The following is a 117,228-nucleotide window of genomic DNA, read 5'->3' as shown; positions in this document are numbered from 1 at the left end:
CCGCCCCAGCAAGGGCAAGAACTCCAACAACAGCCACCGGGCAAGCCGGCAACCCTGGCAGAAAAGACTCCCACAAGAAACACTGGGGCTAAAATCACAATAAGATACTAAAATTATAAGATTTATTAAAAAATAAATAAATAAATAAATAAATAAAATAAAATAAAAAACTGAGAATAAGATGCATAAAATGAAATGAAGTATAGTATAGAATATAGCCTATATTAAAACTAATAGAATAATTTAGCAGTTAAAATCAACTGAAAGCTAAATTATAAAGGTGGGTCTTGAGCCTCTTCTTAAAAACCTCTACAGTCTCTGCGGCCCTGAGGCCCTCTGGCAGGCCGTTCCACAGGCGAGGACCGTAATGGCAGAACGAAGCCTCACCATAAGTTTTGGTCCTCACTTTAGGAACAACTAAGAGGCCAGCACCGGAAGACCTCAAGGTCCGCGAGGGCTCATATTTTAAAAGAATATCATTCAAATAAGAAGGCCCAAGACCATAAAAACACTTATAAACCATTAAAAGAATTTTAAAATCAATCCTAAAACGCACAGGGAGCCAATGCAGCGATTTTAAAATCGGTGTAATGTGTTCCCGCCCTCTGGTTCTCGTCAGAACTCGTGCTGCTGAGTTCTGCAATAGTTGTAGATTTGAAATAGACTTTTTGGGTAAACCAGAGAGCAGGGCATTACAGTAATCTAAACGACTGAAAATAAAAGCATGCATTAGCACTTCTGTGCTGGCAAGAGAGAGGAACGGGCGGACTCTGGCAATGTTTTTAAGATGATAAAATCCTGTCTTAACGACATTTTTAATGTGTGGGATAAAATTTACCTCAGAGTCAAAAAGTACGCCCAGGTTTTTCACACACTGAGAAGGTTTAAAATTATGAAGATGTGGTAAAATCATCTCTCTCTTGTCTTCAGGACCGATGATTAATACTTCAGTTTTGTCCTGGTTGAGCTGTAAAAAGTTTTCTGCCATCCACAACTTTATATCTAAAATGCAGTTTAAAAGAGTGTTGACAGGTTCAAGGTCATCAGGAGACACGGCGACGTAAAGCTGTGTATCATCAGCATAGCTGTGAAAGTCAACGCCGTGTCTCCTGATGACATCCCCAAGAGGCAACATATATAAATTAAAAAGTATTGGCCCTAAAATCGACCCCTGGGGAACCCCACAACTTATTTCATGGATTCCTGAAGAGCACGTATCCATACTTACATAAAAGTGTCGATCTGTCAGGTAAGAGTAAAACCACTTAAGAACATTTCCAGAAAGGCCCACTAGACTACTAAGTCTGTCTAATAAAATCTGGTGATCTACTGTATCAAAAGCGGCACTAAGATCCAGCAGCACCAGAACAGAAAGTTTCTGTGAGTCGTAGTTTAATCTAAGATCATTAACGATCTTTAAAAGAGCCGTCTCTGTACTATGGCTTTTCCTAAAACCAGACTGATATTTTTCTAAAATTTTTTGGGCATTTAAAAACTCATGCAGTTGAGTAGCGACACTTTTTTCTATTATTTTACTTAAAAATGGTAAGTTGGATACGGGTCTATAGTTATCCAGATTTTTTGGATCTAATTGACTCTTCTTCAGAAGGGGCCTCACCACCGCCGTCTTACAGGCAGAGGGGAAGACCCCCGTCTGAAGAGAGCAGTTTACTATATTTAAAAGCTCTGACTCAAAGAATCCATAAAATGTTTTAAAAAGTGAAGTGGGAATGGGATCTAAAAGGCAGGTTGTAGTGTTTACTTGGGATACAACTCGACCAAGCATCTCTGCATCAACCAGGACAAAACTCCCCAGTGTTTCTTCTGGTAAAAACAATGCTGGAGGTCTGTTAAGATCAGTGTACTGCATGGATGAAATGTTTGATCTTATAGCATTGATTTTACCCATGAAGTGGTCTGCGAAGTCCTCACATGCAGCATTAGATGATGGCATGGAGGACTTGTTGAAATCTTTGTTTATTAAAATATCAATTGTTTTAAAAAGAAATTTGGGGTTGTTTTTATTTTCTGAAATGATTTTTGAAAAATAAGAGGTTCTGGCCCGTTTAACTGAGTTATTGTAGATTTTGATTTGTTGTTTTAAAATGTCTTTATGAATGATTAAATTCGTCTTCCGGTATTTCCTCTCTGCTCTCCTGCAGTTCTGCTTCTGACACTTAATGTCGTCAGTCTTCCATGGCATTTTAGGAGTGGCTCTTATTGTTTTCGCTTTGAGTGGAGCCACTGCATCTATGGAAGACTGAAGTCTGTTATTAAAATGATCAACAATAAAATCACAGGGTGCAGGTAAAATCTGAGCAGGAGTTTGCTTAAAAACATCAATAAAACTTGCAGCCACTTCAGGAGTTAAATACCGTTTCCTCACAGTTCTCACTGACGCTTCCTGCTGGATTTGACTGGTGACATTAAAAAACACACAATAATGGTCTGATATGGCCAAATCAACAACAGAGGACACCCCAGTGGACAGACCATAGGTAATGACAAGGTCCAGGGTGTGTCCTCTGTTGTGAGTCGGCTGTGTGACATGCTGCTGAAAATCCATGCTGTTTAGAAGATTTAAAAACTCACAGGCATAGATATCATCATAATTGTCAACATGCAAATTAAAATCACCAGTAATTAAAATCCTATTGTACCTAATATGAAGAGATGATAAAAATTCAGAAAATTCCTCGATAAAACAGGAAGGAGGGGTTGGTGGTCTGTATACTGTGACAGTTAAAACAGGTGGGTCTCCAAAAAGAAAAGCATGATGCTCAAATGAACAATATTTACTAATTAAAACATTTTCAGATGATATTCTTTTGTGAGCAATCGATGCTGTACCTCCACCTTTCTTTCCTCCCCTGATTGAAAATAAAAAGTTAAAATTAGGTGGAGAAGCCTCAGTGAGAATAGCTGGTGCATCAGAGCCAAGCCAGGTTTCAGTTAAAAACAAACAGGTTAAATCATGGTCTAAAATCAGATCATTAATGATAAAAGACTTATTTAAAAGGGATCTGACATTTAAAAGAGCCATCTTCATGGTTGTGGGTACAATCTTATGTGTGCATGTCATGGGTTTTGTGACTGATGTGTGAATTGGTCGGAGACAACAAACATGCGAGGCACGTGGATATGAATGCAAATGATTTGAATGTCTATTGGTGATGCGGACTGGTATGTGATGCTGTATGGCAGAGAATGATGTATCAGGGGTGTGGATGTCCTGGTTCAACCGTCAGCTGGATATGGTTTTGAAAGAACGGAGGGTGAAATCAATGTTCATGGTGAGAAGACGGGAACCACTATTGTTGGGGTGTAAACCGTCTGATTTGAAGAGGTATGGTCTATTGTAAAAAGTTGTGAAGTTATCAACGTATGGAATGCTTATGGAATGACAGTATGTTTTTAACCAAATGTGAAGCTGACGGACGCGTGAGAACATGATGTCTCCATAACGGGGTGCAGGCAGTGGTCCAGAAATGATACAGTTTATGTTTAACTGTTGGATGGTGTGAATCAGATGGATGAAGTCCATTTTCAGAGTCTCTGATTGCTGCAGTTTCATGTTGTTGGTGCCTGCATGTATGATGAAAGTCTCCGCAGAGGGTTGTTTGACAGAAAGTTGGTGAGCAGAGTTTTTAATGTCATTGACGACAGCTCCAGAGAGTGAGTGTGTGTGGCACCTTCTGACCCGGACATGCCGGACAACGGAGTCTCCCACGATGAGCACGGGCTGCTGCACAGGTCCGGGTCTCCCAGCGGGGTGATGAGCAGCGGCCTCCGCTGAAGGGGGCTCAGGTGGAGAGTTGGGAGCTCCAGAGCGGTGTTTCCGGGCAGACAGTAATCCAGCGTGAAGACCTGTTTTTCTTGTGGAGAGTGGATCCCCTGAAGCCGGTGAAACGCAGGATGCGGCGCGCGAGCCCCGGGGAAGCTCGCCTGAGCGTCGGGCCACCGCCTCTTTCAGCAGACGGCGGCGTTTCCCTCTCGTGCCGGGCGCCAGCGGAACAGCAGAGGATCCGGGCGGCTGGGCCAGTGCCGCGGCTCCAGGAAGAAGCGCAAGTTGGTCAGACTCCAGCAAAGCGGGCACCGAAGCAGCAGACGCCGTTGGACCCGTAGAGGTGGAAGCGGGAGTCGTCGCCTGGCTGGGACCAGCAGCAGAGCCGGATGCCACGGTAGGAGTTCCGCCCGATGTCGGTCCCGGTGAGCCCGCTCGGGTCGCTGACGCCGCGGTGAGGTCTTCAGCCAGCGGGGCAAAGCGGTTGGTCAGCGCTAGGTTTTCCGAGCTGACATTGTTGGGTTTGGACCCACAGATCCTCCGGCCGCGACGTGTCACCTCAGCCCACGACTGTTTGGGCGTAGAGCAGAGGGCTGGAGCCCTGGGCCCGGCATCGGCCTGGTCTTCATGGAGGTCCTGTGGACTCCTGGCCTCCACTGCAGAGCTGGTGTTGGTGGTGCTCGGAGCCCCGTCCATCCGCTCCCACCCGTTGTTTTTACGGCCACAAATTTGAATGATGTTACTCTCCGTGGCGGTGGAATGGGCTTCGGCGGGAATTTCTCCAAACCATGGAAGGGTTTGAGACAGGGAGCGGTTGGTGTTAATTGAAAGCTGTAGTTGTTGGATGTACTTCGACTGGGAAGCAGATACTGATAGAATTTTTTCTATCAGAGCAGATTTTTCTCTGAGCTCCAGTCTAAGTTTCTGAACAGTTTCCTTAAGTTGGGAATGTCCTGGGTCACAGTGGTCGGGAGTGCATGAAACTCCGTCTGGACGAGCGGCAGCCATCTTCCTCCTTCCTCCTGTCAAGTGCACAAAAGGATCAGTAATCACGTTCATTCACATCCTGGTACGCTCTCCGTCCATCTAGCTGCAAAAGCCGCTTCCTGCCGCTACTTCCATGTCTCTGTGAGCATTCAATAGGGGTAAAAATAAAAGCAAGAACGATCGGACTTAGCTTTAAGCTCCTAGCATTACAACCAGTTGTTTTTTTTTGTTTTTTTTTAACCCTTGTGTTGTCTTAGATGACCCCCCCCCCCTTACATTGACGTGTTCTCCCTACCATGACAAAGGTGGATAAAGGTAGAAAGATTTCATGTAATCCATGGACACCAGTGAAGATCACAAATCATTGAAGAAAAAAGGTTCAGAGCACTGTCTAGTGGGTCTAGATGACCCAACTCCCAATGTTAAAGTGCCTAAGATAGCACAAGGGTTACTTGAACACAATACAAAAGAACACCAGATCATTTACATAAAATTGGCAAAATATGGCGAATACAAGAAAGAATACCGCAATTTGAAAGGAAGCAAAAAAGGAAGAAAAAAATTCTTATCAATATGCATACATAAACCTTTCCATATTCATAATCATAGAGAAATTAGGGAAAAGTTTAAAAATAAGGAAACAACAATTTCAGAGTAGGATAGTGTTACAAAATGCAGGGGGATAAAACAGCTAAATAAATTGTCTCAGATACTGGGAATATCACTCAGGATACCACCTGTTATGGCTTAAGGTGAATTGATTAATTTTATGGATTTTAAGTATAAATTGACTTCATTGTTAAAGAAGGTAAAGCTAGGGTGACATTTCTGTAACCTATTTTTGTGTATAAAAAACTTGGCTAAACATAACACAGTATTGATACATACAATATTTATATTGTTGTGTAGTGACAGGCCAAAGATTATTACGTATTTCGAAAAGAAATCCATAATGAATGGGAATTTATTTTTTAACCATTTGTACACATCCAACCAGAACACTTGTACAACATCACACAGGAAAAATATGTGGTCGATGTCTTCAACAGCAGTTTGGCAGAAGGTACAGCAGTTGTCATCAATGTTAAAACGTAATCTAAGTAATTCTTTGGAGGGATAAATACCATTCATAATTTTGACGTGTGTTTCTTTAACTTTTGCGGGAATAGGAAGTTTCATGAAATCGGTCCTTAATTTAGTAACAACATTTTGTTGAAATTTCTGCAGTTTATTGTTTTTGTTCTTTCGTCCAGGAAAAAGCCTTTTAACCCTTGTGCAATCTTAGGCACTTAACCATTGGGAGTTGGGTCATCTAGACCCACTAGACCAGGGGTCGGCAACCCATGGCTCCGGAGCCACATGTGGCTCTTTCATCCTTCTGTTGTGGCTCCCTGTGACTTTGGAAAATAATGAGTATTTCATAATAATTAAATTTTATTTTATTTTGTTCATCTGCTGGCTCCATACGAAGCGCGTACCACGTCAAAACCAGCTTCTTATAAATGAGCTCGCATTTATCGGGCGAGAACTGCAGAGCTGATAGCAGGAGGAGACACGCGGTCCGGAGTGATCTTCTGCCGGGAACTTGATGTGCCGCGGGGCAGAGACCAACTCGCTGATGACAGAGAGTTAGCGCCAGTGTTGCCAGATAAAGTCACAGTTTTCCAGCCCAAAAGTCATCTCAAAACCGCCAGACCCAGCCAAAAACCGTCCAACAAAACTTTTGTTGATGTTTTTTTTCGTACTGGACTGATAAAATAAAAGATTTTCCTAAATAAAAAATAGTTCTGACCAATAATAAAATGTGTACAATATTTAATATTTCTTCAGCGGGCCGCCTTCTTTCATTCATTTGCTTAACCCGCTCTATCGCTATAACCTGCGTCCGGCTCTTTCATCGTTGTGCTTCGCTGGAGCGCCCCGACTATCGTGTCCGTATGACCGTATTTTGCGCTCTCTGTGTAGGACACGCTGAGGAGCGCGGGGGAAACAAATCTCAGCTGCAGAGGATGTGAACAGGTGAACAGGTAGAGAGGAAAAGCAGGTGGAGAGGCGGAGGAGGGGCTTTGGCTTCAAACTCTGTCAGAGAGATGCAAACACGGGCGTCAGATTCAGACGCAGCTTTCCCTGCAGGAGTTGAAGCAGAGACTTTCTCTGGGATGATTTTATGAACTCACACATGGAAACATGATTACCAAGTAGAACTCTTCAAAATAATAAACCTGATCTCTCCACATTCTCAGTTTCTACCATGCATTGATAAACACATCGCTCCATGCAGCGATCAGACCAGAACCAGTAACTCCTCCCAACGCGTCTGCGGTATCATCCTTTAAAAAACACAATGTGCAATTGCAGTGATGTATGTTTCAGAGGATGTCCGATTGGCCAATCTACATGTCAATCAAGTCCCGTACTTCTCAGTGAGGATTTTGATTGGCTGGTGGATTTTTAAGAAGTACTTTTTATATCTTTTCTGGCCCGCGATCTACACTCATGTCCTTGAAGATCGACGTAATGAGCACCCTTGATATAATGTATACATGCATAATATATATATAATAATGTCAAAACGGGTTGTGGCTCCAGGTGCTTTTTTTTCATTAGGGGCGGTCCCAAATGGCGCTTTGAGTAAAAAAGGTTGCCGACCCCTGCACTAGACAGTGCTCTGAACCTTTTTTCTTCAATGATTTGTGATCTTCACTGGTGTCCATGGATTACATGAAATCTTTCCACCTTTATCCACCTTTGTCATGGTAGGGAGAACACGTCAATGCAAGGGGGGGGGGGTCACCTAAGATATCATAAGGGTTAATGAACCAATTTCTGATAAAAGAGTTATTACATTTTTTGTCCATAAGAGGGCATCCTTCAATTGATAATTTGGCTAACTGTGGTTTTATCATTACATGTGTCATAGAGTGTTCCTTGTTAGAAATACAAATTCTCGAGGAAAAGAATTACGGAATTTTAAGAATTCTGAAATAGGAGGATTGAAGTTATGTCTTAAACAAAATTGCTCATAATCTAATAAATTGCCCTCCGTGTCCATCAGACATCGACCAGACACCTCTGCCGAACCATTCAGCACAAAACAAGGATCTGTTTCTGTGGAGAATGTGTCTGTTGTTCCAAATATTATATAATAAATAAATAAATAAAATCACTAACAAGCACCAACTGTAATCCACCTAATTTGTTAAATAAATGATTTGGGACACAAAACCAGAAGGATTGGTTGTGTTTGATCCATGATTTCAACCAGTTTATTTTCAGGGTTCCGTTAAGACAATAACTATAACTTTGAGACCACCATCCTTAAATTCTTTGACCATATCGATTTTTTGTCATGTAATTAGGCTTGTTTCTCCAAATAAAGTTAAAAGTCATTTGGTTGATGGATTTTATAATTTTTTTGGGGATGGCATTAGAGTAAGATGGATAAATACATCTAGACAAACCCTCCATCTTTGTCAGATAGATCCGACCCAGCAGCGACATATCTCTTTGGAGCCACATATTCAACCTTGTCTTACATTCATCAAGTTTCCTAGCATTACAAACATGGATGTGAGCAATATCCCGTCATGCATCACCCATACCCAAGATGCATTTCGGCTTATCACTGTGTCCCTGTAACTGAGGTGTAACAACAAGACCAATGATTGGCTGGTCGAAATGCATCTTGGGTAGCGTGATGAATCTTGGGATATTGCTCACATCCAGCCTAATCTTATGATATTTTTCTGATTTTCATCAAGACAATCATAGATCGATCACCGCGGGCCCCAAGGGAGTTGCCACGCCCCGTCCCAGAGCCAGGGAAGGAGTGATCCCAACCTTAGGTGCAGATGGGAGCCCATCCAGCGCAGCCCCCCCCCCCCTGCACAGGCAAAAAGATCACCCCCCAAGCCCGGCCGGACCCCCACCTAATCTCCCCGAGCACGCTCTTCCCACACCAGAGCCCAGATGACCACGTAGCGCCCCTGCCCCCGCCCCTAAACCACAGCAGACAGACAAGGAGGAGCAATGCCGAGGCACCCCACCCCCTAAAGAAAAAAGAACGAGACCAGACCAGAGAGACCGAAATCTTTCCAAGTAACCAAAATTTTGGGCTGACATTTTTTCCAAGCTGATATGATCAAACAGCAGATTTCTGTAATGAATTACATTGTCCCGCAGCAGCAGACACTGACTGCAAGGAGCATATTATTTTCGCAGTTGGAAAGATTTCTGCGTTTTTGAGTGAAAATGTGACCCCCGCCAAAGGCGCAAAAAGTCACCAAAATTTGCAGACCCCTACGACCCGGCGAAAATGAATGTTCGGCATACTAAACGACACCCCACCCATGACGATGACATCACAGCGAAAAATAAAGTAAAGTTAAAGCCACAAATTAAACGTTATAGTAACAAAAATTATAATAATAATACATTTTATTTATAAGGCGCCTTTCTGGGCACTCAAGGTCGCTGCACAACATGTATACAGTATAAAAAATACAATAAACAGTTAAAACAACAACAGCAATTTAAATACATACACAATTAAATAAAATGTTATAAAAACATGAAAAGGTCACTGTTAAAGTGAATAGGCCATCTGGAAAAGATGAGTTTTTAGCTTTGATTTGAAATGTGGGAGTGTGTCAGTGTTGCGGAGGTCAGGGGGGAGTGAGTTCCAAAGCAGAGCAGAGCCACTGAATGCCCAGCTCCCCATGGTGACAAGACGGGCGGAAGGAACAGAAAACTGGATAGAGGAAGAGGAGCGAAGGGAGCGAGCAGGTATGGAGACATGAAGGAGGTCAGAGAGATATGGAGGTGCAAGGTTGTGAAAGGCTTGGAATGTGCAGAGCAAGATTTTGTATTGAATGCGGAATGGGATGGGGGCCAGTGAAGTTGTTGAAGGATAGGTGTGATGTGTTTGATGGAGGGAGTGCGTGTGATGATACCAGCAGCTGAATTTTGAACCAGTTGAAGTTTATGGAGGGTTTTTTGTGGGAGACCAAATAGAAGAGAGTTACAATAGTCCAGGCGGGAAGTAACAAGACTGTGTACGAGTGGACTGGGGACTGAGGGAGGGCCGGAGACGTTGTATGTCGCGTGGATGGAAGTAAGCTGATAGGGTGACGCTGTTTATGTGAGAAGTGAAAGAGAGACTACTGTCAAGGATGACACCCAAACTCTTTACCTGAGGGGAGGGAGAGATGCTGGAGCCGTCAGAGGAAAGAGAGAAATGGTTGGTCTTGCTCAGGGTGGATTTGGTGCCTATCAGAAGAAGTTCAGTTTTATTGCTATTGAGTTTTAAAAATTTTGAGGTGAACCAGGATTTGACTTCATTGATGCAGTCAACCAGTGCTAATGGAGGCAATGTGGAGTTGGGTTGGCTGGAAAGATAGAGCTGGGTGTCATCCGCATAGCAATGAAAAGGGATGTGGATTTTTTGGAAAATATGACCAAGCGGGAGAAGGTAGATAATAAAGAGGAGTGGACCGAGCACAGAACCCTGAGGGACACCAGTTGTTATGGGGACAGAATGAGAAGTGAAAGATTTCAGTTGGATAAACTGAGTACGGTCAGACAGGTAGGAATGAAACCAGGAGAGGACAGTGCCAGAGATGCCAATGGAAGAGAGTCTGTTCAGGAGGATGGAATGAGAAATGGTGTCAAAAGCTGAACTGAGATCAAGTAAAAGAAGGATGGATAATAAACCACAGTCAGCAGAGAGGAGAAGGTCATCAGTGATTTTTAGAAGAGCAGTTTCAGTACTATGAAGGGGACGGAAGGTAGATTGGAAAAGTTCATCCAGATTATTGGAGGACAGATGAGCATGAAGCTGAGCAGAAACTGTTTTCTCAAGAATTTTTGAAATTTAGGGAAGGTTGGAAATGGGACGGTAATTATTGAGGTCTGTGGGATCTGAACCCGATTTTTTAAGTATGCGAGTGACAGCAGCAGTTTTCAGTGCAGGAGGAACAATTCCAGAGGAGAGGGAAGCATGGATTATGTTGGTGATGAGAGGACAAAGAGAGGGAGCAGTAGCTTTACCAAGGATGGTGGGCAGTGGGTCAAGCTGGCATGTGGAAGGTTTGGATTTTTTAATTAATGTAGAGATTTGACTAACTGTGGGTAGGGTAAATGAAGAAAACGAAGTGTCAGATTTAAAAGACGGAATGAAAGATAGAAATGGAGCAGAGTAGGGGGAAAGCTGTTGATGAATAAGGTGGATTTTTGTGGTGAAAAATGTAGCCAAGGTGTTGCAGAAATCAGTTGAATAGAGATGTGATGGAGTCAGGAGGTTTGGTGATGTTAGAGATGAAGGAGAAAAGAATCTTTGAATTTTCTTTATTTGAATTGATTAAATTGGAGTAGTAGGCAGATTTGGTTTTGGAGATACAGTCTTTATAGTGGAGAATGTGCTGTGTGTACTGTACATGTCTTTGTGGATAGTTAGTCCGGTTTTGGTGTAGAGTCTTTTAAGTTGGCGACCTTTTGCTTTTAGCAGTCTGAGAGTGGGAGTGTACCAGGGTGGGTTTTTGTGAATGAGACAGATCTGGATTTGAGTGGAGCAAGTGTGTTGAGGATGTGGTGTTGTGTGGTGGTGTTTGGAAGTTCACTGATCAGGACAGATAAAATCTCAAGGTTGATATCCTTAGCATTACAGAAGGTAATGTTTCATGAAGGCTTGTGTTTGGAAAGAAACAAATTGACATTAAATGTCACAAGCATATGGTCGGAAAACGGGATGAAGTTTGATTTACAATCCATGGGTTTTATATCTGAGCAGAAGATTAAGTCCAGAATGTGTCCTTTTGAGTGAGTGGGAAAATCAACAAATTGTTGAAAACCAAAACTCTCCAAACAGGATAGGAAATCATTAGTAAGTGAATTGTTAACATTATCCAGATGGATATTTAGGTGAAAGCTCAGTGATATATGTTAGAAGAGTTGAGAAGTCTGACATAAAATCCTTGTTTGGTTTTGGTGGTCTGTGGATAGTGGCAATGATGGTTGGGGTAGATCCAGAGAACTGATATCCAGTGGCCTCAAATGACTGGAAGATAGGAACTGTTAAAGGAGCTGCTCTCAAAAAAACGTCTACAGTTGGCCCACTTTGTGCAAAACGATGTAATAAACAAAAAGATCGATATGGGTGTGCTAAACAAAAAGTGGTCGCAAAAAAATGTGCTGACTCAGCTAAAATGAAAAAATTCAGAATTTCTTTTTTAAGTACACGACTTACAAAACCAACATGTCCTTGTTGGGGATATCCACAAGGAGTTTTGAAATCTTTATGGGATGGTGACATGAGCAGCGATTTGGTGACCATTTTGTGCCAAAATTTGTGATAACAGGATTTTTGCCTTTTTACACAATATAGGAAAATGAACTTTTTTTCTAGTGATTTTCACAATGTTTGACGCACATGCCGCTAGCTTAGGTTTACAACCACCTGTGAAGTTTCGTCGACCTTTGACCTCGGGAAGGGCCGCCATCTTAAATTTAAAAAAATAAAGCACCTTTAGTACCGGATCTAATGATAAATCTCTCCTTACTCATCATTGTTACATGGATCTAAACAATGCGATCTCCCATGATTTTCCGCGTTTTTTTTTTCTTCTGAAAATCACCCCCAAAAATCTAATGAGAATAGTTCATAGGTAGCTTAACAAAACTTGTTTTAAATTATTATTTTAAAGTACACTTAAGAAAGTAATAATGATTTATCATAAAGTGTTACTTTAAACGATACTTACCGTTCGTTCCTGTCCCACAATTTAACATGTAGTCTGTGTCTACCTAGAGACGAATTAAGTGCGAAGCACCTGATTGGATATAATTTAGACCAATCAGTGTGGACCTTCTTTTCTGTGATTGGCGTCCAGAGTAGTCAGAAAAATCAAAGATTGTAAAAAAGAGAGATGCGACACAATGCATGCGAAAATATTTTTGGCGGTTTGATGGCAGTCATATTATATGGAAGCGATTCTGTAGCATAAATAAAAAGCAAAGTCAAAACCAGAAATGCTTTTTCATTTTCAAAATGAAGCTGCATTTTTTGACTCAAAAATATAATGAAAAAGCAATCCACCAAAATGCTTTTTCATTTCCTTCCTCAACACAGCTTATTCTGTCACTTAATTAAAATTAAAATGAAAATGGTATTTGACATTTCATTTTCAAGACGTTCTCTGGTAAATGTGTAGCATAATTCATTCAGAAATGTCTAATTTGAGATTTAAAATGGATTAATAGAAATGCTTTTTCACTTCCAAAATGAAGCTGCATTTTTTGACTCAAAATTAACAAGAAAAAGCAATACTTCAAAATGCTTTTTCATTTCCTTCCTGAACACAGCTTATTCTGTCACTTAATTAAAATTAAAATGGTATTTGACATTTCATTTTCAAGACGTTCTCTGGTAAATGTGTAGCATAATTCATTTAGAAATGTCTAATTTGACATTTAAAATGGATTAACAGAATTGCTTTTTAATTTTCAAAATGTAGCTGCATGAAATGACTCAAAATTCAAATGAAAAAGCAATATTTCAAAATGCTTTTTCCTTTTATACTTAAAGCCGCTTATTCTGTGTCATAATTAAAACGAAAATGCAAAGATCAGTCCAAACACAATTGTAGTCCTGAGCTGAGTATAGACACCATGAAAGAACAAAAGATACACTTATCAAGTGTTCATAAGTACATTTTCATCTAGTCAAAGTTAGTTGCCATGCAAAAAGTTTGGAGGTCACAAACAGGCACAAAATACTTTCCTGGTCGCTTAATTTATAGACCTATACATTTCTCATGACAGGTCACCTCAGTTAGACGCCATGTTTATCTAAAACGGAGATGCAACATGCCGCTCCGAAGACACGTATTGCTCTTTTACCCCTCCATTGTGGCGTTCTAGTCAAAGAAAAATAAAAGGTTTTGATTTTTAAACGTAACTTGAAAAAGTAGTCAAAGTATTTAGTAAAGTAAAAAAGTAAACTAGCTCAAACTTTATTTAACTTATTTATAAACTGTTGAACGACAGTAAGTATCACAAGTTGAACTAAACATTTTGACACATTTTGACAGTTATTTGTGCGCCGTGTACTACAGAAAAACAATTGAGGTCACTGAGCACAACCATAGTTAAGGCAGACTGGATTATAAAGAAGATTCTCTATTTTTGAACAAATGTAAGAATTTTCAAGTGCTTCTTATGGTTCAAAAAATATGGCAAGGTAAATAGCTGTGATTCAATTTTGGTTCATTAGATTTGCACATTTCTGGCTGAGATTCTTCACAAATGTTAAAATAAACTTTAATATAGTTTAATAAAATAAACATATTTTAACCACTGCTGACATTACACTACCTGCTACTACATTTGCTGCATTGAGATGGTCTAATGTGAAATAAGGTGTCTTTTATTCTGAAAGGAAGTCACAAGAAACCCTCTTAAAAGCTATCAACTATTTTATGTTTTGAAAAAAAGCAATTTTCTCTTTATGTTTATGTTTTTTTATTTCAATAACATTAGTTCATTTATATTTATTATAATAGTAACAATAACACACAAATCAGTGTTCTATGTTTCTAGCGGGTGAAGTGGGACTTCACCCAAGCCCCAAGTGGCTCTTTAGGATCGCAGACCTCTGAGCTAAAACCTCAAACTGCAGATATATTAACTGTTGTTTAGCAATTGTGCAACGCTGCATCATAATGATTTCTTTTTAAATCAATTAGGAAAAGACACAAAGAGGCACTAAATTCCAATGTAATTCTTGAGGTGAATGTAACAATAATATATCTGTCGCCTGTGAATTAAGCATATATTTTTAAACATGAAACGTTTTTATATGACATTAAATGTCAAAGACCGTTCAGTTTCAAACAAACCTGCTTTCATGTGAGGGTGAATGGCTCCATCCAGTGGACTTCCAGCTGGCAGACTACTTTTTGTAACAACTGTTGACAAAAATTTAAGCTACTGATCGTCTTTTTAAATTACATGCTTCAAAAAGGTAAATAGGCAAGCTTGAGATTTTTCTTAGGAATTACATGTATGCCTTTGCATTTCACATTTGTGTTTTGTGTTGTTTTTTCACACACCTTAGGCAACTAGTGGCTTGTCCTTTATTCACAACATTTTCCAAACCGAGTTTGTATTTTTCTGGAGAAAACTCTGAGCTACACTATAACTGGGTTTCAAAAGAACATCCAAAAACATAAATGGCACCAGCTAAAAGAGGTTTTTGAACATATGTGTGTTATCGATAATAATTTTGTGAAATAAAATAAATAAATAAAAAAAATATAAAAGTAGGCACCTGCATTCAGCTGAAGAAGATAAGAGCCCAAAAATCATTTTTATTTCCTGGCACTTCTCAAACAAATGAGCTTTTCTTCACTTACATTTTGTTCTTGTGATTAAATTACCTCTCTGTTGCAAGCTTGGGTCATTAATAGTAGGGTCGTGCTTGTGGAGACTCAGTTTGCTATAAAGGAAACCAGATAAACGTCACAGCAAAGGTCAGCAATCTCCACTTGGGTGCCCTAAGCTACAAACCATAAATGCAGAACAAACATTTGTCTGCAGCCCATAGTCTCTGACCTTACACTAATCTGGATCAGGGTGTCATGCAGGCTGCAACAAGCCAGTTTTTTGGTATATCCTCAGATTTTTACAGAAAACACTGGTAAATTAAAATGATGTAGTCTGGAAGTAATCTGTGCACCTTGATGTTAGGCTCACACAGCTGAGAGAGGCTACTGGGGATTCCTGCCAGTACATGGGGTCAAAACGTCTCTGAAAGTTTTATTTCCTTTTCTATAAATGAATCAAACTGCAACTTTGCTTCTCAGAGCCCCTGCTGGGACTTTAAAAAGGAAGAGCACAGTGCTGGTCTGTGTTTTTTTTCAGTAGCGCAATGAGCCGTCTCAACAAATGAGATATCCCAGATTCAGAAAACACTTATGCTTGAATAATGGAATTGCAGCTGGTAAGCATGGAAACACATCTGACCAAAAACCTCTTTCTGAAGAGTCATTGCAGTGCAGCATCTCCAAAAAAGCGCAAAATGACCACAACATTCCTAAACAAGGGATACAGTATATCTTATGTCTGTATTTAAGAAATGGCAGTCTGAGATAATTGAAGAAGCTAAGAGAAAGACACCTTGCACACAGACAGGTGCCAGGAGCTTCGCTTAGAGCACATGTGTCAAACTCAAGGCCCGGGGGCCAAATGTGGCCCGCCATGTCACTTTATGTGGCCCCAGAGAGCATAAAAGTTTTTAATTTGTTAGAATAAAAATGAAAAATTGGTGTGTATTTATTAATATCTAGGGGGAATCGGACTTGAAATATCGGATTGGGCAACTATGCATTAGGTCTTAAACACTGACCATATAACCTAACCTGACAGAATCAAATTTAAAAGGATTTACGTCAGAGTAACAAGCAAACATATGTTTTCTATGCAACTGTAATTGTCACTTTAAAAAGTTATAATAAATAAATAATGAGTTATTTAACATTAAGGAGTAGTTACATTTATTTTTCATTACATTTAGTTACATGTAGAAGTCATATCTGGCCCTTTGAGGACAGCCACTATGCTGATGTGGCCCTCAGTGAAACTGACACCCCTGCCTTAGAGGCTTTGCACTCAAAAAACCTTACTGATCTCTTGTGACATCCATTCACTGCTCGAATCTTTTGCATAAATGGACCAAATTTCCCTGACAGCAGGAAGTCTGGTAGAGGGAGCCACTGGTCATTGGGCTTATCCCTTGTGCTGTCTGAGATTACCCCCCCCCCCCCCTTACATTGACGTGTTCTCCCTACCATGACAAAGGTGGATAAAGGTGAAAAGATTTCATGTAATCCATGGACACCAGTGAAGATCACAAATCATTGAAGAAAAAAGGTTCAGAGCACTGTCTAGTGGGTCAAGATGACCCCACTCCCAATGTTAAAGTGCCTAGGATAGCACAAGGGTTACTCTGATGTGAGATTCACCATCACCAGCATGTCAAACTGGTCAATAAAGCGCTGAGTCTGGGGCTTTGAGTAGGGGCAGTGTTATGAAAAGGCTGTGAGAAATAGAAGGAGACAAACAAACCACAGCTGCTGCTCTTTAGACAGAGATGTGAGCCGCTAAAGTTTTTTTTAATTTGATTTGAAATGGTTTATTTCGAGCAATCAAAGCAAGTGTAATGCACAAAACAATACAACCAGTAGACATTCATACAAAGTCGTGTCAAACTTAGGATATTTGGACATTAAATTAAAGATTGCTTCAACAGTTCTTCTCTTTGTCTAAAGATGCATCACTGTAACTCAAAGGTTCTGGAAAAGAGTCCTGACATTTATATAAAAATGTATATTAAAACATTTATATCAAATGTCTAAAAAATGAAGACCAAACCTTATACAAAAGACAAATTCTGAGGAGCTTCGATGTCCTCCATTTACCTGAAGATTCCATATCAGTGTCAAATGACTCAGTTTTCTTCAGAGTACACAGTTTGATTCCTTAAAAAGAGAACTTTTTACTCAAAGATTTGAAGAACATTTATATTTTTATTTTTGTTAAAGTAGTGTGACACTATCAAGCTTTTATCTTAACCTGATAAAATTGAGAACTAACAAGGTAATCCATCAATTCTGAAGTTTCATCACAGGTGTGTCAATCAAAATGTGAGTCCAGCAGATCTGAGGAGAAAGACAATCAGCTGTTATGAACAGCAGCTGTGTTTCCTGCAGGATGAACCTTTATAAGCTCCTTTTGGTTGTTGTCTTCTCATTCGGTGTCTGAAAACATGGGAGCTGAGACGTTTGTGGCCCTTTGTGTTCTGGCTGTATGTAGGGTTTATTGGAAGGATTTGAACTGCAGGTTAAAATTTATGTTTTCATAAAGCATCTAAGCAAGCATTTAACCTTCTTTTAAACTGTGATTCTCCTCAGGTTTAAGCTTACCAGTTGCTAGAGAAAGCCAGAATGCAATCAATAAAAGGATGGGAAGAAAAGCTGGTGAGAATTAATGCTAACGAAAGTGTATACAGAAAAAACTCCTGAGTGGATGTTTACTACTATCTCCATTTCCTCCCCCAAAAGATTTGGCTTTAGAGAGCAGCTTTGATCTTCTACAGTCACTAGATTCCAGGTTGGAAAATCTGGTTAAAGGTGAGAATTTGTAAAAGAATTGCAGTATGGTGATCACATGGCTTGGTTAGTCTGAAAAGGATATGAGCAGCAAAAGAAATGCAAACATTAAAGTACGTAAATATTTTGTCCTGTTAGTACAACTGGAAAACAATGAGGTAGGAGCTCAAACTGCACTCGGTCTAGTCACCGACGCCGCCAGCAACCAGACTGTGTCCGACGCCGCCAGCAACCAGACTGTGTCCGACGCCGCCAGCAACCAGACTGTGTCCGACGCCGCCAGCAACCAGACTGTGTCCGACGCCGCCAGCAACCAGACTGTGTCCGACGCCGCCAGCAACCAGACTGTGTCCGACGCCGCCAGCAACCAGACTGTGTCCGACGCCGCCAGCAACCAGACTGTGTCCGACGCCGCCAGCAACCAGACTGTGTCCGACGCCGCCAGCAACCAGACTGTGTCCGACGCCGCCAGCAACCAGACTGTGTCCGACGCCGCCAGCAACCAGACTGTGTCCGACGCCGCCAGCAACCAGACTGTGTCCGACGCCGCCAGCAACCAGACTGTGTCCGACGCCGCCAGCAACCAGACTGTGTCCGACGCCGCCAGCAACCAGACTGTGTCCGACGCCGCCAGCAACCAGACTGTGTCCGACGCCGCCAGCAACCAGACTGTGTCCGACGCCGCCAGCAACCAGACTGTGTCCGACGCCGCCAGCAACCAGACTGTGTCCGACGCCGCCAGCAACCAGACTGTGTCCGACGCCGCCAGCAACCAGACTGTGTCCGACGCCGCCAGCAACCAGACTGTGTCCGACGCCGCCAGCAACCAGACTGTGTCCGACGCCGCCAGCAACCAGACTGTGTCCGACGCCGCCAGCAACCAGACTGTGTCCATTGAATAAAAAATCTTGATTCTTCATTTTGTCTTGTAATGGTTCATGTCGTGCATTAGTTTAATTTCATGGCCACATTGCTGCATCTCAGGAAAAGTAAGCGGTAAAGTCCAGTCCTGCTTTTGTTTTCCGGAGACTTGGGTTGCAGATAAAAAGATGAGTGTCAGATTTTATTTTATTGACGTATAGATGTTTAGCTGCTCAAGAGATTCCATTTAGATTGATACTAGAAACATAAGATTCTTGATCCCAAATTCAATTACAGCAGTTCGGTGCAAAAATGGGTATTTAAAATGTGCAACATCCTCCTTTCACCCACTTCCTCAAAGTCCAGTGGACAGGACAGAACTGGCCCTCCTGACCAGCTTGAGTCTTTCTGTGCTGCCTGCTCCCCAACAGACCAAGGCGTAGTGGATGGCAGTGGCTACCACAGAGTCAAAGTCCTTAAGAGAGGCCTGCACACTCCAAAGGACCTCAGTCTCTTCAGAAGGTGGAGGCGACTTTGGCCCTTCTTATACAGGGCATCGGTGTTGTCAGTCCAGTTTCTTGTTGAGGTGAACACCCCGGTACTTAAAACTGTCCACTACCTCAATGTCCGAGCCCTGGATGCTCACCGGTGTGAATTGTGGTGGTCTTCTCTGGAAGTCAATCACCATCTGTCTTACTGGTGTTCAAGTGATTACGCTCACACCAGTCCAAAAAGTCCTTGATGACTGACCTGTACTCCAGCTCGTCCCCCCCAGCACACAGCCAACAATGGCTGAGTTGTCAGAGAACTTCTGGAGGTGACAACTGCCAGTGTTGTAGATAAAGGGTGAAGAGGAATGGTGAGAGCACCGTCCCCTGAGGAGCCCCGGTGCTGGAAACCACCACCTACGAAACACAGTTGTGTAGCCTCACATACTGTGGTCTGTTGGTGAGGTAGTCGGTCGTCCATGCAGCCAGTCGTCCGTCCACTCCAGCCCCTTCCAGCTTCTCTCTCAACAGAGCTGGCCGGATGGTGTTGAAGGCGCTGGAGAAGTCACAGAACATGACCCTCACAGCGGTTCTGGCATCCTCCAGGTGAGTCAGCGCCCGGTGCAGCAGGTAGATGACAGCGTCATCCACCCCGATGTTCGGCCTGTAGGCAAACTGTAGCGGATCCGTCGCGGTGCTGACCACTGAGCGAAGGTGGCTGAGGATGAGCCTCTCCATGGTCTTCATTAAGTGGGAGGTCAGGGCTACTGGTCTGTAGTGATTTGGCTCCTTAACGTGCCCCATTTTAGGAACCGGAACCACACAGTCCGTGGTCTGGAAACAGTCTCTCAATCTCTCACTGGCCTCATCAGTCCACGCTCACTGACTTCTTCTGGGGTGGTTCTCTTCTTGCCCTGGGTTTGTATTCAGAGAGCAGGTGCACCAGGTTGTGATCAGAGCGACCGAGTGCGGGGAGAGGGTTGGATTCCTATGAGTCCTTAATCTTTGAATACAGTAAGTCCAGCGTCTTGTTGTCCCTAGTGAGGCACTTAACATACTGAGTGAAAGTGGGGAGAATGGAGGAGAGCGAGGCATGGTTGAAGTCCCCGCTGATTAGAAGCAGCGCCTGCGGGTGCCGGGTCTGCATACGCGTCAGCGCTCCGTGGAGTCGCTCGCAGGCTGCCTCCGCGTCAGCCGATAGAGGGATGTACACGTTAAAAACTATAACATGCGAAAACTCCCTCGGGATGCAAAACGGCCGAATGCCCACAGCGAGAACCTCAATGTCACGGGAGCAAAGCTGTTCCTTCACAGAGACGCGCGCCGGGTTGCACCATCTCTCGTTAATAAACACCGCCAGTCCTCCTACTTTCTTCTTACCACTGTCTGTCTCTAAATAATTCTTGTTTTTAGCTTTGAAGTCTGAAAACTGGATTGGAATGTCCGAAAACTAACTATATAGAGCACTCTGTCGTGTGTTTGCCATTTTGTAGTGCCAACCATCTACATTTCCCACAATCCAGTGCCCTGGAAATTTCCCAGAAGTCTCTGCAAAAAACTAGATGCTCACTAGATTGGCGATTCAAATGTATTTTATATGGCATAAACCAACGTTTCCATTGTAAAAACACTCCCATTGATTAGATTTTCACTTCTTAAAAATCGAAATAAATTGTAAAATTGCAGTTTAAGTGCCATTGCATCTCGTTGTCTTGGAGGATGCAGAGTTAAAATCGAACGTACCCCGTGGTTAACCGGGAAGCAGACGTTTGGAAACAGGAAAGGACCATTTATGAAGAAAGTAAAGTAGAATTTATGACAAGTCTTTACAGAACAAACCGGTACACAATGAGAAGCTGGACTGGGTGTGGTCGCCGTCTGCCTATGAAAGGTAGGTCCTGGGTTTGTTTGGTTAGGTGGACGGGAGCACCAAACTCTGAAGAAGATGTAACCAGATTTGATCAGTTTCTCCAAGAAAACAGCAGAGAAATTGCTGATGTAATGAACAGGTGGGCTCTAACCTGGATTTAAATAATCTGAGTGTTTCAGATGATCTAAGGCTTTCTGGAAGTCTTTTCTATAATAGAAGCTGGATGCAGCTTCTCCATGTCTGTCTAGTGTTGACTCTAGAACTGACCAAAGACTGGATCCAAATGACCGGAGAGGTCTGGCTGGTACATCCTGGGTCAGGAGGTCAGTCATGTATTTTGGTGCTAAACCATTCAAAGCTTTATAAACCAGCAACAGCCAATGCAAAGACCTCAGATCTGGACTTATGTGTTCTACTTTTGGAAGAGTTTTTAATTTTCCCTGAGATAAGTTTTGTTCTTCTTTTTGCCATGAACAATTGTACAGCTTCCAAAATGTCACAATAATAAACATAGTTACTTGCCATTCTGTTCAGTAAAAAAGTAAGAATCTTCCCATTCTTCCAGAAACGTCCGGTGTTTCTCTTTATACTCTGAATTAAGCCATTTTGAACATGAGGGTAAAAGTCTCCACGCGCATCAAATGTTTAGTAATTTTTTCTGGCATTGGGCACAAATTATTGGCGGTCACTTATGAGTCAGGAGCAGAATCAAAACACTTACACTGCCCAGAGGTCTTTTTATTATTTATTTTTAATACTCTCTGAGGGACTTGAGAGTTGTAGTAAAGTCAATTACCTTTTAAATGAGACTTACTTACACGGTTGTCAAGAAGGGGAAAGTTTGAAAAATTATTGTTCTGTTTGTCGTTTCCATAATAGTAGCTTTTTTTGAAAAGCCTTCAGGTTTTCTTCTGCTTCCATGATGTTGACTCCACCCCCCTGCATCTGCTGATTAAGGTGATTGAGAGCTGCGAATATATCAGCCATGTATGCTAAAATGAGAATGAACTCAGATTTTTTGAAGCAATCTGCATGACAATGTTGGTGCTCTTCCAAAAACAAGGCTAATTCCACACGCAAGGCAAAAACACGATTCAGCACCTGTCCCCGGGATAACCACCGCACATTAGAATGGTACATTAGTACCTCAAATTCAGCGCCCATTTCTTTGCACCGCTCACTGAAGATGCAGTGCCTCAGAGCACTATTTCGCACATAGTTCACACATTCCACTACAGTTTTTAATACTTCTGCCATTTTTGGAGGCAAGGTTTTTGTTGCCAACGCATGCCTGTGCAGAATACAATGTGTGACAATGATGTGTGGTGCACCGGCTTTTACTAGCGCGCCAAAACCAGACTTTCCTCCCAGCATTACTGGAGCTCCATCCGTACAAACTGCAGTGACCATATCCCACGAAAGATCATTGTCTCTGAATAAGTCATCCACAAGCTTCTTCACATCAGCTGCCTTAGTTGTGGTTGTAAGAGGCTAACAAAATAAAAACTCTTCTTTTATCATGTCGTCTTTCACATACCGCACAAAAACAGCAAGCTGGCTTAGGTTAGCAACGTCTGTGGTCTCGTCAAGTTGAAGGCTGAATTTTGCCGGGCTTGAAATCAGATCTGCGACTACTTGAGCCAAGATGTCTTTACTCATCTCATCTATTCTGTTGCTGATGGTGTCATTTGAAAGAGGAATTTGGGATAATTTACCTTCGGCCGCTGTTCCGAGTATCAGATTCGCCATTTTTAACGCAGCTAGTTTTACTAGTGTTTCACCAATGGTGTGTGGCTTGCCCTGCTTTGCGATGAGGTACGCAAGTTCATATGATGCTGTGAGGATCGGTTTGTTAATGGGAACAAATCCAAGAGCAGGCAGAGTGGCCTTATCATCAAATCTGACTCTCTTCACCTTGAATTCTGCAAGCGTTGTGTTCTGTTATTCTCCATCTCCATGCAGCTTCTATAAGTGTTCCTTAAGTTTTGCCAGTGCGAGGCTGGAGTTGCTCAACTTGGCATTGGAAATCATGCAGATAGCCGGAATCCCCCCAACGCCACACGGGAACCGGCAGGGAACAACCGCCGCCCGGGCGACCAAGCCCGCCACCCAGGCGAGGGCCAGCAGGGCCGCCGCAAGGCCCCCAGAGCCAGAGGCCAGGGAGGCACGGAGGGAAAGAGAGCCCAACCAGGAGAGCAGCCCCCCCGCCGCGCCGGGAGAACCCAACGCAGGGCCCCACCGGAGAAGGACGCCCACAGCCCCAAACGAGCACCCCACCACCACCCAGGAGTTCCGGGTATCCCCCCGCCCCAACCCCAGGTACGAGCCAGGACCCCCCAAGGGAGACCCGCTCCGCACTCCAGGCAGCCATCCGCCCGGCCCACGGTTGGTCCAGGGAGGAGCGAGGCAGGGGGCCCGCCTCCGCCCAGGAGGGGGGAACCCCGGGGAAAAAAAGAGGGCCCACAAGGGGTGTTGTAAATATGGCCCGACCAGGCTCGGCCACAGTTGGAAATTTGGCGGGGCCCAGCACTCAGGAGCAAGGACCAGAACCCACCCCCCAGGGACCAGACACCCCCGGCTCAGATGTAATGTGAACCCCCCCACCGCGCGGAGAGAGCACCGCCGGGCCCAGGAAGCCGGCACCCCGGGGACACGGCCGCCGTTGCAAAGGGGCCCGTACCCCCCACCAGGGAAGAGGCAGGGGACAGATGGACCCAGGTCCCACCTACCTTGCAAAATGTGTGTGCGTGTATGTGTGTTTGAGAGGGTGTGTGTGTGCATGTGTGTGTGTTTATGTTGGGATGTATTTATTGAGGGGGGAGGGGTGTGTGTACTAAGGGGGGTGCAGTTAAAATTGGCGGGAAGGGCACTAAGGGGACATCTCCTGATTACTCACAGTGACGTCCCCTCACCCTCCCCACCAAGGGGCCCTAAATGTCTAAGGTGCGGTTAAAATTGGCGGGTAGGGTGCTAGGAGGACATCCGCTGCTTGCTGGCAGTGATGTCCAAGCACCCCAACTACCAAGGGCCCTACATGTCTAAGGTGCAAATAAAACCGAAAGAGGGGGGGCCCACTCCATACGGCAACCATAAGAGGGGGGCCACTGCCTAGTAACCCCCCCCCCCCAAGGCTCATCGCAGGCTAAGCCCCCCACCCCCTCACCCTATTATGAGGTTATATGAGGAAGGGGGTAAGTTGGGGACAGCTGATAGACTGTCCCCCGGTGGTCAAACAGCTGTCCCCCGCCCCCCCCCAGCAAGGGGGCCAGGCCCACCCAGCCCAGGGGCCCCACCCCCGGAGGCGCCGACACCCCAGGCCCAGCACCACCCCCCCACACAGAGAGAGAGGAGCCAGAAAGCGCTGGCCCCCCCCGGAGCAAGCCCAGGCCCCCACCCCCAAACGCCGGCCCTAGAAGAGCTCTGGTCAGGTGTGCAGAACCATATTGCATGCATGTAATTGTCGGGTAGATTACTGTCACAGTGCTGACAAATGTCTGAGTTACTGAGACCCATCTTGAACATCCTCTGTCCAGTGTAGTAAATTCTGTGAAGAGTTTTGAAATGGATTAGCTGCAGATTTGGACTTTTTGTCATTTTAAAGGTGTTTAGACAAAGTTCTGACCAAAAACTTTCATCTGTTCTGATGCTCAAATCCGCATCCCATTTTGATGTCGGAAGTGAAATATTGTTATCTAAATTGCATAAAAGTTTGTATATTTTGGAGAGAGTTTTATTCATTGAGAAATTAATCAGAGTGGCAACTACATCTGGTAGCTTTAAATCGTTGTCTCTGTATTTAAACTTTTTAGTAATAATTGATTTAAGTTGCTGATATTCCAAGAAGTTATATATTCCATGTTTGTCTTGAAGTTCCTGGGGAGTTATGAATCTTCTATCAATAATTATGTGCTCTAGTTGTTTTATGCCCCCTGCTTGCCAAGCTGGGAAGTGAATCATTTTTTTGTTAATAAGGATGTCCGGGTTGTTCCAGATGGGTGTCATTTTGCACGGTTGAATTGATGATTTTGATATTTTGAGAAATTCCCACCAGGCTGTTAAAGTGGCATTTATATTAATACTTTTGAAACAATCCTGTTTTTTAACTATTTGGCTAATAAATGGAAGATCTGACAGGTTGATCTTTCCACATAACGCCTGTTCCAAGTCTAACCATGAGTTAGTTTCTGGATTATTTTTTAACCATTTTAAGATGTATTGTAATCTATTTGCAAGAAAGTAATTGTGGAAGTTAGGTAATTCTAATCCTCCACAGCTTTTTGCGGATTTTAAAGTTTTTAGACTAATTCTTGCAGGTTTATTGTTCCATAGAAAGCTTGATATGGATGAGTCTAATGTTTTGAACCATTTTAATGGCGGTTGTGTGGGAATCATTGAGAAGAGATAATTAACTTTGGGTAAGATTTTCATTTTTACCGTGGCTACCTTGCCCATAAGGGACAAAGGCAGGTTGGTCCAGCGTGTTAGATCGTCCTGTATGTTGGAATTACACTAAATTAAACTTGCAAACATTTGTAAACATAAGAGTTTGGAGTTAACCTCCTTTCTCTCCTGAAACTTCACTAGACCATCAATATCAGGATTCAAATCCTGTGCAGCAACACATTTACTGTCATTCAAGTGTGCAAAACACAATGAAATGTCCATTATTATTATCATTCATTATTATAAGAATCTTTTCCTGGTTGCTGCCTGAATTTTGTGGCAACACCTGCCTTCTTCCTGACCTTTGATGGGGTGCCATCAATGACCAAAATTACTTCATGTGACCAGTTCACTCCAACATTATCCAGCACAGTAACTAGAGAGCTGACTATGTCATCAGTTGTTGTTGTGTCCATCAACTCCAGAAACTCCAGAGTGACGTCTCTTCAACACCTTTAATAAATATGCACAGCTGTACATATCTGTGATGTTGGTGTTTTCATCAATAGCGACTGAAAATACAATAAATGACTGGATTCCTTCATATGGCTGCCCATGTTTCCTCAGAGATGTTGGATCTGATCGTAATTCTTGACAGATTCATGTTTAAGGTCGACTGCTTTTTGGGAACAAGACTTCTGCAGCCTTCAGCATTTTTCAATAAGTTCACCATCAGAAAATGGATTGGATGTTTGCTCCAATTTCTCGGCAATAAGGTAGCTAGGTGTCACTGCCATCACTGATGTCACGGCTGCAGTAAATCCAGATGGTTATTTATCGGTCCAGCTAATAGTTGGTAAATCTTTTTTTTTCTTAACTGCAAATGGTGAAACTTTTCTTCATGGTGAGTCTCATAGTGGTGCTGAATGTTATATTTTTGGAGAACCTGTTGATGACATACCAAGCATGCAGGTTTGCATTCAGCTCCGTGAACAAATAAAACGCTTTCCATTTTCCTGGAAAGCTCAGGACTTCACTTCAATCTTTTTTTCTTTTTGACAACATTTTGGTCATTAGGGTGTCACTACTGATCATCCTTCAGTAGCCGCGGTTACATGGGCAGAATATCTTGATCGGATCAACGGTCGGGTTAAAATTCACCTGTGCACATGGGATCGGAAAAACTTTTTCCGATTAGAACAAACGTTCACATGGGTCACACTTTCGGTTGGAATGAATCATTTGGGCATGCGCAGTAGTGTTAAAAACTCCCGGATGAGGAAATAGGTCCCATTCTAAACAAAGAGCTGCCACAGACATTTATTTTATGCAGCAGCTCGGTAATATACGAGACGATCTTCCAAACGTGCTTTTATTAATGTCATGAATAGTATGATGCGCCTGTACGCTCATCGTTTTATTTAATCCATGTGGTCAGTGCTGGAAGAAGGGTTAGGACAGGCTATAAACACAGGCTAACAACATTAGCCTGATGGACACAAAATCCAGCGCTTTTCACGGGGCGTCCGCAGAGCAGCTGGTTGGTCCCGTATGAGCTCCAAAGCTTTCTCACAGTGAAACACCGTCTATGCGTGACGTAAACCAGAGCAGTAGTGACACACGATCGGAATGACCGTTTACATGCTCCACGATCGGATAAACGATCTGTATAACCCACCTATCTCGATTGGAAAGAAATTTTGATCCGAACGAGTCTGACCGGGGCAGAGTATTCCAAATGGCGCGTTTACATGACGTATTTTCTTTCCGATTAGGCGTTCTTTCCGATTACTTTTGCCCATGTAAACGCAGCTAGTGATGAGGCTCACAGGGAACCAAACTACCGCCTACCCAGACACAGAGCTGTTAGGTTTCGTTTTTGGCACATGCAGAGTTATGTTGTTTCACCTGTTAAGCTTTTCCTTTGGTCCCCCTAGTGGCGGAATTGCGCATTTCGGTTATTTCTTTAAAAAATCATAACTTGCCACAGGAATGGACTAGAAACTTGCTTTCTTTTTTAACCATCCTTATGATTTTTACTCTTCATGTGTGTGCCGGACTTAACCACCTGGCGGGCCGTATGTTTGACACCCCTGCACCAGAGGTTAGTGAATCTGTTCTGTGGGAAGCTGGCAAGGCGTTTCTTAGGGGTTCCATCATTTCTTTTACAGCAGCAAAGAAGAAGAATAGTCTCACCAAAGAATTAGATCTGGAACATCAAATTTGCACTTTGGAGAGAGACTTTAAACAATCCTCCTCGCCATCTGTGCTTAAGAAATAAGATGCAGCCAGGTCTGCTTTGAACCAACTAATTACCCAAAAAGCAGAAACAACAATGTATTATGCAAAACACAGACTTTTTGAATCTGGAAACAAACCTGGATCCCTCCTAGCCCGACTTGCTCAGGGGAGAAGTGGGTCCTATGCAATACCTTCTCTTAGAGGTGAAAGAGGTCATTTACATTTCGAATCCAAAATGATATGTAAAATTATGAAAGAGTTTTATGAACATCTTTATTCCCCAGAGTGTGACAACACTGCACATCTTGTAGAACATTTTCTCAATGAAATTGATTTACCGACATTGTCCCATGGGTACCGAACTGAAACTCTGTGCCACGTTGGTGCCAGTATCATATAAAAAGGCATGAAGTTCCCAGAGTGTGACAACACTGGCCACTCTGCTGTTGCAGGACCACTGACAGACCGATCTCCACCAGGGACATGGCCAGCTTCAGGACATGCTGGTGCCAACTGGGTCACCTAACCGGGCTGCAGTTCTAGAGGAGATGTCCGACCCAGAGATGATGGGGTCTTCAGCCTCCTCTAGAAGAGCAGTGACAGCAGCAGCCTCGTCCGGAGCGTCAGGGTCCACGCAGACATCCTTAAGCTCATCTGCTGGTAAGGACGCTCATGAGGACCTGACCATGCTTGTTACCGATGTTTGTAACCCAGGCGGCAGAGTCAAAGGCAGCTTCTGCAAGCTTCTTTGTCATCTGAAAAGAGAAGTTCTTTTTAAGAACAGACTCAAACTTTTGTTTGAGAATCCACAGGAAAAAAACCTTCCCAAACCTTCTTGGTAGAGTCCATTTTTAGGATATATCCAAAGGTGGACGTGATGCTGGCCTTGTACTCATCCAGCTGAACATCCAGTCATTGGAAGGGTGATAGCAAAGATTGCTATGGAGATAAAATCAACCAAAAAGCCGCCATTTTGACAAAAGTGGATTTATTCTAAACTTATAACATGTACCTCTTCCCAATGTAGCAATGTGTTTTTCTGAGTGAGCGAAGTTGATGATGTTGATCGCTAAGCTAGCACTTTTAGCCACTTTAGTATAACTAGCATAGTTAGCCTAATTAGCATTTTAAGCAATAGAATTCTTTTTTCTGTCATTAAGTGTTTTTCCCCTAAATAAAGGCACAGACATGGGTGAAATTGGTTTTTAAAAGAGAAAAAGAGGAACGCTTCACGAATTTGCGTGTCATTCTTGCGCCCGCCTGAACCCACTTTTCTCTGTTCTGAATGTTCCAATTGTTCACACTTCGTTCCAACTACGCAACCAATCAGATGGCAGCATTTGTTCCGATTACAAGTATCAAACTGTGGTCGTCCAATCAGAGAGCCGGATTTGTTCCGATTCCTAGATCCCGCCCCCCATCTTTTACTTTTACGACTGCTGTCTTCCCGATCAAACGTAAGTAATGTTTTTTCTTTTTTTTTTAAGTGAAATCGATGGTTTTAATTACTGCTATGATATCGATATGTTTGTGGGAACGTCGTTTCTCCCTTTTCTGTGGCGTCTCATTAGCGCATCACGTTCTGGATAATTAACATTAACATCTGCTGATTGTAAACGGATTATAACGCAAAGCACCTTCCTTACTAAGTAATCCATGAGCCCTTTCTCATTTAACAACTAGTTAAAAGTTTCTAAGGAAAAAACAGAACCTGCAATGATAGTTTCCTCTGTTTTGCTACTGGAGTGACTTTGTTTTGTGCAGACAATGGCTGTAAGTTAACATTTCCTCTGACATATTCGATCTTTCTAACTTCTCATCAACATTTCTGGAGTTGTTTACTTGTCTTTGCTTTGTTTAGAGTGAACATCCAGCGTTCAGGCGAGCGCCCAATGGGACGCTGCTTTTAAAAGCCTCAAATGAGGCGCAACTTGGCCTCCAAAAGGAGACCCACAGGGCCAAAACCCTGGAGGAGGTGGAGAAGGAGGCACGGGCCCACGTCACCAGTGAGGGTGGGGATATCAATAACCCCACCCTGGTGCTGAGCCGGTGGAAGGTCCAGTTTGGTAAATACCAGGACAAGACTTTCCACTGGCTGCTGGAAAACGACGTGGGCTACGCCATCAACCTGGTGTCCTCCCACCAGAAGGAGCAAGAGAGGACAGCGTCTCAGTCCCCACTTATGGTCAACAAGGTGAGGTGTCTGAGGTTCATTTGTCTTAGTTCCAGGTGTGATACTGTAACAGAACCTTTGGACCTACAGGACGGCCTCATCCGTTACTCCTCAGCCTATCCTGACTTTGTGGAGGCAGTCAGGTTCCACCAGGCATTTGAGGAGGCTCGGGTGAGGTCTCTTCAGCCTGGGCAGGAGGGACAGGCCCTTGTTGGCTTTGGGGACTTTAAGTTTGAGACGCTGCAGAGCCTGTACGAGTCTCAGGACCCCAAGAAGATCCGGTACTTAATCACAGAGGATCACATGTTGTAATACAGTTAGTCATCATATGAACAGATGGGAAATTTTAGCTTTAACTGACAATAACACTAGATTATGAGAACATGGAGAACAGCATTTTTTGATGTTGCACCTGTGTCCCCACAATGTAGTTTCTACTTGTTTGGTTTCTTACCAGATTTGTCAACTACTTGCGGAGAAAGGCTCCTGCTCCAGGAACGCAGATGGAGTACGCCGTGCGCTTCATCAAGGCCAGGGACAGACAGAGGGCTGCTCTGCATCTGTTTCATCAGGCCTGGCAGCCAAATCTGCACAGAGGTAGAATGTTTCAGTCTCAAAGCTGTTCACTGCAGTGCGTCTGCTTGTGTTCTAATAAATTTACATTTACCATCTCATTTTTTAGATTTACATCCTTTGTCTCTGGTTGGCGTTCTCTGTCTGTGGTGGAAATGCAGGGGAAAGTGAAGAAGCTTGTGGGCAGACCTGCATTTCCAGGTACATTAGAAATAAACAGTCAGAGTAGAGTGGAGATCTCGTCATGTGATCAGTGAATTTATGTGGTGTCATGGTGTTTTTAGCCTCCTCTGCACCACCTGCTTCATCCCAAACCTTTGTGGAGCCTAAGGATGAAGAGCTGGTCAGCGCTGTAGTTCAGTGGTCCCCGACCTTTTTGTCACCGCGGACCGGTACAACGCAAGACACGTTTACCACGGACCGGGGGTGGTATTTCCTTTTTAGTAATAATAATAACAATAATAATTCCTCTTCTGTCCCTTCATTGGACCGTTTCCCTTTGTCAAAGCAACTTTCTAAAGAAGTTTGTTTTTCGCTCATTTTGGTTGTTTGGGTTTAATTTTAGTGGTGTGTATCACGTCATGTTTGGTGTCGCGACTTTGACGTGCGTTAAGTGTGACGGATGTAACAGAGAGAATCCGGTCACTTTTCAAAATAAAACGTTTTTTTTTTCGAAAAAAAAACAATAAAATGGAAATTGTTTTTTCTTTCTGTGCGTCCCGGTGCCAAAATTTCCCGCGGCCCGGTGCCAAGTGTCCCGCGGCCCGGTACTGGTCCGCGGCCCGGTGGTTGGGGACCACTGCTGTAGTTGACATAGAGTTTGAGTAACAGAACAGACACATTCATAGGTCAGGTTGGACACGTTGATGTGTCAGCTGATGTTAACTGCTGTTTTTCTTCTATTTGAAAATAATTCTCTGATGGGAGATGAACTGGAAACAGAACAGTCAGTTTGTGTTTGGTTGAAACTTTGTCTGGGTCTAAGTGCTGTTTCTCACTTACAACCCACTTCAGCTTCATCATAACTACTAGATGATCAGCAGCTCAACACCACTCTCTCACCTATTGAATCACTTCTTTCTGCTTTCAGCATCCGTCTTTCATTAAGTGCAGGATATTAACTTTTCATGAATCAACCTCTTCTCACTTCTGTATTAAAACTTCACCCATTCACTTTTAGTTAGCTGAGCACGCCTGATTCACTTATTTGGTTTGTTTCTTTGTTTAATTTCCAAATATCTTCCTTCCGTTTTAGCCTCAGAAGTACAGGTTCCTCTCGTTCCTGACGCTCCACCTCCTTCCCCTGACTGTGGCATCTCTGCTGGGCCGAGCAGGACAGGGTTCTCCCCGTACCTGGGACTGAGGAGCAGCCAGCTCCAGCTGTCCTCCCTCCATCTTCATCTGCTGGCGATGCAGAGGTGATGCGACAGTAGCTGCAGCTTTTTGTGTCTCTGTCTCACTAACAGCAGTCATACATTAAAGCTGCTGCATCTTGTCTCTTCAGCTGCTGCCTGACTCCTGGCTGGCAGCTCTCACTGTGGAGCAGCAGCAGTGGATCAGGCGGGTGCTGTTCACCAGAGACAGCTCGGGGAGGTCTAAGCTCACCACTGAGCTGAATCTGTAGTGGAACCCTCCCCAACCCCGCCCAATCTACCACCAACCTCCCGCATCCCCTGACCTGTTCTTCGCATGTCGGCTGTTCCTGTGGATGCCTCACAGGATCTGGGGTCTTCAGCTGACATTTCCCCAGCCTTTGTGTGGCGGGCCACTGACGAAGGCTGGGCTGTACAGGACCATCCGGAGGGTCCTGGACATCGACGGCTGGTACCTCATGGTACCTGGAGTGCCGTCGGTGTAAGAAGAAGGTCGGGGGGTGGTCACAGGGGATCGTACGGCAGCTGGCTCCCACCTGCAGCTGCCAGTTTCCCGCTGTACTCACGTACAAGTAAGAGGCAACATTGAACCATGTGTTTATTTGTGTGTGAAACTTTGTCTACATGTTGGCATCTTGTGATTGTGTTGATGCAGGCTGTCCTGTGACCAAAGGGTGGTTGCACAGCTAAGGTCTCGCACGTTGGGCAACAGTGCCAACCGGCTGTACAACACCCTGCGGGAGCAGCACTCGGACTCCTGGATGCGGAGAGCGATCCACTACCTTGGCGTCTGCGAGCGGCTCCTTGCCTTGAGCAGCGTGGGGGGGCAGTTTCCACCACCTTCACCTATGCCTCCTCTTCCGTCACCCGTCTGGCTGCTGACGGTGTACGGCTATGATGTCCTGACGCGGCTGGACGAGTACAAGGCCAGGATCACGTCCACCTTTGAATCCATCTTGAAAATGGATTCCACCAAGAAGGTTTGGGAATGTTTTCTCCTGTGGATTCTCAAACAGAAGTCTGAGTCTATTCTGAAAAAAAACCCATCTATGTTCAGGTGACGAAGAAGCTGAAGAAGCAGGAGCTGCCTCCGACTCGGCCGCCTGGGTTACCAACATTCGTAACGAGCACGGTCAGGTCCTCATGAGCGTCCTCACCTGCTCTGAGGGCTCTGAGGGTCTGTTCAGGATGGCGGCCACGTGGTCGTCGTCGGACACGTGGAGCTATGGAGACGGCAGTCCTCATCCAAAACCTTCTGGACACCTTCAGTGGCCCGGCAGGACGCGACACCCTGGACATCCCGTTGCTGGATGCTCTCCGCATTGAGGAGATCTGGAGCACCCAGAGGCGGCACCTTAGCTGCATCCAAGACTGGCCGGGGGTGCAGGCTGACCAAGGGCGGGGTCAGCCTTCCAGTTGGCTCCACCTCTCTGGAGTCCTTCCACCTCCACCTCCAGCGGTTCATCCCAGGTAACTGCAGATGCCGTTTAGTTTAACGGGGTAATTGGTGGAAGCTTAGACTTTATTAGAAATTTGTAAAGTTAACTGCTGATGTTTACACGGTTCCCTCAGGGACGTCTGCCAGCTCCAAATACTTCAAGGCGTTCCTGATCGATGGACTGGTGAATTCTTTTACACAACAGTTTCACATCTCTATGTGTCAGCAATAAATATACAATTTATCATTAATTACTACATTTGTGAGTTGACACTGGTGGAAACTGGGCAAAGTTAGTGGGTCAGAAACTACTCTCATGTCTGCCATTTTAAGTTTCAAACATTAGCAACTTTTATTGACCGTCAATAAAAAACATTTCCCCCAAATAATACATTTTTATTCAGTGTTCTCGATGTGATGAGTTATACATTTATGTTGTTATCTAAACAGTTGTCATCTCGTGATAACAACCTTATAACTGCTTATGACGAGAAATCGAGCTAAAAACTAAAACTATGTAAAAAAAAAAATTTAGCAAACATGGTTTGATTAGAGCGTTTTTCATTCCAACTAAACAGTTTTTCACAATTTCTTTCAACTTGATTGCCACATCTGAGTAACTCAAAAAACATAATTCTTCTCCCCACCTTTATTTGGACTCAGGTAGTTTGGAGGAAGTTGGACAAGAAGCACAGAATTCAGAAACCGAGACTCTGAACCTTCGACGCCAGAGTTAAGACAGGCAGAGGGTGAGGTGTATGAGACGTTCAGGGGCCGTCTGAAAAATTAAAATTCTCCTTGACGACTTCAGGAATTTAGAATAAAAACATAAATCCATCCATCCATCCATCCATAAATACATACATGCAATCACTGCATGCATCGATTTTACAGCTTTGTGAAAGGTACAAGATGAATAAGGTCCCCAAAACCCTCCCCCCCTAAACAGAGAAATAAAGAACACCCAAACGCCCCCAAGACAAACAATAGCAGTTTCCCAATAACTTACCATAAATAACCTCAAAAACATCACAAGTACTCATTATTGTTCAAACAAACTCCACAGAAATCCATAATTTTATTTTATCACTTTTTTTCTTGGAGTCAACCAGGGGGGTATTCCAGAAAGCAGGTTATGCTAGCTCCCACGATAAGTTTGAGGCAAAGGAAGTTGATAACCTCAGCTTTCGGTTCCAGAAATGGAGGTATGTTTCAAGGTAGGTCAAGTTGCCATAGCAACTCATGCTCCGAACATAACCTGGTCTGGAGCAGGTTTAGTTGAAGGTTAGTTTGTTTACAGAGAGGTGAAGCAGCATGACGTGTCCATTTGAAGATGATTTAGTGGATGAAGAAGCTCAGATAATACTTTTTCCACCATGAGAGGGTGATAAGACCACATATGGATGTTGGAAAGATAAACTTTTTAACTTTGATCTAACTTAATTATTTGCTTCAGTTAAGATAAATCTTGATTAATTTCAAGCATTGCAGTCAAAGCAATAAAGAATTCACAGAGATTTATCAAACTCATTACAGAAATGATTAAATAAATAAAATGTATTTTTTACTTCATCAAAGTCGTTATGCTTTTTATGTTAATTTGAGCTTTTATTGTGAATTTTCTTGCAGTTACAAACCCTGAAGAAGTCCTGAACCGTTACCAAACTCTGCTGAAGGAATTCTGATGGACAAAAAGCACGACCCTCAGGCCAATAGTGTGTTTTTTGGAATGCTCCTTTGTACTGTTTTGTACTTAAAACAAATTTTATTGTGATGACACTTTTTATGCTGCAGACATGTATCATATTAAAGATTTTTGTTTTCACTGCTGTCTTGTTTCTCTTTAAACTTGCCACATGTTACAAGAAGTAATCAGGCCAGAACATGCTTTTACAATGCAGTTACTTGACCTTTACCAACAAGTTAGCATTGTCTCATTTGGTGAGGTCAGAAGACCAAGTGTGTATGTACACTGGACAGGAAGGTAATACGTGTACATACCCAGCATTTACTACTGAAAGTACCATGTAATAGAATGGAAATAGGGCTGACTTTCTTTTACAGTACAGTTTCATTGTACTTAAGGGGTAAGTACCAATTAATATTCAAGTGAACATACCCGGTATTTAGTAATGAAAGTACCATGTAGTTGAGTGGAAATAGGCCTGACTTTCTTTTACAGCCCAGTTTCATTGTACTGAAGGGGTAAGTACCAAGTAATATTCAAGTGTACATACCCGGTATTTAGTAATGAAAGTACCATGTAGTTGAGTGGAAATTGGGCAGACTTTCTTTTACAGTCCAGTTTCAGTGTACTTAAGGGGTAGTTTCTGTGGTAAATTCATGGTAAATACTATGAAACATGCGAGTGCAGACCTAAAGGTCAAGGTACTTTATTTGTACTTACCTTGTTCTTACATGTGGTAAGAACCATAAAAGACACCTTTGCACAACATGTAAATACCCAGTAAGAATATTATAAATATCCAGTATGTACCACATAGGTATGAACCAAATAGTACCATATAAATACACAGTAAGTACCATGTAAGTACAGAGTAGACACAAAAAGTACCATGTAAGTACCCAATCCCATAGAAGTCCCACAGAAAGTACCATGTAAACACACTGTAAGTACCCAGTAAATTCCATAAAAAGTACCATGTAAGTACCCAGTAGTTACACAATAAGTACCATGTAAATACCACTTAAGTACACTGTAAGTACTGTACTGTAAAAGAAAGCGTTACCTGAAAAATTTCTGGATTGCTGAAGTTTCAGATTTAAAATATTCAGTCAGTATAAAATTGAATAGATCAACTTTTTTTAAATTGGAATTAATTTTAATTAAATTAATAAATTAATTTAATTAATAAAGTGATTAGGCTACCATGTTTTTTCCAACTTTTTTTTCATTTTTTTTCATTTTTCCAACTGAGTAAAAAAACAATAAACAAAGCTGTTATTTTGCTTTTACGTTACTGGTGCAGCCCACTTGAGATCAGACGGGTCAGACGGGGTGGGGCACCCAAACCAAAATGAGTTTGACACCCCCGCTTTAGCACAACTGCTGTGGTCCTAAAGAATAAATTTATAAAATTCTCAAGTTAACTGGACTTTTTCTCCGCGCTTGACCGCTTCTGTCTGCATCAGACCGTCCAAACACACAGAGAAAAAGACTGCAAACAACCACAGTCAGCAATAAATAACCAGTTTTTCATAAATTACTGGAACGGAATGGAAATTGGGTGAAATTAGTGGGTTAGAAACTACTTTAAAATCCGCCATTTTTAGTTTAGAACATTAGCAACATAAAATTGAATAAGTTCCTGTTTTCTCCCAATATAACAAATTAAATTGCGTTTTCGACACATATGAGGAAGAGCATATCGATCAAATCGATATTTGAATAAGTAAATTAACAAATAAAAGCTTTTTTAAAGACAACACAAAAACAATGAAAAAATAATTCTCACCTTTACTGAATGTCTTTGAATCTATCAATCAATTCGCAAACGTGTTCATAAAATTAATGCATTTAACCCTTGTGCTATCTTAGATGAACCCCCCCTTCCATTGACGTGTTCTCCCTACCATGACAAAGGTGGATAAAGGTGGAAAGATTTCATGTAATCCATGGACACCAGTGAGGATCACAAATCATTGAAGAAAAAAGTTCAGAGCACTGTCTAGTGGGTCTAGATGACCCAACTCCCAATGTTAAAGTGCCTAGGATAGCACAAGGGTTTAAGGTACCGTAATTTCTGGACTATTAGCCGCTAATCTTGTCCTACGCTCGTAGCCCTGCGGCTTATTCAGTAACGCGGCTAATTTATAGATTTATGTGGCGGCCGCCATGAACGTACTTGCGGTCTCTGAGGATGGGTTGAATGCTTGAATCAACTCCAGGCAACAAGTCATTTGTTTTTCAACATACTTCATAGCTGCCAAATAGCATGGACTTGACTTCAGGTCTTAGACACTTCAGTCATGGTTCAACAAAAAGAAACACGCATGCCCAGCCCCATCCCAGAATCCTTGAGTAAGCCCTGGCTGCAGCCTGCAGAGTGCCATTAGACCCAACGTGCACGTGATCGCCACTACAATATGATGCAGCTTTCAAGTTAAAAGCAATCGTTAAATGCAGCGTGAAAAAATCCACCATCACCAACGGGTTTGGAAAAGCCGGTCAGCTGCGTGACGGAGAGAACAGCGCATGGAATGAATTTACCTCAGAGTCATAGTGACACTAGCCCATCTATTAGCAGCTCCGTTTGTCAGTACTGCTCTGGTTTACGTCATGCATAGACGGTGTTTCACTCCAGAGAAAGCTTTGGAGCGCATACGGGACTGACCAGCTGCTCCGCGGACGCCCCGTGCAAAGCGCCGCCCCCCTGGCTCTCCCCTCTCTCTCACCCCTCATGAGGGGGATGCGGGGGAGGAGCACTTTGTGCCCACTGACGTCTGGACCCGGAGCCCGAGCTATGCGTTCGGGCTCGGATGCCAGTGGACCGAGTGAATCTCTCTGAGCAGAGCAGCCAAACACATATTTATTAATGTGTTTGAGGGGAGGGGAGGATGTTTTGTTGCGTGTGCGTTTTGTTGTTTAATTATGTGTGAGAATTAAGACTGCGAGTTGACCCGCCCCTGTGGGTTAGCGGCTGCCGGCTTCAGGAGAACCGCGTCCGAGCAGAGCTCGGGCCGCCAGCTCACACAGCGGCTTTGGGGCGGTGTGCGAACTTTTCAAAGCAGAAATGTGGCTCAGTCCGTAGAAACCGTTCAAACAATCACGTGGATTTCTGTTTCCAGTCGTGTCCCGACAAAATAAAGGCTGATGTTATTCCCACATATTTACGTGCAGCCAAGATGCAGATTGCAGCGTTTCCCACATAAATTAATGTTCATCAAAGGCTAATGTTGTTAGCTTGTGTTGTTAGCCTCTCCTAACATCCATAATGTTAGGATAATAATGTCAGTCACTTCCTCTGGGGAAGTGACTGACTGGATGTGTTGTCACCTCCCCACATTCCCCAAGAAACTGCTTCCATCGACAGTGCTTCCTTGCCAAAACCTGCTGCCCCCCCAGTCTATCCCATTAAGACCATTATTACAGACAGGTCTTCCATGAGGGGACGTGCTGGGAGAAAAGCAAACATTAACTGCCTTCGTCCAGTAAAGGAAGCACCAAAACTTGAGGAAGCAGCTTCCACAACCACTCTACCCCCCTCTTTTAACATGGCACTTTTGAATATTCGGTCGTTGTCCAACAAAACATTTATCATAAATGATTTTATCCATGATTGTAATATTGATGGACTCTTTTTAACTGAAACATGGCTGAGCACGGATGCATCTACTGTTCTCACAGAGGCCTCTCCAACTAATTTTAGCTTTGTTTTTTCAACCAGGGAGGGCAAAAAGGGTGGGGGTACTGCATCTATTATGTCCAACTCCTTTGTAGTAAAGCAGATTACATTGGATGAGTACCCCAGCTTTGAACATCACGTCTTTGTTTTTAACAGCCCTCCAATTTTATGCATCACAGTATACTATGAAGGTATTAATGTTCCAAAATGGACGAGCTTGTATATTTGATTTGAGAACTTGTAATACAGAATGTGAATACTTGTGCAAAAAAAATCTGCATCTGTGTGTAATAATCTTCTGGTGTCAACTGACAAATTGCCATTTGCATGTGTTCATTTAGAGTTACAACTTCAAATCTGTGATTACAACTGCTCAAATGTGCTTCTGCGTGTGCTGGAATCTGCTGGCCCAAATCACAAGTGCGCTACAACTGCGCTCTGAATTCTGACACATTCCTGGCGAGAAACTTGTGTCTAAACTGATCTGTGTCAGGGAGGGTTAGAGGAGGCGGAGTCAACCAATCAGAGTGCAGGATTCGGAGAACTTGGTAATGTTAGAAAGAGCTTTACAGAGTCGGACTTCCTGCTTCAATAACTCTTCTGATAAACGTTCAAATGTGACAGCAAGTCTCTCAAACATTTTGTATTAACACCCTTCAACTACAGACCCGTGTCCAACTTGCCATTTTTAAGTAAGGTTCTAGAAAAACTTGTTTTTATTCAGCTGAATGAGTTTCTCTCTCAAAACAACATTTTTGAGATAAACCAGTCTGGTTTTAGAACGAACCACAGCACAGAGACAGCCTTGTTAAAAATCGTTAATGATGTCAGATGTGCCTTGGATTCAGGTCAGATCTCAGTACTAGTTCTACTAGATCTAAGTGCAGCTTTTGATACTGTTGATCACCTGATCCTTATAAACAGACTTAAAAGTCTTGGCCTTTCAGGGACTGTTCTCAAGTGGTTCGAATCTTATCTCATGGAGAGATACTTTATGGTAAGCATGGACACACTTTTCTGGGGTCCATGAAATTAATTGTGGTGTGCCTCAAGCTTCCATCCTTGGCACCTTGCTTTTTAACATTTACATGCTTCCTCTGGGGAATGTCATCAGTAGCCACAACATCAGTTTTCATAGCTATGCTGATTATACCCAGCTGTACATAGCTATGTCTCCTGATGACACAAGACCAATAGAAGCACTTTTTAACTGTATTTTAGATGTGAAATTATGGATGGCAAATATTTTTTGCAGCTCAACCAGGAGAAAACTGAAATTTTAGTAATTGGTCCTGAAGCCAAGAGAGAGAAACAGTTTTCTGAAGCTGCAGCAACTTTCATTAAGTCATTCAGAAACAGTCAGAAACCTGGGCGTTATCTACGACTCTAAGCTTTTAAACTTTTATCCCCCATATAAAACAGGTGGTTAAAACTGGTTTTTATCATAGAAATCTGGCTAGAGTCCGCCTACTGCTCTCTCTTGCGAATATGGAGATGCTAATGCATGCTTTTATCGTGAGTAAAGTTGATTATTGTAACGTCGTGCTTGCTGGTCTTCCAAAAACAAACATTAGGAACCTTCAGCTTCTCCAGAACTCTGCTGCACGAGTTCTTACAAAGACCAGGAGGCGAGCTCACATCACCCCAATTTTAAAATCCCTGCATTGGCTCCCCATATGCTTCAGGATTGATTTTAAGATACTTTTAACCGTTTTTAAATGTCTTAACGGTCTTGCGCCTTGTTATTTATCAGATCTTTTAGTAAAGTATGAACCCTCGCGGACCCTGAGATCCTCTGGCACTGGTCTGTTAACCATTCTGACTGTAAAAACCAAAACCTATGGAGAAGCTGCATTTCAGCACTATGGCCCCCGCTTATGGAACAGTCTGCCAGAGGACCTGAGAGCCGCAGAGAGCATTAATGCTTTTAAGAAAAGGCTCAAGACCCATCTTTTTAACCTGGCTTTTAGCTAATTTTTTACTACTTTTATTTATTTATTCAGTTATTTATTTATATGTACTTTTTATTTTTATTTTATTTATTTATCTATCCATTTTATTTTGTTTTATGAACTTGAACCTGATTTTTAACGTGTTATTTTAATTAACCTTATTTTAATGTTTTATTTTTTTTTATAAATATGTTTACTTGTTTATTCTCATTTTTATTCAATTTTATTTTCAGTGCTTCATCAGTTGGAACCTCTCCCTCTGGGTCGGCTGCTGTTCAGCCACTGCGGCTCAAGATGGGGACCTGCATCACTGCTTAGCTGTGGTGGAGCGGTCCCCGCCTGTGATGCTGCATTTGGCTGTCTATGCGGCTGTTCTCGGAGGGGGAGGTTCCAATTATTAGCGTTTCCAGCATCCTGTTTTTGTGCTCAGCCTATTTCTCATTGTCCTTGCCATCGCTTAAGGGGTGGGAGGTGTGAAAGGAGTGGGGGGCTAGGTACGGGGAGGGGGGTCCTATTTATTTATTTATTTTTATTTTATTTATTTCTAATTCGTCAATGCTTGTTTTTATATTTTGTTGTGTTTTAATGTAAAGCACTTTGTGTTATATTTTTATATGAAAAGTGCTTTATAAATAAAGTTTGATTTGATTTGATAACACTGGCTTCTTCCAGCTCCGTTCTTCCACAAACAAAAGCACTGACCACACAGATTAAAAATAAAATGAGCGAACAGGCACTTCATAATATTCATGACATTAATAAAAGCACGTTTGAAAGATTGTCTCGTATATTACCGAGCTGCTGTATTAATGATAAATGAAGATAAATGAAATTTCCCCATTGTGGGATTAATAAAGTCATCTATCTATCTATCTATCTATCTATCTATCTATCTATCTATCTATCTATCTATCTAATGTATGTGGCAGCAGTTTGTTTACAGCGGGACTCATTTCCGCCTACGGTATTTTCAACACTACTGCGCATGCTCAAATGATTTATTCCGACCGAAAGTGTGACCATGTGAACGTTTGTTTCTAAAATGGTAAAGATCTTTCTCAATTGCTTTGGCTCATTTCTTGATCAGACCGGACGTTCTCAACACTCTTGGTGCTTTTGTCAAAATAATGTGGCACAACACCATGGTTCACCTGCAAAAGCTCATATCTCTCCCAAAACAATTCACTCATGTGTCAAAACTAAATTTCCTTCTCATTCAAACAGTCAGTGCCTCCAAAATACGTTGTCCCTTTGGCATTGTGTAAGCACTGTAAGTCAAATGATTAGATGTTTTGTCACTATAGCAGAGGACCATTGAAATATCCCTCATGTCCACCTTTCAGTCGTAGCTCAGTCCTTTATTGACAATGGTCACTGTACTGTTTCTGTATAGCTAACAGAATACAATCTTGTATAAAACTGAGAAAAATAAAAAGGATTTTAGGGTGAGAGTAGCCTCTTAGGTATAACAGCACACATTGCACTCATACTGCCAAGGAATTGTAACCATTATCATTCACACACATAAAGTAACTGTCATACATCAGAATAAAAAGAAAATGTTTACAGCATAATATACTATATAATATAAACACAAACAAAAAACAATGAAAATGATATGCAGCCTACAGTGCTGTAAATAATGCTTGACTTTCACATCTAACAGTTCTTCACTGGTCGCTGTCCTCACCCTCCCTCTCCTGGTCATCGTCCACACGCTGCTGTCTGTCTGGCCACAGATTCTCGTCCACATCACAGCGTATATTCTCCCTTATGATGCAATGAGGGAAGAAACGGCGTGCATGTCGCAACCATCCCCTACACTGATCTCCTGTAATATCCTCACATGCAGCATCCATTGCATGGAGCAGGGACCTCTGATCTGATCTTGAGCCCGATGCTCATACACTCTCCACCTCCAAGCGGAGAAAAACTCCTCAATAGGATTGAGGAAAGGAGAGTAAGGTGGTAGGAACACTATGACCATCTTTGGATGAGTAGTGAACCAGGCCCTGATGAGCGGGCCATGGTGGAAATTCACATTGTCCAATGCAATAACATTTAGTGGTAGGTGAGGCCCTACGAGACCTCTCTCATTGTCAGGGATCAAATCAAAATAATAAATGTATCAAATGTTCCAAGGGATTCATATGTCCTATTCATTGTATTAAGATCTTCACGGCCTCAATAACTCTTCTGATAACCGTTCAAATGTGTCAGCAAGTATCTCAATCCTTTTGTATTAACACAGAGTGAACCACAAATCCATTTCTAAAGAAAAAAGATTTTTTTTTGCCTTTTAATCAGAATTGTTCTTTTCAAGCTGTGAATGCAGACATGCAGCGAGCCGCTGCCAAGGGACCCAACTGCAGCTGCTCTATTCCCGTGTTCTTCTGCGTAGCTGATAGCTTGCAGTTTAAACTGAGTTTCATATCCGTGTCTCTTTGCATTTCCAGAGTATTCAAAGTTGTTCTGCATTATGCTCATATCTGCACCTTTGTACATTGGGGGGGGGGGGGGGGTGTCTTCTTTCACGTCCTCACCTCTCTCCGTACCGTGCTGTTCTCTCTTAGGTCTTCTTTACTGAAGTCACACAACAACACATTAGGGCCGCTCCGTACATTTTGGAGAAAATGTAAGACTTTCACCTTATCAGAGCCTCACCTGTCATGATCGTGATAAAATTGAAAAAGGTAAATTAAGTAAATATCATTTTCCAATGATCTGTGTTAAATATACATTTTCAGTCAAATCAGCACATTTTCCACAGTTTCTGAGGTTAAAATCGCCGAATTTGAGTGTTCCGATCTCAGACGGAGCAGAATCTCCGGGTGAGGCTGGGGAGCGCTGTGCCTTATGTCTGACGGCAGGGCTCAATGTTAACACCATAGAACAGAGACGTGCGGTGAAAACGCTGCTGCACGCCCACAGAAACGGCTTCAGGTGAGGCATGCCTCACCAGCAGGGGGCAGATGTGAGCTGACGGCTGCTTTGTAGCTACACTGCTGCCGTAGAAAAAGACTAAAAACATCTGTCTCATAAAATAAAGAATAAAGAAAAATGAAGACTTTTCCAGCAGATCATAGAGTTTTTGTGGAGAAGGAGCGACACATGGACTCAAAAAGTAAGGCCAAAGACGTTTTTCAATGTTTGTTTGTTTTAAATAACATGGGAGTAAGTTGATAAAATTGTAAGTAAAATCCTTTATTTTATTTTTACGACCATTTTCACAGACAACATTTGATAAATGATTAAAGCTCCAGAATTAGAAGTTGGAAAAATACCAGAAATAGTTACTGAGGGTCAAATGTATGCTGAACACATCTGAATACTTTAATATGTTTACAGTACACATGAATAATTTATACACAAGAAGAGTGGTATATCCATGTCTATACAAGAAAAATTCTATGTAGGACAAATATTTTCTTGTGTGTATTTCATAAGCTGTTATAGCTGCTGTTGGATGAACGGTGAAATATTCAGTGCAATTGTAAATCTCCTCACCAGCCATTGACCGCACGTCACTGCACCTTATGGTTGGGAAAGTACTGTATAAATAAAACTATAATAAAAGGCAGAGAGCCGCATGCAGCTCAATATCTGCATTGAGGCAGATATTGATGGAGAGGCTTCTTTCTAAACTAGAATCTGTTGTTAATCAACATCCTCTAAATTTAGATTATATGGAGTTGGTATAAACATTTGTTTGTTTTGAGTGATTGTTTGTTATTAAAACGCTTTTTGGTAAGTTTTTTGGAAATAAAAATGGCTTTGTGATTTGAAACCAGTTAAAAATGTATGTTTTTCTTTCTGGCATACTTTGAAGAAGAAAAAAGATATATTCTTGTTTGTGAACAGGTTTTTATCCTAGTTGGATCTTTGATCATGTGAGTCAGACTAAAATGATCTGTTAGCAAACTCCCTTCTTAACTTTTTTTCCAAAATATTAAAAATCTTGATAAATAAACATTTTTGAGACTATAGAAAATGTTCAATTCTTAATCAAAACTTAGGGGGAATATTGTAAAAGTTCTGACATGCTACCAGATTCCTACTTTGGTGATGAGGAGAGACGATTCTTGGTCTGTCACATCTTGCTTTGACAAAGAGCAGAGATCCATGTCTCCAGTACAAATGAATCCATAGCACCACTCTTTCAGGAACGCTGGAGCTGGCCCACCTTGGGCTAGGCTGACCGCAATTATTTCACCAACAGTCCTGTGGTAAAAAAATTAAATATATATTATGCACAAATGATAATGTATGTTTCACATTCCATTATATGAAGGAACTCTGTGTCTAACCTGAAATATTCATTGTCAAGGTCTGTCAGTGAGTACTTGGGGTTTTTACCCTGGCCTTCAACTCCTTCAAAGAACCTGTTCTCAATACCTGTGTCATGACTTGAAGGATTGACAGACCCAGACGCTGAAACCCAGAATGAGGACAAGGAGGTGAACGGTAAGTAAAGAGTTTTATTTTTTTCCTTCCAGGAAAGTTGGTGTGGCTTGGAGGGCAGCTGGAGAGGACAGCGGCCTGTGGCGTGGCTGGAGGTAAGAGCGCAGCTTGGCAGAGCTTGAGGTTTCCACCGTACTGTAGGAGGACTCGGACTGACATCCACACTGGGAACACTTGGAGGCTGGAATCCTGAGACAGGGAGAGGCAAGTTAAACACGAGGCCAGACTTAAACAAGGAAACATGAGCTAGACTTGAGACCAGGTTTAGTCACCATAAAGGGCAACAAACTGGCATTGGCTAATGGGTCTGGAACTCCTTAAAAGCAGAAGCAGTGACGAGGTGAATTGGTCCCAGCTGGTGGAGTCAGGAGCAGAGCAGGAGGGGGAGGAGACTGACAGGCACCATAACAACCTGAAATCATATCTGGTGTACAACAGGGAGACTCAAGTTGCAGTTTATGCACACAGCTTTTTGTTTGTGCTACAATGGGTGTTGTAGATAAACCACCTGTCAAAAATTCTCTTTTCACTGCTCCTGTATCCACTCCTGCCTCCCCAATGTACACAACCTTCAGTGTACCAGCAGGAGATGAAGATTTTTTTCTTTGCCATTGCAGAATGCCTCTGTCTGGAAGCCCCTCTCTGTCCACACACAGTTGGAATTCCATATTCATGTTGACCTGTTGCTCAAGGTGATGCAACACATCTTCTGTTCTTTGAGACAAAACCACATCCAAATATAATCATAAATATCTGTAACAATAAAACCATTTTATTGTTTTGAAAATGGAAGAAAGACAACAGTAGTTTGGTAGGATATACTATAGTAAAACTAACTTGAATTTCTACTGTAACCCTTGTGCTATTTTAGGCACTTTAACAATTGGGAGTTGGTTCAAAAAAATCATTGCTTACAGTAGCTGCTTTTACATGGATAAAAGTAATTGAAAGAACGCCTGATCAGAATAAAAATGTCATGTGAACACGCCGTTCGGAATACTCTGCCCCGATCAGAGTCATTCAGATGTATGCCCATGTAGCAGTTGAATTTTAATCTGATCTTTGATCCGATCAAATAAATTTTGCACATGTAACCGTGGCTACTGAAATGTAAACTTCTGTGCTTCAGAGCACATCCACACATCACATCACATCACAGTGTGACACAGATCACCCTAACGGTAGAGTGATAGAAAGCTCTAAGTCCCTACCCCTTCCCCTTAAAAAAACAAGGTCAGACAACCACAAAATCTCAAAATTACAATTGGAGGGGTAGGGAGAAGCCGTAGGGAAAGAGTTTGAATTTGGCCATAATCTTCCTAATTAAAAACTAACCTTTGTGGTGTATGTACTGTAGTCTCTAAAGAAGAGTCTTGGTCCCCTGCTGCAGGTGTTTCTCCCTCAAAGCTATGTATAGTCAACATAAGGATGGCATATCTGATCAAAAACAGTTTAACCCACCTACATGCATGAAGGGGAAAGACAAATCTCATCTCTCTCCACACAGACCAGCATGCACTGCAATGTCTTGCTCAGAAAAGTTCTTGGAGCAAATTGGACACACCACCTATTAAAAGACAGGTAATGTAAAAAAGCATGAGTGTAGTTCCAAAAACACTAACCATGGATCCTACTAATATTCTATTTACCTTACATTCGTTCTCTACAATGCACAAGTCAGAATCCTGTAATTAAAAATGAATAAATAAATATTTACTAAACAAAACCTTCACTTTGTACTTCATAGAATCTTTCTTACCTCATCCTCATCCGTCTCATCTGAAACAGATTTGCCAATGCATGTTTGAATGTGCACTGCAAGCATCTGGAGAGGCATCACTTCATTACACTGGTAACAAGTTGTCTTTGGCATCTTTGAAAAATGTTGTGAGTCAAGAGGCAAAGGAGAAGTGTCTAAAGTTTCTTGAAGAGGAATGATGTATAAAGTGGTTTTTCCACCACCTGATTGAGCTTTGAGGGCTTTGGCAGTATATCCTTCTGCTTCGGGTGGAATTAAAATGAGCTTTCGTAGACCATTGCCCCCTTTATTGGGAGAGTAAACAGAAACATGATTACAGAATCTTACAAATAAATGACCTGTACGTGACATATCATAAAAGAATTACTCATTTTTTTGTAGAGGTAAAATAACTTCACAAAATCATAGATGAAACAAACTAATGAAAAACAACAGTTATTTCACAAACCTGCTGATTTATGCAAAAGCCATCCTCCACAAAGATCTGCCATTTTTGGGAATGCTTCAACCAGTAACTTTGAAATCTTTATTTATAACAAAGTAATAATAGAAATTGAATTGAGAATATTAAAAAAAAAAACAATTAAAAAGACAACTTAGCGATAATCAAAAATAAAGTGACAACTGTACCTCCGAGTGATTAGAGTCCTCTGGGAGACACACAGTTTGTCTTTGAAGGAGTTCAAGTTCCTCTGTTGGTAACAGTGTGTAGGAGATGTTTTTGGCGAGTAAATAAAAACGAAATGATAAAGTCTTGCCGGTTTTATTTATGTAAACTTTAGGTGTCAAACATCTCTTTTTTCCATGAGCAAGTGCTGGTTTAAAGTAGCCTGGAAAAGATCTGTAAAAATAAAGATGAAAGAAAATAAACAACAATTGTGAGATAAAATATCAAACATATTAGGTAGATCATTAAAAAGGTTAACTTTATTTCTCTCAATAGATAGACATATGTTTTTTAAAGGAACCATTGTTTTTTAGCATTGACAAACCTTGTCATCTTTTGCTGGATAGAGACAGTTTGGGGCTCTGGCTGTCTCCTTTCTGGCCTTGGTGATCCATTTGTAGCCATTGTGTTAAGCAACACGGTAATGAGATGTCTTACTGCTGATTCCACTCCAGCGACACCCTTGTTGTTTAAGTCATAAAGTGAAGACTTATTAATCAAAACCACAATAACTGAGGGGTTGTACAAATTTGAAGTTAGCCTTAGCATAATTTCAAAATGAGGCCCCTTGCTCCGATTTAAGCTGGAAATAACGTGGCTTTCCTAATAAAAAAATAATATTTATAGTTCATTCAAAAGCATTACTAAAAACTATTTTTTTCCACACAAAAAATAAATAAAATAAAATAATCGCTGACCTGACAAGTAGATGGTTGTGTCACTGTGTTTTCACTGTTGGAATGATGATCATGATGATGACACCAACTACAACGGTTAAGTGACCTACCTGAAAGTCTTCTGGAAACTGTGAATGAATTATTGAGGGCAATTCCTACCACAACCATCACAGAAACCAATGAACTGGTTTACACTTCAGCAGCAGTGATCCTTGAGATGCTTGGCTACAAGAGCAACCATGGAAGAAAACAGTACCCACCATGGAAGCAACGGTTAGAGGCCAAAATCAAGGCAACTCGGAAGGATGTGAGTAAGCTGACAGAGGCTCAAAGAGGTACAATGAGAAAGCAAGTACCTAAGAGATACAGCCAGATGCCCATACCTGAAGCAGTACCACAAACTAACAAATCAAAAAATAACCGGCACATTCAAACAAACCTTCTGTTTTCTGACCTCTAGTATGGCGTTTCATCGCTGCCATTAATTCAACGAGTGCAAAGACAACTGAGCGAGTGTATTCAGGATTTGAGTGAGCAAATCTCACAACCGCTTAAGTGTAATTCTAATGCAATTCTAACTGAGGGCAAGGCCGGGGCGGGTGGTGCCTAGGGGGCCATACAACACCACTCGCAGCTTTAATATTTTTCTTATTTTTCCAGTTAAGTAGAAACATTTTTTCGCAATACAAAGTGTAAGGAAAATGATGGATACTAATCTTCCCTCTGTATTGATGGATGATGAATTGGATGAGTTACAAGTTTGAACTTTTTGTCAGTTTAAAGGTGTTTAGACACATTTCTGCCTGGAAGCTTTGATCTGTGCTGATGCTCAAACCTGCATACCATTTTTCATCGCAATTGAAAAATTATTATCTAGGTTGGACAAGAGATTGTATGTTTTGGAGAGAGTTTTAATCATTTAAAAATTAATCAAAGAGGTAACTAGTTCTGGTAGCTTTAAATCGTTGTCTTTGTATTTAAACTTTTCAGTAATTATATTTTTCAGTTGCTGATATTCCAAGAAGTTATTTATTCCATGTTTTTCTTGAAGTTCCTGGGGTGTTACGAATCGTCTATCAATAATTAAGTTCTCTAGTAGTATTACGCCCCCTGCTTGCCGAGCTGGGAAATGTAACATTTTTTTGTTTATAAGAATGTCTGGGTATGTGCAGCTGCTAAAATTGGGAGACCTTTATGTTCTCCAAACAGTGTCACCAAGGGGCGGGGGTCAGTCACAAGTATTGGTGACTTTGATTTGGTATGATAATATGATTTAAACTAACAAATTCAAAGGATTTGAATAAGAATTAAATCCATAGGTCGTGTAATGTTTGTTTACCTGTCCCATCATTCCCCCCGTTGACACATGGGTTGCCCCAAGGGTCAATATAGCTGCCCATTTATAAAGATTCTTTGGTAAAATAGGTTTGTTGTCTGGTCATACATATATATTGTTACGTTTTTTCCAAAGGTCTCTTTCAGCTTGTAAACTCTGTTGTTGCATTTCCTTTAGTATGTCATTGTTCACTTTTTTTTTATTTTCCTTGATTGCTAGTGTGAACGTTTGGATAGGTTTTGTTGCGGCTTCTTTTGCCATTTTATTAGCGAAAGCATTTCCTTTAGAGACATTTTCTTTTCCTACTGTGTGAGCTGTACATTTACAAATGGCTAATGTTTTTGGTCATTGTACCGCCACTAATAACGCAGATAATAGGTCCGCATGCGTGACTGGTTTTCCAGTCGATGTTATCATGCCTCGATTTTTCCAATATTGTGCGAAGGTATGTACAGTTGCAAATGCATATTGACTATCCGTATAAATGGTCACATCTTTCCCTTTCATTAGTTTACATGCCTCCGTCAGAGCTATTAACTCTGCTGCTTGAGCTGAATAATGCGAAGGCAATGGCTCTGCTTTTAAAGCTATGGTTTGAGTCACAACAGCATAACCTGTCTGGGTTTTTCCTTGTTCACTTTTCTTTGAAGAACCATCTACATAAATTATTTGACCTTTTGGCAGTGGTTGATCTTTTAGGTCATGTCTTTGTTGTTTTTTCTGGTAATTCTTGGCAATCATGCACACTTCTTCCATCATAAGGAAGTGGCAACAATGTAGCAGGGTTCAAGGTGGTGCATCTTTCTATAGTGAGGTGTGGTCACGACAGTAATATGGCCATGCAGGATTAGTGTCAAGCAGGCGACAAACAAGTTAAGTTTGTCTGTAAAAGTAATGCTGAAACTGCATGCGGAGTCAAGGGTCAGTGGGTGGAATAGTACTATTGTTGCACTTACTTCTACTGCCATTGATGCCGCAATCACTGCTCTAATGCAATGCGGCAGTGCACATGCCACACTATCTAAATTTGAAGAGAAATAAGCTACAGGTTTCATTTTGTCTCCATGTTGTTGGACTAAAACTGAGGTCATAAAATGACCTTTGCAGTCAACCATTTGTCCAAAAGGTTTACTATAATCGGGTAACGCTAAGGCTGTAATCTAGCCACAGGGGTTGCAAGCCAGTTGCCTCTGTGCCGGTCCCAAGCCCGGATAAATAGAGAGGGTTGCGTCAGGAAGGGCATCCGGCGTAAAAATTGCCAAAATAACCATGCGAATCATCCACAACACTTTTGACATACCGGATCGGTCGAGGCCCGGGTTAACAACGACCGCCACCGATGCTGTTAACCTACAGGGTGTCGGTGGAAATTTGACTACTGTTGGTCGAAGAAAGAGGGGAGGCAGAAGGGTCCGTGGCCAGAGAGAGAAGGGAAAATGCAGGAACATAGGTTTGAGAATAGGGACTCTTAACGTTGGCACAATGACAGGGAAAGGCAGAGAGCTGGCAGACATGATGGAGAGAAGGAAGGTAGATGTACTGTGTGTGCAGGAGACAAGGTGGAAGGGCAGCAAGGCACGTAGTATTGGAGGAGGATACAAACTGTTCTATCATGGTGTTGATAGGAAGAGAAACGGGGTAGGTGTGATTCTGAAGGGGGAGTTTGTAAACAGTGTTCTAGAGGTGAAAAGAGTCTCAGACAGGATGCTGTTAATGTCATTGTTCACTTTTTTTTTATTTTCCTTGATTGCTAGTGTGAACGTTTGGATAGGTTTTGTTGCGGCTTCTTTTGCCATTTTATTAGCGAAAGCATTTCCTTTAGAGACATTTTCTTTTCCTACTGTGTGAGCTGTACATTTACAAATGGCTAATGTTTTTGGTCATTGTACCGCCACTAATAACGCAGATAATAGGTCCGCATGCGTGACTGGTTTTCCAGTCGATGTTATCATGCCTCGATTTTTCCAATATTGTGCGAAGGTATGTACAGTTGCAAATGCATATTGACTATCCGTATAAATGGTCACATCTTTCCCTTTCATTAGTTTACATGCCTCCGTCAGAGCTATTAACTCTGCTGCTTGAGCTGAATAATGCGAAGGCAATGGCTCTGCTTTTAAAGCTATGGTTTGAGTCACAACAGCATAACCTGTCTGGGTTTTTCCTTGTTCACTTTTCTTTGAAGAACCATCTACATAAATTATTTGACCTTTTGGCAGTGGTTGATCTTTTAGGTCATGTCTTTGTTGTTTTTTCTGGTAATTCTTGGCAATCATGCACACTTCTTCCATCATAAGGAAGTGGCAACAATGTAGCAGGGTTCAAGGTGGTGCATCTTTCTATAGTGAGGTGTGGTCACGACAGTAATATGGCCATGCAGGATTAGTGTCAAGCAGGCGACAAACAAGTTAAGTTTGTCTGTAAAAGTAATGCTGAAACTGCATGCGGAGTCAAGGGTCAGTGGGTGGAATAGTACTATTGTTGCACTTACTTCTACTGCCATTGATGCCGCAATCACTGCTCTAATGCAATGCGGCAGTGCACATGCCACACTATCTAAATTTGAAGAGAAATAAGCTACAGGTTTCATTTTGTCTCCATGTTGTTGGACTAAAACTGAGGTCATAAAATGACCTTTGCAGTCAACCATTTGTCCAAAAGGTTTACTATAATCGGGTAACGCTAAGGCTGTAATCTAGCCACAGGGGTTGCAAGCCAGTTGCCTCTGTGCCGGTCCCAAGCCCGGATAAATAGAGAGGGTTGCGTCAGGAAGGGCATCCGGCGTAAAAATTGCCAAAATAACCATGCGAATCATCCACAACACTTTTGACATACCGGATCGGTCGAGGCCCGGGTTAACAACGACCGCCACCGATGCTGTTAACCTACAGGGTGTCGGTGGAAATTTGACTACTGTTGGTCGAAGAAAGAGGGGAGGCAGAAGGGTCCGTGGCCAGAGAGAGAAGGGAAAATGCAGGAACATAGGTTTGAGAATAGGGACTCTTAACGTTGGCACAATGACAGGGAAAGGCAGAGAGCTGGCAGACATGATGGAGAGAAGGAAGGTAGATGTACTGTGTGTGCAGGAGACAAGGTGGAAGGGCAGCAAGGCACGTAGTATTGGAGGAGGATACAAACTGTTCTATCATGGTGTTGATAGGAAGAGAAACGGGGTAGGTGTGATTCTGAAGGGGGAGTTTGTAAACAGTGTTCTAGAGGTGAAAAGAGTCTCAGACAGGATGATGAGCCTAAAGTTAGAAATTGAAGGGGTGATGGTGAATGTAGTCAGTGGGTATGCGCCACAGGTTGGCTGTGAGTTAGAAGTGAAGGAGAGATTCTGGAGTGAGTTGGATGAGGTCATAGAGGGTATCCCCAGAGGAGAGAGAGTTGTTATTGGAGCAGACTTTAATGGCCATATTGGTGAGGCCAATAGAGGTGATGAGGAGGTGATGGGCAGGTTTGGTGTGAAGGAAAGGAATCTGGAGGGACAGATGGTGGTGGACTTTGCGAAGAGGATGGAAATGGCTGTAGTCAACACTTACTTCCAGAAGAGAGAGGAACATAGAGTGACATACAGAAGTGGAGGTAGGAGTACTCAGGTGGACTACATCCTATGTAGACGAGGTCATTTGAGAGAGGTTAATGACTGCAAAGTGGTGGTAGGAGAGAGTGTAGCCAGACAGCACCGCATGGTGGTGTGTAAGATGACTCTGGAGGTCAGGAAGAAGAAGAGAGGGAAAACAGAAAAGAAGACCAAGTGGCGGAAGCTACAGAATGAAGAAACTTGTGAGGAATTTAGGCAGAAGTTAAGACAGGTCCTGGGTGGTCAGGATGAGCTTCCAGATGACTGGGAAACTACAGCAGAGATTATCAGGGAAACAGGCAGGAAAGTGCTAGGTGTGTCATCTGGAAAGAGGAAAGACGGTAAAGAGACTTGGTGGTGGAATGAGGAAGTACAGGAATGCGTCCAGAGGAAGAGGTTGGCTAAAAGGAAGTGGGATGTAGAAAGGACTGAGGAAGGTAGACAGGAGTACAAGGAAGCGCAGCGTAGAGTGAAGAGAGAGGTGGCAAAGGCCAAACAGAAAGCTTACGATGAGCTATATGACAGGTTAGACACAAAGGAAGGAGAAAAGGACTTGTTCAGGCTAGCCAGACAGAGAGACAAAGATGGGAAGGACGTGCAACAGATAAGGGTGATTAAGGACAGAGACGGAAAGGTGCTAACAACCCAGGAGAGTGTACAGAAAAGATGGAAGGAGTATTTTGAGGAGCTGATGAACGTGGAAAATGACAGGGAAAGAAGGGAGGAAGATGTGGTTGTTGTGGAGCAGGAAGTAGCAGAGATTGGAAAGGATGAGGTTAGGAAGGCTCTGAAAAGGATGAAGAGCGGAAAGGCCGTTGGTCCTGATGACGTACCTGTGGAGGTATGGAAGTGCTTAGGAGAGACAGCAGTGGAATTTCTAACGAGTTTTTTCAATAGGATTCTAGAGAGTGAGAAGATGCCTGAGGAATGGAGGAGAAGCGTTCTGGTTCCGATCTTTAAGAACAAGGGTGACACGCAGAACTGCAGCAACTATAGAGGAATAAAGTTGATGAGCCACACAATGAAGCTGTGGGAAAGAGTAGTGGAAGCCAGGCTTAGGAAAGAGGTGGAGATTTGTGAGCAGCAGTATGGTTTCATGCCCCGTAAGAGCACCACTGATGCCATTCTTGCTTTGAGAATGTTGATGGAAAAGTACAGAGAAGGTCAGAAGGAGCTGCATTGTGTGTTCGTAGATTTAGAGAAGGCGTATGACAGGGTGCCGAGGGAGGAGCTGTGGTACTGTATGAGGTCGTCTGGAGTGGCAGAGAAGTATGTCAGAGTAGTTCAGGACATGTATGAGAGAAGTATGACGGTGGTGAGATGTGCTGTAGGTCAGACAGAGGAGTTCAAGGTGGAGGTGGGACTACACCAAGGATCAGCTTTGAGTCCTTTTTTGTTTGCTATGCTGATGGACAGGCTGACAGACGAGGTAAGACAGGAATCTCCCTGGACAATGATGTTTGCGGATGACATTGTAATCTGCAGTGAGAGTAGAGAGCAGGTGGAGGAACAGCTAGAGAGGTGGAGGTTTGCTCTGGAAAGAAGAGGCATGAAGGTCAGTCGTAGTAAGACAGAATACATGTGTCTGAATGAGAGGGATCAAGGTAGAAGCGTTAGGTTACAGGGGGCTGAGGTGAAGAAGGTGCAGGAGTTTAAGTACTTGGGGTCAACAGTTCAGTGTGATGGGGAGTGTGGAAAAGAGGTGAAGAGGCGAGTGCAGGCAGGTTGGAGCGGGTGGAGGAAAGTGTCAGGAGTGTTGTGTGACAGAAGAGTGTCAGCAAGACTCAAAGGAAAGGTGTACAAGACAGTGGTGAGACCAGCTCTGCTCTATGGGTTAGAGACGGTAGCAGTGAGACAGAGACAAGAGGCTGAGATGGAGGTAGCGGAGATGAAGATGTTGAGGTTCTCCTTAGGAGTGACCAGGTTAGACAGGATAAGGAACGAGTACATCAGAGGGACGGCTCATGTTGCCTGTGTTAGCGACAAAGTCAGAGAAGCCAGACTGAGATGGTTTGGACATGTTCAGAGGAGGGATAGTGGATATATTGGTAGAAGGATGTTGGAGATGGAGCTGCCTGGCAGGAGGGCAAGAGGACGGCCAAAGAGGAGATACATGGATGTCTTAACAGAGGACATGAAGTTGGCTAATGTTAGGGTAGAAGATGTTCATGATAGAGTGAGGTGGAAAAGGATGATTCGCTGTGGCGACCCCTGATGGGAAAAGCCGAAAGAGAAAGAAGAGGGTAACGCTAAGGCTGTGCTGGACACCAGAACCTGTTTTATGTCACAGAAGGCTGTGTCTGCTTCTTTTGTCCAGTTTACAGGAAAAGTCATTTCTTTTCCATTTATCTATAATTTAACTTCTGGTTTAACATCTGCATAAGCCAATAAATCCTGGAAATTTATCAACACCTCATCATTTCTATCTGACTCATCATTCTGCTTTTCAGGGAGTCCTGTATTAAAAAATGCAAAGCTCCCTGTCCCCTGGCCTTGTCATGGTTGTTCCCATTTTTTTCCCCACAGGTCCAACACCCTGAACCATAAGCTCCTCTCTGATGTCCTCTACCTCTGAAACCTTTTCTGTTACGTCCTCTAAAACCTCCCCTGCTTCAGCTGCCTCCACCACAAAAAAACACTTCTTCTGCTCCTCCCTCAAAGAATACACCCACAGTTTTTTTGTTTCTCTTTTCTTTCACTACCTTTTCAGCGTGTAGAGTGTGATTCACATACTGTTTCAATGTTCCCGTGGATAAATCAATGTAATGTTTTTGTACCCAGCTTCTAATTGCATCTTCTGATCCAGCATATAGAGCATTTTTAAGTTGCTGCTGATAGGGCCCATCTGCTTGTCCATCATCCTCTAAACCAGAGTGAAATTTAAAAGTAGACATCGTGCGTAATCTGTAATCATCAAAGCTTTCCTCATCCTTTTGTTTTATTCTATCAATCTCTGTGTAGTTAGCTCTGCGGCTAAAACGTGCCACTACTCTGCCTTTCAAACCTGGAACTCGTTGCTCCGGTAGGCCTAAACCTTGTGTCACAGGGGCGTTGCCATCCATAGGATTCCAATCTAATGCACATAATGTCAATCCGGCCCCAAAAGCGGCCATCCACACCTGTTGCACTTCCTGACCATTGAGATGGTATGATCGCCTCAAACCTTCCATGTCCTGGACAAACTGATTCACATCTGCTTTGTAAGAAATTACACCTTCTATAGCTTTTTTAACATCTTCCATTGTCCATGTCCTATACACTAAAATAGTCGGGTGTTGATCATCTCCTGCCTGGGGGTTTGCAACCTGGATCATTGGAAATGATTCTGTCATTGCTGAAGTTTCTTCAGGTGCAGAGGGGAGAGGACAAAGTCCCTCTTCCATCGTTTTTGACCACTGTAATTTCTGACCTGTCTGTGATCCAGTCATTCTTTTTGAGAATCAAAACAAATCAAAGTTTATTTGAATAGCACCTTTTAAAACACAAGGCATTCATAGTGCTTTACAAGATGAAATTTAAAAACAAAGGACAAGACAAACAAATATGTAATTAAAAACCGGCGCAATGGGGTGGGTGGTGTGGGGCCTGGGGGGTCGGCACTTCGGGCGATGGGGCCCCTGGGCTGAAGGGACCTGGGCCCCATGCTGGGGGGGGGGGGCCTGGGGGACGGCTGTTTGACCACCCGGGCACAGTCTACCAGCTGTCCCCGACTTACCCTATTCCTCATATAATGTCATATTAGGGTGAGGGGGTTTAGCCTGCGATGCACCTTGGGGGGAGGAGCCTTTTTTGCAGTGGTCCCCCTCCCATGGTTGCCGTATGGAATACCCCCCCCCCCCCCTCGGTTATATTTGCACCTTAGACATGTAGGGCCCTTGGTAGGGGGGGTGCTTGGACATCACTGTGAGTAATCAGGAGATGTCCTGTCAGTGCCCTACCCGCCAATTTTAACTGCACCCCATTAGTACACACACCCTTCACTCCTCAAAATATACACTCCAACACACATACATGCACACACACACCCTCACAAACACACACACACGCATTTTGCAAGGAAGGTGGGACCTTGGACCATCTGTCCCCTACCCCATCCCTGGTAGGGGGTACTGGGCCCTAGGCAACGTGTCCCCTGGGTGCTGGTTTCCTGGGCCCGGCAGTCCTCTTTCCACGCAGGGAGAGGGATCCCTGAGCTTTCTGGCAAGGCCAAGAGCTGGGGATCACATCACACCTGAGCCGGGGGTGTCCGTGTCCCTGTGGTGTGGGTTTTGGTCCTTGCCCCTGGATGCTGGCCCTCGCCAAATTTCCAACTGTGGCCGAGCCTGGTCGGCCCATGTTTACAACACCCCTTTTGGACCCCCATTTCTCCTGGGTGCCCTCCTACTGGGCAGGGACAGCTGGCCCCTGCCTTGCTCCTTCCTGGACCAACCGTGGGCCGGGTGGGTGGCTGCCTGGAGCGCGGAGCGGGTCTCCCTTGGGTGGTCCTGGCCCATACCTGGGGTTGGGAGGAGGGATGCCCAGAACTCCTGGGTGGTGATGAGGTGCTCGTCTGGGGTTATGGGCGCTCCTCTGGGGCTGGGCCCCACGTTGGGCCCTCCCTGTGCGCGCGGGGGGCTGCTCTCCTGGTTTGGCTGGAGCTGCGCTCTCTGTCCCCCCCATGCCTCCCTGCTCTCTGGCTCTGGGGGCCCCCGTGGTTGTCCTGCTGGCCCTGGCTTGGGTGGCGGATGTGATCGCCCGGGGGGCGGTTGTTCTCTGCCTGCTGCCGTGTGGCGTTGGGGGGTTCTGGCTGCCGCTACTGCAGCGCCGGGGGTCTTGGTATGGGGATGGCTGGGTGCTCTCCCTTCTTCTTTTTACATTCCATCATCCATTTTAGAAGAACATAAATACTCACCTGAGCACAGCTGTTAGCTCGCCTTTTCATAAATAGTTTGCGTGATTGAATGAAATATTTCACACTAGTTGGTTTGAAGGCATAAGTATGCATGTGTGAATATTATTTGTATTGAGTACATGTTGACATGGGAATATTTTTTGGAGACAACAGGTCTGTTATAACATCTGAGTGTGTGTTTGGACAGGCCCCACCCTTATAGACGTGTTTTTCATCTGAACTTCACTGTCATGAGTATAACCATCCAGAAACTTGCTTTATGCTGCTTCATGGTTTTACCCCCCCCCCCCCCCCCATAATCACCCTCCTCTCCCCCAACATCACTCTCTCTTCTTCCCTCCTTTCATTTTCCGTCTTGTCCAACAGAAAGATTTTCAAATATGAATGAATGAATGAATAAAATGAATAAAGTGAATAAAGTTTGGCCTCGATTACAAAAGGGGTTTATTCAGACATACCTCTGGTTTGTCAGAAGATTTATAACCTCTGTTGTTAAAATAAAATATGTCTAACACAAGAGGCCTTTAGATCTCATCTGTTTGCCCAGCTGTTGGACAGGACAAGTTAAAAAAAACACAAAAAAACCCGCACAATGCCCCCCCCCCACCCCCCCCCCACCCCACACACACACACATATACTCACTACCTGTGATAAAAGACAAAAGGATGCAATGTAAAAAAAACTGGCTTTGTACTGAGGTTGAGGAAACAAAGTTTTGGGGACATGTCCACATCAGTGACACCCAACCCAAGTTCACAGAGTCCACTACCACAGGACCCCCCAGTGACCCCGCTCACTGAGCAGGGTTCATCAGCTAAAATGTAAAAGGAGTAAAATAAAAGATAATATAAATTAAAAAGGAAAATAAGTACATAAATAAACCTTAGTAGACATGTAAAATGGTAAAAGTGACTAAATACATTAAAATGAATAAATAGATTGATTAAAAAACAAATAAATAAATAAAAATAGCTATATACATACACATATTATTTGACAAAAGACAAAATAAAAATGTCCAATAAATTCCTAAATTTCAATTAAAAGCAAGATTAAAAACGTAGGTTTTGAGCCTTTCTTTAAAAACACGAACAGTGTCTGCGGCCCTGAGGCTCTGTGGGAGGCTGTTCCACAGGTGAGGTCCATAAAAACTGTATGAAGCCTTGCCGTATGTTTTTGTTCTAACTTTTGGAATAACCAAAAGGCCGCTATCAGAGGACCTCAGGGTCCGCGAGGGCTCATACTTTAAAATCATATCAGATAGATGGTTATGTGTAATTACTCTCAACTTTGTTTGTTTATTTGTTTTATCTATTTATTTATTTTTGAAAAAATGACAAGATGATTATTTACAGGGTGGGTTCCAGGAGGGAGACCGCTATTGTTCTTTTACATTATCAAGAATACAACGAATGCATAATTATATATGTCTCAAGCCTTTCCTGTCTATCTATATGATTCTTTAGTAATGTACCCCTAAATATGTATAGTTAACAGAATGTCTGATGGTTAGTTCAAGCTTGGGGATGGAATTCTCTCTCGTTCTTAGATCACACACACACTCACGCTAGCACACACACACACACACACACACACACACACACACACACTTTATGTGATAGTATTGGTAGCTGTCTGTGTTTGTCAGATCTGTTTTTTCAAGGGTTTGTTGTTTTGTTTTGTGTTGTTTTGTTGTTCTGTTGCCTCACTTAAATAAATAAATAAAATAAATAAATAAATAAAAAATCATATCAGATAAATATGAAGGCACAAGACCATAAAAGCATTTATAAACCAGTAAAAGAACTTTAAAATCAATTCTGAATTGCACAGGGAGGCAATGCAGCGATTTTAAAATCAGTGTAATGTGTTCCCGCCCCCTGGTCCTCGTCAGCACACATGCGGCTGAATTTAGCAGAAGTTGAAGGTTCGATATCCTTCTTCTGGGAAGACCAGAGAGCAGGGCATTACAATAATCTAGTCTTCTGGAAATAAAAGCATGCATTAGCACCTCTGTGCTGGCAAGTGACGATCCCACTTTATTAGCTGGGGGATCCTTAACTATCTGAGGGTACAGAGAGCTGTTTACATCTGCTCTGTGTGGAGCAGTCGCTCCTCCTCCCTGCAAGTTCTCGTCTGCTTTGTGTCGTGCACGCGCCACGAAGCCAGTTTTGCACCTTCACTTCTGTGAAACAACATTTTCCCCCCTCCCTCTGCTCTCTGCTGCTCTCTGAAGCGTTTCTGTCCTCTTTTCCTTTTTTCTGCCTCTCTCAACCGAAATTCAGTAGACTCAAATCCTGCTTTCTGCATTTTCTTCGAATCTTTTCCTGCCTTTTCTTTAATCGCATCCTGCAATGCAATTATTCTCTCAGTGTTTAACCTTCCGTTAAATCCATAGTCTTTTACCCATTTATCCAAATGCTTGATTTTTGCAGGATCCTGACTTTCCACATACTGCGAATCATCGCTCTGCAAACTTTCTTTTGGACTTTCCTTACTCTGTGCCTTTCCCATTTTTCAAAAACACTTGTTTGTTTAGAAGTTCAAAGACACAAGCTGCAAATTCAGAGATTTGCTAAACACAACAACAACAACAAAACACAGCAAATACAGCTATTTGCAAAACACAGCAACAAAAAACAAACAGCAAATCTGGCGATTTGCAGACAATATCACATTAATGTTCACACAGTCTTTACTTTACTTATTTATAAATGCTGGCTTTTTAATTATCGTTTAATTTTTTTCAGCTAAAAGTTATAGTACTGGGATGTTTTATTTTATATTAATACATACATATATTTATTATTTTCATTATTGTATTTAACACAGGATTTCAAGGACCCCGCCGTCCTTGCCTGATAGTGTCTAGAATTCTCAGGGCTTTTACTTTTTATAAAAACACGGAATTTAACGGACTCCGCCGTCCATACTTACGGAATTTCACAGGACTCTGCTGTTCTTTCCGTTGTCTTTCTCCTTAGGTATAACGTCAACCTTTTGGACTCCAGCCAACGGGATGAGCACCAGTTCCAACAGGTTGACTCACCTAGGAGTCAGCTGTGGCCACGGTCTCCTGGGGCCCACCATGCTCGCTGGAATCCTCAGGTATGTTGGTATCCGGCTCGAAGGACCAAATTAATTTTGGGTTTAAACAACCACCAACATCTGGGGGGTATTCCAGAAAGCAGGTTATGCTAGCTCCCACGGTAAGTTTGTGGCTAAGGAAGTTGATAACCTCAGTTTTCGGTTCCAGAAATGGAGGTATGTTTCAGGATATGTCAAGTTGCCATAGCAACTCATGCTGTGAACATAACCTGGTCTGGAGCAGGTTTAGTTGAAGGTTAGTTTGTTTACAGAGAGGTGAAGCAGCATGGCGTGTCCATTTGAAGATGATTTAGTGCATGGGTCGGGAACCTATGGCTCGCGAGCCATATTTGGCTCTTTTGATGGTCAAATGTGGCTCGCAGACAAATCCTTAATTTTACTTTTTTTTTTCAGTAGACCAGTCCTTCTCGGGCGCGATGCGATGCCAGAGGCGCGCAGTAGTAGCAGTGCTTGGAGAGAAAACTATCAGTTTATTATTATCTACTATTTCACAGAGTTGGGCCGCGTTAAAAGTTCTGGAGTTCATGGAACGCATCGATCAAGCAGAGATCTGATTGGCCCTCAGTTTTGTCGCTCAGCCTGTTGTTAGCGAGTTTGGACCAATGGGGTTCAGCTATGGGCGGAATAAGGGAAATGGGAGAGCTGGAGCGGGAGGGGAGGAATATAAAGTTGGGAGAAGCGCTCTCGTCTCGGCGGGAGAGATTCAGGAGTTGCTGAATTAATTGTACGGCGTTTGTTGTGGTCTGCAGTAACCAGAATAAAGAACCTTAAAAGAGGTAAAGTCTCTGTGCCTCAGTGTGGGAAAGGGACACTACATTATTGTATGGCTCTTTGGAAATTACATTTAAAAATATGTAGCGTTTATGGCTCTCTTGGCCAAAAAGGTTCCCGACCCCTGATTTAGTGGATGAAGAAGCTCAGATAATACTTTTTCCACCATGAGAGGGTGATAACACCACATATGGATGTTGGAAAAATAAACTTTTTACTTTGATCTAACTTAATTATTTGCTTCAGTTAAGATAAATCCTTTTTTTTATTTAAGTTAGCTTAAAAATAACACGTAGTTTTCAGACAGTTATTTTACTTTCATTCAAATTAATTCAATTAAGTAGGTGTAACTTTGGTGCTGCTGTTAGATCGGCACCGCAAGGGATTGTGGGATACCATTCCCTTTGCCTGTCTGGACGGACTTCTACTACAAGCAGAAACTCTTTTTTTTAATGATGCAGCTGTGTTACTTTTCGATGGACGTATAATCTTCATCTTCTTCCACTTTCGGCTTCTCCCATCAGGGGTCGCCACAGCGAACAAGTCGCATGGTAAATTTGGCAATGTTTTTTTACGCCGGATGCCCTTCCTGACGCAACCTTCTCAAACCGGGCTTGGAACCGGCAGAGGTAGAGAAGGGAACAGGGAGCAGCCCGGAGTCGAACCCGGGTTTCACGGACGGAAGGCGCCGCAAACCAGCACGAGCTAAACTGGCTCCCAAAAAGACGTATAATCTTCATACGCCGTCATCTTCATACGCCGTCATTAATCTCAGACTCCGTCTCACTGAAGTATAGCGCTTTCTTTTTTTCACCACGCGTTTCCATGGTGACTCCAGAAATCGGCGATCTATTGAGAATGTCTTTATGTACCTGCTGTGCACGTGCATTAACCCAGGGTTTCGAAGTCGAGCGTAATTACACCAACTCATATCCGGTCTTTTGGAACCGACATACCCAGAGTAAGCAAGTTCAGGCGGATTTCAGCCAGAGTTCAGGCTTAAAGTCAGGCTAGTTTAAACATGCTTCCTGGAATACCCACCAGAAAAACTACATAAGGAAAGAAAGACAACAGACCAAGGCACCTTTAAATGGGGAGAGCAAACAGAGATCATACCCAGCAACAATCTCTCTCCACTCTGGCGCATGTTCTGCTGCTCTCCTCCTTTATTAAGTTGTTTTGGGTTTTCCCTAAGTTACACATGCACTGTGCTCTAAGTGGGGGGGAATAAGAAAGCACAGCTGCAGCACGATTAGAAAACATTAATTACGACATGTCTATCTTTTCACAGTCTTCCCACTTCATCTTCGGACCTGCAAAGCCTTTTCTCACGGATAAACTAACACAGAGCGTCCTTCAATTAATTCTAGACACAGCTAACACACAACTTCTCAGGAGGATGCTGGAAAGATGCAAAGATAGTCGGTTTCCCCCAAGGGTTTAACCTCCACCTTCCTATGAAACAGAGTTGGACACACACACACACTTCTGCAAACATGATTATAACAGCTATATAGCTAGGTAATATGAGATAACTTATATACATTTTTCCAACAGCATCCTATTAAACGCAGAAGAGTTTTTTCTCACCTGAAAACTTTCAAATCATGTATCATCTTTCTGCGGGAAACTCATTTACACCTAAACGAATATTCAAAATTGAAAACAAGGCTGGATAGGACAAACCTATCATTTTAAATCTGAAAATCGCACTAGAGGTACAGCCATACTAATCAGAAAAGGTGTGCCATTAACACAGACAAAAACTGTATCTGACACCAAAGGTAGATATGTCATAGTTGAGGGGACATATGTTCTGGAACTGTATCTCAATGAGGAGTTTCTGGACAAATATTTTTGAGGTCCTCTCACTGATTTGTGGGACAAAGGTTCGCCCTCCCCACTCACTGCTGTTTTTGGGGTTTTGCCCACTGAGGTCAATGCCTCTAAATTCAAAGGGAAGGCAGTTGCCTTTGCAACAATAATAGCTGTAGGACTATCCACCACCAGTGGAAATCAGATAAACCTCCTTTCATTTAATGGCTGGATTAGAGAAATGCTCTCTGTATGGCAACTGGAAAAACTGAGATACAGCAGGGAGAACAGCTGTGAAAAGTTTCTGGAAATTTGGACACCCTTTACATATTATGTTAAAAATGTGAGTCTAAAATGAAGCCTCTTTGCATGTTTTAGCCTAATAACCTAAATATGAAGATGTAGATGTATGCCTACATAAGTGTGTGTATCTGTATGTGTCTATAAGTGTTTGAATATGTGTTTGAATATGCATGTGTACTTGTGTTTTTACAGATAGGAGAATTAGAGAAAAACATTTGAAAATTTCTGTCATGGATGTACACTTTTCTTTCCCTTTTTCCTTTTTTTCATTCTTATTCATTTATTTTCTTTTAAATTTATTAATTTTGTTATCATTATTTTTATTATTATTATTTTTTTTTTGGGGTGGGGTGGGAGGGTTACTGTGAAGGTTCATGTGTTTAAGTTTGTTTTATAAAATTTCTTAAAATAAATTAAAAAAAAAAAAAAAAGATCATCTCTTATATTACGGAGCTGCCACATATCCATGTATGTGGCAGCTCAGCTTGTTTACAGCGAGACTTATTTCCTCTTCCAGTATTTTAATGAGAAGTGGTCATGTGCAAATGATTTATTCCGACCGAAAGTGTGGCCCACGTAGACATTTGTTATAATCGGAAAATGTTTTTCTGGGCCCATGAACATGGTTGAATTCTAATGCGATCTTAGATCCGATCAAGATATTTTGCAAATGTAACCGCGGCTAGTAGTGATTCACATGTGGTTGAATATGTGGTTGAATATAGTGATTTAATCTGCTGCCAGTTCAAACTAAATTCCTTTAACCAATCTTTACCACACAATGTTGAGCCACACCCTTTCACCACTAGCAGGGAGAACTCTCTGGTCTCATGTCAGTAGCTCACCGGTACTGTAATCTGGCCTAAAACAGGAATATTACCTCCATTGTAAGCTTTTAGTCTAATGGTAACAGGCTGCAGTGGAAAATGTGAACATTTCTCTTTGTACTGAACTTGACGCTCCTGGCGCCTTCTTTATCTAATTCTATCTCTATCTCTGTGTTACAGTAGCAACAATAAATGTCTCCTTACACAAATCGATGCCATCATTTGTTACAGTCAAAATGCTACACAGTCCTAGTTGAGCATCATCTTCCACTTCCACATGTTTAGTGTGGTGTAGTTCTTTTTCTTTGTTGTTCTGTTTATCTCTGCACCCAGTTTGAGTTTTAGAGCAACATGCCTTCTTTATATGTCCTGTTTTTCAGCAGTTATGGCATTTGGCTTCCTTGAAATAGCACTCATTTACCGGGTGTTTTTTTCAGTTGCACTTGAAACAGTTTCTTTTCTTTTGGCTCCATCTTATGGACACTGACTGTTCTCTCATTTCCAACCACTCGCAACTGATGAGCCTCTCTGTTCGCTGTTTCCATATTTATGGTAATCTCAAAAGCTTTGGGAAAAGTGAGATCATTTTCTGAGAGTCATCTTCGCTGACATGCGTCATTTTTTTTTTCCCACTCACGAAACGATCCCGCAGTGAGAAGTCCTGGTTGACACCAAAGTCACAACAGGCCGCAACCCGTTTCACCGGCTGGTCGTGCTTCTGATTACATCGATTAATAATTTTTCTGCAACCAATGTTGGTTTAGGCTCTAAATGCTCCTTTAATATTGTCAAAATCTCATCAAACGTCTTTTCCTTGGGTTAACTGGGCTGCATCAGATTGCACCAGAGGTCCGTAGGTGGATGCACCCAATACAGTTAGCATGGTAATTTGTTTCTCTTCTGCTACATCGTTAGATTCAAAAATTGTTCAATCCATTCCACATATGCCAACCATGGCTCATCGTCTGGCTTTAAATCCTTGATTCGTCCAAATTGGGACATTGTACTCACTAGCACAGAGACCGAGTGTCTCCCTGTCCCTCTGGAAACATAACAACATGGCGATAGTTGTGGTGTCTTGAATGACGAGACGTGAAGGCCTGGTTTACTCTTTATTCTTCCATTTTCACAATACAAAATTCTCGTAGGAATGAGGTGCATGTGTATACTTAAAATCAGAGCAAAGCAACATTCACAATATATATGTTACTGTAATCTGACTTTGGAGTTATGAACAATGACTAGTCAATATGCCACAGGAAGAATTAAGTAGCGGTCCTGTACACCTAAACCTGTCTCTGAATTCTTTTTTTTTTTTTTACATGAAACTCTGCATTACTGACACTGAACCCCTTGAAAGCCGGCTACACTAATAATAATTTGGTTTTGAGCTGCCAAAAGTTTCAGAATCTCTTTGTTTTTGAAACCTGTCCAGAAAAAGCGCTCCACGTCTAAAAAAAAAAGGTTTGTTTGTGAACTGGCCCTAAAACTCTGCCGTACCGCCTAGAACTGCAGCAGCTCAACAGCAGCTGACCCAGAGGGGGAGGAGCCAAATGAGGAAGCACTGGAAATAAAATTCAATAATAAAAAATAAAAAAACTCATTAAAAGTAAACACATTGATAAACGCAATAAGCAAATAAACAATAATACATTAAAATAAGGAATATTACAATAGCATCTTGAAATCAACCCTAAAGCATATGGGAAGCCAATGCAGGGATTTTCAAAATTGGAGTGATATGATCCCGCCTCCCGGTCTTGGTGAAAACTCGCACAGCAGAATTCTGGAGAAGCTGAAGGTTCTTAATGTTAGTTTTTGGAAGACCAGGGCGTTACAATAAACAATTCTACCAATGATAAAAGCATGCATCAGCATCTCCACATTAGCAAGAAAGAGAAGTGGGAGGACCCTATCTAGATTTCTAAGATGACAAAAACCAGTTTTAGTCACCTGCTGAATATGAGGGTTAAAAGTTAGCTTAGAGTTGAAAATAACGCCCAGGTTTCTAACTGTATTTGAATATTACTCCCTTCAGCCTCTTCAGTTTACACTGTTAAGGAGTGTTTAAGTCTTCTGTCCTGTTGGCTGTTTCTCTACTAAAGCTTAGATGAAGCTTGAAACCGGGTAGTCAGTTTTTGTGAGATTATCTTTTACAGAGGGTGTTACGTGAGCTGACACAATAAAACATCCTGATGCCTCAGAGTGCTTATCTCAGGTGAACTCCACCCTCTTTAGTCCTTTGCTCCTTTTGCATTGCCAGGTTAATGGGTAAACCAAGTGCCGCCTTTTAATTGCTGGGCCGTTCCTGTTTATGGGGAAAAGACCAGTGGATTCTTTACAGATCAGTGTGGATCAGTCTTCACCACAGGAACGTCCCGGCTGACACCAGGAAGGGCCACAAAATGGCCAAACGCTCTTCTTTGTCCAAAGGTTTGGCTGTTGCCTTTGTGGTCTTGACGGTCTCTGCCATCGGCGGCATGGTCGCTATGGTGACCCTGTTCAAGATTCAAATGAACGGCATCAACGCTACGGCTTTACCGGACACAACAACCCCCTCCCCGACCCCGCCACCCATCATGAGGCTGCCGAAGACCCTGGTACCCGAACTCTACGAGATCAGCCTTCACACTGACTTCTACAGCAGGATCATTGAGGAGGTCAACGTCACCAGTCCCAACCAGAGCACACTCTTTACCGGGAATGTCACCATCCACTTCCACACTGTCCAGAGTACTGACCTCATTTACCTGCACTGCAAGGACCTGGATGTGTCCCACCACCCCTCCCGCCTCCTTAACAAAGAATACAACATCGGCATAAAGATTAAATCCATGACACAGTACCAAAACCAAAGTGAGTTTTTGGTGATACAGCTGGAGGAAAAACTGCAAGCAAAGATGAACTACAGCCTTTTTCTGTCCTTCAAGGGACAGATGTCCACATATTTGGAATCTCTCTTTGTCAGCACGTATACTGAAGCCTACCCCTCTAGAGACTTTGAGGAATACTCCGACACGCTGAGGTGAGTGAAGAAAGCTCCGCCAGGGAAATCCCTAAAACCTTCACTCAGAAACTGTGTGCTCTTATCTTATTGCCCGTTGATATAAAGTCTTACACTCGCTAAAGCAATGGCATCAAAATGAATCCAAAAACACAAAAGAATTTAAAGATTGCTGTCATTTCATAAAACGGAGTCATATTTTTCTTTGTTTGGGAGAACGTTTCTTTCCTGAAGGCAAAAAAAACCCTCCAAGGCTTGAAAATGTTGATTAAAGTCCAACTCTGATCATATTTTGATCTAGTGTTTTCAGTGGTCTTGTAATAATAATGACGATACCATTTTTAGCCGAAATAAAAAAACCTGTGTTGTTTTGTAGGACATAGTTTCTGCAGACCAGCAGTAGTTCAGTAGACAAATACCCCTGAGTTGTGGGTGGGTCTGTTGAAGGAGTAAAAGCCCCTAATTTCCCCTAATTTCTGTCATCTATCTGTTTACACTCTCTTCCACTAGCTTACAGCCCTTCATACCCCCTACCTAATATTACCAGTGCAACAAAAATAGTGAGCTATACTGGAGCTATCCAGCCGTACAGTTTAGATCCAGAATCCAGCTCAGACAAGGAAAACAAAGACGTTCATGGATCCATTTGTCTGACAGTGGATGCATCAGAATTGAGTAGAGCAGTAGGCTTAAGGCCCGTGCAATCTATTTTCTACATCACAAATACGATCTTTTTCAAAAATCTTTTTTTCCCATTTGAATAAAGAAATACTCAGAAATGCAGTTTTAATCCTAATTTCTTTAGATATCTCCTCCATCATCAGAAAAAGAATATGTTAACTATACCAAAAACACAGTTCTCTTCAGAGTGGGTCTTTAGGCTGAATGTAACAGTTTGCTTATTTAAACTACCAAAGCTTTGCATGATTAATCAGAAATATCATATCTGTTAGACAAATGAGAGAAAGCGTCTTTCTTAATGTTTTATTTGTTCCTAGATAGGTCTGACATAAAGGTCCAGACAAGTTGTCAGAGAAAGAAATGTTTTGAAAGTTTTACACTGAAAGAAGATTAAATAAAGAGAAGAAGGACAGAGATAAAGGCAGAAAACCTAAAAGTCCTCCTAGATGTGTGCTTCCTAAAAATGACTCCAGGAAAACAGAAACAATGTTTTTGATGAATAAATCAGGGTGCAGAACTTCCTGTGAGTTTCGTCAAGCATATTGTGATGTTCCCCCACACAACCTCTGCAGATACGCTGCTGCCACACACCTGAAGCCGACACAAGCCAGGACGCTGTTCCCCTGCTTCGATGAGCCGCAGATGAAGGCTGTATTCAAGCTTACGCTCTTTCACAGAGTTGGGACTTTCGCTCAAGGGAATGCAGAAATGGAGGGTAAAAAACACGCAATTATTCTCCTGTCACCGTGCCTTCCAATGACTACTGATCATCTCCACTATGCTCTCATCTAGGCTCCGACATAATGAGCGAGGAATGGAAACAGACTCGCTTTGTGTCAACGGAGAAAATGTCCACCTACCTGTTCGGCTTCACTGTGTCCGAGTTCAAAGCCACAGATTCACCAAAAGGCCGCGTGAGCATCAAAGTAAGTTCACTCCAAAAGATGTGCTGTGCAGCTATTCCTGAAACTGTGTCAAAACAGTATCTTTCATGACTTAATCTGTTAGTGAGTGTTTAAACAGGTCCGGCCTGGTACGGTTTCAGATAATAGGGCTTTGCTTTGGGTTTCAGACTTACACTCGCCCTGAGGCCAAGGAGGCGGGACATGCCATCTACGCCGCCAACATCACCAGAACGATCTTGCTGTTTTACGAAGACCGCTTTGAAATTAATTATCAACCACTCAAGATTGGTGAGATTTTGTCAGATCTGTTTGTCAGTTTTTTAGGGGTTTTCCTATGGATTCTCCATATCTCAGGGTTACAGCGGTAAAAATCTGTCACCTTAGAAGTCAAAAATAGTGTAACGACCCAGCTGGTACATCACTGTAGTGGGGAAACGAGAGCTGAGCTGCTATTTAACTGGCTGCATTATAGAACTGTCTGTGCACCATACGACCCTAGACAGTCTCAAGGAGGAAGAAGGAGGCAGAGAAACATAATCTCCTTTCCAGCATCAATGCCCATTGATTTAAACACAAAAACAGACAAACTTCTGCTCAAAACCTCCTCACTCATGGTGAGGAACTTTACATCCAAGATTCCCCACTTGCCATGAGCCTTAGGAGCTGAAGGTGGGGCAAACCCCCAGGTCACCACAATAGTTTGGTTGTCCAGTTTTTTGAACAAAAGAAGATTATTTTAGAAACTCCTGCTGGAAATATTTTCTAATATCCTTAAAGGGCATATGTCTGATTTAAAAAGTTAGAAAAAGACCACCCCCATAAACAGAGTTTACATTTTGTATGGGTTGTTGATAAGTATGGATATGTTGGTTGGATCCTGAGTTTGCCCCTGTTGCCTATCTATGACTTGTTTAATGATATTTCACTGATGGGGATGTCAGTTTGTAACACAGATTTAGCAAATTCATGAGCTGGTAGTGAAGCTAGACCTGGCCTTGGACCAGAACTGTTACCTGAGCTGCTTGGCTGTTTTCACTCTAAGACACTGGTCAGCAGGTTTTGAACTTCCTTTGAGTCTCTGACTCGCTGCAAAAACTAGAAAAGAGTGAGAGGAATCCAGTGAGATTTGGTTTTTGCTCCTGCAATTCTACATTCTTTTCCGGGATGATAAACCCACCATCATCCGCAAACATGAGGTCTGCCCCCCACCATTGAGGTTATATGAGAACTGGACCAGCTGAGGGTGATGTTATCCATGGAAAATGGTTTACCTTCTGTTCCAACAAAATTAAGTCAAGTCAGTCACTTTGTGCGAAATGGACGCCGACGTTTCTATGGCAACCAATTAGGAGTGAGCTTGTTGGAAGTCCACATTTCAACCGGGGGGCTTGAGAACATTTTGAATATTCAGCAAGACACATACTTTTATTGAAGCATTTGATGTTACAGTTTATGGCTTAAATAACTGGAATTACAAAAAATATCATGAAAAAGATTTAAGCCTAATGCCAGACAAGGTATGCAGATGGTTCAGGCTTCTGCGTCGTCCATTATGTCCTGATAATGCACACCTCAAAGGCATTGTCCTGCTTATGCCATGGTCACTTATGAAAATATTTAATATTCCATCAATTTTGAATGTGGATGTGAATGTGGCTAAAGAGGTGAAGTTTCCCTCCGAAATGATGCATTGGATCACTTAACATGACAATTAGTTGTCTACCACTTCCCTATTCTGGTTGGTTCTCATACACCAGCTGCAGCAGAGCAAGGTCAGTGCTGGTAGCTGTTACCATGACCTCACATCGCACTGCGTATCACATATTCCACTTCTTGTGAAAAACTATTTTAATGTAAAAATATTTGCAAGTATTGATAAATGATTTAACATTTATTTCTTTTGTAAGTGGTATAAGCGTCAGACAGTACAGACCTCTGGGTCATCCATTAATTCTGATAATGGGCTCGTCTTGGGGCATTATCTCTTAAGTATCAGATCAAGAATGGTTATTGTGACCAATAGATTGACTGAGTAACGGCTGTTTATTTCTCTATAGAAGTCTATGGGATTTTGGCTTCTTGGAGACAGCTGGTACTTCCTGTTTGGAACGGCGGGGGGAGGAGTCACTCAGTCCAGTTCTCATATACAGTCAATGGCCTACACCCAAAGCCCCTCCCCTCAAATCATGCCTGAGGATGAATATCCTTCATCTCTGCCCACATCCTCCTCCTCTCCTTCATTTATCACTAGTTCCGTCCCACTGTTACCCTGTGGTCACTGGTAGGGGCTGACTGACAGCGCCCCCTGTGTAGATCATCAGAATATTTTTGCTCATCTGTGTCTGTGCTCATCCCTTCAGATCAAATTGCTCTGCCGGACCTCGTTACAACTGGCATGGAGAACTGGGGGCTCATCACTTACCAGGAGGCGTCTGTGCTGTACCAGGAGGGCGTGTCCTCGCTGTTACACAAGGAGAAGGTGGCCACTGTCATCGCACATGAGCTGGCTCACCATGTAAGACAGGAACAGATGTTTTGAGTCCACAGCCTCCGTCCTTGTGTGACTCTGTGTTTTTTTTTAACAGTGGTTTGGAAATCTGGTGACCATGAGCTGGTGGAATGATGTTTGGCTGAATGAGGGCTTTGCCACATACTCATCCTATTTTGCAGTGGACCACGTGGAGCCTGACTTTAAAATAGTGGGTTCAGGTTTGGTGTCTTGTGTGTTTTAGAACCAAACCATTGTTCTGTTTCATTTAGTGTGATTTGTGGTGTTTCCTCGTGTTCTCCTCAGAAAGACATCTTAATCATGAGGGACCTCCACGAGGCGTTAAAGGAGGATGCACTGATCACGTCGCGGCCCCTCGCTGTTCTTCCAGATGATGTTCAGACGCCTTCTGAGATCAAGGAGATGTTTGACACCGTCAGCTACAGCAAGGTAGAGTACTGATGCTCATTAAGGGGGTGGCCGTGGTGCCGTGGTAGAATGTGTCTGTAAAGCACTTTGGGCCTTTGAAGAAGGTAGAAACGCGCTATATAAGTATACACCATTTAAGGGAATGGGGGCACACCTAATACAAAAGTGCAGATGACACAGTAGTTTACAACAGAAACACCATGTTTCTACTGCAGTTTCAAATCTAAGAGAACAAGCTGGAGGCTGCTTACAAGAAAGTCTAGAAGTAGTCATCAGAACTGAGAATCAAGAAACGGTTTCAAAAAGGAAAATTCATAACAAAAAGTGAGGAAAATAAAAACCTCAGTTAAATAAAACAGTAAAGAAAAAGAATCTGGAAAAAAGCCTGCTTTTTGTGATAAGGTTTTCTTTGGAGGTACGTCTGGATGAAGTGTTGTTTCACACAAACCTCAGAGTTGTCTTGTGGACCTCCAAAGACTGCAGAGAGATTTATGTTCTGCTGTCCTTTGATGCCCCTCAACACTGTGGTTGGTGTTTATGGGATAGCACTGGGACTTTTCTCTGAACTCATCGTTAGCAACAGCCCTGAAAGTTTTTAATTCATTCATTTATCTTCTTTCGTTCGTCCCTTTCGGGGCCACGGGCTGCTGGAGCCTATCCCGGCCACTTATGGGCGAAGGCAGGGGACATCCTGGACAGGTCGCCAATCTGTCGCAGGGTTTTTTAATTTTTAATTTTATTTTATTTTTTTTTATTTGACAGGAACCATGTACAGGAGCCTTAATCGAAGAAAACATACTTTGTACCAGACTATAGCTCTAAGAGCTAATTTCCATCAAGTTGATTTGAAGCGTGTGATGAGGGGACACCCATGAAACTTGTGTTTCTGATGTGGAATTGTCGGCATCTGTGTTTTCTCTGCAGGGGGCCATGTTGCTGAGAATGCTGGCAGACTTTGTGGGAGAAACCGCCTTCAACCAGGGGGTCAAAGTAAGAGCCTGATTCGGCTGTTGCAGATGAAATCTGACCCAGTCAGAAATGTGTCATCTTGTTTCTCAGAGAGAATTTCAGTGATTCAATGTGCGCTCTTTGTGTGCGAGAAGCTGAGTTTGTCCTCGCTGTTTGCAGACGTACCTCAAAGCCTTCAGAGGAGCCACGACAGAGACTACGGATCTTTGGCAGCACATCGAAAGCGTAAGGCCCCTCCGTCTGCACACAGACGTGCTGTTTATCTGCTGACTTCAGGGTGACGTAGCTGTGCCATGTCTGCAGGCTCGACTTGTCAAGAACACTTTCACTGTTTCCAAAGTGATGAAGACCTGGACAGAAAAGCAGGGCTACCCCGTCATCAACATCAACACCACCAATGGAGAAATCTTCCAGAAACAGTTCCTGTTCAACGGCTCCATCACATCCAGGTACGTACACAGTCAAAGATCCTCTTCACACATTTGAAGGTCCAATGAAGGTTCTGAACTAAAATTCAGTTCAGTTAGTTCATTTATGAAGCAGTGGTTGACAAACATGCTTGTCTTAAAAGCCTGGAACTGCAACGATTGTGATTGTAACGTCCCGAATCAGTTCCACTAAAGTCAGGTTGTCCACACCTCAGAATGTCAGTCTAAAAAGTGACCAACAGATTCCATGGAAGAGTTTTTAGCATAAATCAATTATGGGTAAGGCCTTAATCACATCATATCAGGCTGTCTGCGGCTGAAAAATGGGCAAACCTGTACAGGGCATGCAGGTGACGCGCACAAAATTTTACGATTGTAGACAGCTTGATGAACCTGTAGAACAAAACTATTCATGCACATTTTTCTATGTGCATGCTGCGGAGTGAAGACTTAGACAACACTTAAGGGTAAGTAAAAGGGAAGTAGGTGAGACGCAGGCACATCCTATGAATTTTTTAACCTGAATGCTGCGCTCTGGCCAGGGAGCCTGCTTGTGCCGTTCAAGCGTGCTCTCTGTGCTCTCAGCCTGACTGTTAGAAATGAGAAAATGTAGTTTGTGTGGACAATCTACGGACATCCAACGGGCACTTACACATCACCTGCCCACCCTGTGCGTGCAGCTCTTGCAGAGCCAGTACTCACACCTTACTATCAACTAGAGTGTGGGGTGGGCAGCATCACCTGTGTGTCATAAGGGCATCTAACTTACATATCCTCACAAATTCTTCACAATACACATATGCACATCAATGGTACATTCCATTTTAATGACGTCCCTTAAGGTGTCATCACATAAGCCTCAAAGGGATCTGCAATACTCGCCTGCGGCTCATCTCTATGACCTTCCACAGACAAGTCAACCCCGTATGGGTGCATTTGACTTAGGCTTAACCCTTGTGCTATCCTAGGCACTTTAACATTGGGAGTTGGGTCATCTAGACCAGTGTTTTTCAACCTTTTCTGAGCCACGGCACACTTTAACCTTAAAAAAAATCCCGCGGCACACCAGCATCCAAAAAAAAAAAAAAAAAAGAGAAACTCCTAGTCTGTATTGATCTACAGTCCCTCCACAATCTCACATGCATTTTTGAGATAATTGTGTCAGAAAAAGCTGGAAACTGCAGCTGTTTTTTTTTTTCTAAAAAATGCAATAAAAGTTAAGTTAGAAGATTTAAAAACAGATTGATGTGTGTTCGTTGTTTCAAGACGTTTAACAACAGATCTCCTCGTGCGCTGTCAATCTCATGACCCAATGCATCATGGGAGATGTAGTGCATAAAACGGCTGGAGATCGGTTTTCGGAGCTTCATTGTTTAGTTCACTTGTTCCACGGTCTGATACCGGATTCTGTGCAAAGCTACACCGCTAAAGACGAGCTTTAGCTGGTATTTTTGTTAGAACTGAGCGACTTTACGAGCTAAATCGGGACAAGGAAGTGAAGACTTTAAGCACTTCTGATTGGTCAGACCGATGACATGTGATTAAGCTCCCCAAGAATGATTGGTGGAGACAGTTAAAGGGACGGGACTTTTCCAAAATACAGCCGAAGGTGCAGCTGAATCGCGGTACTGTACCGTCATTCTTATCAAAATGTCTTTAATAAAATAAAATAAACGCAAAGAAAATGTATTTTACATCTTTTATATTCCTTACTACTCATTGTTTTATCAGGGCCTGTTTGGATGAACACTGGATGACTGTTTGGATGAACACTCCTGGAGATGGGAAATGTTTTTAGATCAGTTAATGAGGACAATTTCTCACGGCACACTTGACCATCTCCCACGGCACACTAGTGTGCCGCGGCACACTGGTTGAAAAACACTGATCTAGACCCACTAGACAGTGCTCTGAACCTTTTTTCTTCAATGATTTGTGATCTTCACTGGTGTCCATGGATTACATGAAATCTTTCCACCTTTATCCACCTTTGTCATGGTAGGGAGAACACGTCAATGTAAGGGTGGGGTCATCTAAGATAGCACAAGGGTTAAGCAAAAAGATTCAGTAAAGAGCAAAACTTTCTAAGGTCTGAGAGGATTGGAAAGAGACAAACATGAAAATACTGGAGCATCCTCAGGAAGACAAAAGTTCTGTTTGCTGCAGTTTGTTGTGAAAATGTATTTAGAGTCTGACTTTTCAACACGTGACTCATGTTGCTCAGAAGAACCCATGGTGGCATCCGTGTAACAGAAGAACATCAGAGATGTTTTCTGTGGTCCTCTTGGTCTGTAGTATGTCCCACATGATTTGCCTTTGGGTTCTTATGGGTTGAGTCTGAAAGATGTCTGTTCTTAATCGCTGATTTAGGCGCTCCGGCAATGTTTGTGTGTGTAACTTTTTTCATGTTCAAGGCTCCCCTACCCCACTGCTCAGACCTTCTGCTGCTTCCCTGACCTGATCCATGTGGAGCTTCTCAGAGTCTTTGATGAAAACCGCCTTTGTGACATGATTCCACTCTGTCTCTTTCAGCCATTGGTGGTACATCCCCATCTGGTTCATGAAGGGTAGCCTTGAAACTGCTTTTCTCTGGCTGGCTGTCCCAGGACCAGGTACCATGCAGACCACTGTTCCCTGAAACTCCTCGTTCCACTTTAAAGTTTTAAGAGCACAAAACCGCACAGTATTCGATCTAGAAGCCTTTTTTTTAGTCCCTACAGTAGAGTCCCAGCTCAGTGGCCCAGTGGTGGAGTGTCTGCTCTGAAACAGGGAGTTATATTTAAGACTTTAAATTTGTAACCCAATGCCTGCCTGCTTGACACTCAGAATTAAGGGGAGTTAAATCTCCAAAATGTTCGTGAGCCAGCTGTGACTGCAGCTCACTGCTCCCCCAGCGGAGGGGTCAATGCCGAAGACAATACAAAGATTCTGAATTAATTTTGAAAAAATGAAATCTTAGGGAAAACCTACACAGATGTGTCAAACAAGCACAGAGAGGTTTAACAACTATGGATTCACAACATTCACGCTTTACCCATTTTCCCTCTGGAACAGTGAAAAAGGAAGAGTTCATTTCTGGAAAGGACTGGATTCTGGCCAATGTGGACTGCCTGGGATTCTACAGAGTCAACTACAACCTGGAGAACTGGCAACGCCTTCTATGGCAGCTGGAATATAAGCCAGACGTGAGTCCTAGCCCAGAACCCAGAGTCAGGTTCTATAGCTCTTTGATCCCAGAGAACACTTCATTCTGTTGGCAGCTTTTCAGATTAAGAGCACATAAAAAACTTAAGTGACCTGACATTTGATGGCAGTATATTATTAACTTTTTATGATTGAAGTAATATCAAAACATAGATAGTTTTCATTATGTGGCTTTCTTCACCGCAGTCAGACTCCAGAGTCTGGAGTCCGACCTCCTTACAGTCTAGTCTGTGAGGGATATAAAAAAAAATAAAAGACTGTTATCATAAAGAGTGAAAACAAATGTAGTTTTTACCTCCATGAAACTTTTAAAAAATCTACTGAATGAAAGTTCACAAAGTGCCAGTGACACATTTTTAAAGTCTTGGTGTTTTACTTCCAATAAAACATGATTTTAGTATGAATGTCATCACAGATAAGCTTAATAAGTCACACGTGGGGGGGGGGGGGGGGGGATCTTTACAGCTTTAACAGGAAATTCGCTGTTGTTTTTTCCAGAGGATTCCAGTGATAAACAGAGGGCAGCTCATTGACGATGCCCTCAACCTGGCAAGGTACGGACTCTGACCCACGATCCCATTTCCACTTAAAGCTCCACCCCTGTTCTCCACGCATGACATGACAGGGCTTTGATTGGTATAAGGCAAAAACATACAGCATATTCTTACTAAAAACAAAGGGATAAAAATGTTAGCAGCAGATGCTGAACAGCTAATGACAATAATATTTGAAAAGAAATAAAAACCCTTCTGACTGTTTCAACCATTGACTGTTTAACTGGACTGAGTGACCCCTCCCCCTGGCGCCAAAACCCCATAGACTTCTATAGAGAAATAAACAGCTGTTTCTCAGTCATTCTATTGGTCAGAAGAACCATTCTTGATCTGATGTATTTTTTATCACGTTCTTGAGAATTCTATTTTTTTTAATATTCTAAACCAATCAGATGTTTTAATATCAGGATGTGGTCTCACGTCAAATGTTCTAAACATTTGATTGACAGATTTCGTATATTGTAACTGGCTTGCAAGTGATAGGGTTATGGCCTTCCAAGAAGCTCACTCCTGATTGGCGAGAGTGGTTGTCATGGAAACAACGACTCAAACCGACTCAGACGACTCACTCCTTATTGACGTCAACTGGCTCCAACATGGCGACATTTGTATCACTGACGTCACACTGACTCGGTCCAGCTCTCAGATACAGTCAATGTGTTCAACAAAACCCACAAAAGCTGAAGATTCACTTTGATCTTTTTAGAATGGAAATTATCTTTTTGTTTTGGCCATATGAAATGTAAAAGAGGAACATTTGAAAAATTTTAAATAATGAAAAAATAAAAACCTTATGACATCCTTTTAATACATAAGCAGCACAAAGTGCTTGACAGAATATAAAATAATTTCAAACGGAAACTCAGAAATATTTAAAACACACAGGGACACACACATAACCCCTCTACCCCTCTGTTTTCCAGCTGTCATGTTGTTCATATTATTTATTGCCCTCTGAGTGAACATGAAGTTTGAGAAAACCACTCTAACCCCCCCATCCACCCACCCATCAGGGCCAATCTACTGGATGTGACCGTGGCCCTGAATTTCACTTTCTTCCTCCGGAATGAGAGGGAGTTCATTCCCTGGGATTCAGCTGTCAAGAACATGGAGTATTTCTTCCTTATGTTTGACCGCTCGCAGGTGTACGGACTTATGCAGGTAAATGACGTCAGCGACAGGTTGCTGCAGTGAAACAAATCCACAGTTCGCTCAGTCCAGAGGGACGGCGATTCCTGACAGTGTGCTGTAAACCCCCCCCCCCTCCCTCCCTGCAGGAGTACCTCCGCTCACAGGTCACTGGACTGTATGAATTCTTCGCCAATGAAACCAACGCTTCAGACGTACCGAAGACTCACTCCTTACAGTAAGGAAGGATTGATTTGGGCAGTTAAAGCATCTTATCTACCACATGCAGCTAAATCATCCACAGGTTTACAGCTCAGCCCCAGCAGATGTGCATGCCTGTACTCATGTTTTATCTGGTTTCCTCAGCAATCAGAATAACAGCTGAAACAGTAAAGAGGATCTTTCAGTATTCAAGTTTTCCAAAACAAATTTGGTGATTTTTTGAGTCCATTGTCAAGCCTCTGGTGAACTCTAGCTCGGTGTGAACCTCACACAGATTACTCCTCATTAGAAGAGCATGCTATAGCTTGGATGAGAGCCCAGACAGCAGAGCGAAGTCAGACTGCCAAACGGCTCATGAAAGAATGAAGCAGTCGTTCTACACCCCAAGCCTCAGATCATTCGATCTTTGCTTTATGGGCCACCACATTTAACATGAAGATCAGGATTCTGTCAAAGTCTGAAGCTGGTGGTAAACGGTCAAAGGGGAAAGACATCCATCAAATGTCAGCCTGGGATTCCAGTGAATGTTAAGAGAATCTAGGATTTCCAGACAGACTCTTTGAAAAAAACCAATAGGTCAATTTTTAACTCAGAATACAAAATGCATTCATCTTCAATGAAGTCAGTCTTTCCTCATGCAAGAAGTATAAACCGAGTCTTCTTGCCTGTGGGTGCAGATTGTGTTAAACATTTATTCCCTCCCCCCAGGCACAGCCAGATCCTCGCCATCAAGGTGGCCTGCTCCAACGGACTCCCAGAATGCTTAGAAATGGTTGAGAGCAAGTTTGGAGATTGGATGAACAATGGCACCAACAAGTAAGGGCGAGTGTATTTCACTTTCTAACTGTCCCTGAAGAAGCTTTCAAAAACTGTGACTGAGACTTTGACTCTTTTTGAGAAATGGACTGAGTGACTCCTCCCCCCGGCGTTTCCAAACAGGAAGTACCTGCTGGTTCAGAGAAGCCAAAATTTCATAGCCTTCCATAAAGAAATAAACAGCTGTTACTCAGTCATTCTATTGGTCAGAAATACCGTTCTTGATCTGATACCTTTTTTAACATGTTCTTGAGAATCCCAATTTTTTTCATGATATTATTTTCTGTAGTTTAAGGTATTCAGTGATGAAAGTCTTCCGGGAATTCCCGGAAATCCGGGTTTTTGAGCAAACCGAACGTACTTTCCGGGAAATAAAGACCTGATCTTTACGGACAAATCGCTTTCCGGATGAAAAAATGGTCTGAAATCGGCGAATTTTAGCTTTATTTTCTATATTTCTCCGCGGATCGCTTCCTCTATGGTCGCGGCCATCTCTCGTCTTCCCGGCCTAATTGACCAATGACGGGACGTTTTAGTTGCTTTCGGATGCGTCGACGGGTCTGATTGGCTCTGTCTGCACCACGTGGTCAGCGTGACTTGCTTCCCTAGAGACCAAAACTGGCTGACCCACGCTAAACTTTCACAAACAAATCTGAAGAGTTTGCGATCAAATTTGTGTTAAAATAATGGCAGGCATCGTCATTATTGAGCGTGGTCACGACCTCAGTTGTGAGAAGACGATAAAAAACAAATTGAAGTGGTCTTGGCTGGAACAAAAATATTTTTAAGGTAGTGTAGGTCAAATACTTTTTTGTGTAAAATAATCTCAAAACCAAATTCAGAAATAATTTCAGTTTTAGTTTTGAGTTTCAGTTTTTATTTTGAATACATTTCTCTATCTAATTTATTTGTATTTCCTAATTACCATGATTTAGTTCAGTATAGTTGACATTAATTATAAGTATTTGATGGTTTGGACCCGCACTCCCTTAAAAAATAATGTTTACAATATTTAATTTAGTTTGTATGTTTGTTTTGATATTTCCCAGATTACTTAGTATTGGTGTTAAAGAATTGATGTATTATGTTATAGAATTATAGTTTAAAGCAGATCCCATATTTTGATGTAATTATAGTTTGAGAAAACAGTGCAAGTGAATGTTGTACATCAGTCATTTCTAAAGCAGAAATAATGTATAAATAACTGAGGTATTTTCATAGAATATCATAGTTACTGGTGTTCTTTTTGCCATTTGGGGCTTTGATGTTACTATATTTTAGCAATTGTATCTTTTGCAGATTTTAGGAAAAGCTTAGATTGTAGGATTGTTATACTTTGAGCAATGATCCAAATTCTTTTTTAGGACCAGGAAGTCCTTAATGTTAAGTCAAACTAGGGGTTTGAATGACAAATGATGATGCTCCAATTAGTCTTAGTTTCTTGATTAAGAAGTGAATAACGAGCTGCCAGAATGCACCAGAATGCATCTAAGACTATGTATTTTTCAAAAATTTCTCTCTGCGCCGCCATATCGCTCAAAGAAAAGTTCAGGGATTTTTTCCTTGCCTGACTTTCATCACTGGGTATTCCAGTTATAAATTGACCAATCAGATGCCTCAACAAAAGTTTGTGGTCTCATGTCAAAGGTTCAAAACTTTGGTTTCGTGTAGCTTGCTGGTAGGGTTATGGCTTTCCAATAAACTCACTCCTGATTGGCGAGAGTGGTGGCCAATCATTGACCAAGATTGACTCGGACAAATCACTGCTAACTGACGACGTCTGGCTCCAACAAGTTGACATTTGTATTGTGAAAAAATGGCGACTTCATTTGGTTTGAGCTGGAGGTAAACCATTTTCCATGGATGACATCACACTCACTCAGTCAAGTTCTCATATTCAGTTAATAGACTAAAATCAGCAGAATTTACAAAGTAAAAGCCAAAATGCAAAGAGGGGATTGCATTTACATTTTCACATCCACCCTGCAAACATTGTCGCATTATTCAATTCCACTTGGCATTTTCAGAGGGGGGGGGGGGGGGGTGTCTGGCTGCTAAGAGACACAGACAGAGTAGTAGCATTTCCGCCTAATGCGGTTTGGAGTTTGGGACCACTCCTTCGGAAGCCCCGCGGTCCACAGCCGGACCGCCGGATGCATCAGCTAGGGCTCGGATGGAGCCACAGTTCGAAGCTTCTCCCTCGGACTACCTTTGTCTTCGGACGGAGCTAAGCCCGGCCCGCTAGTCCGGGGAAGCTTCATTTTGAAAATGAGAAAGCATTTCTGGTTTTGAATTTTATTTCTAATTATGCTCCAAAATCGCTTCCATACTATGCTGTGTGGAAACCCACGATACACTCAGGAATGGTCTGACGTGTTGCTGAAACTTTGAAATTTTACCAAAGCTCTTGGATTTCAGGACAAAGTTTGAAATAAACGAACATAAAATACCCTTGGATTTCAAAAATTATGAAAATTAGCATCTGAACGAGCAGGAATCTTCTAAAGGAGCTGAATGTTTTCATATCAGTGGTTGAAAGAGCTGAGAGTATGAAGGAGTTTAACCAGAAGAATGAATGTACCTCTGGATTCACATTATTCGTTTGTGCTGCTTTTGTCTTTTTCTTTGTCATCAGTAATTTTCTCTTTGTAAGTCTCACTTTCTTTGATGTGGTCTTACACAAAGTATTCCTGATTTAGAAGATCCTCTTCCTGTCTGTCCAAGGTCATGATGATGAGAAATGAGCAAAGTCAGTCCTTCTTTTATCATTCAGAATTCACGTCAACCTGCGCTCCACCATCTACTGCCAGGCTATGGCTGCGGGGGGGCAGGCGGAGTGGGACTTTGCTTGGGAGAAGTTTCAGAGCTCCACTGACAGCTCTGAGAGGGATCAGCTCAGACATGCTCTGTCCTGCACCAGGCAGACCTGGCTGCTCAACAGGTGCCGTGTCGGAGTAACCATCACGTCAAAGAAACCCAAACACACAAGATGACAACCAAACTGATGCCTTTTCTATCCCACAGATTACTGGAGTACAGTCTGAACCCCGACAAGATCCGTCTGACGGATGTTGCCTCTGTTGTGAATGACGTAGCTGAAAACCCAGCAGGACAGGCGCTGGCCTGGAACTTCATCAGAGCTCACTGGGACTATGTCAGCCAAGGGTGAGCTGCAGATTACCACAGTTTCTCCTGCTCATTAACCTTCTAAACATGTTTTCCTCAGATTGGTCATCAATTTTTTTGTGAGTTCTTTGGGGTTACTAGAGCCTGAGCCAAAGGAGAGTAAAAACTAAAGGCAGTATCACACAGCCATTACGTACATTTTGTGCATATTCCACACACAAAATTTGGGTCTTTTGTGATTCATGCGTGATATTCCTAATTGATAAGTGTTTCTTGCGCTCGTCATTCGTTAATATGCCCAGATGTTCGTAGAGTGGTTCAGCCGACAGGTTCTTTATGAGAATTTGAATTTGAGCTAACTGTCTAATCTTTTGTCGGTTGAGAATTACGCAGTTTAAGTTTAGTTTGTAAACAGATTACTACATAAATCCTACGCAATTGTCCAGGATTTTTGCGAGATGCATACATTTGTGGCTTTCTGCAACCATTCCACATATGTTTAACAGACTTGCATTTATTATTAATGTATAACTTTTGTATCACAAATCATGTTAAGATTACGTAATTGACGCAAGAATCACTAATGAATTACAAATAAACAGAGCACTAATCACGCATGGTTTATTCGTACTTCTTCCGTGGTTTTAACGTGGATCATCCGGGATCCAGGACCACAACTTTTCTTAAATTTTCCACATATATGTGCATACATGTGCATAATGCTCAAAATGTATGTAGAGGCTGTGTGACACGGTCTTCACATCTAATTTATTTGTATATTTGAGTCACAGAAGCTAAAAACAAGCAGGATCAAATATGAGTTTGTTTCACTTTACATTTCTCAGCAGCTTTTATTCCATCATGGTCACCACCAGTAAGAATGCAGAACTTTTTAGACAACCTGTTGCCTAAAAACTCCGACAGACCACTATGAAAGGGAAACAATAAATGAAAATAAGAGAATAAAAGTGGCAAAAGTCAAAATTATTTGAGAACAAACCCATGAAATTATGAGTAAAAAAACAATATCTTATGATAATAAAGCTATAGTTTCATAAATTCTAAACTGAGACTGTATGAGATTAAGGGCATGCATTTATTAGGCAAAAGTCACTTTTCTTTGAAAAATTGCAAAATTGCCAAAAACAGAACCAGTATTGTGTTTCAGGATGAGAGCCGCAGACGTAAGCAGTTACTTCAGCCTTGGCTTCACAGATAAGGACATGCTAAGTCTTTTTTTGAGTCAACATTGCTTTATTAAAGGTTTAGGGACATTGAGGGACTCTCGGTTTAAAACTGAACCATGTGTTACACCTTTGAAGCAAATCATGGGGACAGAAAACACGTGTTGTGTTTTATTACGCCGGGCTCAAGCCAACTGAAAGGGTTTGCTTCATTGTTACTTCCTTATTAGAACATTTAAAAAAGGATTGTTCCAAACTTTTAGGTTTTATTGTTGTTTTGTTTTAAACAAATCATGTATCGAACCAAAACCAAACCAAGGCACAAAAATCGAGGTTTGTACCAAATTGCGGGAAAGGTGAATCATCCCTATTGATTGCAGAGTAAATAAAAATGAAGTAATAAGGTTGAGGTGAAGAGATGATAGTTTATATAGAAAGGTAAGCAGGAGGTGGATGTGGCAGCTTGATTCTAGCTCTGTTGTCGTTTTTTTTATCTCATCCTCGGTGGTTAAAACCATAAAAATACCAAAAATAATAAACAGTCAAGTGCAAAGATCATGTTGTTTAATGACTGCTTATCGTTTAGTCTCCATCATAAAAACCCCTCTGTTTATTCTGTTGCCATAAAGCTGACTCCATTGGTGTCAAAGTATGAACTTTTGGATGGGCAGTCTTGTTTTTTAAGTCTATCGAGATGATGCAATAAAATGAATCAACCTGTTCAGATCTGCTTTGGACTAATGCCTCCAAACTGTTTTAACGGAGTGCTGTGTATGTGTCTCCAGTGACCCGGTGTGGCTGATTGAGGCCGTGACCAGAAGGTTCTCCACAAAGTTTGAAGTGGAAGAGGTAAAGATTCGTCACATATCCCTCCTGAGGTGACAGCTGTAGTTCCGGCTGGACTCTTCCCAGTTTCAGACTAATTAATATCCATCCATTGAATTACTCTGATACCTTATCAGATGCTTCCTCCAGCGTGGCCTTAGTCCACGACGAGGCGATGTGTAATCCTCCTTCAGTCACCTTTGAGTCCTCATCTCCACTGTTTTTGATTCACACAGTTGACGCTTTCTTTTTTTGAATGTATCTTTATTTTCTGAAGCTGCGGGTGTTTCCTGTGGAAGGCGAGAACTGTCATGTCTGCTAATAGATTTTTCAGAACGTTTTCTTGCGATAATGACCTTATAATTCTTCATCATAACATGACATTTGTTTGATCAAGATAATGGATTAGGATATAGCTCATTTTCTTGAAAGAACAAGCGCTTAATGACCCACTCCAATGAAAATGGTGTTTTTAATATGTACTTGTAGCATTCTGATACAGGTTAACTGCCCGCATTAAATACAGGGTTGTGTCGGGAAGGGCATCTGGCATAAAAATCTCTGCCAACAGTGAAAGCGGATTCGCTGTGGCGACCCCTGAAGGGAAATGCTGAAAGGTGAATAACAACATGGGTCTAGTCCAGGGGTCGGCAACCTTTACCACTCAAAGAGCCATTTGGATCTGTTTACCACAGAAATGGAACCACAGGGAGCCGCAACACTGGTTTTGGCTATATATCGCAATATTTAATTTGCCCATACTTGTATTGATTTAAAATGCTGTCAGGATATTTTTTTAAGTATTTATTTTAATTACTATTGAGCGTGATGTTTCCTTTGATCTTTTTTTTTTGACAACCTTGAAAAGACTTTTCAGTCTGTCAAACACCCAGAGTTAAGATGAGTAAGATGATGAAAACAAAGGCAGACTACTTTCTTTTTTTTTTCTTTAAATCCAGTAAACCCAATAAAGTAAATTCATTTATGGATGACAACTATTTTTTATTAAGAAGCAGCTATTAGTTTGTTGCAGGTCTGGAATCACAAACGGTGACTCTAAGCCCCGCCTCTCTTCCTGTTCACATCCTCTGCAGCTCCAAGTTGTTTTCCCCAGCGTGCAACCCCCCCATAACGGGTTCTACACAGACAGCGCAACATACGGTCATCTTAGCAAACAGTTGATAGGATAGTAGGGGCGCCCAAACGCAAATTTAATTAATTTTACGCGGAAATGGGGGGTTTTAGTCTAGGAAAAAAAAAGGCTTTTTATTTTGGCGCTCCTGTGCCCCCCACGAGATCGCTGCTGGCTGTCTTTTTAGAAGAACTTTCCATCCCATAACAGACCCTGGTCATCTTCACAGCGCAGACACGCGCGCTCACCCTGCTCTCTTCCTCCTGCCCGCTCCCACAAAAATCTTAGAAGATGACAGTTATTTTACAAAATCACATAGAGCCGCAGCACAAGGGTGAAAGAGCCGCATCCGGCTCCGGAGCCGCAGGTTGCTGACCCCTGGTTTAGTCGTCTACAAGTGGATGCATTGGAATGGAACAGAGCAAGGAGCTCGTAGCTATGAAACACAAAGAAATGCCATTTTGAGCATAATTTTCTTTTTATATGTCCTCCATTATCAGAAAAATGCCACGACAACGTGTTAAATACACCAAAAGCACCATTTTCATTGGAGTGTGTCTTGAAGAAAGTTGCCCTGAGGTAAAAAGTGGAAGAAATAAAGGGAAGACATCCAGATCGTTATCAGAAGACGGACCAAAGGTCGGACGGTCAAAGGTCACTGACTCTGCTGTTAAGGCAGAGGGGTAAATGCTTTTCTTTTTAGGGGGACGTGGTGCTTTCTGTTGCAGAAATATTCACATTTTTCCAGTTCTGATCCTGCAGTTGCTTGATGATTGACATTTAAAAAATACATCCTGCTAAAATCTGCTGATTTTGTCCTTTGTGTTCACAGCTGCAGCGCTTCGCTGAGCAGTACGATCTGGGTCCCACCGTCAGAGCCGTTCACAAAGCCATCGAGCAAACCCAGGTCAACATGAACTGGGTCAACAAGAACAAAGACCGCGTCCTGCAGTGGTTTAAAGTCATAACTGCTCATCTAGATGACAAATAACTTCAAATGATCAAAGACTTCCATCACTGCAGCTCAGGTCCTGTGTTTTAGACCGCTTTACAGGCTTCACCAGAAAATCACACTTCAGCACTCAACAAATAAAGTTAACAAGAATTGTATTTATTATGATGACCCAAAGGTGAAATAGTTTGCCCAACTACAGTCAACACACATGCTGGATGAGTGGTTTTTCATTTGCACATTCTGCAGATGAAGCCAGTCCAATGAAAAACTCTGAAATAGGAATAATGACCCCAACTGTTGGCTGCAAACTTCTCAAAGTGATCTCAAATGATTTTGTGGACTCGACATGGTCTCCAATCCTGTTTATCTGCTGCAGATGATACACAGATAAAAATAAAGCACTATTGTTATTGTTGTTTGTGATGCTGAAATTGTTATTTTTAATAATAAAATATCCCTGTAAACACGTTTGAAGCATTCTTTATTTCTATAGCCCATAAGGTTCAAACAGGAATTAGTGTGTTTTGGAGAATGAGGCTGGTCCGTTTCTTTCAGGGGCTTCAGTGATAAATAATGATAAAAGTGTCCTAGAAAAAAGTATGTTTTTCATGTGATGCATTTATATTCAGTTTGTGGTGAACCTGTGTGCTGATGAGGCAGAACCTCTAGTTTCATGTAAAAGGAAATCATGTTTTATGGATTTGGTGGCTTTCTTGGTGATTCTGTGAAGCTTTTACTGTCTCTCCATTTGTGTTGATGAGTAAAGATAGACGGAAGCCTCTGCTTGAACTGAATGTTGGGGATTTATGCAGAAACTGACTTTTGTTTCTGTTTTACCAAAAAGGTAGAGAAGCATCACCTTTGAAGAACGCAGCAGGTTTTTGTTGAATGCTTCATTCAGGAAGCCAATGGGGTTGAAGTTCTTCCATGAGCTAAATAATTACATTTGGTTGCAGGCAAAAAATTCGCTGGCGTTACTGAAACAAATTAGAAAAGTATTACTTTATTTGGACAGAAAGAAAAGTTTATTTGTATAAAATAATACATGTGCAACACAAGGTATTTTATAAAAGGTCTAAACCACCAACATGTTAAATACAGAATAAGAGTAACCATACATGCTCAACCAAAATATTGTGAACATTTTTTCATGTAACCCTTTTGCTGTCATAGGCACTTTAACCCTTGTGCTATCTTAGATGACCCCCCCCCCCTTCCATTGACGTGTTCTCCCTACCATGACAAAGGTGGATGAAGGTGGAAAGATTTCATGTAATCTATGGACACCAGTGAAGATCACAAATCAGTGAAGAAAAAAGGTTCAGGGCACTGTCTAGTGGGTCTAGATGACCCAACTCCCATTGTTAAAGTGCCTAGGATAGCACAAGGGTAACTACAGAACATTTTTACAATATCATCACAATTATTCAGGAAGAAACTCCTTTCAAACTTTGGTCTAGCAAGTTAAATCCAACTGAGCATGTGAAGTACACCTCACGACGAAAACGTACATCTAGAAATGAGAACCTTTATTTTTGATATGGTGATCATTTTCTAATCAGTTTGGTACAGTCCCAGCACAGAAAGAGCAGCATTACTGTGATAAGCATTTACTGTTGTGACAGAGAGCGCCCCCATCAGACTGGAATGTCTTGGAAACGGTTGGTTTGAAAATGCAGGCAGACCTCAGGTTGTCTTTTGGATTACAGCCCGGACGGGACTGACGGAGAAAAGTTTATGGTCCACCTGAGGACAGACGTGGTCTCCTCAGTCATCCTGAGAGAGAAGGAGAGATGAGTTAAAGTCCCTTCAGCCGGCAGCGTGGGAAATTTCTTCTCCACATTTGACCATCTGGTGCAGGGGTGGAGAACTCGCGGCTCATCATATTTTCTACATACTGTGCCTCATTTCATAGCTTTTCCCTCTAAAAACACACACTCAAATCCATCAGAGGGAATTAAAAATAATTAATAATGAAAGTAAACATTTGATGTGCGTGCAGACTGTTACCCTCATGGTCAAAATGGCTTAATTCAGAGAATAAAGATAAACACAGGACGTTTCTGGAAGAACGGGAAGATTCTTACTTTTTTACTGAATGGAATAGCAAGTCACTATGTTTATCATTAAGAGCTTTTGGAAGAAGCAAAATAGTTCATGGCAGAAAAGAACAAAACGTATCCCGGAGAAAATGAAAAAGTCTTCCTGATCTGACACAAATTGTCTCCATTATTAACAGGTTGAAGCTTTTAAAAAGTGCACATTCAAAACGGCAATCATTCCACTGTCCTTCTTTGCTGAGCTCACAGCAGAAGGCTGCAATCAAAATGAATAAAGTGCAGTACGTGACGTTGCTTGCTGGACTGAAACTTTACTTTGTGGTTTGAGGATCTGCAGCAGAAACGACCACAGATGACTTTTCTCATGGATCCTTTAATGCAGAGACGGACAACCTGAGATCCCCGCTTGTCACTGATGAGGCAGTGAGAGAACCGGAGATGATTGAGCTGAAATCTCTCTGAAAGAAGGCCCTGTTACGTTTTGGAGAACAGAGAAATCCCCGTGTGTAAAAGAGCTGCTCTCAATCTGCTGTCGATGTTCTCCTCAATATATGTCTGCCAGTTCCTGTTTATTACCTTGAAACACGTGAAATCAAGACATCGGTCTGTTCTGACCGACACTCACGTAAAGGAATTATCAGAGAGGCTACAAATGGCCTGGGGGTTAGCCCCGCCTTCAGCCCCTAAGACTCATTGGAAGTGGGGAATCTTGGGTGTAAAACCGTGAGTCAGGGGGCTGTGAGCAGAAGTGAGGTTCATGCTGTTTGGGTGTGTGTTTAAATAAATGGGATCTGGACCTGGACAGGAGAGACACCAGTAGCTCTCTAATGCAGCTAGTTAGTCAGCAGCTCATCGCTTGTTTGCCTGCTGGATTACTGTATGAGTTGAGTCATTTCAATATTTTTAATATTATTATTAATATTCCATCAATTATCAGCTATTCACGCAAAAAATGAATCATTTGTTTTTAAATAACATAAAAAGTTATAAAAGCATTTTTTTAATGAAGGTTAAAATTCATTTATGCTACACACATCTGAAATGTAATGTATTTAATGTTTTTATTGTGAATCTGAATTACTTAGACACCAGAAGGATGCTCTGTCCAGATGTTTGTGTATTTGTTGGTGTAAGGGTCATTGAAAGAGGAATGTTGATGAGTTATAAAGAATTACCAGTTCAATACTGTTGGATGAATGGTGAAATATTCAGTTTTTATCATCATAAATCTGACTTCAGAGGAGTCAGTGCCTCACCAGCCATCAACCTCACTGCACGTCACTGAGTAGTTGTGTGTGTCAGAGAGAGGCAGAGAAAAGAGTGAGATATAGTGTGTGTGTGTGTGTGTGTGTGAGATGAGAGAGAGGTGCCTGTGTGTGTGGAGGGGGTATCTGACCTCCAGGGTAGTCGCTGTGTTAACTCTGGCTAAGCTGCATTTGATGTGTGTATTGAGGGTGGACGCTTTCCTTGAAATAAACAAGTAAAATACTTGCTGGGAAATAATATGGGAAATAATAAGGATTTAATTGCGTGTTTGTGTGCGCACATCTTGGCAGGTCAGTGTGTGGTGTGGCTCTTTGACTCTCACAGTGTAAAACTTCGGCTCTTGGTGTCAAACTTGTTCGCCAACCCTGGTCTGGTGGTTTAACGCTCCCAATTTAACCTGTAATGATGAAAGTCATGCCTTTTTTCAACCACAGATTTGAACCTGCCACTCTCAAACTGGACACTCTCCCAACAGACCAGGGTGTGAATCCTCTGCTTTACAGTTTTTCTCCATTGGTTTGGCTCATTTCTTGAAACAGAAATTACATTCTGAAAACTCTAAGATCATTTGGCAAAACAGTCTTACAGTTCAGCACAACACTATAGCTCACTTGCAAAATCTAATAAATCTCCCAAAACTGTTCACTCATGCTTCAAAACTAAATTCCTTTCCCATGTAAAGAGTCAGTGCCACCAAAATGGTAAATATCCTTCTCAATTGGTTTGGCTCATTTCTTGATCAGACCGGACGTTCTCAACACTCTTGGTGCGTTTGCCAAAATAATGTGGATGGTTCGGTACAACACCATGGTTCACCTGCAAAAGCTCCTCTCCCAAAACAATTCACTCATGTGTCAAAATTAAATTTCCTTCTCATTCAAACAGTCAGTGCCTCCAAAATACTTTGTCCCTTTGGCATTGTGTAAGCACTGCAAGTCAAAATGATTAGATGTTTTGCTGCCCCCTTCTGTTTGATTAGGGCAAAGCCTGTTTTTGGCTAATCAAAGCCTAGTAGGAGCTGCAAAGTCTTATTTGACCCTTTAGAAAATGTTGATGCTGCTTCACATTCGTTACATTGTTATTTTCATAACAAAGCTTGTAGGACTTGATTTGAAAATAAACGACTTCCTGTGTCAAACCGGATCATTTCAGTGCAGCTAATGCATTCCTACCAAAGGTTTGAAGAACACAAGACAAAAAAGCATTTACTTTTGTTCTATCTTAGGTCTACTTTGGTAAGCTGGCATTCTTTTTCTTACTTATTACTGCTGTTAGCCTGAAGATAAACATGAATTCAGTGGTTTATGATCCAGTTGAAAAAGTATATAAAGAATAAGTAAATTTATTTAGCAACTCCCCTCTGGATAACTATTAACCATTATTGTGAAGCAAGAGATATGTGCTTCAAATAAACCAAACGATCAGAAAAGATCAGACTTTTTACCAAAGTTTTGCCTCGTACATGATCTCTGTGCATTCTGGAGGAAGTGTAGAGTGAATAAGGCCTCTGGATATCAGCAGGGATGTAAAAACCTTTACATCATTTATCTCACTGCACCTCAGCCATAAATGTATAAACGTAACTAATATAAATGAAATCAATGCTAGTTTAGGAACTCTTACCACTATTGAGGGGTAAAAGAGCCACATGTGGCTCTGGTGTAGGGTCTTCTGCCCCCCAGCCGGGTCCAAAAATCAAATTCAGTGCCGAGAAACAAATCAGTGCAAAGTTTGATCCCACTGTTTTGGCATTCTGTTTTTGGAGCGTTAAATAAAACCCAAAATCCCACGTTTGATTTAGCTACTGGTGCTTTCAATCAAAACTAGATTTACAGATTTGGATTTGATTATTGAGAGCTGAACTGTTGATAAAATAAGACCCAAAAAAAAGAAATATGTTCTTCAGGGTTATTCTTTCAGTGCAGGTCTTTGATAAATGTGACTGTCTATCTGCTTCACTGGAACATGAAACCTTACATGGCAGAAAAGCCCTCAGCAATCATCTATGCTTTGCACTGGGACAGAGATCTGTGACAGGAAGTCCTTCTTCATGAAGACGGACAAGCATGGAGTTTGTGACAAGACCTCAAGAGCTTTAAACCCTAACCCTGCTGTTATTCAGATCTTTGTTCTGCTTCAGATCCATATTTCTCATGAGTCTGACTCTATATGTGACAAGAAACATTTTCCTTTCCTAAAAAAAGTCTCTGGGACATCATTCTTAGGACTATCATGCTAAAGCAGACGGATGCAGACTCTTTCCATGAAAAGTTCGATGTGGTTCAGGTTTGGTTCTCACCCATTCGTCCTCCTCTGCTCCTTCTCCTCCTCCGGTCTGGGGTTTCTGAGAGCTGCCGACGTTTGCCTTGTTGGCCATGACCTTGTCAGTCCATGACGCTCCAGCCCTCTCATCTCCGGCAAAGTTGCACTTTGTTACCGTTCCACCATCCACTTTGGCCAGAGAGACTGGAGAAGGAGATTTTTGGAGAATCTTTCCTGATCTGGAGCAGCCATGTTTAAAGGTGTACAGCAAACTGTCAGAACAGCTTGATGTCTGAGACTTCTACAGGGATGCAGTCGCATCCAGACTCACATATGAAGGGGCCGTTCCCTCTGGTCTTCAGCCGGACCTCCTGCCCCGTCTGCAGCTCCGTTTTGTCCATCTCTGACTCTGGGTACCAGAAGGCCCAGGTCCCGGCGGGTCCGTGCTTGTGGGTTATCTTGATCAGCTCGGGTTTGTTCACCATGGCTGAGAGCTGACTCTCACTCAGAATGTCCGACTCGCCTTTGGCCTCCACCTCTGTGTGCAGAAGGAGGCAAAGTGAGCAGCTTTCCTTTGCATTAGGACAAAGGGGTTTTGGGGGAGGGGTGGCCAAACCAGGAGGGTTTTGGGGAGGGGTGGCCAAACCAGGAGGTCTGGGGTTTCTGGCCTTTGTAATATGCTATTTCCAGTTTTACTAGTGATGCTGCAAAAGAACCAAACCTGTTCTGCTGTTTCACTTGCAGGCAGATACATTTTGTGAAGAACCACCCTTTTTAGGAGGATTTTGGACGTAGTCAACCAACAACATATGTCAAATGACAGACAACCAGTGAAGGTTTGAAAAGTGAAGCTGAGATGATGTTTTGATGTTGTGTGTCACATTTACAGCATCGTGGCGTGTCAGAAAAGCAGAGCCTGGTTAATAAAGAGCTGAAAAATCCACACAAGCGTTGTTCTTTACAAATACAAATGTGCTAAAACTCTGATAGAGAACAACAAGGTTCTCTCCCAGATGGACTAAAGGTTTTTAAACCCACACAGCTTTAAGAGACATTAAGTAGAACCCTACAAGCAAACTGATAGAACAGCATCTGCCAGAAATGATCTATCTGCATGAACAGAACATCAACTGTATATGAGATCTGGACTGAGAGACCCCTTCCCTTTGGGTTCCAAATAGAAGGTACCAGCTATTTGTCAGAATACCCATTAACGTTTTTAAACATATTCTTGAGAATCCTAATGTTTTTTAATGGTATTTTTTTCTATAGTGCAGTTATTCAAGAAACAAAGTGAAGTGGTATGGTGAGGCTTTCCAACAAGTTCACTCCTTTCAGGGCGGCTGTGGTGCAGCGGTAGGGCAGTCGACCTCTGATCGGAAGAATGCAGGTTCGATTCCCTCCTTACCCAGCCATGTGTCGAAGTGTCCTTGGACAAGACACCGAACCCCACCTTGGTGGAAGGTTGGCGCCAGTGTTTGGCAGCAGAGCCGCCATCAGTGTGTGAATGAGCCAGTGACTGTGAAGCGCTTTGGGCCTTTATAAGTATACGCCATTTGGCATTTACTCCTGAATGGCAAAAACGATTGCCATAGAAAGTAGACTCGGACCATGGGACTGATTCCAACTTGGCGGTGTCTGTATCGTGTAAAAATGATTACTGACTTGACTTCATGCTGAGCTGGAAGTGAGCTTTTTTTCTCTGGGTGATGTCACACTCAGTCAATCCAGTTCTCATAGACGGTCAATGGAACATAACCAGATTCTGATCAGAACTCATGGAGCTTCACCTCTGCTTCTCATCTGATTGGCTCACATGGTACCTTCCCCACGATATGAGTTTCATCTCTTTGTCTGTTTTACCAATTGTGTTAAATATGTCATTTAAGCGTGTTTTTCTGCTCATGGTTTGAATCAACAACTCCATGTTTTCATGCATCTGAATGTTGTTGTCGTTGAATCGTTGAAAAGTATCAGAAATTTTCCATAATCTATGACATTGAAATGAACTTCATCATGTGGCTCCATCAGACCTCCACCTCTCTCTGAAGGTTTAAGTGTGAAGCAGCTGGAGAAGAATCAGCTCCTCCAGTCTGAGGCCATGGTCTTCAGGCAGAAGAAGGTTAACCCTTTAAGCCTGGAAATGTCACCAGCGACGCCTAAATAACACACGCAACCTACACGACCAACACAAAGCTGCATTTCTAAGTCACAATCAGATGGTTTACGTTGATTGCATAAACCAGAATCAGAAGCCTTTATTGTCATTTTGCATTATACAATGAAATTGTATCAGCCTTGGAGTTCAATTTAATTCAATTCAATTGTATTTGTATAGCCCAAATTCACAACAAAAGTCGACTCAATGGGCTTCGTACCAGTAATTGTAAAGTAAACATACAATCAAAAGGATCATAAATGGATAGAATTTAACAGGATAATACTAACCTTTAACTAAACAGATTAAACTAAACTTGACATCCCTGCCCTTAGACCCTCCTTCGCGGAGTGGTGATCCTAAAAATTTAAATCAAAATCTGTACAAGTAACCAATAAAAATACAAGTATAAAAATAGATAAAGTGGAGCATAAATACATATTGTGTGTGGACGTAGATGAAAATCAGTTATTGCACACAGAAGTTGTCAATTTGGAGCAGAGTGGGAAGTTCTGCTGCATAATGCAGTGTGTAGAGTGTGTGTAAACAGTAGTGGAATGTGTGTAGAACAGAGTGGGGTGTAGTTAGTGGAAGTATGTGTGTTCCATATGAACAGCTGAGGGATGGAGACTGACTGACGGAGCCTCTGCAAAGGCGTGCTCTTCCAAACCCAGACTGCTGACCATGTGATCACAGATGAGAAGGTGCTGGACTCACTGTAGGAGGACATGAGGAAGCCGGTGTTGACCTTCTTGGTGTCACTGAAATTTGGCTCCACCTCCTTCCCGCTGGCATCGAACTTCCTCTGGCTAATGCGTCCAGGTTTGATGTACAGCACGTAGAAACGAAACTGGCAAAAACAGAGAAGAACGTCTGCATTTCCTTCAGGGCGATTGTCATTACTGCTGCTCAGTGCACAGAAATCAGAGCTCTTGCAGTTTAACAGAAAACTGGTTGTTGGCCCAGAGTCTGTCCTTGTGCACCTGAAGTGACCCACCTCCTTTTCCCTGTACCCCTGAGAGGAGGAGCAGGGACCTCAAATACAGGTTCCCACAAAGGTAAGACCAAGCACAGGACATCTGAATGTTCTCCCTCTTCTTTCTGTGCTTCAGAGGAACTGGACCGTTCTGAACGGAACAAGCTCCTCGGACGAGCAGGTTCACGTTCCTTAAATGTTCATAGATCTAGACATTTGTTGGATCTTCTACCATTTGGTTGCCATGGTAGCCTTATCTCTGCTGCTCAGCTCACTCTAAAAACAGAGGTTGTACTTTGAACTCTCTGTTCATTCATAATAAGAGATTCTTCCAGACATCAATTCCCATGCTTTTCCTCAGATGGTCCAAAACCAGCAGCTTCATCATTTAGAAGTTGGAAGTTTCTTCTAACCTAGCTGTCCACATGTCCTGAACCTTAAGCAGGAGTGCCTGCAGCTTCTTGTCCTCGCCTTATCAGGATCAAATCAGAATTCATGAAGGAAAAACTCTATTGTCCGTCATGTTTGTTGCAGATGAAGCAAAATAATCTTGTAGAACGCCAACATTTCTCCAGAACAGACCAAACAGCTCAGAGACAGCCTGCATGGACTCACTGCAGTACCTTCTGACCGCTGGCATCACTGATCGAGTGTCTGGAAACATCCAGCAGCGTTCCCTCCAGAAGAACACCAGGCCCGCTGCAGAAAGAACAACAAAACCCAGAAAAAACGTTTAGGATTTGATGGAATTCAACAACCATTCCAACTAACTGGCTTTATTTCTCAAATAAACTGTAAATCGAAGTCAAGGGTAAAATACTGACACTGTTTCCTTTGGGACCCCATTTCCTTTTGACAAACCCGAAGAAGGCCAACGCAGCTCTTTGGCTCCGCCCCCAAATGTCAGAAGACAGTGAAATCAAAACCTCCGTCTTTTATATAATCGCATTTATCACGGTTAATTAACTACAGACAAATCAGGCTTTATCCTGGGGCCAATTCTATTCAATATCTACAAGCTCCCACTGGCCCACGTTATAAAGAACAACATAATTAGTTACCATTACTATGCAGATGACAGACAGATATATATTGTGACACCTGGGGGGTATTCCAGGAAGCATGTTTAAACTAGCCTGACTTTGAGCCTGAACTCTGGCTGAAATCCGCCTGAACTTGCTTACTCTGGGTATGTCGGTTCCAAAAGACCGGATATGAGTTAGCGTAATTACGCTCGACTTGGTAACCCTGGGTTAACGCACGGTACATAAAGACATTCTCAATAGATCGCCGATTTCTGGAGTCACCATGGAAACGCGTGGAGAAAAAAAAAGAAAGCGCGACACTTGAGACGGAAGTGAGACGGAGTCTGAGATTTTAATGACGGCGGTTAAAAATTATAAGTCCATCAAAAAAGTAACACGGCTGAAAAATAATTTCAATAATTTAGTTACATTTATTCAAACTCAATAATTGTTTATTCAACTCAAATTTACGTATTTATCTAACTAAATGTCACATTACTCCATTAATCTTTTTTCCATCTTAATTACTTATATTTCTTGAACTTTCATATGTCTAAGTTTGAGCCGGCAGATATGCTCATTTTTACAACAATAAAAAGAACGGGAAAAAAAATGCACCGAGTGCAAAAACTCACTAAAGAATTTTCCATCACTGTCATAACAGCACTAAGCGGTAGAGGTGCTATATAAACTCATCATCCTATCCTTTACTCTCACTCATGGTGCAGAGACTTAAGCCTAGTAGGACAAAATAACTCGGCCAAACACGGTGAAACACAGTAAAACAGCTAAACAACTAAACACATTTTGTAAAAAACCCACACTTAAACCAAAATCCGTCCAGACAGGCAAAGGGAATGATATCCCAGAATCCCTTGCGGTGCCGATCTAACAGCAGCACCAAAGTTACACCTACTTAATTGAATTAATTTGAACGAAAGGAAAATAGCTGTCTGAAAACTACGTGTAATTTTTAACAAAAAATTTCTAACAAAAAAATGATTTATCTTAACTGAAGCAAATAATTACGTTAGATCAAAGTTAAAAAGTTTATCTTTCCAACATCCATATGTGGTCTTATCACCCTCTCATGGTGGAAAAAGTATTATCTGAGCTTTTTCATCCACTAAATCATCTTCAAATGGACACGCCATGCTGCTTCACCTCTCTGAAAACAAACTAACCTTCAACTAAACCTGCTCCGGACCAGGTTATTTTCAGAGCATGAGTTGCCATGGTAACTTGACCTACCCTGAAACATAGCTCCATTTCTGGAACCGAAAGCTGAGGTCATCAACTTTCTTAGCCTCAAACTTATCGTGGGAGCTAGCATAACCTGCTTTCTGGAATACCCCCCTGAAGACCGAGGCCCTGTACAGGCTCCTGGTAAATGCATTGAGTACATTCATGACTGGAACTTACTTTAGTTAAACAAAACAAAACTGAGGTTGTTGTCTTTGGGGCTAAAGAAAACAGTTGAGAGACAGAGCTTCAATCTACTCATCCAACAACTACCAACTAGGCAAAAAACCTGGGTGTCGTGATGGACACAGACCTAAATTTTGATAAACACATTAAAGCAGTCACAAAATCTGCTTACTATTATATCAAAAATATTTCAAGAATTAAAGATCTGATGTTTAATCAGGACCTGGAAAAACTAGTTTGTGCAGTCATCTCTAGTGGTGACAGTGTTTTTACAGGACTACCAAAACAATCAATAGAGAAACTGCAGCTTGTTCAGAACTCGGCTGCTCGGATTCTCGCAAGGACCTAAAAGTAGAACACATAAGTCCAGATCTGAGGTCTTTGCATTGGCTGTTGCTGGTTTATAAAGCTTTGAATGGTTTAGCACCAAAATACATGACTGACCTCCTGACCCAGGATGTACCAGCCAGACCTCTCCGGTCATTTGGATCCAGTCTTTGGTCAGTTCTAGAGTCAACACTAGACAGACATGGAGAAGCTGCATCCAGCTTCTATTCTAGAAAAGACTTCCAGAAAGCCTTAGATCATCTGAAACACTCAGATTATTTAAATCCAGGTTAGAGACCCACCTGTTCATTACATCAGCAATTTCTCTGCTGTTTTCTTGGAGAAACTGATCAAATCTGGTTACATCTTCTTCAGAGTTTGGTGCTCCCGTCCACCTAACCAAACAAACCCAGGACCTACCTTTCATAGGCAGACGGCGACCACACCCAGTCCAGCTTCTCATTGTGTACCGGTTTGTTCTGTAAAGACTTGTTGTCATAAATTCTACTCATTTTCCTTGAAAATCCAAACTTTTCGGGTTTTTTTCTTTCTTCATTAATTTTCTTTTCCTGTTTCCAAACTTCCGCTTCCCGGTTAACCACGGGGTACGTTCGATTTTAACTCCGCATCCTCCAAGACGACGAGATGCAACGGCACTGAAACTGCAATTATACAATTTATTATTATTAATCAATGGGAGTGTTTTACAATGAAAATTTATGAATCCACTTTCGTCTGATGATGAAAACGTTGGTTTATTCCATATAAAATACATTTGAATCGCCAATCTAGTGAGCAATAAGATCTATCGCTAAAGGAGACATCACGTGATTCCCCATGGGAGGAGAGCACCGCCATCTTGGTGAGGTGAAGTCACTGCTGCAGTGCATGCACGTGAACACATTTTTTGCAAAATGCCACTTCATTGTGCGGGTTTCAACTGCCAAAATCGAAGAAATGAGTCCTAGAAGGAGGAAGGCGTAACATTTCACAGGTAAGTATTTTAATTTTTTTCTTTTAATGTTCCAGGGGCTTCATTAACAGTACACATGTTTTCGTGCATGATGCTGCAGGGCTATTATCAACATGCTACATGATGCACGTATAATTTGCTGTCGACTTAAATGTACATTTTATTTTGTTAAACCTATATACAGTATACTAGGACTAGGCTATATCTTATAGTAATATAGATTTATACACTTATGACTCAGAGACTGAACTTTTCTTTCAGGTTCTATGGGCGGACATGGTGCAGCGGTAGGGCGCTTGACCCATGAGCATAAGATTGCAGGTTCGTTTCCCGCTTGCACGCCCATGAGTCGAAGTGTCTTTGGGCAAGACACTGAACCCCATGGTGTCAATATAGTGTCTAAAGAATTGCGCATCAAAACCTCAAATCTGAGAATCAAAATGCATAAATTGAGAACCAAAACCTATACTTTGAGACCAAAAGCTATAACCCAAAGCACAATCATATTTCTCAGTTCCCGATTTGTTTTCTCGCCATTCTGAAATCCTGTTTTTGAGTTGCAGTTTTATTTTGAAATCGTCTTTTTGAGTATGGAGTCCTATACTGTTCATAATTAAATAAATAAATATTTAATTAAATAAATAAATATGACCTCATGCAAATACACAATCAACCAAAAAATCTCTCATAAATATATAAAAAGATAATGAAATTGTGAAAAACCTGCACACTGATTTTAAATTAGCCATTGTATTATTCAATATATTTCATTTTGCTTTAAAAACCTGTTCATTATTTTAAAACAGGATTTTAAAATATTCATTTTTAATCATGTTGAATATTATTATAATTCAGTCTTTTTTCAGAACCTTGGATTTCAAAATTTAATATTTTCCAAAGTAGCTTTGTTTTTATTTCATGTTGCTGTTTTTCACAATGGCGTATTTATTTCATGAAGAGCTTTTTCAGGAGAATGGGTCTGTCTGTCAATCAAACTAGACAAGGCGGAGACACTTTTGTGATTGGCTACTCCTTTACTCAAACATGAGCAGCAGCACCCTAACTACATCGATCGAAGATGCTTCACCAAACGTTACGGCGCAATGCACACTCCTTGACACTAGGGGGAGTATCCACCTCAACACATCCACAGTGTTACCAGAAATTGGGCAGTTTTGGTTCTAAATTTGCGGATAAAAGTGGCTTTGGGCGAGTGTGCATAATTTGGGTGATTTTCTGGTCGGTTCAGCAATTTTCATCTTCTAATGAACATCTAGTAGTGGCCTAAGTTAGGCTGAGTGGTTGTTGGAGTTCTACTAAGCTTCTATGAACTGGAGTTCCATGAACGCACCATGCCGCGTGTGGGAGGGGCTACCAGCTAATGTTTTTAGCCTGATAGCCACATGGAGCGGTTGCTTGTGCTTATCTCAGTAACAATGCATGGATGCACAATGTACATGGAGAGTGTTAAGATGTCAGAAACGTCATCGCAGGAAAGGTTCAACATTTTCCCTGAGAGGGAAAAATAAACTCAGAGGACCTGATTATAATCATTGTCTCAATGGTGTAAGAATCAGGAGTGTTTCAACCGGGGACTTCGAGACGTGGACGACCGGAGCTCCTCCGTGGTTTGGTCCACTCAAACTACAAAAACAGAGTCGTAGATGTTTGCATCTTCTGCAGCAGACAGATTGTTTGACTCTATTTGATCTCTAATGTCAGCAAAGCCGCGCTGATATTGCTGAAACATGTAATCTCTCTGACTGGCACACCGCAGAGCGGGTATCGAGGAATATGAGTCGATTTCCATGGATGAGCCAATGAGCGTTTAGATCCCGCCCACTTTCACTGATTGACAGAAAGACCCATTCTCCTGAAAAAGCTCTTCATGAAATAAATAAGCCATTGTGAAAAACAGCAACATGAAATAAAAACAAAGCTACTTTGGAAAATATTGATTTTGAAATACGAGCTTCTGAAAAAAGACAGAATTATAATAATATTCCACATGATTAAAAATAAATATTTTAAAATGCTGTTTTATAATAATGAACAGGTTTTTAAAGCCAAAATGAAATATATTGAATAATCTTCTTCTTCTTCCACTTTCGGCTTCTCCCATCAGGGGTCGCCACAGCGAACGAGTCGCATGGTAAATTTGGCAATGTTTTACGCCGGATGCCCTTCCTGACACAACCTTCTCAAACCAGGCTTGGAACCGGCAGAGGTAGAGAAGGGAACAGGGAGCAGCCCGGAGTCGAACCCGGGTTTCACGGACGGAAGGCGCCGCAAACCAGCACGAGCTAAACCGGCTCCCAAATATATTGAATAATATAATGGCTAATTTAAAATCAGTGTGCAGGTTTTTCACAATTTCATGATCTTTTTATATATTTATGAGAGATTTATTGGTTGATTGTGTATTTGCATGAGGTCATATTTGCATGAGGTCATATTTATGTCTACAGCACGTCCCGTCCCGGACGGGACGGGACGTGCTGTAGACTGCTTTATTCAACCACCGGAAACAACTATACCGTCCTGAACTCTCGCTACTGCGCCACCTAGTGGGTCCGCCTCTCATGACGTCTCCCTCACTAGGGTTTTACCCCCAACATGTATAATACCACATCTCCCTTTCTTAAAACAAAACAAAGGGCATTTATACATCTTTACTTATATGACAAAATCAATGACATTCTTTTTTTTCCAAACCATCCCATTCTAATAAACTCAAACATCATTATTTACTCTCTTTGTTTTGTTTTTTAATTTTACAAGTTAAGTCTATCTGGTTTTCTGACCACTCTTCCCGACCTTGTACGGACAGTCTCTGTGATGTTTTCTCCACTGGTCTGTTGGAGCTGGAGTAGGTGTATCTTCTCCCACAGGTTCATCAACAGGTTCGATTCCCTCACCGTCGGTCTGCAGGGGTTGACATAGCCCAGAAATTTGCACTGGCCCACAGGGCCAGTAGTTTTTGAAACTTACTGGCCCTGCCTGAAAGTTACTGGCCCGACACCGCGCATAGCGGGACCCGCCGCTCCGCAGGTGCTTGCAACTTTAGGGGGGTCCGGGGGCATGCCCCCCCGGAAACTTTTAATATGGTGCAATTTGGTGCATTCTGGTGACATCACTTATTTCTACACTTTTCATTGACTGAAAATAGACCATATCAAACTTAAATCTGCTCTAGTCTGTTTCAGATGTTTTGAAGAGAGCACTGCAGTGTAGTAGGTAACACTAGTTCAGAAGTTTTCATGGTGCTTCTAACGGCAAATATCACAATAAATCATAAACCTTAAATGTGTTAAAACAATCTAATGGCAGCTTGAACCATTTAACGAATCAAATAAATCCCTTAATGCATTTGACCAATCGGATGGACGCCTTCACATTGTTGACCAATCAGATGGAGCCCTGTTATGTTAGATGTTTGTAACCTATGTCAACGAGGGTCATTTGGAGTATAATTTTTAAACTGGGAATGGTTATTTGGTTATTTTGCTGTTTGTTTATATACCGCAAATTATATCGTTATCGCAATTTTAATCTCTGATATCGCATATCGCGAGTTTTCCTCATATTGTGCAGGTCTAACTGAGATCATTCAGCTAACTAGAAATACTTACTGCTTACAGTGTTGTAAAGAAAAACAAAATTAAGTAGTTTAACATTCTACTGCATTTGAGTCTGAGATTCAGGTATTTGGAGTTGCCTTTGATTCTTTGACATTCAGCTTAAAGCTTAGTGGATACAGTTTCATCTTCAATGCATTCATTAAATATCTTGCTGTCCATACTACTAATTATACTCCATCCAACATATTCCTTTCTATTCCTGCCATGTCTTCCACATCTCTAACATGCTTCAGTCTCTCTTCAGTGACGGTGTCGGATTTATAATCAAATGTAATAATAACCCACTGGCTTGTGCCTTCGTAGTTGCTGTTTAACATTGTTTTGTATTGAATTGTTACATTCAATAAAGTTTGAAAAAAAAAAGTAGTGAGCGCGTGCCGCGTGGTGCTCGGCAGTGACAGCCGCGCGCGCAGGCGGGAGAGAAGGAGAAGTGATCAAAGGTTTCCCATAGAAACCCTTGAAATCTGAACACAGGACTAGCAGAAAAACTAAATTATGAAGACGAGGTAAATCTACACGTTTTCGCAAAATTTACTTTATTGAAAAAGGTGAAGAATATATAAACCGTTAGATATTTTAGTGGCCCGAGCGGGCAAGTGAAAAGTAAAGTCTTGTGGTCCGTACTGCTCGAAAAACAGGACCGGGCCAGCGGACAAATGGCTATGTCGAGCCCTGGGTCTGCATTGACACCAGGTGGTGTCGGTTTCTTCTCAGTGTGCCCTGGGGCACTTTGATGTGATACAAGCGAGGAGCCTCATGTGCAGAAATCACTGTACCTTGAGTTTTTGCATCTGTGATCCAGACCTCTTCCCAGGAACCAGTGGTTCAAGGTTTCTTGCTTTGTGTCGCTTGTCAAAGGTTCTTGCATCTGTCCACCTCTTCTCCCTTTCTTTGGCTCCCAACGCGTTGTAGTCAGGCAGAGCTGGATCTAACAGGGACGGAAGAGCAGGAACAGTAGTGCGAAGTCGACACCCCATTAACAGCTCAGCTGGACTGTAGCCGTTTTGTAGAGGTGTTGCCCTGTACGCAAGCAAAGCACGGTACGGATCAGATGACTTTTTCAGCTGTCTCTTTACAGTATGTTCAGCGCGTTCGGCCTCTCCCCTACTTTGTGGAAACTTGGGGCTGCTTGTTACATGTTCAAAGCCGTAACATGCTGCAAAAGCCTGAAAATGGCTACCTGAAAACTGTGGCCCGTTATCTGTCACAAGAACCTGAGGAATGCCATGACGTGCAAAAAACGACTTCAGGTGCACCACTACGTCCATGGACCGTGTATATGAGAGCTGTGCAATTTCCACAAAACGGGAAAAACAATCCACAACGAGCAGATATTCTTTGCTGTCAAGTGTGAACAGGTCAGCTCCGAGTCTTTGCCAAGGCCTGTCCGGCATCTGACTTGGCATCAGTGGCTCTTTAACACTGGTTCTCTCTTGGATGCAAGTTCTGCATCTTAACACCATGTCACTTAACTGATTACTGAGCCCCGGCCACCATACTGTTTGTTTGGCCCTTTCCCTGCACTTTGTCACGCCCATGTGTCCTTCATGCAATTTTTCTAACACATCATTACGCAAAGCCGATGGGATGACCAGCCTTGTGCCCCGCAGCAGCAGTCCATCGTGCACTGTAAGTACCGCTCTCTCAGCCCAGTACTGTTTCAACACCCCCTGCAGTCTGTTTTTATCGGGCCACCCATCTCTGCAGAACTCAATCAAGGCAGCACATGCACTGTCTGCTTTCAGATGACCACGAAGGTTGCTCAGATAGTCTCCACTGACAGGAAGGTTGCTGATGACAGAGTCCACATAGATGTTAGTGTCCTCTAGCAGGCTTGCACCTGAGTGTGCTCCTGATGCTCTGAGGGGGGCGCGTGACAGGGCGTCTGCTGTCCATAAATTTTTGCCAGCAACATGTGTGAATTTGTAGTTGTAGCGCATGAGCCTTATTCTAAATCTTTGGAGCCTTTGCATCCTAAATCTAGATCTTTGCATCCTAAATCTTTGGAAGGTCGTCTAGCGCTTTGCCACCCAGCAGACTCACCAAAGGCTTATGGTCAGTTTCCAACTCAAATGATCGGCCCAGAACGAAGCAGCTGAACCTTTCACACGCCCATGATGCAGCCAGCGCCTCTTTCTCCACCTGAGCATATCGCTGCTCAGTCACTGTCATCGCCCTGGATGCATAAGCCACAGGCGCCCACTCAGCCTTGCTTTTCTGCAGCAGAACCGCTCCCAGTCCAAAAGAGGATGCATCAGCGGAGATTTTCAGCTCACTGTTTGTGCATACAGTGTGAGCACTGGTGTTGATGAAAGTTCTGTTTTTACTCTTTCAAAAGATGTCTGCTGCTCTGGCCCCCAGTACCAGTGGTTCTTTTTCAACAGCAGATCCCGCAAAACTTTGTCTTTCTCTGCCAGATTTGGTATGAACCGCCCCAACTGGTTCACCATGCCCAGGAAACTCCTCAGTTCACTGACATTGGTGGGTGCACTCATCTCCTGAACTGCACTTGTCTTTTCTGGGTCTGGCTGGACCCCTGCTGCTGAGATCACATGACCCAAAAATCTGTGATGCCTGCCTTTTGTGCTTTCTCCAGCAACGCATGCAGCCGCACATCGTGCTCTTCCTGGGTCTTGCCCCAAACCAGAATGTCGTCCATGTGACACAGCACACCTGCTATGCCGTTGGTCACCTCAGTCACCATCATTTTCTGAAAATGTTCTGGGGCTGATGCAATGCCAAATGGCAGCCGATTAAAATAGTAGCGCCCAAAAGGTGTTATGAAAGTGGTGTACTTAGCAGACTCCTCCGTTAATGGCACCTGCCAGAAGCCCATGTTGGCATCCAGTTTGCTAAAAACTGTTGCACCAGCTAGCATCCCTAACGTGTGCTCAACGGAAGGCAGGATAAATTTGTCTCTGCAAACTGCTTGGTTCATGTTAGTGAAGTCCACACAGATACGTACTGCACCTGATTTCTTAGGGACCACTACCATCCCTGCACACCATTCAGTGGGATCTTCAACTTTGGTGATGACGCCCATTTTTTCCATGCGGTCTATCTCCTCCTTCACTTTGCCCATGAGAGGTAGTGGGACCCTGCGTGGAGTCTGCAGAGAGAAGGGCACAGCATCTGGTTGCAGTTTGATTGAATATGGCCTCTGCACAAGGCCTAGATCGCTACACAGACGGGGATATAACTGTTTCACCGTCTCCATGGTGATGTTGTTAATTCTGGACACAAGCTGAAGCTGTTTTATAGCTGGTAACCCCAGCAGGGCAGTATGAAGATCCTCCACTACATAAATGTCCTCTGAGGCTGTCATTTTGCCGCTGCGCAGTGTTTCTTTTGCAACCCCCAGGACGTGAAGCACGTTGCCACCTGGTCCAAACAGCAGACGCTTTGGCTTCACCAGATGCTTAGCAGCTTCTCCTCCTGTTATTTCCCGATAAACATCGGCGGGTAGGGCAGTAACATCAGCGCCAGTGTCTATTTTGAAGCACACTTTCTTGTGTCTTACTTGAAACTGCACCGACCATGGGTCTGCACTTGCATCAACAGTTCCTAGAAAAAAGCCTTCTTCCTCTGCAGTCACTGCATTCACAGACTTAATATTGCTTCTGCAAACTTTGCCATAATGTCCTTTTTTCCCACACGTGTGACATGCAGCTTCTTTTGCAGGACATTCTGATTTTGCATGTGAGGGCACCTTCCCACATCTTTTGCAGGTTTGTTTTTGTGCATGAGGTGGACGTGCATTTTGTCTGAACTTGGTCTGCATTTGTGACTGTGTTTGAGCCTTAGCGGGAAATCTGGGCTTTCTGTAGTTCTTAGCTTGAACAGCATCGACATTTGAGCACTTAGCACTGCTGCTTTCTCCTCTTAAGTCTGACTGCTGTCGCCTAACTTCTTCAGATTGCCTAGCTTTTATGATGGCAGTGTCCAGGGTTAGTCTGTCATCTAGGTGTAGCTTTTCAGACAGGGCTATGTTTCTAACCTGTCGCGGATCAGGTCGTCACGTAGCTGTCCATAGTCACAGTGTTCGGCTAGCCCATAAAGCGCCGTTATGAAGGAATCCACAGTTTCTTCCGGCTGCTGCACACGCCGATTAAACTTGGCTCTTTCATAAATGACGTTCTTCTTGGGCACAAAGAATGAGACTAGCCCGGCTTTTACCGCTGCATACTGTTTCCTTTCATCCACTGTTAGCGTTAGCCCTCTCAGCATGTCTTCTGCTTCGTCCCCCATGCAGTAAACCAACGTGTTTACCTGGTTTTCTTCCGATGTCGCGCTTAAGGCCCGTACACACCGGGACGAATATTCGCGCGTGATTCTCGCCGACGTTTAACGCCTCGTGACTAAACAAAGGGCACCAATGAGAGTGTGCACACCGACGGGAAAAGACACCACGCGTCAAAGCGTCAAAAAAAAAAAAAACGCCTCGGGTTCGTTTTTTTTTTTGACGCGTCGCGTCGAAATCTATTCGACCAATGAGAATGGCGCTTTTGCATACGTGTCTGGAGCTTCTGAAGTTACAGTAAAACACAACTTGGGGGTGCTCAAACACGAAACTGCCTTGCTGAGCACACATACCAGCGAAGAAGATAGACGCCGAGTAGCGTCTACACTGCCGCAAAGAAATAATGACAGACATTCTAAAATATCTCCGAAAACGCTCATGATCCATTTTCAGCTCTTGAACCAGTCGATAAAACTCCCCATGTTCTTCTCTTCTCGTAACTATGGGATGTACCCAAAATCAGCGTCTTTTCCCGCGACCTTCATCATTCAACAGAACAATAATTTCTTCATCGCTGGAACTGGAGCTGGAGCTACTGGTGCTTGAAATATTCATGTTTTCTTTGTTTGATTCTGACAAGCGCGTAAATACTTGCTCTCTTCTTCTGAGTGAAAAGCGACTTTAAGAAGCGTAAAGTTGCGCAGCGCCACCTTGTGTACAGGAGTATTTCTGATTTACATTAAGCGCCATCTAATGTCAGGGAATGAAATTGCATGTTCACTCGGCTCATCGTCAGCGAAAATCGCCTGGGTGTGAACACAAAAAACGTGGCGAAAAACGCTGGCGAATAACGCCTGGCGAATATTCGTCCCGGTGTGTACGGGCCTTTAGGTTGCTTGCGAGCCGAAAGCGCTCAAAACGTCTTATCCATCGCTCCCATTCTTGTGGTTTTGTGAAGTCAAATGACTCAGGAGGTTGTATGGTAAACGTAGCACACGGGGTAGCTCGCGGCGCTTCCATTTCGTCCTCCGACATGCCTTGAAGTTGCCGTGCTCCGCCGCTCTCTTTTTTTTTCTTTAACTTTTTTTTTTTTTTTTTTCCAGTCAGTCCAACAGCATCCCACTTCTGTCACCATGTCGTGATGTTGCATTATAAAGAAGGCTCCGGGACGGGACGTGCTGTAGACTGCTTTATTCAACCACCGGAAACAACCATACCGTCCTGAACTCTCGCTACTGCGCCACCTAGTGGCCCCGCCTCTCATGAGGTCTCCCTCACTAGGGTTTTACCCCCAACATGTATAATACCACACTAGCTAGCTCAATGCTAGCGGGTTTCCAGCTCTTTTCATGACTTTTTATGGATTAAACAAAGTCGATTTTTTACCACAGTGTCAGGATCGGTCATGTCAAACCTGGAAATAATTGCCCGTGAATTGTCACTAGGGTTAATCAAATATTTTATAACCTATAAGGTTTTTCAATATTTTTTAGGGTTTACAATGGGAATTGAACCGAGCAACATATGGTACCATATTTACAAAATGTATGCGTCTGCACTATGCAGACTGGCAGAATTCTGGTATGAGTGAATCAGAGCAGAGAAAATTGTAACAGACCAGCAAAAACCTGCTTTATTCCCCTTAAAATTATTCCAGTATCAAACATCAATAGAATTATTAGTTTCTTTTTAATTAGGTTGTGGTTTTAAAATGGACGATTCCTGTATGTCTGTTGTTTTCTATAAGGGCCATTGTTATGCATGCCATAACAAAAAAGGCAGAAATACTGAGGCAGCTACGACGTGGATGTCTACAACTTCTTGAAGGTCATGGAAACAATTTTAATCTTAATTTTTCCCTTCTTTTTTTGGTTAATTGACTTTGCTGTTTTCGTTTCTTTCAAGATGCAGACCCCAAAGACGTCCCCTGTGTGATGCAAAGGTTGTCTTCCAGGCTCACAGATCTCTCCTGTTAACTGAAAGAGAAGCATTTAAAATAGTTGTCCATTTTGACAATGATTGCATTGACAACATGCCCAGCCACACTGTCTGCTTCCCATTTCTCAGTGCCTGCACGAAAACAGTGACTTTTCCACCTCAAGTCTTTTGAGGAGTTTAAAATCATTTATTTTAATTTCTCTGAATTGTGGTTCAGAATTTCAAAGAATCTGATGCACTTGACTCTGTGTTTCAAAGATCTTTGCAAAACCATCAGTCTTTTTTACAAAACACATTTAATGGTCAAACATTAAAAAGTGAAGCTTTACAAAATACCAGTGGTGATTATTAGCCATTTATTTTCTTAAAACTGGGCAGTATTTTGTAAGGTAGTAATGACATGCTTAGTTCAGTACAGACAAGTAAATGTCTTGGCCATGGTTTTCCGATGTCCCACAAGAGTTGAACAGATGGGACAGGTCTGAGAGGAGAGGGGACACCAGGGGGAACAACAACTCCAACAGTTTCCTGCTCTGCCTGGTTTATGTTAGACTGTCATCCAATGTCCATAGCATCCTGCACACAAAGAAAAATGTACTTAAGTTAAAATGAGAATATATATATACCTTAAATGATACTCAGAAGCTGCATATTGTGAGAGTTAACTTCCTGTGTGAACCTGCAATCTGTAAGGTTGAGAATAAAATGTTTTGGAATACAGTTCAGAATCAGAAAACTTTATTGATCCCACCCGTGGGAAATTTGCTCTGGTACCTCAAATAAAAAATGTTTCTGAATCATAATTTTACTTTTATTTATTTTTTTAAAATAGGGATTAACTTGATCCCGAACTCGGAAAGGTGTCACTTTCTTACAGCAATATGTTGCTTTGTTGTTCAATCCATCTGTAATCCCTAGGGAAATATTGAGAAACCTTATAGGTTATCAAATATTTGATTAATCCTAGTGACAATTCGCGGGCAATTATTTCCAGGTTTGACATGACCGATCCTGACACTGTGGTAAAAATCGACTTCGTTAAATCCAGTTGACTTAAGACTCGGTGTTGTTCGGTAGCCAATGAGCTTCTTGATGTGGGGATGTCCCGCCTCCCCTCCCCTTGACTGACATGACACTGTTTTTACGTGTCGACAGGTTTTAGAATCAAAACCGCAAAAAACAAAAGCGCAACTAAAAAGACGATTTCAAAATAAAACTGCAAATTAAAAAACAGGATTTCAGAAAGGCGAGAAAACAAATCGGGAACTGAGAAATATGATTGTGTCTCAAAGTATAGCTTTTGGTCTCAAAATATAGGTTTTGGTTCTCAATTTATGCATTTTGATTCTCAGATTTGAGGTTTTGATGCGCGGTTTTATTGTTTTGCTGTGCAATTCTTTAGAGATTATATTGACACCATAGAACCCCACCTTGCCTCTGGTGGTAGGCGGGCGCCTTTGTTTGGCAGCAGAGCCGCCACCAGTGAGTGAATGTGTGAGTGAATGTGTGTGTGACTGGGTGAATGGGTCTGTGACTGTAAAGGCCTGTTCACACCGGGACGAATTTCGCCGGCGATTTTCGCCGACGTTTAACGCCTCGTGACTAAACAAAGGGCACCAATGAGAGTGTGGACACCGACGCGAAAAAACGCCAGGCGTTAAAGCGTCAAAAAAAAAAAACGCCTCGGGTTCGTTTTTTTTTTTCGACGCGTCGCGTCGAAATCTACTCGACCAATGAGAATGGCGCTTTTGCTCACGTGTCTGGAGCTTCTGAAGTTACAGTAAAACACAACTTGGGGGCGCTCAAACACAAAACTGCCTTGCTGAGCACACATACCAGCGAAAAAGATAGACGCCAAGTAGCGTCTACACTGCCGCGAAGCAATAATGACGGACATTCTAAAATATCCCCGACCCAGAGCACCAGTTGGAGCTACTGGTGCTTGAAATATTCATGTTTTCTTTGTTTGATTCTGACAAGCGTGTAAATACTTGCTCTCTTCTTCTGAGTGAAAAGCGACTTTCAGAAGCGTAAAGTTGCGCAGCGCCACCTTGTGTACAGGAGTATTTCTGTTTTACATTAAGCGCCATCTAATGTCAGGGAATGAAATTGCATGTTCACTCCACTCATCGTCAGCGAAAATCGCCTGGGTGTGAACATAAAAAACGTGGCGAAAAACGCTGGCGAATAACGCCTGGCGAATATTCGTCCCGGTGTGTACGGGCCTTTAAGCGCTTTGTTCTTGTAGGAAGAAAGGCGCTATATAAGTAGACGCCATTTATTAACTATACTCTATTATTAACTGTTTTCTGTACAAAAATTACTTAGAAAACACTCATTCAAAAAAAATAAAATAGGTAAATAAAAAAATCAATAAGTAAATAAATCAGTAATACATTTCTGTTTATTTAGTCTTCTATATCTGCTGTTTTCTCATTTAAACATCCTTATTAACACAGTTCAGTTAACACTGTTGAATTAAAACTATTAAACACAAAAGAAGACTCCAATTCTACAGTTCTGTAACCTCCATCAATGGGTTCTTCTAACAACACGGCTTCTCTTGTCTTCTTCTTACTGATGGACACTTGGCAGCACTTCCTCCCAAACAGCTGAGACCCTCAGTGTGGATGAAGATGATTGTCAGTAAATCTGGACTGGACTTGGACTTATTGAAATTTAAGGTGGAGAAGTCAGAGAGGATGTGTTCCCAATTTTGAGTCTGTGTTGAAATTTTTTTTTTAAAGTTTACTCTTTAAACCACAAATCAGTAAAGGAGAAAGAAAATTCAGCAACCATTTTTGGATTTTCTTTTTATGACTTTTTGCACATTTGAACTCTGGTCAAAAGTTATTATAGAGCTGCCGGTCAGCCACTCCTATGTTTTCATAGTTGAATTCAAACTGTGGTTCATAAAAGAATGGGCACCGTTCACTGAAGATCTGAACAATCGATACAGATACCTGAGATCAGAGAAAGGCTCCAAAACTGATGGAAATTTATGTTGGCGACACCAAATAGGTGCAGCCAAGATGCACAATAAGCGTGTTTGAGATCACCCAGGTGGACCAAACGCTGAGCAGATCACCTGGTGTGTGATGTATGTTTTTGTTTTCGCTCCAACGTCACCTGTCAATCATCACAAAAATATCACCAGGAAGGCAAAGGGGTAGGAGCAAGGCCCCAACCTGAGCAAACGCAGCTGGAAATTTAGTACTGCACTGACTGCAAGCCGCCCATTGACTACAAAACAATGCATCATGGGAAATGTGTCCTGACGGTTTTTGTAGTTGATTGATCAGTTAAAATATAAATAATTTAAAATACCTATTGATTAAAAAAAGGCTTCCAGTACATACATCACAAAACATTAAAATAAATATAAAAGATATAATAACACAGATCATACTGAGGGGGAGAGGCATACTAAAACTAAATTGCATGTTAAGGACAACTCCAACTTCCTGTTCTCCTTCATTCTCGCTGCAGCTTCGCCTTCATCCCGCCCCCCGGTCTCCCCAACGATACAGGTATTTCAGCTTCATCTCATACACGTTTATCGTTGCATTTTCCTTTCGTATTTTTAGTGTGTCTAAGACCAAACCTTGTTGTTAATGTTAGAGCCCCGTTAGCTGTCACGCATGTAGGTGTGTGACATATATAGTCCTCAGCTGGCCAATCTGCTAGGATAGCGGTGGCCTGCAGTGAAAACCGTTCTTTTCAGTGTTGTGCGACGAGCTGATGAAGCAACCAATCACAGTGGGGGATATGACTCTTGGGGGTGTGACATTGTCCGGGCTTGAAAGCAGAGGAACTTTTAACCCTTGTGCTATCCCAGGCACTTTCCATTGGGAGTTGGGTCATCTAGACCCCACAAGAGAGTGCGTGGAACCTTTTTTCTTCAATGATTTGTTATCTTCACTGGTGTCCATGGATTACATTGTGACACCCCCACTTTGAAAAATGAATGAAAAGTACAATGAATGAATAATGAGAAAATGTAAAATATAAGGAGAAAAGAAACTGATTGCTCAAGGGAAAATGCATATGAAAATAAAATGTGGGAATTATAGCATAAAATCCTGTGTACACTGCCTATGAATATGATTAATGGCGTCATTGACTGTGGGACTTTTTGACTGGGTAAACAATCATTAGAGGCGGAAACCAAAGGGGATTTGAAGAGAGAGAAGCGGGAGACGCTGGAGAGGAGAGACGTCAGACTGCAGCCTGCAGCCCCAATTTGTTATCTCTTCATTCATCTACTATACATGTGTCAAACTCAAGGCCCGGGGGCCAGATGTGGCCCTCCATGTCATCTTATGTGGCCCGCGAGAGCATAAAAGTTTTAATTTCCTAAAACAAAAATTTGTGTGTATTTATTCATATCTAGGGGGATTGGAATTGAAATATCAGATTGGGCAACATTAGGACTCTAACGCTGTCAATATAACCTAACCTGTAGGTGTGGAATCAGTAGGGGTGGGATTATATAAGCTTGCTTTTTCCCACTCCTTTTCAAGCAGTAAATCAAACTCTACTTATACCTCAGTTAATTATTACTGTATTTAATTAAGCCATCATTTCTGTAATGAGTTTGATAAATATGTGTTAATTCTTTATTGCTTTGACTACAATGATTGAAATAAATCAATAAAATCAAAAATCAAATCAAATCAAACCTGACAGAATCAAATGTAAAAGGATTTATGTTAGAGTAACAAGCAACCATATGTTTACTGTGCAACTGTAATTGTCTCTTAGAATTAATAAATAATGAGTTATTTAAAATTAAGGAGTAGTTACGTTTATTTTTTTTTCATTACATTTAGTTACATGTATAAGTTATATCTGGCCCTTTGAGGACAGCCGCTTTGCTGATGTGGCCCTTGGTGAAAATGAGTTTGACACCACTGATCTACTAGTATTGGAAACAATAGCGGGAGATACTTAATCCTAATCATCTTGGTGGAGCTGTTGCGGGTCCCGGAAAGCAGCCTTCTGATTACCCTTGGAAGCGGTGAGACCGACCTTTAATATTCATTTTTTGGATGTACGTATTTTTTGTAAGTCATGGTACCATGCGAAGATTGAGACGTCATTTGAGGAACTTTTTGCCAAACGGATTATTCAAATATTTTTTCCTTTGCATCATATCAGGAGTGGACCGAGAACTATTGACTGCGAGACTCGTTTCTTTTTCAGCAGGTTTGTTGTGGGAAAAGGACATTTAGGTTTTTTTTCTTTGGGTCTCTTTCTGGGTTTTGCTGGTCAAAGATCTAAGACAATTTCAGTTTCTGTTCATTATAAAAAGCCTTGTGACTAGCAGATATATTGGCTGGTTTATTTTGTGTGGGTGTATCCGAGTTTGTTTGGCTTAAATGACATGGTGAGGAACCCCCTTGGTAATCAGAAGACCTAGTAAATGTTTTGAGCATTACATGAAATCCTCTTCACCTTTGTCATGCGAGGCCCCTAATGTCTTGAATAAACATTTCAAGTTGCCACAAGGCTTCCATCCCCACAACATGAACCATTACAAGACAAAATGAAGATTCAAGATTTTTTATTCAATGGACACAGTCTGGTTGCTGGCGGCGTCGGACACAGTCTGGTTGCTGGCGGCGTCGGACACAGTCTGGTTGCTGGCGGCGTCGGACACAGTCTGGTTGCTGGCGGCGTCGGACACAGTCTGGTTGCTGGCGGCGTCGGACACAGTCTGGTTGCTGGCGGCGTCGGACACAGTCTGGTTGCTGGCGGCGTCGGACACAGTCTGGTTGCTGGCGGCGTCGGACACAGTCTGGTTGCTGGCGGCGTCGGACACAGTCTGGTTGCTGGCGGCGTCGGACACAGTCTGGTTGCTGGCGGCGTCGGACACAGTCTGGTTGCTGGCGGCGTCGGACACAGTCTGGTTGCTGGCGGCGTCGGACACAGTCTGGTTGCTGGCGGCGTCGGACACAGTCTGGTTGCTGGCGGCGTCGGACACAGTCTGGTTGCTGGCGGCGTCGGACACAGTCTGGTTGCTGGCGGCGTCGGACACAGTCTGGTTGCTGGCGGCGTCGGACACAGTCTGGTTGCTGGCGGCGTCGGACACAGTCTGGTTGCTGGCGGCGTCGGACACAGTCTGGTTGCTGGCGGCGTCGGACACAGTCTGGTTGCTGGCGGCGTCGGACACAGTCTGGTTGCTGGCGGCGTCGGACACAGTCTGGTTGCTGGCGGCGTCGGACACAGTCTGGTTGCTGGCGGCGTCGGACACAGTCTGGTTGCTGGCGGCGTCGGACACAGTCTGGTTGCTGGCGGCGTCGGACACAGTCTGGTTGCTGGCGGCGTCGGACACAGTCTGGTTGCTGGCGGCGTCGGACACAGTCTGGTTGCTGGCGGCGTCGGACACAGTCTGGTTGCTGGCGGCGTCGGACACAGTCTGGTTGCTGGCGGCGTCGGACACAGTCTGGTTGCTGGCGGCGTCGGACACAGTCTGGTTGCTGGCGGCGTCGGACACAGTCTGGTTGCTGGCGGCGTCGGACACAGTCTGGTTGCTGGCGGCGTCGGACACAGTCTGGTTGCTGGCGGCGTCGGACACAGTCTGGTTGCTGGCGGCGTCGGACACAGTCTGGTTGCTGGCGGCGTCGGACACAGTCTGGTTGCTGGCGGCGTCGGACACAGTCTGGTTGCTGGCGGCGTCGGACACAGTCTGGTTGCTGGCGGCGTCGGACACAGTCTGGTTGCTGGCGGCGTCGGACACAGTCTGGTTGCTGGCGGCGTCGGACACAGTCTGGTTGCTGGCGGCGTCGGACACAGTCTGGTTGCTGGCGGCGTCGGACACAGTCTGGTTGCTGGCGGCGTCGGACACAGTCTGGTTGCTGGCGGCGTCGGACACAGTCTGGTTGCTGGCGGCGTCGGACACAGTCTGGTTGCTGGCGGCGTCGGACACAGTCTGGTTGCTGGCGGCGTCGGACACAGTCTGGTTGCTGGCGGCGTCGGACACAGTCTGGTTGCTGGCGGCGTCGGACACAGTCTGGTTGCTGGCGGCGTCGGACACAGTCTGGTTGCTGGCGGCGTCGGACACAGTCTGGTTGCTGGCGGCGTCGGACACAGTCTGGTTGCTGGCGGCGTCGGACACAGTCTGGTTGCTGGCGGCGTCGGACACAGTCTGGTTGCTGGCGGCGTCGGACACAGTCTGGTTGCTGGCGGCGTCGGACACAGTCTGGTTGCTGGCGGCGTCGGACACAGTCTGGTTGCTGGCGGCGTCGGTGACTAGACCGAGTGCAGTTTGAGCTCCTACCTCATTGTTTTCCAGTTGTACTAACAGGACAAAATATTTACGTACTTTAATGTTTGCATTTCTTTTGCTGCTCATATCCTTTTCAGACAAACCAAGCCATGTGATCACCATACTGCAATTCTTTTACAAATTCTCACCTTTAACCAGATTTTCCAACCTGGAATCTAGTGACTGTAGAAGATCAAAGCTGCTCTCTAAAGCCAAATCTTTTGGGGGAGGAAATGGAGATAGTAGTAAACATCCACTCAGGAGTTTTTTCTGTATACATTTTCGTTAGCATTAATTCTCACCAGCTTTTCTTCCCATCCTTTTATTGATTGCATTCTGGCTTTCTCTAGCAACTGGTAAGCTTAAACCTGAGGAGAATCACAGTTTAAAAGAAGGTTAAATGCTTGCTTAGATGCTTTATGAAAACATAAATTTTAACCTGCAGTTCAAATCCTTCCAATAAACCTACATACCCTTGCTGAGGAAAACAGCCAGAACACAAAGGGCCACAAACGTCTCAGCTCCCATGTTTTCAGACACCGAATGAGAAGACAACAACCAAAAGGAGCTTATAAAGGTTCATCCTGCAGGAAACACAGCTGCTGTTCATAACAGCTGATTGTCTTTCTCCTCAGATCTGCTGGACTCACATTTTGATTGACACACCTGTGATGAAACTTCAGAATTGATGGATTACCTTGTTAGTTCTCAATTTTATCAGGTTAAGATAAAAGCTTGATAGTGTCACACTACTTTAACAAAA

The 117,228-nt window shown here is 42.7% G+C and overlaps 3 protein-coding genes and 2 long non-coding RNA genes across 8 annotated transcripts; 3 read left to right on the top strand and 2 right to left on the bottom strand.

Moving 5' to 3' along the window:
- Nucleotides 1-17,603: 17,603 nt before the first annotated feature.
- On the top strand, nt 17,604-18,200 carry LOC110014687. The gene is made up of 4 exons (XR_002289678.2): nt 17,604-17,630; nt 17,737-17,802; nt 17,887-17,955; nt 18,073-18,200. It is a non-coding gene; the product is annotated as an uncharacterized LOC110014687 (long non-coding RNA).
- A 26,199-nt stretch (nt 18,201-44,399) lies between these two features.
- On the bottom strand, nt 44,400-47,777 carry LOC111947509. Of its 3 annotated transcripts, none has more exons than XR_002873373.1 (9): nt 47,503-47,777; nt 47,321-47,396; nt 46,873-47,156; nt 46,763-46,798; nt 46,575-46,680; nt 45,622-45,827; nt 45,386-45,537; nt 44,960-45,302; nt 44,400-44,873 (listed from the first exon to the last, which is right to left on the bottom strand). XR_002873373.1 is itself a non-coding variant. In XM_023955485.1 (5 exons), exons 2-5 carry the CDS (start codon nt 45,723-45,725, stop codon nt 44,696-44,698), a joined length of 777 nt encoding a protein of 258 aa, XP_023811253.1. In that variant the 5' UTR covers nt 45,726-45,827; nt 46,449-46,555; the 3' UTR covers nt 44,400-44,695. The 3 variants fall into 3 exon arrangements, 1 of the variants encoding a protein (XP_023811253.1); XR_002873374.1 differs by having other exon boundaries at nt 44,960-45,294; XM_023955485.1 differs by lacking the exons at nt 46,575-46,680; nt 46,763-46,798; nt 46,873-47,156; nt 47,321-47,396; nt 47,503-47,777 and adding an exon at nt 46,449-46,555.
- Nucleotides 45,155-64,299, top strand: LOC111947510. Its single transcript, XR_002873375.1, has 3 exons — nt 45,155-45,208; nt 61,012-61,135; nt 63,198-64,299. It is a non-coding gene; the product is annotated as an uncharacterized LOC111947510 (long non-coding RNA).
- Nucleotides 64,300-67,165: 2,866 nt separating this feature from the next.
- Nucleotides 67,166-87,324, top strand: LOC101171894 (aminopeptidase N). Its single transcript, XM_023955482.1, has 20 exons — nt 67,166-67,876; nt 69,109-69,251; nt 69,329-69,462; nt 69,609-69,729; nt 71,802-71,956; nt 72,027-72,140; nt 72,236-72,379; nt 73,283-73,348; nt 73,487-73,552; nt 73,631-73,776; nt 76,288-76,367; nt 76,810-76,940; nt 77,458-77,513; nt 78,527-78,674; nt 78,791-78,879; nt 79,572-79,679; nt 82,453-82,620; nt 82,704-82,844; nt 84,775-84,838; nt 86,779-87,324. The coding sequence occupies exons 1-20, from the start codon at nt 67,257-67,259 to the stop codon at nt 86,935-86,937; spliced, it is 2,853 nt and encodes a 950-aa protein (XP_023811250.1). The 5' UTR covers nt 67,166-67,256; the 3' UTR covers nt 86,938-87,324.
- A 564-nt stretch (nt 87,325-87,888) lies between these two features.
- On the bottom strand, nt 87,889-99,150 carry arpin (actin related protein 2/3 complex inhibitor). Of its 2 annotated transcripts, none has more exons than XM_023955483.1 (6): nt 98,824-99,150; nt 96,247-96,322; nt 95,365-95,497; nt 92,821-93,027; nt 92,527-92,693; nt 87,889-88,677 (listed from the first exon to the last, which is right to left on the bottom strand). In XM_023955483.1, exons 1-6 carry the CDS (start codon nt 98,913-98,915, stop codon nt 88,669-88,671), a joined length of 684 nt encoding a protein of 227 aa, XP_023811251.1. In that variant the 5' UTR covers nt 98,916-99,150; the 3' UTR covers nt 87,889-88,668. The 2 variants fall into 2 exon arrangements, with proteins under 2 accessions (XP_023811251.1, XP_023811252.1); XM_023955484.1 differs by lacking the exon at nt 98,824-99,150 and adding an exon at nt 98,706-98,797.
- Between the last annotated feature and the right edge of the window lie 18,078 nt (nt 99,151-117,228).

The sequence above is a fragment of the Oryzias latipes genome, chromosome 6, assembly GCF_002234675.1.
Source record: "Oryzias latipes chromosome 6, ASM223467v1".
NCBI lineage: Eukaryota > Metazoa > Chordata > Actinopteri > Beloniformes > Adrianichthyidae > Oryzias > Oryzias latipes.
Note: the sequence above shows the minus strand (reverse complement) of the source record. Positions and strands in the feature narration are given on the sequence as shown.

Excerpts from the sequence above, each read along its gene's own strand:
- LOC111947509 (XM_023955485.1), bottom strand. The coding sequence starts at position 45,725 with ATGGCAAAGAAAAAAATCTTCATCTCCTGCTGGTACACTGAAGGTTGT. Across the intron at positions 45,303-45,385 it reads CCAGTTTGTTGCCCTTTATG|GATTCCAGCCTCCAAGTGTT; the intron begins GTGACTAAACCT and ends TCCCTGTCTCAG. Across the intron at positions 44,874-44,959 it reads CTTGACAATGAATATTTCAG|GACTGTTGGTGAAATAATTG; the intron begins GTTAGACACAGA and ends TTTTTACCACAG.
- LOC101171894 (XM_023955482.1), top strand. The coding sequence starts at position 67,257 with ATGGCCAAACGCTCTTCTTTGTCCAAAGGTTTGGCTGTTGCCTTTGTG. Across the intron at positions 76,368-76,809 it reads GCTGGCTGTCCCAGGACCAG|TGAAAAAGGAAGAGTTCATT; the intron begins GTACCATGCAGA and ends CCTCTGGAACAG. Across the intron at positions 84,839-86,778 it reads CAAAGTTTGAAGTGGAAGAG|CTGCAGCGCTTCGCTGAGCA; the intron begins GTAAAGATTCGT and ends TTGTGTTCACAG.
- arpin (XM_023955483.1), bottom strand. The coding sequence starts at position 98,915 with ATGAGTAGAATTTATGACAACAAGTCTTTACAGAACAAACCGGTACAC. Across the intron at positions 96,323-98,823 it reads TCGCCGTCTGCCTATGAAAG|CGGGCCTGGTGTTCTTCTGG; the intron begins GTAGGTCCTGGG and ends TTCTTTCTGCAG. Across the intron at positions 93,028-95,364 it reads CTTCCTCATGTCCTCCTACA|AGGTGGAGGCCAAAGGCGAG; the intron begins GTGAGTCCAGCA and ends TTCTGCACACAG.